Source organism: Dendrobates tinctorius, unplaced genomic scaffold, assembly GCF_039654945.1.
Source record: "Dendrobates tinctorius isolate UK_male_01 unplaced genomic scaffold, ASM3965494v1 ptg000159l, whole genome shotgun sequence".
Lineage (NCBI taxonomy): Eukaryota > Metazoa > Chordata > Amphibia > Anura > Dendrobatidae > Dendrobates > Dendrobates tinctorius.
In genome coordinates, this window is record NW_027361826.1 from 9,388,940 (window position 1) to 9,505,318 (window position 116,379).

At 47.0% G+C, this 116,379-nt stretch overlaps 1 protein-coding gene across 2 annotated transcripts; it reads left to right on the forward strand.

The window, feature by feature from the left end:
- Positions 1-29,002: 29,002 nt before the first annotated feature.
- Positions 29,003-100,833, forward strand: GCAT (glycine C-acetyltransferase). Of its 2 annotated transcripts, XR_012220774.1 has the most exons (10): positions 29,003-29,249; positions 39,427-39,557; positions 41,950-42,051; positions 43,105-43,251; positions 45,393-45,547; positions 55,576-55,658; positions 63,947-64,118; positions 87,060-87,112; positions 98,526-98,647; positions 100,410-100,546. XR_012220774.1 is itself a non-coding variant. In XM_073549497.1 (9 exons), the coding sequence occupies exons 1-9, from the start codon at positions 29,066-29,068 to the stop codon at positions 100,559-100,561; spliced, it is 1,248 nt and encodes a 415-aa protein (XP_073405598.1). In that variant the 5' UTR covers positions 29,005-29,065; the 3' UTR covers positions 100,562-100,833. The 2 variants fall into 2 exon arrangements, 1 of the variants encoding a protein (XP_073405598.1); XM_073549497.1 differs by lacking the exon at positions 87,060-87,112 and having other exon boundaries at positions 29,005-29,249; positions 100,410-100,833.
- The last annotated feature ends 15,546 nt before the right edge of the window (positions 100,834-116,379 follow it).

Genomic DNA, 116,379 nt, shown 5'->3' on the forward strand with positions numbered 1-116,379 from the left:
GACACTGCTTACAACCATAGGACCTCCCTCTATGACACCCATATGCCCCAATAGGGCTTACGGAAAGAGGTTTTCTGAGCCAACCCCTTGAAAATGCACATATTCTTTACGTGAAACATGACTATCTTAGTAAACACCCATTCATTGGTTAGTTCAGTTCCTCTGCCGGAATTCACAGCCTACTTTAAATATTAATGTAAATTTTTATGTTGCTTGTCCATTATATGCATTTCAATATATAGATATATACAGTTACATAAAATTTACCCCGCCTAGTTCAGGATTTGTAATTAATTATGACATTTGGTAGACTATTGAGAATCATTTTGCTGCAACCATTTAGCATGGTGATTACAAATCACTTGCAGGGAGGGCAGAAAAAAATAGTCATCAGTATTTCAGTTTTGATAACAGAATGCACAGTATTTCTTTAGGATTAGGTTGAAATTTGACACAATCAGAAGTTCTCTGTAAATGTTATGATTATTGTTGTCCATAGGAAGCGACAGATGGTCGTCCTCCTTAGTGGCTCTGTTGGAGCACTTAGCCTCAGTAAGCTTAGGTATCTGGTATATAAATAATAGTGTTAGGAATTGCCGACTTCCCAGGAAAACACTGAAGATTACAGCAGCAGACCATGAGAGTACTATACCTTTGAAAACCCTATTCCTTTTCTTGCATGCATTTGCTCATGTCTTACATGGAAGAAAAGTAAACAAAAGAAAAATTGCAAATGTTTAAAACAAGAGTTGTGAACGCAAACTAAATCCTGGAAAATGACGGAGCAAAGTCTTTAAGCCTTTGGTGTTTATATGACCATGTGCCCTGAAAGACCTCATCATATACAGTAGAGGTGTATTTGTGTACAGTGATTTATGTATTCACAGCCGCTCCCCATAGGCTCACAATCACAATGTGACATACTGACATTAACGCACACTACTCACATCAAAAAGAGGTGATACCTTAATGTTGAACATGAAGGAAGTCCACACTTCGAAAAGAAGTATCAGAAACTTTATTCAGTGATACGAACACTATTGCAATAAAATACCGAATGTGTCAAAATTATTGTGGATGAAGGTAAAAAATCAATAGATGTCGACTTTTAAAATTGCCTTAAGAGGCGTGGCTAGTCAGTTTCCTTTTTTTTCTTCCACTCGAGAGATAAAGAGTGGGAGGAAGGAGTTCTATGTGCAATGATTAACTTTCTTCTTTTGTTAAAAATACTTTTTTTGATACAGTAATTTTGCAGTAAAAAAATTTAAACAAAATTGCAAAAAATGTATGGGCTCTTATAAGACCTGATGACAGTAGGGTATTATTGGTAGAGGTTTTCAGGAGATGCTTTTGTTTCTGGTACTTGACTTGTGACTTCCCTTGACTTGTTGCTCGAGTGTGGTCTGCTCTCCTAAGGCTGTTGCCCACGATTAATTTTTGATGCTGCATTTTTTACGCAGCGTCTTCCAGTGCCAGCACAGTGGATGGGATTTATAGAAATATAGAAATCTCATGCTCTTTGTGCTTTTTTTTTTTACTCACTAACCTGACCTGCGGTGCGTGTTTCAAATCCACAGTATATCAGCTTGTTTTGCAGGTACGCTGAGTTTTATGTGCAGATTTTTCCCATAGATTTGCATTTTACACAGAACACCTTTAATCAGACCACAGAGCCACCGGAGATTTCCTTTACAAAGCCACGACAGGGAAAAGACAGCATCTTTTTTCTTGAAGTGTTCTCATCAGCGGTTTTGCCGCCATTTTTGTGATGGCTCTGTTGCTTGCGCCTTTTTTAACTATATCTTCTATCAAGTGAGCAGGCGCCTTTCCATCAGAAACTGCCTGAAGAATGAAAATGTTACTTCTTTTAACTTCTCCAGGGTTTCTGAGCACTGAAGCAGGTAAAAGAAGCAACCAAAGCTTGAGCATATGCACAGCCATGTCATTCGTCCATAGACATGCATGTGTTCATACTTTTGAATATTTCTTGATAGACGGAGTGCGCAAAGATATCACCTACACAAAGCCAGTGTAAGGCTAGTTTCACACTAGCGTTTCGTGCGCACATCAAACGCATGACAAAAACGCTTACAAACACTTGTAAATGCTGCGTTTTTTTCTCGCCTCATCGTGCGCGTTAAGCCAAAAAAACGCAGCGTTTGTATGTGTTTTAAAGCGTTTTTCATGCGTTTGCGTTTTTATTGCGCATGATGTCACAATCACAGGAGTAATAATCCTTGACCAATTAGTGCAACAGACTCCACCAATTGGACAGCAGTGGGCGTGTGTTATTTGAATTCTTAATATAGACCCTGTTTACAGCTATTCTTCACATTTGCTTGTTGTTTTTCTTGACGACATGGATCTGCACTGGAAGAGTTTTCACTTCAACTTGGATCTGGACATCAGGATGGCTCAGGCTTATGCAGTTGCTTGCCATGAACAAAGGGAGAGAGAGAGGCAGCGGCGGCGTTTGTGGATTCATCCAATTGTTGAACTCCAGGAGAGCCGTGGAGCGAACCACACCCTCTACAGCAAGCTACAGGCAAACCCGGATAAATTTACTGATTACACACAGATGTCCCAACAAAGCTTCATGTATTTGCTTGGTCGTGTACAAGAAGTCATCCGGAGACAGGACACACAGCTCCGTCGTGCGATTCCTCCCGAGGAACGGCTCCTGGTCACGTTACGGTACGTAGTATTGCAAAACCAGTGCCTGCCTAATTTTATTTGTTCTCTGATGTACTATTCTATGCTGACAGAATTCTTGAACTGCCATGTACTTAACCAAAGGTTGCAGCATTATTTTTCTACCATTTATTAAAGAAAAAAGATACATTTTTATTCATTGGTATGCCCTTTTTTGTGTGTTTTTGGGTGTGGTAAAAATCCATATACACAAATATTAATTTTTGTTGTTTCTTTGTGTCACAGATTCCTGGCTACTGGAGAGACACTCTCTTCACTGCACTTCCAGTACTGGCTAGGAATATCCACCTTGTCTGGAATAGTTGCGGACACGTGCCGGGCATTGTGGGACGTTCTCTGTCCAGAATTTATGCCCCTGCCCACCGTGGAAAAGTGGCGTGAAAATGCCGAAAGATTCTGGACTGTTTGCAATTTTCCTAACTGTTTGGGTGCGGTGGATGGGAAACACATCAGGATTATAAAACCCAAGAGAACTGGATCAGAGTACTACAACTATAAAAAGTACTTCTCTACAGTACTCACGGCCATTTCTGATGCAGACTGTAAGTTTGTTGCAGTGGACATTGGGGCATTTGGCCGTGGAAATGACTCCCAGGCTTTTAAGAACTCGGACATGGGCCGGAGGTTGTATGGCAACCAGTTCAATTTCCCCCATGCCACGGCCTCTTCCCAACACCGAAGGTCCGCCACAGCCCTTTGTAATGGTTGGGGATGAGGCATTCCAGATGTGCCAAAACCTCCTCAAACCCTACTCCAGTCGGGACTTGGACCACACCAAACGAATTTTTAATTACAGGCTGACCAGGGCAAGAAGAACTGTAGAGTGTGCCTTTGGTATACTTGTGTCCAGATGGCGCATTCTTGGCACAGCCATTAATCTTAAACTGGAAACCGTGGACGAGGTGGTGAAGGCCTGTGTTGTTCTACACAATTTTGTGATGGTTAGAGAGCACCCGCATTTTGAACTCTATGATGCCGCTCCAAACCCCTTGCCAGAATTTAATCAGCACCCTCTCAGGTCATCCGTTTAAGTAAGGCAAATGAGGGACCAATTTGCAGCCTACTTCAACTCAGATGTAGGACGCGTGGCCTGGCAAGAGCAAATGATGTAAGCAATTTTTTTGTTGTTGTGTGTTAATAAAAAGCCTGTGTTTATACCTGTAGTCTACTCTGTCTTTTTCAAATTAAAATTATGATACAAGGCCAGGTTACTGAACATATGGCATGTATTTTCCACATCATCTCCTCAGTTTATAAACACACACTGAATAGAGGATGAGGTTAATTACAAGGTCTATCTATAATAACCTGGGATTGTATTCCAAACAGTTAAATGATGTTAAAAAACACCATAGTAGATTAACTGCTAAGGCTACAAGGCAAGGTAACAATAGATAGGCCTTGCACTCAACACCATCCTCTATTCAGTCTGTGCGATATTACCTGAGAAAAGAGGCTGAGGGGATTTGGAAATTGCAAGTCATATAGATTTGTGTTTTTGACAACACATATCTCCAAGATTGACACACACATTGTCCTTAATGGAGCTATGTGTTCACAAAAACGCAAACTGTACGGCGCAGTGTGTGTACGGCGCAGTGAAAGACACATTAACCAAACCTTTTTTGAAAAAAAAGTATTCAACATTTATTTTTTAAGTTAAAAAATAAAGAAAATTATTTTCCCTTTGAAGGATGTTTGGGGGAAGAATGGGATACTTTAGGGGTGTGGAGAGGCGAGGAACGGCTGGAAATTGAGGACGGGGTTCTAGGTGAAGGGGCTACTAAAAAGTGGGGGAAGGGAGTTCAGGCATGGAAAAGGAGGCAGGTTGAGAAACATTAGAAGGAGAGGGGGGACTGACTAACAAAGTCTATTGTTTCTTGGTCTTCTTTGGGTCAGGAGTCACCTGCCTGGAGTGACTACCACTGTGTGACCACCTTACACTACTTGACCGCCTAGAGCTGGTGGACCGTGATCGTCATGAAAAAAATAATGAATGTGGGTCTCCCCTAGGGTGCTTGGTGGTGGTGCTGACGGTGCTCCTTGAAGGAGAAATTGTGGTGTCGGTGCTCATCGAAGGTGAATTGTGCGCGGTGCTTCTGGTAGGAGAAGTGGTGGCGGTGCTCCTATCAGGCGAAGTGTTGGCAGTGCTCCTCTGATGAGGAGTGGTGGCGGTACTATGAGGAGGCGAAGTGGTGGCGGTGCTCCTCTGATGAGGAGTGGTGGCGGTGCTATGAGGAGGCAAAGTGGTGGCGGTGCACCTCTATGAGTAGTGGTGGCGGTAATCCTATGAGGAGATGTGGTGGCGGTGCTCCTCTGAAGAGGGGTAGTGGCGGTGATCCTCTCAAGAGGAGTGGTGGCGGTGCTCCTCTGAAGAGGGGTGGTGGCGGTGGTCCTTGAATGGTGAGGAGTTGTGGCGGTGCTCTCATACAGTTGAGAAGTGGCGGTGCTCCGATCCGGAGATGGTGTTCTCTCTGTGCTCCGAACAGGAGAAGAGGTTGCTGTGGCCCAAGATGATTTTGCGCTTGTGTGCCAAGATGATGTCACCGTGGCAGTACTGGTGCTCCAGACCGGAGCAGTGCTTGACATGGTGGTGGCGGTGGTGGAGTGTCCAGCAGCACTTGGCATTTGTGTTGTATAGTGGTGTCCGGCTTGGCTAGGAATACATGTGGCCGTGCATTGATATGCAGCAGAAGTCGGTACTGTGGTGAAGCCAGTCAGTGGTGGCACAGGTGGGAATGACAACACTGACTGCTGCACGTACTGATTCTGCTGCATAGCCTGCAAGTAAGCAGTGTTGCAGGTGTGTAACACAGTCAGCTGTTGCTCAGGACTAAGGTGATCCGCCACGCCCTGTTCAATTTTAAAGAAATGGTGCGCTGGTCTATTGAGGTCGGCCTTCAGCCGGTCAAGGCGCTGTGCGGAAGAGTGGAAGAGGTGTTCCATGTAGTTAAAACCACGTTCCATTAGTGAAAAACCACTTTCCACTCTTTCGGACAGCGTCTTGAGACTGACATGAAAGGCCTCGCTCAAGTGCATGAACTCGGGCAAGACAGGCCTGTCCAAGGCCCTCTGCCGCTGGCGGGTAGTACCCGCATAACCAGTGGCAGTGACCTGGGACAGGGGAACACATGTTTGACCAGCTTCCTGGTCACCAGCTGTCTGCGTTGCTGACCTGCAACTTGCTTCCTGACTGTTGGATGGCTGGGACGGGTCCGAGGTCGATCGATGTAGAACCGCTCCCGGGACAGGTTGCAGGGTGCTGCTCCAGGTGCTGAGGAAACAAAAGTTAAACATTAGTATCAAGAATTTTCAAGTCGGATCATCTGTGGAATAGAAAAGGAACGATTAGGTTCAATAAAAACAAAAAAAATAGAAAAAATATACTTATGCTCTGGTGGCAAGGACTGGTCGTAAGAATTCCAACGCGCGATGATAGCGGTACTTGGTTCTTGTCCTTGCCACTGAGTCACTGCGAACCTGTCCCTCAGCACGAACATCAGTGTTGAAGCGGTCCTTCATTGAGCGCCAACGTGTGCGGACTTTGTTCACTGTTGAAAAAGTGTCAAAGAAAAAAAAAATTATACACTGCACTGATGGTAACATCTGTATCAACACACACCTGAGTGAACTTGTCAAACAGTCAATGCGGCATCCCAACAAATTGAATACACAATGCATTCACTCTTGAACCTGAGGACACTTGTGTGTTTCCTGCAAGTATATATCTTACAATAAACACACATGTATCATCAGGAACAAGAGTGAAGCATGAAATATACAGCATGACAATACACAATGCGTACACTATTGAACCTGAGGACACTTGCGTGTTTACTGCAAGTATATATCTTGAAATAAACACACATGTATCATCAGGAACAATAGTGAACCATGAAATATACAGCATGACAAAAAACAATGTATACACTATTGAACCTGAGGACACGTGTGTTTAATGCAAGTATATGTCTTGCAATAAACACACAAGTATCATCAGGAACAAGAGTCAATGCAGCATCGCACAACAGAGAAATACTTACTGAACGCCTTTTTGACAGTTGCAGAGGCGCTGTCCCAGCCCTCCATCGACGCTGCGGCCACTTCATTCCAGAGCTGCCGGGTCACCACAATGTCTTTGTACTGCTGGTTACGGCTGTCCCACAACGGGACACGCTCCTGGATAAGGCTGATGAGTTGCTCATTGTCGAGATACACATCTTCATCCCGTTGTGGAACCTAGAAAAGAAATACATTTAGAATCTTTGAAGTTGTGGAGAATGATATAGATAAAAAAAAAGGGGAGAAAAGCAGGCCAGAAAAACAGGAATACAAAACATTATTAGGCAAAAAAACAAAAAAAAATATCCTTACAGTGCGTCTCATTCCTGCCGTGCCTTGTGGACGCTGCTCTGGCTGTTCACGCTCGCTTGCCTGGTCCGATGCTGAGGTCTGAAAATGAACAGAAATAATTACCCATTTGTAGAGGCAGGTATACTTACACAAAGGCAGCAAAATACTCACCTCACGATCTGCATCTGAAAATTATTGCCTGGTAGGAGAATATTCTGATCCAGAAGACATGCTGGGAAAACAAAACATTAGTACATTATATATTTTAAAGGACAGGCTCACATACATTGGTTTTAGAATACTCACATTAAAGCTGCTGTGTTCTCCAAACTAATAGATTCTCGCTGGCTGGGTGGGTGTCTTGTCTTGTCTTGCAGTCTGTCTGGAGAGTGATGATCTGGCATTACAAAGCCCTTCTTTTATTTATCTCCCCTCCACCAAAACAATGTTGCTTGTTTAGGGAGTGGATTTACCAAGTGTCTAGACATTGTTTACTCTGAAATCGTGCGCGCTTGCAAAGCGCTGACATGCGCACGTCAGCGTCCCCATAGACTCTAATGCAATTTTTTGCGCATTGCGCGCATTTTTAACGTCGTTGGGCGGAACAAAGATTGCAACATGTAGTGTCCGGCGCGTCTGGTCGTACACCTGGAAAATGCGCAGCGCACTGAAACACTGAGGCACGCGTGCAATCGCTAGACACTGCGTCCGCCATTTTAAAGATAGGGGACCATTGCGCGTGCGACCGATAGCGCACAATAAAACGCTAGTGTGAAACCAGCCTTAGGCATTAAGTTCCCACTGCTGCACAGGGGGAATCTCAAGCCATGTCCTCTGCAGTCTCCCATTCTTCTTCAGCCGCAGATGTTCCTGCTCAGCAGAGACGTCGGTCCCAGCATCTTGCTCAGGATAATGCTATGTGTTTGGCTGCTGCTGCTGCTGCCCCAGGTTCAGCTATAGCATCCAGCATTAGTCAGCGGCGAGCAGACGCTCCTGGGACTAAGTCCTGCTTTTCTCCATCTGAGCATGCCCGCTCATTGGTGGTTGGAGGTCACATGCTCAGGTCCTCAAGCAGCTTGGATTGGGCCATCAGCAAGGTCCTGGAAGGCTGCGGTTATAAAAGAATTGTACAGCCGCGCGCTACTACAGTGCATGTGGAGTGAGTGTTGTATGCATGTTGATTGTCTCTGGTGAATGACTCATTATGAAACCCCTACCCTTGGTACGCATGTGTTGTTCAGCCTTGCCAGTTAGTGTCTAGGCTGATAGTGCAGGCAGGAGGCAGAGTCAGGGCCTAGCATCAGCGCTAAGTAGTGGCTTTGCCTATACACCACTGTGCACTTTGTCCGCACTCCACAGTAGCCAGCGTCTATTAGTGGCGTTCGCAGGTGCGATGCCATGCGCTTAGTGAGTCTAGAGAGGCTCTTACCCTGCGTCCTTGGGGCAGAGTCTTGTGACCGAACACTAGCGCTGATTCAGATGTGCACTGTGACAGTCAACAGGGTACGGTATCTGTGCTCTGCGGTTCCGTAGCTCTGTGAAACAACAGAGCTCGTCACAACTACACACTGGGTGGCGTTTAACCCACGTGTGTCCAGTGCGATACCGCCATTTTGTGTCCGCCGTTACCAAGTAGCAGTTAACATCTCTGCATGGTGGACCCCGGGCTGCGAAAGCAACTTTTTACCATCTTTATATTATTTGGTGTGTTCCGCTAGCCCTAACATTATACTAGCACCAGAGTCTGGCTAGTAATGGTGGATGAACAGCAACTACAGCGGTACATCCAGCAGCTGGATGGCAGGTTGTTAGCTCTCGAGCGTACAACCTCAGCTGTGGATGTGTCTGTGTGGCGCCCCCAGGAGTATGGTCGCTACAGTGGCATTACCTTCCTCCTTGGGAGTGTGATGTCATGCTTGGAAGCAGTAAAGGGTCTCTCTGTCAACTAAATACTACACACAGCACAGTTCCCACTCCAGGCCAGCAGAGGGAGCTCTGAACCAAAACTTGGGGAGGAACTGCTCTCTGGGGGTCAGGAGGGGGAATTTGAGGAGTTCATGTGAGGAGGGTGAAGTGTGTGGACGAGAGGAGAAGAGCTGGAGGATTGAGCAGAGTTCAGGCTCACTTCTAGCGCAGCGCATGGTCCAGAGTCCTGTCTCCGAGGTTGTGTGGATACTGATGTTCCTGCATCAGAAACCGGAGGAATAGGAAGCTGTAAATGCTCTGTTCCCACATAAGACTCGGAGGCACAACAGCAACGTGTGAGCCAGAAGAAGGAGGCTACAGCTGTCTGCCATACGAGGGGGCTCTAAAAGAGAGCAAGCAAGGGGAACTTCAGTGTAACTCAGTACTGCAAGTACCTCAGATAAGCGCTAGAAAGGAGACTACACAACCCATCTGCATAGAGAGATTCCTGAGTTGCTTCCAGGCTGGCCAACTCCTGTTCCATCTGTAATCTGGATCCTGGACTGCACTTGCAAAGCAAAGTAAAGGTAAAGGAAACTGCACCCTGTTGTGTCATTGCCTTCTTCTTGCAACCCCTTCAGCACTGCTACATCTCTGTGCCTAACACTGCACCCTCTTCCTCAACACCTATTACTACTGCCCTGGGACTACAGCTCTACCTGTGGGGAGCTCTTACATCTTGCTGCCTTATACCATCTGTCCCAGAGGATCTACCTGCAGCGTCGGCTTAACCCCTTCATTGCTGAGCACCACAGGTGGTGTCACATATCCATTTATAAACTTTAATCAGCCACGCTTAACCCTTTTACATGGACGCCCAGGGCCACGGACCGGGTCCACCGCTACTGTGACACTTCTCTCTGAGATACCGGCCCGGTACCGAGTACCCCACTGCCCTGGTGGGCGACCCAACTGCAGTAGCTGTTCAGGCAGCTAGTGAGGCTGCAGCTCATATGTCCGCTTCCAGAAGGATGCTCAAGGTCGGAAGCATCCTTGCTTCTTCTCTAAGACCTTCACACTGGCGGAGAGGAATTATTCCATCGGGGATAGGGAGTTGCTAGCCATGAAGTTGGCCTTTTCGGAGTGGAGACACCTCCTGGAGGGGGCTCATTTTCCCTTCCAAGTGTATACTGACCACAAAAATTTGGTTTATTTACAAACTGCCCAGCGGCTAAACTCTCGCCAGGCTAGATGGTCCTTGTTCTTCCCCTGGTTCCACTTCACCCTCCATTTTTCTCTCCGGGGAGAAGAACATTTGTTCCTATGCTCTCTCCCCCTCCGTAGTATCAGAGGAGGAAGAGCCTCGGCTAATTGTCCCTTCAGAGAGCCTGAGAATTGTGGCTCCAGTCTCGCTAGAGTCTGTGCCCCCGGCCAAGACTTTTGTACCACCTAATTTGCGACCGGAGGTTCTCTCTTGGGCTCACTCGTCCAGGGAGGGTGAACATTTTGGGACCAATAGGACATTTGAGCTCCTGGCAAGGACGTACTGGTGGTCGCATATGGCCTGTGACGTCGGAGACTATATTTGGGCGTGTATCTCCTGCGCCAAGAAGCCGTCTCCTCGGCAACGGCCTGCAGGGTTACTATACCCCCTGCTGGTGGCGGACAGGTCCTGGGAAATGGTTGGGATGGACTTTCTGGTGGGCTTACCCAAGTCCCGTAGCTGCACCGTTATCTGGGTAGTCACCGACCATTTTTCCAAAATGGTGAATTTGGTGCCTCTTCCGTGGGTACCTTCTGCATGGGCCTTGGTGGCGTTGTTCATTAAGCACATTTTTCGCCTGCACGGTATGCCTGACAAAATCGTCAGTGACCGGGGTCCCCAGTTTGCGTCTCGGTTCTGTAGAGAGCTTTGTCGTCTACTCAGCATTGAGCTGAATCTCTCTTCAGCTTACCATCCCGAGACGAACAGGTTGGTAGAGAGGGACAACCAAACCCTGGTCACATACCTGCGACATTTTGTTTCGGCCAAGCAGGATGACTGGGCATGCTTCCTGCCATGGGAGGAGTTTGCGCTGAACGACGCTGTAGCAGACTCCACTGGGCAGACCCCATTCCTCCTTAATTACAGCCAGCATCCTCGCATCCATGTGCCCAGGCCCGTGTCTTCTACCAACTCTAGGGTGGCAGACTGGGCGGTGGAGGCACATGCCATTTGGGACCGCATACAAGATGCCATCTGGGTTTCTAAGGAGAGAATGAGGATCTCCACCGATGCACACCGGCGCACTGCTCCGACTTTTGCCCCTGGCGACTTAGTGTGGCTTTCCGCCTGTAACATTAGACTGCGAGTTAAATCCACTAAATTTGCGCCTCGCTACATAGGTCCCTTCAAGGTCCTGGAACAAGTCAACCCTGTGGTCTATCGTCTGGTCCTTCCTCCACGCCTGGGTATCACCAACACCTTTCATGTGTCCCTCCCTAAACACGTTTACATGTCCCGGTATTCCAAGTTATCTGCCGGGACATTGGGCTCGTCCATGGACGATTATGAGGTGACCGCCATTGTTGGGTGCAAGGTGGTATAAGGTAAAAAGTACTATCTGGTGGACTGGAAGGGTCATGGCCCAGGGGACAGTACCTGGGAAGCTATTAAGCACATTCATACTCTTCAGAGCGTAGCAAGGCCCAAAGAGGGGGGGTAACGTTAGGGGTCAAGTTCCCGCCACTGCACAGGGGGTACCTCAAACCATGTCTTCTGCAGTCTCCCATTCTTTTTCAGCCACAGAGGTTTCTGGTCAGCAGAGACGTCGGGCCCAGCATCTTGCTCAGTCTAATGCAATGCATTTCTTTGCTGCTGCTGCTGCTGCCCCAGGTTCAGCTATAGCATCTAGCATTAGTCAGTGGTGAACAGATGCTCCTGGGACTAAGTCCTGCTTTTCTCCATCTGAGCATGCCAGTGAGACGACTGCTCATTGGTGGTCGGAGGTCATGCAGCTCAGATTGGGCCATTAGCGAGGTCTTGGTAGGCTGCAGTTATAAAAGGATCGCACAGCCGCGCGTTAGTACAGTCCATGTGGATTGGGCTATCAGCAATGTCCTGGAAGGCTGCGGTTATAAAACGATCGCATGGCCGCGCGCTACTACAGTCCATGTGGAGTGAGTGTTGTATGCATGTATGAATGTCTCTGGTGAATGACTCATTATGAAACCCCTACCCTTGGTACGCATGTGTTGATCAGTCTTGCCAGTTAGTGCCTAGGCTGATGCAGGTAGGAGGCAGAGTCAGGAACTAGCTTGAGCGCCAAGTAGTGGCTTTGCCTGTACGCCACTGTGCACTTTGTCCGCACTCCACAGTAGCCAGCGTCTATTAGTGGCATTCGCAGGTGCGATGCCATGCGCTTAGTGGGTCTAGAGAGGCTCTTAGCCTGCGCCCTTGGGGCAGAGTCACACTGGGTGGCGTTTAACCCATGTGTGTCCAGTGCGATACCGCCATTTTGTGTCCGCCATTACAGAGCAGCAGTTAACATCTCTGCACGGTGGACCCCGGGCTGCAAACGAACCTTATTACCATCTTTATATTATTTGATGCGTTCCGCCAGCCCTAACAGCCAGTGAGTGTAAGGTCTCCAAAAAAACTTCCTTCAAATCACAAAACTACTCAAAAACTTTGAATTTCCACTCAGCAAAAAGAGTCAGCGTGCACACATAATCTTTCCACTCCAAAAACTTTTGAAAGAAAAACTTAGTGTGAATACATCTTTAAAACAGTGTAGATAGGGGGTACCGAGGTATCAGACACACATAAGACGTGTTGCTTGAGTAGACCCGAAGACTTCCTTGTCCATAGTACCATGGCATGTTAGGCTACTTTCACACATCAGGTTTTCGGCGTCAGGCGTCGTGCCGGAACGCCGGATCCGGCAAATGTTTTGTACAACCTGATGTGCCGGATCCGGTTTTCTGCCGGATCCGTCTTGTTCTTGACAGACAAAACCGGATCCGTCTCATCCGGTTCATCCGTTTTTCTATCCGTTTTTCGACGGATTACGCCGGATCCGGTTTTTAAAATTGACCCTTGTGGCCTTCCGAACGGGATTGGCTACTGGAAAACTATATATAGCGTGTTCCTACAGCCCTTCTTTGACAGGTTGTAGAGGAGAAAGTGCAGGTTGGAGAGAAGAGCAAGTTACTGGCGAAGATGGATGTTGTGATTGGAAATATTTTGAAGAATTTGGCGGATTTTATAGCGGAGGCGAATCGTTTGAGGGTGATTGTTCTGGAGAAGGAGAGAGCGAGACAGCAGCGCATCAGGCATCGTAGACGACGTTTGTGGATCCACCCCATCACAGCCAAGAGAATGACGCGTGGGGTCTATTCTACACTCTGCATGGACCTTCGACGAAACCCGGATACATTTTTTGGATATGTTCGGATGAAAATGGAGAATTTTGATTACTTGGTGGAGCGCATTGCACACCTCATAAGAAAAGCGGACACCTATTGCCGCTTCTCTGTTTCACCCGCAGAGCGTCTGATGGTGACTTTAAGGTAAGCCACATTTATTGGATGTGCTCGCATCAGAGCACACTTTCACTGCAATCTTGTTGGTGGTAGTTTGTATCTCCAAGTGTTATAGCTGAGTTTTGGTATGTAATGCTGTGATTTAAAACTAATTGATTGTTTTTTAATTCCCCACAGATTTCTTGCAACTGGAGAATCCCTTTCGTCAGGGCTGTGGAGTCGGTAAGCCAAACCTGCGACTCCGACTCCGACTCCTCAATTTCCCTTACACCGACTCCGACTCCGACTCCACGACTCCAACTCCGACTCCCACACATATTGCTTATATTTAAGTGAAAAATGTATTGTAGTACAATGTGAACCTCAGACATTTAATCATTTTTATGATCCAATAATCAAGATGTTTAGATAGAACAGAATATATATTGGTGTACTACCCGGTTTTCATTCTTTTTGGTACAGATACGATATGGATAGACAGATATGGATAAATGGATAGATAGCAAAAGCAGATTAGAAATCTGCTCTATTGAAAACATTATCTATGAGCTCAAAAACCTTTCAGGTGATGCAGTTTTTTAAAAAGATGATCAGCTTTTGCAGCTGAAAAACGTATCCTCAAAAAACACAGGAAAAACGTTGTGTGTGAATGTAGCCTTAGATCAGGAATAGAACAGCCATTTATAGGACATTTCATAACTTTCCCAAACTCCTATGAAAAAATATTCAGCACATCCTGCATTGAATTACTGTACCCAATTTATTATATATTTTAGGAGTCGGAGTCGGTCCATTTTATACCGACTCCAACTCCGACTCCGACTCCACCAAAATGAGCTCCGACTCCGACTCCGACTCCACGACTCCGACTCTGACTCCACAGCCCTGCCTTTCGTCACTGCATTTCCAGTACAGACTCGGGATTTCCACCATATCTGGAATAGTGAAGTACACATGCCGTGCACTGTGGGACTCCTTAGCTGAAGAGTTTTTACCAGAGTCCACAACAGAGAGGTGGATTGAAATTGCTGACAAGTTTCAACAGATATGTCAGTTTCCCAACTGCTTGGGCGCTGTGGACGGGAAACATATCCGCATTGTAAAGCCAGCCGGATCGGGATCGGAAACCTAAAAGTGAGTGACCGTGGGGGCGGCATTATGTGCTCTGCTACCAGCAGCATCTACAAGTAGCGTGAACGCTGATGCTGCTGGTAGCGTGCAAAGGCTTGTGATGAGATCACAGGAGGTAAGGTGTCAGGGCCCCCGATCATGTGACCCCTGTCTCCTCCCCTTCTGTGACCTCATCACAGGTCCTGTGCGCACAGCACAGAGCACTGAGAGCAGCCATGTATGTGGAGTGCGGCTCTGCGGGTGGAGGTCGGTGCTGGAGGCCCCATTATTCTCTATGTGGAGTGCGGCTCTGCGGGTGGAGGTCGGTGCTGGAGGCTCCATTATTCTCTATGTGGAGTGGGGCTCTGCAGGTGGAGGTCGGTGCTGGAGGCCCCATTATTCTCTATGTGGAGTGGGGCTCTGCGGGTGGAGGTCGGTGCTGGAGGCTCCATTATTCTCTATGTGGAGTGCGGCTCTGCGGGTGGAGGTCGGTGCTGGAGGCTCCATTATTCTCTATGTGGAGTGCGGCTCTGCGGGTGGAGGTCGGTGCGGGAGGCTCCATTATTCTCTATGTGGAGTGCGGCTCTGCGGGTGGAGGTCGGTGCTGGAGGCCCCATTATTCTCTATGTGGAGTGTGGCTCTGCGGGTGGAGGTCGGTGCTGGAGGCCCCATTATTCTCTATGTAGAGTGTGGCTCTGCGGGTGGAGGTCGGTGCTGGAGGCTCCATTATTCTCTATGTGGAGTGGGGCTCTGCAGGTGGAGGTCGGTGCTGGAGGCTCCATTATTCTCTATGTGGAGTGGGGCTCTGCAGGTGGAGGTAGGTGCTGGAGGCTCCATTATTCTCTATGTGGAGTGCGGCTCTGCGGGTGGAGGTCGGTGGTGGAGGCTCCATTATTCTCTATGTGGAGTGCGGCTCTGCGGGTGGAGGTCGGTGCTGGAGGCTCCATTATTCTCTATGTGGAGTGCGGCTCTGCGGGTGGAGGTCGGTGCTGGAGGCCCCATTATTCTCTGTGGAGTGCGGCTCTGCAGGTGGAGGTCGGTGCTGGAGGCTCCATTATTCTCTATGTGGAGTGCGGCTCTGCGGGTGGAGGTCAGTGGTGGAGGCTCCATTATTCTCTATGTGGAGTGGGGCTCTGCAGGTGGAGGTCGGTGCTGGAGGCTCCATTATTCTCTATGTGGAGTGCGGCTCTGCAGGTGGAGGTCGCTGCTGGAGGCCCCATTATTCTCTATGTGGAGTGGGGCTCTGCAGGTGGAGGTCGCTGCTGGAGGCCCCATTATTCTCTATGTGGAGTGCAGCTCTGCGGGTGGAGGTCGGTGCTGGAGGCCCCATTATTCTCTATGTGGAGTGCGGCTCTGCGGGTGGAGGTCGGTGCTGGAGGCTCCATTATTCTCTATGTGGAGTGCGGCTCTGCGGGTGGAGGTCGGTGCTGGAGGCCCCATTATTCTCTATGTAGAGTGTGGCTCTGCGGGTGGAGGTCAGTGCTGGAGGCCCCATTATTCTCTATGTAGAGTGTGGCTCTGCGGGTGGAGGTCGGTGTTGGAGGCCCCATTATTCTCTATGTAGAGTGTGGCTCTGCGGGTGGAGGTCGGTGCTGGAGGCCCCATTATTCTCTATGTAGAGTGTGGCTCTGCGGGTGGAGGTCGGTGCTGGAGGCTCCATTATTCTCTATGTGGAGTGCGGCTCTGCGGGTGGAGGTCGGTGCTGGAGGCCCCATTATTCTCTATGTAGAGTGTGGCTCTGCGGGTGGAGGTCGGTGCTGGAGTCCCCATTATTCTCTATGTAGAGTGTGGCTCTGCGGGTGGAGGTCGGTGCTGGAGGCCCCATTATTCTCTATGTAGAGTGTGGCTCTGCGGGTGGAGGTCGGTGCTGGAGGCCCCATTATTCTCTATGTAGAGTGTGGCTCTACGATTCGTGACCCCCGTCACGTGACGAGGGGGGCCCACAGAGTCTGAACTGCCCCGGGCCCTGGCTACCCTTAATCCACCCCTGGTAGTGTGGGGTGGAAATACTGCTGGAGGGGCTGCGGGACACTTTGACAATGGGAGTGTGGAGAGAGGACTGGGATCGTGGTGGGGAAGGAAGAGTTAGAGGTGATGGTGTGGAAAAAGCTACAGAATGGGTGGACATGTGGGAGGCAGAAGAGGTGGTGGGCGGTGGAGTGGAGGGTTGGGCAGGGACTGTAGGAGCAGATGATGTTGATGGAAAGTTGTATGGGGAAGGAGTTTGGTACGGGGAAGGAGTTTGGTACGGGGAAGGAGTTTGGTACGGGGAAGGAGTTTGGTACGGGGAAGGAGTTTGGTACGGGGCAGGTTGCTGGTACTGGGGAGGTTGCTGGTACTGGGGAGGTTGCTGGTACTGGGCAGGTTGCTGGTATGTAATAGGAGGGGGAGGATGGAAAGTGGCTGGAGGGGGTGCAGATGTAATAGGAGGGGGAGGATGGAAAGTGGCTGGAGGGGGTGCAGGTGGAGGAACTACAGTGGTGGGAGGTGGAGGTTGGGAGGTAGCCTGCTGTAGAGCACCGTGGCACGAATGCATTACATGCATCTGCTGGGTAGGAGATAGTGTTGCCATGCGCTCCACAACAGACCTGAAAAAGGTGTGGTTTGGCGAAGATCTTGCTTCTGAATGCATGGTTTGCAGAAGTGTCTTCACCTCCAGAATGCTGGAGTTGATCTGCTGAAAGCCTGCGGAGATTTGCTCTGACAAGACTTTTAGACAGTTCTGGAAAGATGCATTCAGATGCAAGAACTCTGGCGCATAACTCTTTTCCTGACCCCTCTGCCGCTGCCGCCCAGTACCCGCAGGTGTACTAGAGGTGGCAGGGGCAGAAGGGTGGGGTAAAGGGAAAGCGATCTCCTCACCAGCAGCTTCATGTAATGTAGGCGGCCACGATGCTCCTGTGCTGGTGGATGGGACAGATGGGTCGAATGTGTGGGAAGGCTGGGAAGGTGCAGATGTACCGGGGCGGTCGAAGTGTCCCTCGGTGCCGGTCTCCTCAGGGATCGCCTCAGAAGGGTCCAATCGTGCAGGCTCCCGAGTGCTGCTCACCGTGCTGTGGAATAAAGAGAAAAAAAAACAATTAAAATACTGACATGGTATGGCCCTGGCTGAAAAAAAAAAGTTACATCTAAACATTTTTTTGTCACATGTGGTGTGTAATATTTACCTTCTGGTGAGCATTGTCTCCCGGAGGAACGACAGGGCTCGTGCGTACTTGTACTTGCTCCTGCGTCCTCCAGATCCACTCGGGGCTCGCATCTCTTTATTGAACTCCTTCTTGAAACGATCCCTCACAGACCGCCACCGCTTCACAATTCTCTCCCCTGAAACGAGAAAGGACAAAGTGGTTAGTATACAACATCAGTGTTTCCCAAACTCCAGTCCTCATGGTCCCCAGGGGTCATGTTTTCAGGATTTCCAAAGTAAATAGAAATCCTGAACACATGATCCGTGGGGACCACGAGGATTGGAGTTCGGGAAACACTGGTTTAAATCAAGCAACCGGTACTGTATATACTTACGCTCTTTAATCTGGGCCCGAGCTTCGAGGTCCTCCCAGCGGTCCACAAGGAGCGAACAGATTTCCTCCCAGAGTCGTCGGGTAACGATAATGTCAGCGTGGCGGCGGTCAGCCATATTCCAGAGCGGCTCCCTTTCTCTGACGAGATCGATGAGGTGGTCCACATCGAGTCCTCCATCCTCACCGTCAGAGTCGGGAGCACGCTGTGAAGGCTGTTAAAGAAAAAGACAAAAATAACATAATTAGCCTCCACAAAAGAAATGAAATAAAAAGTGCAAAAAAAACAAAGCAAAAATATTTATACTTACACGCTGGTGACCGCCGCGTTGCTGTCGCCGACGACCCCGGGAGGCACTGCGAGGACCTCTTGGCCGAGCACCAGATTGGGAAGACTAGAGAAGAAAACAAAAAATGTTATGTCTTTGGATGTAGGCATTTGTTTGCTGTGTGTGGTCTGCAGAACATTGTTTTCTATGTGTTGTGTGTAGTGTGATGTTGTGTTTCTGCGTTTGATGCAAAAAACTTACCAATTGTGAGCCCACTCCAAGTGTCTGTCCACCCCTTCCTTCTTCTTCTGGGAGCTCCTCTTCATCTTGTGATTCCTGTTTTGAAATAAAAGTCAATGAAAAGACATATATTACAGAGATGATGGATTTTGGAAATAAAAACTTACCGTCAAACGCTGACGATGCGAGGGAGGGCTCCCAGAAGATGTGCTGTCTTGCTCATGGCCAGACTCCATGGCTGTGGGTGGTGTTCCTGCTGCTGCCGCCATTGCTGCTGCTGCTGCATCTATTGGGTGGCTGTTGAATAAAGAGAAACAAAGGGCCAATGAATATCTTGATATTCCATAGCCCTAGTTTGGAGGAATGGGGGATTTGATAATTACCATCTCTCATCTGCTGCTGGACTCCCCTCCCGTTGTTCAGCATGCTGCTCTATTTGGGGTGGTGCTGATGGTGCTGCTGCAGATGTCTCCTGCCTTCTCCTGCTCCTGGTTCCTGTCTTGGGTGTCATGTTGGGTGTGGCTGAGGGTCACACTGTCTTGCTTTTATATATGTCTTGTGGGCAGAGCTACTGAGCATGCTCAGACCAAAAAAAACGGATCCGGCCACCGGATCCGGCTGTCGCCGGATCAGGCGCATTGCGGCGCTCATAGGCTTTCATTGTATGAAAAAGCCGGGGACTCCGGATCCGGCGTGTCCGGCTTTTTCGCCGGAGACAAAAAACGTTACAGTAGCCGTTTTTTCCAGACGCCGGATCGCGTCACATTGCCGGATCCGGCGAAAATCGGATGAAACGCATGGCCATCTGGCTCGATCCGGCTCTAATGCAAGTCAATGGGGGGGAAACCGGATCCGGCATTGCATTTCGCCGGATCCGGTTTTTGTCAAAAGCGCCGGATCGCGCCTGACAGCGAAAACCTGATGTGTGAAAGAGGCCTTACGCTTGATTTAGGGCTCATTCAGATATCCGTGGATCTCGGTCCAGTCATGGACCACAATGTATGGACTGACCGTGGCTCTCCTGACCCGAGCATGACAGCCTTGTAGGAATGTATGAAGCTGGCATATTCATGTTGAGAGACCCATTGTCAGTTTGTACATTGTGGTCTTTGATTGGGCCGAAATCCACAAATGTCTGCATGAAACCATACACACAAGATTTCTAACCATAGTGGTAGATCGGCTCTCTTGACTGCACATAGAGGTAGACACAGGAACACTGTCTCTGGAGCATTTTCCTGAAGTACAAGCAGTCATGCATCTGCCTCAAGTGAAAGAAAGCAATTAGAGTATTGCACTTTATCACCATACCTGTCCATGTAGTGCGCTGTGCTGTGCTGGAGAGATGTTAAATGTTACATGCTTTCCTAAATGATGCAATAGCAAATATTTTGATGCAGATGTGATTTGACTTTTTTATGATCTATGTCCTGGAATAGTGGGTGAAACCTGCTGGAGAACATGAGAAACCTAATCTCTGCTTACAGGTTTATGTTTGTGCTAGAAGCAGCAGAGGGCGCTCTTGTAACAATAAGTCCCTTGAGAAGAGGATGTTCTTAGCACACAATCAGCCAGGATTTCTCAGTCAGAAACATTCTTTTTTTCAGATGATCACTCCCACCCCACATATAATTATTTCCTCAAATATGTAAAAAAAAAATAAAAGGTCATTCCTCCGATGACTACCTGTTGTACATGTTAGAGGTAAAAAATACTAAAATGCACTAAAAGAGGGATGTACTAGTGATGCTCGAACGTGCTGGGATAAGGTGTTATGTGAGCATGCTTTTGTGCTAATCGAGTGACTTCTGAGTGCTCGAAAATATGTTCCAGTCCCCACAGTTGCAGGTCTCGTGGCTGTTCGACAGCTGCAACACATGCAGGAATTGTCTGTTAGGTGATCCCTACATGTGTTGTGTCTGTGGAATATGTGGCATAAATTAAGATTTATTTGTTGGCTGTGTCCTGCCACGTGTACCTTCTGGCTAAGCTCAGACTACTTGCCAAAAAGTGGATAGACTATCAAATATGAACATAACTTATAGAGAGAATCATGTCCCTCCCCTCCAAAATAAATAAATGCTTATGAGGAACACCTAAATAATGCATGGTACCTAAAGAAAGATGGAATATGTAGACCGCAATAAAATAGGCAAAAAGTGTATAAAAGTATAACAATTTTTTATTAGATATCAGAAATTACACTATGATTGCACAAAATATTAGTAGTAGAGAATGATCAATGGTGAAGGCTCATAGAATGGTGAATAAGGCCGGGTTCACACTACCGTGTGTGATGGGAGAAACTCGCACGAGTCTCTCGCATCAACACCCGGCGCTGCCGCTGGCACTCAGGACCGGAGCTGTGGCTGCATGTATTTCTATGCATTTCTATGCAGCCGCAGCTCTGTTCCTGAGTGACGGCGGTAGCGCCGGGTGTTGATGCGAGAGACTCGTGCGAGTTTCTCACATCACACACGGTAGTGTGAACCCGGCCCAAGTATAAGGCTATGTGCACACGGTGCGGATTCTGCTGCGGATCCGCAGCGGATTTGACCCTGCGGATCCGCAGCAGAACTGCATGTGATGTACAGTACCATTGTAGGCAGCCCATGTAAAACAAAATCCGCAGTGCACATGCTGCAGTTTTTTCTGTGGATTAAAAAATGCAGCATGTCACTTCTTTTGTGCGGTTTTGCTGCAGTTTTCCACCTGCTCCATTCTGGAAATCCGCAGGTGGAAAGCCGCACAAAAAATGCAGTAAATCCGCAGTAAATATGCACTAAATCCGAGGGAAAAATGCAAGTCATTTTACCTGCGGATTTAGTAAAATCTGCACGGAAAATTCCTCGGCAGATTCAGCACCGTGTGCACATAGACTAACGGTGGCTATAAAGTAGAGACTGCTGACGTCAATCAGATGGAATGTGCCTATATATAAAAAAATACAGGATAAGTCCACAATAGTAACCTTAACCTCCTGCACGACCTTAGGATTTTCCGTTTTTGCATTTTCGTTTTTCGCTTCCCTTCTTCCCATAGTATTGGGTGCATTTACCGAACATACATTTCAGTAGGCCAGCATTTCAGATGTTACAATCATTTTCCAGCTGGTGTTATAAAGTATTCTAATTTACTGAGATAATGACTTCTGGGTTTTCATTGGCTGTAAGCCATAGTCATCAACATTAACAGAAATAAACACGTGAAATAGATCACTCTATAATGACTATGTAATATACGAGTTTCACTTGTTGTATTGAAGAACTGAAATAAATTCACTTTTTGATGATATTCTAATTTTGTGAGAGGCACCTGTACTTGTGACTTTTCCTGTTTTATGCCAAAATTCGAACAAAAACTGTTTGATGAATCGGGGCTTGTGTCGTTATGGACAAACTAAGGCCAGGGTCACACATCAAGGAAATTTGGCCAATTATGCTAATTACACTCTAATCAGAGTTCGATCAGAATGTGATCAGAGATTCTCTCGAATAAGGAGAAGATGGAGGAAAAAAATGTCTCCGTCTTCTCCATTCTGTCAGAGAGGGCATGAGATTTCTATTAATCCCATACACTTTGCTTGAACTGTAAGGTTACACTCCCACGATGAGCTTTTGGTGAGTATCTGCACCTATTATTTAAATTACGTGATTTGTGGTTTTTCATTGCTTTTTTTTTTCAACATGCATTTTTATTGCCTTTTTGATCGTGCAGTTTTTTTGTCGCTTTTTGGTTGGTCAGGCTTTAAATAAAGCTGCTTGATTTTGATACTTATTGGTAGTTAGCTTTGATAAAACTTTATTGATATACTTAGGTGCGGATTACATTTGTTTTTAAATCATTTCTGTGGGGGAAACACACTAAAACGCATGTGCGTTTTTTTTACCTGCGGATCTTCTGCATCTAATGCAAATTACAGCTGATAGTTACCGCCGCGGAGCCATGCTGTCAGATGTCAGTGTGACCTCACAGTTGTGACTGTGACCCGCGGTAAAAAGCTGTTCATTCTGCATCTAAGCCACGCTAAGGCCGGAGTCACACTGGTGAGGAATACGGGCGCGTGAGAGGCGCAAAAAGCACGCATTACACACGGACAAATGATTCTCTATGGGGTCACTCGCACCAGCCGTATATTTCTCATCCGTATTCTACGCTCTGTGCCAATCGCAGCATGCTGCGATTGTCAGCGTACTACGCCTGTAGTATGCCAATGCAAGTCAATGGGTGCGCAAAAAATACGGATTACACACGGAACACACGTGTGACCTGCGAGCAATACGCAGGTCTTTTGGCTGGTGACAGGAAATGGGCCAATCCATCATCAGGAAGCCTAGACATGCAAATGAGCTCAAAAAGCGCTCCAGACATCCAGGAAGTACGCCTCCACGGAGTACAGCAGCAGCATGGCGTCCACATATATTAATGTTGAGATGCTCATTGTGCTGGTGCAGGAGCGTCCCGAAATATGGGACCCACGCGATGCCAATTATGCAAACCGGGCAAGAAAGGAGGCGTCATGGAGGCGCATCTGTCGCCAGATGTACCATGTCTTTGGTGACAGACCACGTGATGAGCAGCAGAAAATTCGTAAGTGCAACCATAAAAACATCATTAACCTTAGCACGCACTTAAAAATGATTCTACAATCAGCACCCCCCTTCCTATGCATGTACTTTTATTAGCCTCATGAGGCCGTTACATTTGGATGTGACACGTGGCTTCACACAGCCATAATTAGGGGTTAGGCCACAAGCTCCTTATCCTCATAGCCAATAAAATTAGTTTAAGTGTAGCTAATGAGACCCTGTGTATCGGCCCAATTACATATGCCACCATGGGTAGAAAGCACACCCCAGAAGGCCCCATGCCTAGACTACTGTTAGAAAATGTGACCTCTCAAATATGTGATTTTGACAATCTTTCCTGTCACATTGCAGTGGAAGATGGAAGATGTGATGAAACGCTGGCGAAGCATCCGAGACCAGTTCCGCCGGGAACGCCAGCAGCGGTCCAGGAGTGGGTATCCTGGGCATGTCAAAAGAAAATATATATACTATGACCGGCTGAACTTCCTCGCCCCAATTCTGGCTTTGAGACCGTAAGTACATAGCTCACACCACATTACACAAATACATTACACAAATAGTTTACAGGGACAAAAATATTGATGTATTTTTGCCTCTGTTCTATTTCATAACAGAACTCAATCCAACCTTACGGATCGAGGAACGGCCTCAGAGGCAGAGCCCATTATAGATCCTGTAGGGGATGAGGTGGCTGGCCCATCTTCTCCCCCTACAAGAAGGATGGCTGAAGATGAGGCATCACAAGACCACACAATGGCTGCCCTACACACCACACCACCAGGACGGTCTGCTGCTGCCACCTCACCCATCCTGGAAGAGCCGGGCACCTTGAGCAGCAGCCCAACTGCCCAAATCAGGTCCTCCCCACAGGCTGCTGTAGCATCACGGCAAACAAGAAGAAGGCGCCAGGTCACTCTTCAAGAGAGCAAGACCAATGTGGACACAGGGGTGCTAAATTATTTGTCCAGAGTAACAACAGATGATGGTGAGGAGGCCTATGCACGTAGCCTCACCCTTTATCTCCGTGCCCTTACCTGTGAGGTCAGGCTCTGTATTAGGGGATGTATTCAGATCCTGCTTGATGCAAGCACCCCCCCCAATACCCCATATGAGGTTTTTGAATTTCTGGAGAGGTGGCAGCTCTCACCACGAAATTTAATGCGCATGAGACCATCTACACAGATGCTTGCTCAATCAGGGTCTGAACAGCCCCTAATACGTGGGCCAACACCTCAACCCCTTCCTCCCCCTACCCGACCGTCTATACCGCAGCACCAAATGTCTTCCTAAGCCAACCCCACCAATATGGCCACTTGTACCCACCCAGTGGTGGAGGCTGGTCCCAACCTGGTTGGGGACGATCTGGCTATCTTGGTGGGTATGAGCCACGGGCCTACCAGAGCCAACAAGAAGCCCCTCAGCATCATCAGTACTCTGGCCAGTATCCCCAACAGTCCCAGGAGGCTGGACAATTCCAGCATCATGGGCAACAGTATGGCCCCACACAGGGCGATGTTGGCCACAATGTCCAGCAGCACCCACAGGCTGTTCTTCCACGTTCCCCTTCCCCAACATATGAGGATTTATGATTCTGATGGTTGGAGATGTCCAGTCAGATGTAACTGGTGCTCCTAATCTAAATGTAAAAACAGGTGTTCTCCTTCACCAACATTTATAACATAATTTAACATTCACATTTTTAAACAATGTTTTCCAAACATATGAAAGAATCCATCATGACAGGCAACGCTACCTCACGCCTTTCAGACAGATATTACATGTGTGTAGAAAAGAGAATCTTTAAATGCGCTATGCTGTAAACTGAAAGGATGAAAATACACTACTCACTTGCTAACGCATAGGAAAGGCGTGCTCGCCTTAGTTAAGTAGTCACCTTTTTTGTTAGCAATCTCTAGTACAAAATTTCTAGGCGACAAGCATTCAGAATAACCCGCTTTCTCTATGTCTTAACAAGTGAGTTTTGTATTTTCATCCTTTCCGGTATAGCATGCTTAAATATTGTCTGGTCTACAGACAGGTAATATCTGTGTGAAAGCTGTGAGGTAGCCTTGCCTGTCATGGTGGAATCTTTCTATGTTTGGCTAACATTATGTGGAAATGTGAGTGTTATGTCGTTGCCTTTATTTTGGTGATGGAGCTCACCTTTTGTTGGCAAATCTAGGTTAATCTAGTGATGCAGCAATGTTTTTTTTGCCTAATGTTTGTGGCTGTTTTGTTCTGTAATGTTCATTTTACAACAAGTTAAAGAAGGCACAAAGGGTCATTTTGGCCATTGCCAAATTTGTGTTATGGCAAAATTATGTTTGCCTTTAAGCGAAAAAAAAAAAAAGGCAAAACTAAATATTTTGTCTACTCTACTTAACTTCTCTGTGTGATTTTTCACAATCCCTCACAACATACTAACAGACACCAACCAATGCACTGAAACACTCATAGAATCATAAAGGCTTGAGTAATATATATTTTGACACACTTAAAGCAACAAATTATAACATAGACACAGCATGCTCTTGCCAAGAAGTTGCCCCCTCAGGTGAGATAAAGTAATTCGTGAATATATCACGCACTTTGAGGCCAGAGAGCGGTCTATGTTGAGGGATGATAGGTGGTCTCACCCTGCGCACATTGTCCGGCCTACGCACAACACCATCAGAGGAGGAGCAATCATGTATCCTGGTGAAGTTATGCAGAACAACACAGGCTTTCACAACTTCATTCACATTTTGCTCACTCAACTAAATGGCAGACTGGAGTACTCGCCATTTGGCAGAAAGAATCCCAAAGGAACACTCCACCAGTCGCCTAGCACGTGATAGGCGCAAGTTAAAAATTCTGCGCCTGTGGTCAAGGTTGCGCCGGGGATATGGCCTCATGACATTGCGCGATAACTGAAAGGCCTCATCTGCCACAAGGACATAAGGGACTGATTGTTCGGGGGAGCCTGGTAGCTGGCGTGGTGGTGGTAGAGCCAACTGGTTGGTGCGTAGCCGCCGAGCCATAATGGAAGTATTGAAGACTCTAGAGTCTCCCGTCCTTCCATAGGCCCCAATGTCAACAATTATAAACTTGTATTGAGGGTCTACCAGAGCCAACAATACAACAGAAAAGTATTGTTTATAATTGAAGAATTGGGAGCCTGAGTTCGGCGGCTTACGCACCCTGATATGTTTGCCATCCAGGGCCCCAATACAATTTGGAAACTGGCAGTCCTCCTCAAACTCCCTTCATATCCTTAACCAGTCTCCCATCTTGGGCTCGGGCATGACCACTTGATGGAGTCTTATCCAGATTTGTGCACATGTAGACCTCACTATGCCTGAAATGGTTGATTTTCCTATGAGAAACTCATGGTGGAGGGCGGCATAAGACAGGCCAGTGGACAGGAAGCTGTAGAACAACAGAAATAGTACAGTTTAGAATGGCTAAAGTAAAAAAAAATCATTCACATGCCGACCAAACTTGTTAGGAAATGATAGAGAAGAACACACACATATTTGGTGGCACAATGACTAAGTGATATGCTGGACATATTAGATGTAACATTCTGCTGTGTCAGGTGATTCATATTTGGAGTAAGATGATGGCATTCAACTTTGTCCAAGAAGGCCAAAAAACATAATTTAGCACACACATTAGGAATAGAGAGAATGTGGTTGTGTAGTACATACCGTATTGTGAGTAGAAGTCGCTCCTCTGCAGATATGGCTTTGCGCATCCTTGTGTCCTGAAAGGTTATCCCAGGGCGCACTGTCTCCAAGAGTCGATCAAATGTGGCAATGCTCATGCGACAGTACTGGTAAAATTTCTCCGGATGCTCCCGCAGAGACGAATAGAGGCGGTGAAAATGACCTCTTGTGAGTCGTTGCCTCAAAAGTGGATGGACCCACATGCGTCTCCTCCTCCGCGGATCCACTATCACAGGGTATGGTTGCCCAAAGCGCCGTGACAAAAGCCATGTAAAGAGAACCTGCTCAGTTCTATTGAATCGCAGACCCTCTGCCATGTTGCACAAAGAGCACCAACACACCTCGTGAAAGCAAGGTGACAAATGTACAGAATGGAGGCAGCCACCTGTTTCTGAGTGTCTAAATAGGGTGCAGGCTAATGATTTAAATTGTTTGCAGGCCTGAAAACCGTTAAATGTCCATTTTGCAAGGCTGCGAGAAAATCTCGCCATACGGATTGTATACGGATGCCACACGGATTACATACGGATGCACACATGCGCAAAATACGCGACCTCACCTTGCTTATGGATGACCTACGGAGCACTATTTAGTGGTCATTCATCCGTATTACGCAAGTAAACTACGGACCGTATTTTGCGCAGGTTAGTGTGACTCCAGCCTATGTCTTTTGTACCCCAACTGAAACACATTTTGATCTAATTGTGTGAGCCCACATGCAATAACAAAGCTTTGTCACCAGATAAAACAAACCACTTTAAAAATAAAAAGTAAAAACAATAACACAGTGAGGCCTGGCCAGTGCCTGCGGTGCCTAGAAAGCCGGGCACAGAAGAGCAGCGGACCGCATGCTGGACCAGGAGTTTCATAATCCTGTTTGCACACGGTCTCAGGGCAGTTTCACACGTCAGTGTCTCCGGTACGTGTAGTGACAGTTTTCTCACGTACCGGAGACACTGACACATGTAGACACATTCTAATGAATGTGTCTATGCAGATGTCATCCTGTTTTCACGGACCGTGTGTCCGTGTGCAAAATACGCTGACATGTCCGTTTTTGTGCAACAGCACGGATCACACGGACCCATACAAGTCAAATGGTCCGTGTAAACACGTACCGCACACGGATGGCGTCCGTGTGCCATCCATGTGCGTTTTTAGAAGTCAAAGGGTTAACATTGAAAATAATTTTTCAACAACACGGACACAGACAGCACACGGATGGTAGACACGGACATACGGATAGCACACAGATGGCATACGTATGCACACGGACACGGGTAGCTCCGGTACCGGAATTATCTGGACGTGTGAAACTGCCCTCATTCAGATGCGCTTTCTGTTATACTATATATTCATCAGTGTGCCGGATCAGATTCTCACCAGGGTTTGGTCATTGTCTGTTTTGGGTATCAGTGATTTTTTTCTATGCCAAAAAATCATCTCAATCAGACGTCTGAGTCACATACGAGCTCTCCCTGTGCTTTTCACGGACAGACCACACATTATGGCCTATGGTGCCGATTACATGTCCCTGTTTTGTTTGCGGACCGGTCATCAATCTGAGTCAAGGATGAATCTTACACAAGCCTATGGGTCCGTGAAAATCACGAACAGCACATGGGTGCTATCCATTTTTAAAACTATAGGTAGGAGAAACTTTGCAATCACTATGGCAAAAAATGATTAAATTCTGATGACATTCAGATCCAGGGCACCGATCAGTCCTTTTTTTCACATATTAGAAAAAAAACGGATGTCTGAACAAGGCCTAATGCCAAAATCACCATTTTGCTGCTTTTAGCTTCCGGATTATACAGCCATTCTGACTAGGAGTATCTCCACATCTATCTAGAGAAGACCTTTCACCTAATTTCTCATGTCGAGCTGGACACACGATGTGGCTGCACAGTGGAATTTAAACTTTTCTTTTTTGCCTCCCTGGTGCAGAGATATTAGAAGTCAAAGTATTTGTCTCCATTCCTGCATGACTGGGCTGCACTGGACAGTCTGGGGTTAAACAGGAGAGCAGGAATGGGAGGCACCCTAGATGTTCGAGCTGCTGATTGGCTGCAGCGGTACACACCTCCCGTCCACATGGTGAGACTGTGACAGTCTGTGCTGGAGCAGCTGCAGTGATGTGGACGCCGTGGGTTCCCAGGTTGCCCCTCGGGCCTGGACGTGCACAGTCCACTGTCGCCCACTTTAGAGGGATTCTGAAGAAGGAGATTGAGAATATAAAGGAAGCTGGGACATGGAAGAGCGAGAGGATCATCACCTCAAAGCAAGGACCGCACATCACAGTAGATGGCAAGAACGCAGGTATATACCCCTATTGCCAAAACACACAGCATGCCTGACAATCCCCGGGCGCCATGTGTCCATAAAAGCCCCCAGCACAAAGTGTGACCCTATCTCTGCGTATGACGTGTGAGGTTACATGTCCAATACACATCTGCACACTAGGGATTTATGGCACAATGGCAACCCACGGCTGAAAAATGGGGATCGGGCAATGGGGTTGGGTTTACACAAAGAAATAGTGGCTGGAAAGCTGGGAATATTAATAGTGGCATTGTCACGGCCAAATATCGATGTTCTGCTGTGCTAAACACACAAAATACAGGAAAAATATCATCTGGGCAATGGCATTGATGATTGTATAGAAAAAGGGCAATGGGTCAGTGTTAGGAGTTTAGGGCTCGCACTCCTCTGCGTATAAATCAGACCAGTCCAATATGATAAAAATACCGGATTGCATTCTGACTAATGTTAGTCACTGATCGTGCTCCTCTGTAAACTTTTTGTTTTGTTTTGCTCAGCCGGAATCTGGATGAGAAAAAAATTGCCGCGTATATAAATGCAAGTCAGTGGGTGCGAGAAAAGTGTCCGATTTTTACCATTCTGTACCATAGAACACTAAGTGATTGCAGAATAATAGTTGCAGAGAAAAAAAACGCATGTCATACAGATGCTAGGTGAGAAAAATCGAATTGTACTCCCATGACGCTCGTCCTGCTTTTCTGGATCAGCATCGGTGATGTTTTCAATGCAGATGAGTGTGAGCCCTTAGGCTGTGTTCACACTGCAACTGAAAACTGCAACAGTCTCGTGCCTCTGTGATCTTTCCCTCGTTTATCTTGTGAAACTGCACTAACCATCAAAATTGTCCTTTTGGTTTTACAGGTGAAACAGCTGTAAATAAAGTGATTATACAGGGAAACAATGGATATTCTGCAGCTGCACAGGGCAATTGAGCTTTTCAGGAGCAGTGTAACCTTGGGGTATAGTCATGTGTAACCTTCTAAGGCCGGGGTCACACTAACCGACGCAAAATACAGTCAGTATTTTACATGCGTAATACGGATGAATGGCCCCTAAACAGTGCTCCGTATGTCATCCGTAATCGAGGTGTGGTCGCGTATTTTGCGCATGTCAGCATCCGTATGCAATCCGTATGGCAAGATTTTCTCGCAGGCTTGCAAAATGGACATATAATGGAGCCCTATGACAGGGTTTATAACAGAAACCAAAGAATAGATACAGACACATAGAATGCATATATATATATATATATATATGTATGTATATATATATTCTATGTGTATATATCTATTCTTTCGTTTCTTAAAACTGTCAGTGTGAGTTTACTGTATAGCGCACTGAATTGCCGGCTTTGCTAAAAGACACCTGGTGCATATTTCTCACAAGTCACATGTGTGGTCCGTGTGTAATCCGTATTTTTTGTGCACCCATAGACTTGCATTGGCGTACTACGGCCGTAGTACGCTGACAATCGCAGCATGCTGCGAGTGGCACGGAGCGTAGAATACTGAGGAGAAATATACGTCTGATGGGAGCTACCCCATAGAGAATCATTGGTCCTTGTGTAATGCGTGCTTTTAGCGCCTCTCACTCGGCCGTATTCCTCGCCAGTGTGACCCCGGCCTAAGGGCTCATTCACACATCGGAGGTCTTATCACATAGCACAGACTGACCAGAGTGTGCCAGCCTCATAGGAATACTCAATGCCGTCATGATTCGGTCTGGAGAGCCTCCCCTGGTCCGTGCTTGGACCAATTTGCATGGACGTCTGAATGAGTCCAAAAACCTGTCCCATTCCTCAGAATGGAGATTACAGGCGCGACCCCGTACACATACTACACGGAAAACATTTTCCCACACGTGAACTTGCACTCGGCTGGTAAATCTTGAGTTCTGCAATGGAAACTTAGATACCAGAAGCCATTTTTCTCACCAGTTCCCTTCTCTGCTGTCATCTGGGGGGAGGCTTTACAGCACTTTATGGAGGAATCTCTACAGACTTCTGTGTGTTGGACTCAAACAATTTTTATACATTTTTTTTTTTTTTTTTTTTTGTTTTTTTTACATGTGAAATACTCATTGCTGTTAGAACTTGTTCACACTCATCCGATTTGCTGCAGAGATTTCTACAGCTATCCAATACATAAGTGTTAGCTTTTCGGAGATACACCTGTCTCAGAAACATCATTCAGATGTACGGAGCAAACTTTTCAGTAGAAGAAACTTATGAAAATACCTTCCTTGGGTGAATACACACTAAGGGGAAGTTTACCCTTTCCATATTTGCTGCTCACGCATTCTGCGGTGTATCCGCAGTAAAGTCAGCAGCACCAATCTGCCCCAAACTGTGGATCTGGATACAGATATACGTACGGACTAGCAGCCTATTTGATTTCCAGCCTCCTGCGCCATCCATCCGTTCACATGTGACCAGAACACCTTATCATTGGCTGAAATTGTCACGTGCGACAGAACATCTGCAAGGACTCCATTAACGTTTCTAGTGTACAAATCGCCCACGTATTTGTCTAGTGAGTGTAGCTACGCCCCATCCAGCTCCACTCATTTTGGCGGGCATGAAAATGCCAAAAGTCGTCAAATCTTTGCGCCAAAAAAATTGTGATTTAACCCCCCCCAAGGGTTTTACTCCAGTTTTCAGGCGAAAACACTCTAATGAATTGCCCTCATTCTGTTCGAGCATACTATACGGCCTGTACCCACATGGTGTCTTTGTGATCTGTATTTCACTTAGGCCTGTTTCACACATCCGTTTGTGACCATCAGTCAAAATCCGCCGTTTTGCAAAAAAAAAAAAAAAACGGATCCGCCATTTTTTTTTTTTCTCTCTCTCTCCTTACCCGCCACCTCCTGCATTCCTCGCACGATCTCCAGCCTCATGGTCTCACTTCGCACGGGATGTGTGATCGCACCGCAGATGCCTGCTCTCTTCCGGATACCGCTACATCCGCCTGTATCTTTTTATTTATTTTTTTTCTTTTTCCCAGGCGCGGTTCCTTTAAAGTTTTACCATCGGCGGATCCGTACATCCGCCGATCCGCTGTCCCCCGTTTCTGTCAGTCCGCCTGCGGATCTGTTTTCCGCTATTTTGTCAGATTTAGACTAACAGAAAAAACTGAAGTGTGAAACAGGCCTTATTTTTCACATGGTAATTTTTTTCTTACATCTATTTAAAAAAAAAACAAAAACACAGCATGTATTTTACCGTCATCGCTTTTTTGGACAGAATATGCCTGCTTAAGTCTATGGGAAGTTCTTAAAAGACAGATACATCAGTATTTCATCAGCAATCCATATGTGTTTGCATTTATTGATATTTTTCTCCATTAAGTGAAAAAGAGAATAAACATAGCAAAAAAAAAAAAAAAGAAATAACATCAATAAATTTAAATGCTGATGCATCATGTGTAATTACATGTCCGGTTTTGTGACTCCGTCTTAGGGCAGTTTCACACATCAGAGGCTCCGGTACGTGTAGTGACAGTTTTCTCACGTACCGGAGACACTGACACACGTAGACTCATTCTAATGAATGGGTCTATGCACATATCAGCGTGTTTTCACGGACCGTGTGTCCGTGTGCAAAACACGCTGACATGTCCGTTTTTGTGCAACAGCACGGACCACACGGACCCGTACAAGTCAATGGGTCCGTGTAAACACGTATCACACATGGTTACTGTCCGTGTGCGATCCGTGTGCATTTTTAAAAGTCAAAGGGTTAACATTGAAAATAATTTTTCAAAAACACGGACCGCATACGTATGCACACGGATAGCTCCGGGACCGGTTTTTCCGGTACCGGAATTATCTGGACGTGTGAAACTGCCCTTACAAACATATAATAATTAGTGATGAGCAAGTATACTTGTTGCTTGGGTTTTCCCGAGCATGCTCGGGTGTCCTCCGAGTGTTTTGGCGTGCTCGGAGTTTTAGTTTTCATCGTCTCATCTGCATGACTTGCCACTTGTAGACAGGCTGAACACATGTGGGAATTCCGTAACGCACAGGCATTCCAGACATATATTCAAGCTGTCTAGCAGCTGCAAATCATGCAGATGAGACGACGAAAACTAAATCTCTGAGCACGCAAAAATACTCGGAGGAATCCCGAGCATGCTCCGGAAAACCGGAGTAACGAGTATACTCACTCATCACCAACAATAATCTATTTGACAGAGGAATAAGGCCAAATTCAGATGTCGGTGACATACAGTCCAAGTACAAACTGTGATGCTTGGACTGATTGCGGGACCTGAACTTGGCAGCGTTAGGTTGGTTCACACGTCCAGATAATTCCGGTACCGGAGCTATCCGTGTCCGTGTGGACACGTGGTACCTCCGTGTGGCAACTGTGTGCAGCATCAGGACCACACGGACGGCGCTGGGAAGAAGCAATACAGTAAACGATGTTCCCGGCGGCTTATGCTGACCGTGGCTGTAATTCTGCGCTCCTGCTCTGCCGGCAGAAGAGCAGAATGAATGAAAACCCGACGTGGGGTTTCCCTCATTTTCATAAGCAACCAGACAAAACTTTACAGCTGGGGGCTGCATCCCTCAGCTGTCAGCTTCAGCCAGGTTGGTTGTGAAAAATAGAGGGGTCCCCACGCTGTTTTTTAAAAAAATTATTTAAATAAAAAAAAAAAACGGCGTGGGGTCTCCCCTATTTTTGACAACCAACCTGGCTAAAGCTGACAGCTGAGGGATGATATTCTCAAGCTGGTAAGGGGCCATTGATCTTGGGGCCCCCCCAGTCTAAAAACAGCAGCCCCCAGCTGCCCAGAAAAGGCGCATCTATTAGATGCGCCTTATCTGGAGCTTTGCCCAGTTCTTCCCACTTGCCCTGTAGCAGTGGCAAGTGGGGTAATAAGGGGTTAATGGCACCTTTCGATTATAAGGTGCCAATAACCCCGATTAGTAATGGAGAGGTGTCGATAAGAAAACACAGATCCATTACTAATCCTGCAGTAAAGAAAGGGTTAAATAAACAATCACACAATAAGAATAAATTATTTTAACAATACAACACACACATTTTTTTTTTTTGCTGGCTTTAGTGAGGTTGGTTGCCAAAAATAGTGGGGACCCCACTAATTATATATTTAAATAATTAAAAAAACAGCGTGGGGACCCCTCTATTCTTCACAACCAACCTGGCTGAAGCTGACAGCTGAGGGATGCAGCCCCCAGCTGTAAGTTCCGTCTGGTTGCTTGTGAAAATGAGGGAAACCCCACATTGGGTTTTCATTCATTCTGCTCTCCTGCCGGCAGAGCAGGAGAGCAGAATTAGGCTGTGTGCACACGCTGCGGAATCTGCTGCGGATTGATCCACGCGGATTTTCAAAATCTGCAGATAAATCCGCAGGTCAAAAGACCTGCGGTTTTGCCATCTCCACAATGGAGGAGATGGTAAACCGCTGCAGAATCCGCAGAAAGAATTGACGTGTCAATTCTTTCTGCAGTTTAGAAACCGCAGAAAATCCGTGCGGAAAATTCCACAGCATCTGCACTGCGGTTTCCATTTCCCATAGGGAATAATGGTACTGTACACCGCAGCAGAATCCGCAGCGTGTGCACACACCCTTACAACTGCGTTCAGCAACAGCCGCTGGGAACAGCGCTTAGAGTAGCGCTGTGAACAGTTCTCCGTGTGCAGCACGTGTTGTGGGCCGTGTGTCCGTGTTAAAACGGACATGTCTCCGTGTGTTGTACATGGACACACGGCCCGTGAAAACCCGCTGACATCTGCATAGACCCATTCATTTGAATGGGTCTACGTGTGTCAGTGTCTCCGGTACGTGAGAAAACTGTGAGGCTGTGAAGTTCAGGTGAGGAGACCTGCGAATAATCGGTGCTTTGAGGTTGGCACTTGGACCTTATTTCACAGACATCTGAATCCAGCCTAAGGTTTATTGGTTGAGCTTCCATAGACCCTTCTCATGTTTTCCTTAATATGTTAATGTTATTTAAAGGGAATCTGTCACCGGAAATTTGCGGGCTGTGTAAATACCCTGTGTCCGGTCCGATGGGCGGTGTTTCTTCTTTTCTCCACCCTATCCGTGGCCGCCGTCCGTGATATTTTCTGGAATTAGAGTAGTTCTCAATATTTTGCACGTGCGCAAAACAATCTCGCCTCGCGGACGCGCAGGATGCTTTGCCCAACTGCCGGCAAAGCCGAAAATCATTACTGCGCATGCGCCGGTGCACTATGTCCCGACACACAGCGAAATACTTCCGGGACATAGTGTACCGGCACATGCGCAGTAATGATTTTCGGCTTTGCCTGTAGTTGGGCAAAGCATACTTCGCATGCGCGAGGCAAGATTGCTTTGCGCACGCGCAAAATATGGAGAACTACTCGAATTCCAGAAAATATTGCGTACCGCGGCCACGGATGGGGTGGAGAAAAGAAGAAAAAATGCCCATCGGACCGGACACAGGGCATTTACATAGCCCGCAAATTTCCGGTGACAGATTCCCCTTATAAAGGTTGATGTGGCCATTTTATCCGAACCCTGCACGGTTTGTCTTTATTACGGGTCAGGGTAAGGTGAGAAGTTAGCGGGGGTGAAGGCAAATATGGGAAGGGGGTTTTGGTTAGGTGCAGGCTGTAGTCAGCTATTCTTTAGTCATGTTTACAGACCACAATGACTCGAATAACTGTGGTTTTCACAACCTAAGCGCATAGCCCTATATGTGTCTATGATGCAGGAAACTTGGGTGGAGAGACCTGCAGTCAGGCCGAGCATTGCAGGCCATACACGGATTTCTCATTTCAAAGTTTCATATGGATTTCACTCTGTGTACTGCAGTGCGACCTTCCCAATGCCCTATGACTCTGTCATCTGCCACCTTTCAGAAAATTATAATTATTTATTTTTGGATGCAGAGGACAATTTCAGACTTTTTCTATAGGAGCCTATAATTTCTTTGTATGCCCAAGTCCACTGTTGTGTTGTGCTTGTATTTTTTTTATACTGGAGCGGTAAGGTGTGGTCCCAATTATGTTCCCTTCCCAGGAAACTTCTCACTAATTGCCGTATGACTGCTTTACACAATCAAGACTTCCCACAAATCTGATGATGCACAAATTCGACCCCCTTTTTGACTTGCACAATCCACTTCTTGCTGGGCTTTGTCTAGAGATCAGAGTTTCTTGACACATATTTGTTTTTTTTTTTTTTTTTTTTTGAACAATATATGGTTTCCTTTACACAGGATTTTTTTTTTTTCCTATGGCGTATTTTTCCATCTTGCAACTAAAAAGCTATGATTTCTGAGCATTTTCTCATGCATTTCTTTTTTTTTTTTTTTTTTTTTTTTTTTTTTTTGGGGGGGGGGTGAAGGGATTTTTTTTCCATTTATATATCGCTATAAGCAAACACAGGAACAAAAAAGAGACCCTAAACAACCATTAAAGACTTCCAAAAAAAATAACAAAAATGTGGCAAAAAAAGCTCACTGCAGTCGTCTCATATTTTCCTATTGACTTAACAACCAGCATTTTTTATAGGAAAAAAACAAAAAAATGTCAGAAATGGTGCAAAAGATTAATGGTGTGGTCCGGTCTAAAACGACAAGTGTGCAGTCAGCCTATGTGACTGCAGACTTGTGCATCCTCACATCATGCGCACTGCATGCTGTGAGGATTCTCCGGTGTCTGCTCTGGGAACGATGTGCATACTCCCGGCCACAATCTTTCTAGACTGTTTCTGACCTCGCTCAATACACTAGCATCTAGTTGGATTGTGGCCAGGAGGATATGGATATATATCGCATAACTGTGGTCACGTGACCCCCGTTCCAGGCACTGACACCGCAGAATCCTCACAGTGTGCAGCGTTACACAAGTCTGCAGTTGCATAGTGACTGCAGACTTGTAGCTTAAAGTTGGACAACTTCTTTACGGTTTTCCAATTTCTGAAGGGGATAAAAGAAGTGACATCAAACAGAACATGGGCACAACAATGCCATTTTAACATTACTGTGCATTAAAAGGTTGTCAAGGACGTTAGCATTGACTGCCTATCCATAGGATAAGTCCCCAATGTCTGATCAGTGGGGGTGCAACATCCGGCACCCCCACCAATAAGTTGTTCCCGATGTCGTCGGCACCCGGAGCTGCCCAGTAGAGCGCCGTTGACAGAATATTGGCCGCTGCCGTGTACTGCACATCCACCACCTGTTGATGGATATGCAATACCTAGCCGCGGAAGGTACAGGCGACAGAGCTGCGTGACTGCAGACTTGTTGTTTTAAGTCAGACAACCCTTTTAAGCATCTTTTGCTAAAAAATTCAGATGGTAGTTTCACAAAGGCAGAGTTCAGACTGCGTTTTTCAAGGCCTTTTTAGAGAAGAAGCGAAGTGCAAACTCTTGAAACCCTTCACAAAAACTTGAAGACAATTGGTTACTACACACTTTTTTTTCCCAAAAATTTGAAAAGTCTCAAAGTTTTCGCCATGCAGAGCTGCGCAAACATTTTAGCAACTTTTTCACGCCAGTTTCAACCATTTTATTTTGCTCTTGTGGGACAGGGACGTGATTTGGGATAAAAGTTCACAGCTCTTTATCAATCAGGAGCCTCTTCAAGGGAATGCGTCAGCAGGTTCTTGTTATGTAATCTAAGAGCATCATGATGTAGAAGCGGAGACCCCAAATCACAAGTGTGATGTGTCACTTACAGAGCTGTGAGTTGTTGCTTTGATACAATCAGTGTTTTCTCAACAGGAGATTATCACATGGACTAGTTCTCTTATGCCATGTAGTCATCCTGCCTTGTGTAAGGGGACCAGGTGATATTTGCTACATATGGAAGGAAGGCGATTCTGGCAGCTAACTAAGGAAGGGTTCTTTACAGTTAGAGCATCCAGACTGTAATATGCCTGACTGCAAGAGGTAGTAATAGCAGATACTATATCAGCATTTAAAAAGGACTGAAGGCTTTTCTCAAAACAAATGATACAATGAAAATTTACATTTTTCTTCTGAAAATGTTATTTAAGCTCCAAATTTTTCATTGTTGGGATGACCCAGGGTGGAGTGACGTGATCTCACTGGGACTCTGATGTCCTGTTCTTGCCCTGGTGTGATGACATCACCAGAATAGTCTACCCCTGCTTTTTCACTGCTTGCAGGTGGATGATCCAGGATTAGGTTCGTATATGAGGTTTTTGTTTTAATAGCACTTAATGGGGCCATAATACATTGCAGGAGGACTACTGTGGGGGCCATTATAGACCAGGAGGACTACTGTGGGGGCCATTATAGACCAGGAGGACTACTGTGGGGGCCATTATAGACCAGGAGGACTACTGTGGGGGCCATTATAGACCAGGAGGACTACTGTGGGGGCCATTATAGACCAGGAGGACTACTGTGGGGGCCATTATAGACCAGGAGGACTACTGTGGGGGCCATTATAGACCAGGAGGACTACTGTGGGGGCCATTATAGACCAGGAGGACTACTGTGGGGGCCATTATAGAGCGTGGGTGCATTATACACACACTGGGACATTACGGTCATTGCTAGTTTTCTGCCCAGAGGGGTGCTGGGTACAGAAGGGCTGGATGCACATGGACTCCCTTTTCTCTCAGTCTACACGACTCTTTATTAATGCTGTCTGCCAAATCATGGCAGAAAGGGAATATCTCACATATAATTGGGGTGGGGATGCTAGAATCATAAAATGGTAGAGTTGGAAGGGACCTCCGGGGTCATCATGTCCATCCCCCTGCTCAATTCAATGTAGGATTCACTAAACCATCCCAGACAGATGTCTGTCCAGCCTCTGTTTGAAGACTTCCATTGAAGGAGAACGCACCACCTCTTGTGGCAGCCTGTTCCACTCATTGATCACCCTCATTGTCAAAAAGTTTTTTCTAATTTCTTATCTGTATCTTTTACCTTTTCAGTTTCATTCCATCTCTTGTTGTGTTTCCATGTGCAAATGAGAATAATGATGATCAGTTTACACTGTGACATTCCTTCAAATATTTGTAGACGGCTATTAAGTCTCCTCATAGCTTTTTTTTTTTTGCAAGCTATGAGGACACAAGTGGGAGGGTTGAGGAACAGACATTTGAGGTACTTTTTTTATTTTTTTTATATACATTTAATTGTTCTAATTCTAAAGTTGTTTTTTTTTTTTTCAGGCATCTTAAACTTTTGTGCCAATAACTACCTTGGTTTCTCCAGCCACCCTGAGGTCATTCGTGCTGGACATGAGGCCCTGCAGAGTTATGGCGCTGGGCTAAGCTCAGTTAGGTTTATCTGTGGCACACAGGTGAGTGGATTGAATGAAAAGATCCTTTTTGTATCAGTAAGGTTCCTTTTACTTTGTTTTTGTTTTTTTGTCTGGCGGTGAGAGATGAGTTGGATATGTTGAAGCTATTACAAAGAAAAATGGTCCATGGTTTGTATCCAATCCTGAATCCCTTTAGTATTTTACAAATCACTTTGATTTCATGCTGATTGCAGACTTCAAAATTCCTCTGCAAAGTGGTTGTCATTCTCCACGTTATTACAATTTTTTTTTTTTTTTTTTTTTTTTTTTTCCTTAGGACATTGATAGATGTAGAAAATAATTATCCTCTGTTTCCAAGATTTTTTTTTTTTTTTCACCCAAAAGGAGGAATCACCAGTGAACTGAGATGAAATACAAACCTGAGAGAGAGAATAACCCCCCCCCCCCCCCTCCTTCATTGTACTGGATCCATTTTTAATCCATATATTATATATATAATATGGTTTTCCCACCTACAAAGAATGGCGAGGTCTGTAATTTTTATCATAGGTACACTTCACCTGTGAGAGACTGAATCTAAACAGTACAACCAGAAAATCACATTGTATGATTTTTGCATGATCAATTTCCATTTTATTACAGTAAATAAGGATTTAGTACAAGAGAAAAACAGAACTTAATATTTGGTACCTAAACCTTTGTTTGCAATTAGAGGTCGGATGTTTCCTGTAGTTCTTGACCAAGTTTGCACACAGTACAGCAGGGATTTTGGCCCACTGTTCCATACAAATCTCCTGATCTTTCAGGTTTCATGACTGTCGTTGGGCAACATTGCGTTTCAGCTCCCTCCAAAGACTTTCCATTTTGGGTTCAGGTCTGGAGACTGGTTAGGTGACTCCAGGACCTTGAAATGCTTCTCATGGATCCACTCCTTAGTTGTCCTGGCTGTGTGTTTCGGGTCATTGTCATGCTGGAAGATCCAGCCACGACCCATCTTCAATGCTCTTACTGAGGGAAGGAGGTTGTTGGCCAAAATCTCACGATGCATGACCCCATCCATCCTCCCTTCAATATGGTGCAGTCGTCCTGTCACCTTTGCAGAAAAGCACCCCAAAGTATGATGTCCACCCCCTACCATGTTTCATGATTGGGACGGTGTTCTTGGTGTTGCACTCATCTGTCTTCCTCCAAACATGGTGAGTGAGAATTCTATTTTGGTCTCATCTGACGACATGACCTTCTCTGGACCATCCAGATGGTCATTGGCAAACTTGAAGCGGGCCTGGACATGTGCTGGCGTGAGCAGGGGGACCTGGTATGCCATGTAGGATTTTAACCCATGATGGCATAGTGTGTAACTAAAAGTGATGTTTGAGACTGTGGTCCCAGCTCTCTTCAGGTCATTAGCCAGGTCCTCCAATGTAGTACTAGGCTGATTTCTGACCTTTCTCAGAATCCTCCTTAACCCTCGAGGCGAGATCGTGCATGGAGCCTCAGACCAAGGTAGATTGACCGTCATCTTGTGTTTCTTCCATTTTCTAATAATTGTGACAACAGTTGTTGATTCTCACCAAGCTGCTTGACTATTCACCTGTAGCCCATCTCAGCCTTGTGCAGGTCTATAATATTGTCCCTCTTTGGTCTTGGCCATGGTGGGGAGATTGGAGTGTGATTGAATGTGTGGACAGGTGTGTTTTATACAAGTAACGAGTTCAAACAGGTGTAATGAGTGCAGAGTAGGAGGGCTTCTTAAAGAAAAGCTAACAGGTCTGTGAGAGCCAGGATTCTTGCTGGTTAGTTGGTGTGTTTTTTATTTTTAGATTCTGTCTCTCACAGGTGAAGTGTACCTGTGATAAAAATTACAGCCCTCTCCATTCTTTGTAGGTGGGAAAACTTGAATAATTGACAGTGTATCAAATACTTATTTTCCTCACTGTATGTATATATTGAGGAAAAAAAAGTATTTTAAAAAGTTTCTGTCAACGGCTCAGTGAAAAACAGTGACACTTGGATGATACGTCCATATATTTTTTATTTTATTTTACAGACTTATTCACGTGAATGGGAAAATTTGGTCCCCAGAGCAGATCAAAAACTGTCAAGTCCCAGGTTTTTTTTTTTCTTCTTCAAAAAGGGGGGAAAAGGGTTGGGGGTGAATGTACACAATAATGGAGATGTGTGTTTTTACAGATATCACAGGTACCCATTATAGTCTGTATATACAGTTGGACATTTTTTGTATTTATTTACTTTTTAAGAACTGATGGCCCACAAAAGCCCAAACCCTGTCCCCGTTTGGCCGATTTGCAGACCAAGCCTACACGTGTATGTGAATGGGTCCGTGGGGTAAAGGACAGCACAGATGTGTGATAAGATTCATGGCCGTGTGCTCTCCACTTTAATTATCTTATGTGTTGCCTTCATTCCCCAGAGCATACACAAAAGCCTTGAGGAGAAGATTGCTCGGTTCCACCAAAGAGAAGATGCCATCTTGTATATAAGCTGTTTTGACGCCAACGCTGGCCTATTTGAGGTGAGTTATTGCTGTAGGAATGTAGTTTTCACCATGCGCTTCCCAGTGGAAATTACTCTAACGCCCCGAACACAACAGGACCAATCTTAGCTAAAACTAGGTAATCACTAGTGATGAGTGAACGTGCTCGGGTAAGGTGTTATCTCAGCATGCTCAGGTGCTAACCAACTGTCTTCGGCGTGCTTGAAAAATATGTCTGAGTCCCCGCGGCTGCACATCTTACCACTGTTCGACAGCCACAACACATGCAGGGATTACCTAACAAACAGGCAATCCCTACATGTGTTGTGGCTGTCGAACAGCTGCGAGACATGCAGCCGCGGAGACTCGAACATATTATTCGAGCACTCCGAAGTCACTCGGTTAGCACCTGAGCATGCTGAGCTAACACCTTACCCGAGCACGTTCACTCATCACTATTAATCATCCATTAGGTATCATTTCAGAGAAAAAAATGGAATGTGTGCAAGCAGCCAACTCTATACACTGACTACTGGTGACCACACACATTACTCTGCATTTCCATTATTCTGTGTCTTCATCTGCCATAGTTTACTGCTGATGGTTTCTGTAGTTAAGCTTTATGTGCAAAAAGCAGAAAAAAAAATAGCTTTTTGGTTTTGTTCACATGATGCTGAATCTCTGGGTGGACAAACTGGATAAGATTTAACCAAATCTCATCTATGTGCTGTGGGAAAAAAATCTGTGTAGATTCCGTGCAGAAATTGACCTGCTGCGTCATGCTATGTGTATGGCGCTGAGGGACGTAGCCGAGCGCCGTAACCGCTGAGGGACGTAGCCGAGCGCCGTAACCGCTGAGGGACGTAGCCGAGCGCCGTAACCGCTGAGGGACGTAGCCGAGCGCCGTAACCGCTGAGGGACGTAGCCGAGCGCCGTAACCGCTGAGGGACGTAGCCGAGCGCCGTAACTCCTACATTTATCAATATTCAAGCCCCTAATTAAGATTTTTAATTTCTGGTTGTGCTGTTATAAGGATATTATTGGTTATGCAGTATCCTTTTTTTTTTTTTTTTTTTCTTTCCTCTTCTCCAGGCCATGCTGACCCCTGAAGATGCAGTGCTATCAGATGAGCTGAACCATGCCTCCATCATCGATGGCATCCGCCTTTGCAAGGCCAATAAGTACCGGTATAAACACATGGACTTGGAGGATCTAGAGGCCAAACTGAAAGAAGCGCAGGTAGCAACCCTGCAGTGATATCTGCCCACTTACCGTAATTACCGCAGCCTATGGCTGTAGCAATGTGCCATGTATGATCATTAGTGAAGTTTTTGATAATCCTTGAACACTATAATCCGGTGATTGTTGCACTGTTTCCCGGCACGCTCACCTAATCTTGCAGAGAAACCTCTGTTTTACCAGACTGCCTGGTCAGTATGATGGTCCACGTGGTCTTGTGCCTAGAAAAGCTGTTTCTCTGCAAGGGTAAATGATTGGGCAAGAAACGGCAGAAAGATCCCAGCGGCTCAGGACTGCGTGTGACCACAGCCGAAACATGCAGCGATCATGGCGTCACTGAAAATGTGATGGTATGTTGTTGGCGGAATCTTTTATAATGGCCTAAAAATTAGGCATCTTCTAGTCCTTACCAGTCACTGCTAGTACACATAATACCGCCATACAGTGTCTATGCAATAATGCAGCACAGTGGTTAGTTCACTTTATTGATTGTGGGGCGACTCTGGAAACAATTCTCTGATGTTTTGGTGATAGATAATACTATGTTTTGTCACAAATTGCCTACTACATTATTTTATCAGATGACTATAATCATGACAGCTAGTTGTTACCAATCACCTGGTGATCACTGAGGCTCCCAGATTTCAGAGCTTCATAAATCATACCATTATCTCCTATATGGATAGGTGATAATGGACTATTCTGATAACTAATTATTGTGAACCTGTCATCAGTGTTTTTTTTTTTTTTTTTTTTCTTCTTTTTTTTTTTTTTTCTACTCCATCTGAAAGCATGATGTAGGGGCAGAGACCCTGATTCTATTGCTGTGCCACTTAATGAGCTGCTTGCTGCAGTTTTGATAAAATCCCTGTTTCATCTGATTCAGATCTCTGAGTAATGAGCTCTGTATGTCCACACCCCCACCACTGATTAGCAGCTTTCTGCCTATGCACAGGGTACGACGAGAGCTGAAATTCATTGGTGGAGGCAAGATTATGCAGCGTTCGTGAATATGGAGGACTACCTGGCAACAGGTTTAGTACTACTTTAGTAATAATAACCTGCTAATAAGTCAATGAGTTATTTCAACGGCATCAAGCAGCTCAGTAACTGGCATATTGCAGGAATCGGGGTCTCTGTCTCTACATTCTTCTGTTCTCAGATTAGGTAGCTGATTTTTTTTTTTTAAGGAGGCATCTCCTCTCTGTAGTAAAATTAGTCACTTGTAGAGGGCAGCTAGAAGTAGGGGGAAGTAAGTATTGCTATGAAAACTGCATTATTAATGCCGACTCGGCATGTGGGAAAAAAAAAAAAAAAAAAATTGCAGCAAGCATGATTTGACTCCGGAAATCAGATGCGACTCCCCCATTTAAGTTTATGGGTGTGAGATGAAAAGAAAATCTGATGTCACGCAGACACAGTACAGCATCTGATTTTAACAAATAAATTACAAGTCTATAACATAGGAAACTGAAAATAGTTCTGTAAATGATTAATCACTGCTGCACAGGGATGGACGACAAGCGACAAAAAAAATCTTCTTATCTGGATGTAATTCTGAAGAATTTTTACACTCTCATGTGAACTTGCCCTTAGTTTGATCTCTGTGTTGGGTTATGGGCAGACATCTGCCTCGGCCTGTTTAGCCGTGACTTGCATTTAGGGATCCATGCTGACTCTTGTATCCATACTAAAATGTGGCCACATAATGGACATTTTTGCATTTTCTTTTTGGTATTTTGTGATGAGGATCTGGCTAAGAATATAAATTAACAGTATAAACAATTCATAATATAAAGAATAAATAATAGAAATTAACAATATAAAAATGCATAATATAAACAATAAATAGCAATATAAATTAACAGTATAAACAATACATAATATTAACAATATAAATAATACATAACATTAATGAATGTGACAACACCATCACAGTTAGTCACAATGCAAGGTGGTCGGCACGATTCCTTTTCTCCACGCCTTGCAGATGACATCTTGCATTTGCGGCATGTTCTGCGCTGCGGCTCTGTCCATACTTCATACTAACGCAAAGCTGACTAAGCGCATGGGGCGACGAACACCGGACGCTCCACTCTCGGTTCCAGGTCTCTACACTCTAACCTCTCATTGGTTTCCAGAAACACCGGCTGCGTCTCATAGTTACAGATGGTGTCTTCTCTATGGATGGGGATATCGCTCCTCTTCGTGAGATTTGTGACCTTGCAAAGCGATATAATGCCTTAGTATTCATAGACGAATGCCATGCCACTGGCTTCATGGGACCAAATGGACGGTAAGGCGCTGATAATATGATACGCAAAGTGCTTTTTCTTGAGTTTGTTTGACATGACAGTAGTGCTATTTCCAGGCACACTAAAAGGAATCTGTCAACAGGTTTTAGTTGTATAATCTCAGAGCAGTATGATATAGAGGAAGAGACCCTGATTCCAGGGATGTATCACTTAATAAACTGTGTTTCTGTTTCATTAAAACCAGTATTTTATCAGGAGATTATCAGTACAGTACAAGTTGTCTCAAGCTCCCTAGTGAACTGCAGATGAGCAAACGGCAATACTCGGGCTCTTAGGCTGGAGTCACACTAGCGTTTGGCATCACATGCGATGTGCTAATGACCCTCGGCTCCATCTCTGCTGCGAGCGTGATACCAGTATCAGTGCTCTGTGCTCCGATCCATTTGTATGAGAGGATCACAGCACAGATGCGGGGGAGATGGAGAAAGTAATTTCTCCATCTCCTCCATTACCTCTCTTGGTGTATATCGGACTGCACTGGGATGACATCAGAGTGCAGGCCGAAGTTTCGCATGCACCCTTAGATTTGTCTGGAGAGGAGTTAGCCAAGTCTTGCTGCCAATCACAGCGTGCTGTCATTGTCCACTCTTGCCGAAACGGTATGAAAAAATAATCGCAGACCTGCATTGCAAGGTTTCTGTATTTCTTCACAGCAAAAATGCTGCGTCAAAAAATGCGCGTTTTGCATCGATTTTTGGTGCAGTTTTGTATTCCTTTTTTTTCATGCGTTTTTGTACAGCAAATGAAGGCTTTTTTGAGCTAAATAACTTTTTTTTTTTCTTTTTTAAATATCTTTTTGTGATGTAATTTCTTGGTTCAACACTACCTTTTTTATTCTGATGCAGTGTGGCATCGGGGTAATGGAATTAGCACTTGGTGTCAGCAGCTGTCATAGGCACCAAGCCCTCAGCTTAGTAATGAAAAGGTGTCAGTCCGACACCCTCATTTCTAAGTCGGTAAGTAAACACAAACATACAGTGGGGCAAAAAAGTATTTAGTCAGTCAGCAATAGTGCAAGTTCCACCACTTAAAAAGATGAGAGGCGTCTGTAATTTACATCATAGGTAGACCTCAACTATGGGAGACAAACTGAGAAAAAAAAATCCAGAAAATCATTGTCTGTTTTTTTTTTTTTCATTTTATTTGCATATTATGGTGGAAAATAAGTATTTGGTCAGAAACAAAATTTAATCTCAATACTTTGTGATATATCCTTTGTTGGCAATGACAGAGGTCAAACGTTTTCTGTAAGTCTTCACAAGGTTGCCACACACTGTTGTTGGTATGTTGGCCCATTCCTCCATGCAGATCTCCTCTAGAGCAGTGATGTTTTTGGCTTTTCGCTTGGCAACACGGACTTTCAACTCCCTCCAAAGGTTTTCTATAGGGTTGAGATCTGGAGACTGGCTAGGCCACTCCAGGACCTTGAAATGCTTCTTACTAAGCCACTCCTTCGTTGCCCTGGCGGTGTGCTTTGGATCATTGTCATGTTGAAAGACCCAGCCACATTTCATCTTCAATGCCCTTGCTGATGGAAGGAGGTTTGCACTCAAAATCTCACGATACATGGCCCCATTCATTCTTTCATGTACCCGGATCAGTCGTCCTGGCCCCTTTGCAGAGAAACAGCCCCAAAGCATGATGTTTCCACCACCATGCTTTACAGTAGGTATGGTGTTTGATGGATGCAACTCAGTATTCTTTTTCCTCCAAACACGACAAGTTGTGTTTCTACCAAACAGTTCCAGTTTGGTTTCATCAGACCATAGGACATTCTCCCAAAACTCCTCTGGATCATCCAAATGCTCTCTAGCAAACTTCAGACGGGCCCAGACATGTACAGGCTTAAGCAGTGGGACACGTCTGGCACTGCAGGATCTGAGTCCATGGTGGCGTAGTGTGTTACTTATGGTAGGCCTTGTTACATTGGTCCCAGCTCTCTGTAGTTCATTCACTAGGTCCCCCCGCGTGGTTCTGGGATTTTTGCTCACCGTTCTTGTGATCATTCTGACCCCACGGGGTGGGATTTTGCGTGGAGCACCAGATCGAGGGAGATTATCAGTGGTCTTGTATGTCTTCCATTTTCTAATTATTGCTCCCACAGTTGATTTCTTCACTCCAAGCTGGTTGGCTATTGCAGATTCAGTCTTCCCAGCCTGGTGCAGGGCTACAATTTTGTTTCTGGTGTCCTTTGACAGCTCTTTGGTCTTCACCATAGTGGAGTTTGGAGTCAGACTGTTTGAGGGTGTGCACAGGTGTCTTTTTATACTGATAACAAGCTTAAACAGGTGCCATTACTACAGGTAATGAGTGGAGGAAAGAGGAGACTCTTAAAGAAGAAGTTACAGGTTTGTGAGAGCCAGAAATCTTGATTGCTTGTTTCTGACCAAATACTTATTTTCCACCATAATATGCAAATAAAATGAAAAAAAAAAACAGACAATGTGATTTTCTGGATTTTTTTTTTTCAGTTTGTCTCCCATAGTTGAGGTCTACCTATGATGTAAATTACAGACGCCTCTCATCTTTTTAAGTGGTGGAACTTGCACTATTGCTGACTGACAATACTTTTTTGCCCCACTGTACACAAACACACATTTGTCACCAGCCTATGTAGGAGTGTTAACAGAATGAACCTACATAAGCCGTTACCAAACAGCAATTCTTAATTTAAATAAAAAAATGAAGAAAAAATTGTGTGGGCTCCCATGTAATTTTCATAACCAACTATATTAGTAACAAAAAGACACAACAGAGAGGAAATACAAATAAATATAACACATGCACCAATACTCATATAGTCAAATAATTGTATTCAAATCAAATAGTGCATCAATTCAATTTTAAAACATATCCTCCTGATGTGTCACGATAACTGAATGGAAACCCATTTGATAGTGTGGACAAACCACTATGTTGGACAATTATTTTATAAAGACGGGACGGCTAAATATGTATAAAAACAGCCTTTAATAAATCAAATTTGGCAATCATAAACAATGTGTAAGAAAAAAGTGCCTAAGGCATACCAGTTATTAATAAAAAATCATAAAATAAATATATAAAGAGAATTCCTGAGATCTGTCAATAATTTAAATCATTGTTCAATACATAATACATACATACAGTTCATATCCTCATCCCGCAATTATATATATTGATGAGCACATCATAAAAAGTGATATTGTAAATATTTATAAATTATTCTACCAAGATATATCACAAAAAGTGATTACAACCACCAATAAATTGCACAATCCTCATGTGAATAATATGTGTAAATACTAATCCATGATATACCATAATATTCATATCACATGTAACCATGTAGCTATAAAAAACGGTGTGTAAACATTCAGTGATATAACCATGTGTTACATACCAGCGGTATAGTGACAGCCTCTTGCGGTAATGCCAAGCACTCCCTGACGTGCATTTCGGAACCAGCGTCCTTCGTCTCTTCCCACTTGTCCTGTAGTGGTGGCATGTGAGGTGATGTTTGGGGGGGGGGGGGGGTGGGCTGATGTCACCTTTGTAATATCAGGTGGCATCAAGCCCACAGGTTAGCAATGGAGAGACGTCTATAAGATGCCCCAATACTAACCCCATAGAAAGTTCTCACGCAGCGGTGCCATAAGTGAGAGCACCTGAGCTGATCAGCTGATGAACTTTGGTGAACTCTCTCACGGCAGCTAAGTGATAACTCCTGTCAATGTAATTGCTTCCGCAGTGTATCGCTGGCAGCCGAGTAGAGCAGTCGCATCTCCCGATGTGACTGTTCTACACGTCGCCGTGGGACATTTGAGATTAGGTGGACTATTTTTGATTTTTTTTTCTAGGAGACTAGGGTATCAGGATTAGGCATTAAGGTTAGTATATATTGTTTTTTTATTTTACACTTTTTCTAGGAGACGAGGGCATCAGGGATTTGGTGTTAGGTGAGTATAATGGATATTTTATTTTTATTTGTATGTAATTATTTTACATGTTGTTGCTGTTTGTTTGTTTGTTAGCACAGGCTCCAGATGATGAGACTACATCTCCCATCAGCGGCTCCTGCCATCACTGATATCAGTGACAGCAGACGTAGACTGATGGGAAGAGCAGTCTCATCAGCCCACACCTGCTGACCTGCGGTAAGTGTTTTACCGTGGGTCACCTCTGAGGGTCACAGTTACAGCTGTGGGGTCACGCTGACATCTGACAGCCTGATCCCGCAGCGCTCTGACTGACAGTCTTACCGGCGGTAGCATTGCTGCCGATAAAAACCACCGCCTCATGAAAAATAGCCTCACCAAACCTTGTCTAATGACAAAGACCGATTTCACATAGGCGTGTTGTTGCACAGCGTTTCCATGCGCATGGGTCATGCATACCTATGTTTAACATGGAGGGCGTATGGTCTTGCGTTTTCGGGCGCATGCGTTTTTTCAAGGTGTGCGTCTTTGCACTCCAGACTCAACCTGTTGCATTTTTGGGTCTGCCGAAAGGCGTCAAAAAACCGCATGCGCACGGTTGTGCTTGGAATGCATTAGTCTATGGGAACGCAGGTGTGCGCATTGGACATGCGTTCGTCTGCGTTTTTGTGAGCATGCGTTTTTGCCGTAAGAATGTGTAGACGCTGGTTTTAACCCTTAGACAACGAATGTGCATAAACGCATGCAAAAACGCATGATGCGGTTTTTGCATGCGTTTCTACTGCGCACAATGCGCTGTGCAAAAAAACTCCAATGTGAAACCGGCCTAATGCACTAGCAGGATGCAGCAGGCTCTCAAAGATAAAGGCTGGAGCAGCACAGGTGCCCTCCACTGATGAGAACAGCCACCCTATCACTATAGCAGTGATGATGAAGGTGCTAGCTGCCTAGAGGAAAAAAGCACACAGATGGAGCTTGCTTAGGACATCAGTCACACAGGAAAGTGCGATGCACAGTGTCTGGATAGCAGCCTATTTAAAAGCGCCTATAATGGAAAGCGGGCTGTTCAGCACTATATATGCATCACACAGAAAACAGCCCGCTTTCCAATATAGGCGTTTTTAAATAGGCTGCTATCCAGACACTGTGCATCGCACTTTCCTGTGACTTATGTCCTAAGCAAGCTCCATCTGTGTGCTTTTTTTTTTTTTTTTTTTTTCCCCCCCACTAGGCAGCTAAGGCTGTTTCACACTAGTGTTTTTTAGCGCAGTGCATCGTGCGCATCCATGCGCATGCGTCCTGTGCCCCTATCTTTAACATGGGGGCGCATGGTCTAGCATTACACGCGTGCGCATGTGTTTTTTTGTAGTGTGCGCCTCACGGGCCTGAGGTTCCCTGCCCCTGCTCTACAGGCTTTGATTAGGTGCATTTGGCTGGCACTGCTGTGCTAGGTGTTCACCTTAGTCAGTCAGCTGGGGGAAGCTGACCATAGTGGATTGTATTGGAGCTGCAGAGAGAAGCTAAAATCTTTCTGAGAGGGAGACTGCACAGACCGTGTGCACTAAACTGCAAGTATCACTGCTTTCTATGTATGATGGCTCTTTTGCGTGACTAAACTGAGACTAGCTCAGCCGTGTCTGAAGTAGCCAGGGTCTGTATTGTTTAGTTAGTGCCTGGACAAGGCTACAGGAAAGATGTATATCTTTGTACCGTGTTAGCCACTAGATAGAAGAATATTCAGAATTGAGAGTCCTCAGTGGTTGATACCTTTTAATGGCTAACTGAAAAGATGGTAACACATTGCAAGCTTTCAAGACTACTCAGGTCTCTTCATCAGGCATAGACTAATACAAAATCTGAAGAATCACATATTTATACACAAGACAGCACAGAAATAATGCAATAGAAAAGACAAGTGATGTGAAGCAGAATTGTCATTATGGGAGAGGGATAAGCATAAATATTGGACCAGTTCATAGATAAGAGGGCAATAAAACGTTCACGGTCATTATCTATGAACTGCTCCAATATATATGTTTAACCCTCTCCCATAATGACAATTCTGCTTCACATCACTTGTCTTATCTATTGCATTATTTCTGTGCTGTGTTGTGCATAAATATGTTTCTTCAGATTTTGTATTAGTCTATGCCTGATGAAGAGACCTGAGTAGTTTCGAAAGCTTGCAATGTGTTACCATCTTTTCAGTTAGCCATTAAAAGGTATCAACCACTGAGGACTCTCAAATCTGAATGGACAAGGCTAGGGATTTAATTTTATGGTTTTGAAAACTGTAAAACCTGTGGAAATACTATTCCATTTATGATAGAAAAATCCAGTGGCTTCATGTTCCAAATGGCTATCAGAGATCGTGAATCCTTACAATATACAGTCATATGTAAAAGTTTGGGCACCCCTATTAATGTTAACCTTTTTTCTTTATAACAATTTTTGTTTTTTGCAACAGCTATTTCAGTTTCATATATCTAATAACTGATGGACTCGGTTATATTTCTGGATTCAAATGAGGTTTATTGTACTAACAGAAAATGTGCAATCTGCATTTAAACAAAATGTGTCCGGTGCAAAAGTATGGGCACCCTTATCATTTTCTTGATTTGAACACTCCTAACTACTTTTTACTGACTTCCTGAAGCACTAAATTGGTTTTGTAACCTCATTGAGCTTTGAACTTCATAGCCAGGTGTATCAAATCATGAGAAAAGGTATTTAAGGTGGCCACTTGCAAGTAGTTCTCCTATTTGAGTCTCCTATGAAGAGTGGCATCATGGGCTCCTCAAAACAACTCTCAAATGATCTGAAAACAGAGATTATTCAACATAGCTTTTCAGGGGAAGGATACAAAAAGTTGTCTCAGAGATTTACTGTCAGTTTCCACTGTGAGGAACATAGTAAGGAAATGGAAGAACACAGGTACAGTTCTTGTTAAGCCCAGAAGTGGCAGGCCAAGAAAAATATCAGAAAGGCAGAGAAGAAGAATGGTGAGAACAGTCGAGGACAAGTCACAGACCACCTCCAAAGACCTGCAGCATCATCTTGCTGCAGATGGTGTCACTGTGCATCGGTCAACAATACAGCGCACTTTGCACAAGGAGAAGCTGTATGGGAGAGTGATGCGAAAGAAGCCGTTTCTGCAAGCACGCTACAAACAGAGTCGCCTGAGGTATGCAAAAGCACATTTGCACAAGCCAGTTACATTTTGGAAGAAGGTCCTGTGGACTGATGAAACAAAGATTGAGTTGTTTGGTCATACAAAAAGGCGTTATGCATGGAGGCTAAAAAACACAGCATTCCAAGAAAAACACTTGCTACCCACAGTAAAATTTGGTGGAGGTTCCATCATGCTTTGGGGCTGTGTGGCCAATGCCGGCACCGGGAGTCTTGTTAAAGTTGAGGGTCGCATGGATTCAACTCGGTATCAGCAGATTCTTGACAATAATGTGCAAGAATCAGTGACGAAGTTGAAGTTACGCAGGGGATGGATATTTCAGCAAGACAATGATCCAAAACACCGCTCCAAATCTACTCAGGCCTTCATGCAGAGGAACAATTACAATGTTCTGGAATGGCCATCCCAGTCCCCAGACCTGAATATCATTGAACATCTGTGGGATGATTTGAAGCGGGCTGTCCATGCTCGGCGACCATCAAACTTAACAGAACTGGAATTGTTTTGTAAGCAGGAATGGTCACAAATACCTTCATCCAGGATCCAGGAACTCATTAATAGCTACAGCAAGCGACTAGAGGCTGTTATTTTTGCAAAAGGGGGATCTACGAAATATTAATGTCACTTTTATGTTGAGGTGCCCATACTTTTGCACCGGTCAAATTTTGTTTAAATGCAGATTGCATATTTCCTGTTAGTACAATAAACCTCATTTGAATCCAGAAATATAACTGAGTCTATCAGTTATTAGATATATGAAACTGAAATAGCTGTTGCAAAAACCAAAATTGTTATAAAGAAAAAAGGTTAACATTAATAGGGGTGCCCAAACTTTTACATATGACTGTAGATATATAGAGCTGGCAGCATGCTCACTGGAGAAATTGAAACACTTTTAGGCCGGTCTCACACGTCCAGATAATTCCGGTACTGGAGCTATCCGTGTTGCCGTGTGGACATGTGGTACCTCCGTGTGGCAACAGTGTGCCTCATGTGAGCCGCATCAGGACCACACGGACGGCCGCCGGGAAGAAGCGCTACAGTAAGCCCTGTTCCAGGCGGCTGGTGCTGACCGCGGCTATGATGAATGAAAACCCGACGTGGGGCCCCCTCTGTTTGTGAATCAACCAGACGAAACTTACAGCTGGGGGCTGCATCCCTCAGCTGTCAGCTTCATCAAGGTTGCTTCTCAAGAATAGAGGGGTCCCCACGCTGTTTTTTTAAATGATTTATTTAAATACTTTATTTAAATTTAAAAAAACAGCGTGTGGACCCCTCTATTCTTGAGAAGCAACCTTACAGTAGCCGCTTCTTCCCGGCGGCCGGCCGTGAGCACGGAGGACAGTGTGAACTGTTCTCCGTGTGCACGTGTTCAGCATTTTTGCAGACCATGCGCTCCCACGAACACTGACATGTCTCCGTGTTTTTCACATGGACACACTGTCCATGAAAACGCTGACCTGTGCAGAGACTCATTCATTTTAATGTGCCTACGTGTGTCAGTGTCTCCGTAACGCGAGGAAACTGTCACCACACGTACCGGAGCCACTGATGTGTGAAACCGGCCTTAGGCTGCAGCTAATTTCACCATGACACAGGTTGCACAGACAATTACTCTATCCGCTACATAACAGCATAGTGCAGGTGTATGGGGGTCACATCAGGACCCACAAGGTACTGCAAAACGCTGGTTGAAAATATTTCAGCTGATTCTGACTTTCTGTAAATTGCTTGTCGTGGGCTCAGTACCTTTTTGAGTCACAATGTGACCCCCCCCCCCCCCATTTGCCTGCATTATGCTGTGATATCGCAGCAGCGTAGAGTGATTTTGGGCCACGTATCGCAGCTGAAATCGCCGTTAGGCCCAGGCTAATATGTATAGTCCTCTTTTGGCCTTCTAGATAACAGATCTGCTTGTCCCCTCATTATCGCAGTATTTTTGGTGAATTTTTGACGCTATGTATTTTTTTGATGCTCAAAAATCCACAGCTTCTCACAGTTCCAGCAAACTGGATGCATGTATGTTGCGGAAATGCAATAAAAACACCCGCTTGCTGCAGTTGACTGTAACAAAGTTTTGTCAAAGCCAAATAAAAACAAAGCATTTTTAGTTTAAACAGAACACATCAAAAAGAGATGAAAATGCACCTAAAAAGAACCTAATAGGGGCATAAAATCTGCAACACCAAAAACTCCACCAAATGCTCATCGTGGGAACATAGTCCAATACGTCCTCCCTCAAAGGACTGTGAGATAATCGTAGCAGACAGCAGCCATCTGCATCTCTGTAGACTTCCGGCATTCGGCATGAGCTATAGGAGAGGGGAAGGATCGTATACGATATCCAATGCAGAATAACAGCAGCGTTGCTGATGGCTGCCAGAGGCATTGGCTATTCCAGGCTTTTCCAGGTCAGCATTTACACAATAAAATAACATTTAGAAGGAGCAACTACAGATTAAGAATAAACCCTGGCGGCTATGCCGAAGGAGAGCTGTCATTGTATTAGACACCCGGGCCTGGAATAATCCAGCATGGCATTAGATATTCTCAAAACTCATACTTGCCTTATTCTGAGAAGGGAGATTTTTCGAGGGGAAACTTTTACCTTTTGCCCTTCTATTTATATACAAGTCACATCCATACCCCGATAGCCACCCAGGACGCTGCTGTAGGGTCAAGTGAAGCTGAGGACTTCATGCTGGCAGGGTGGACCAGATTCCCTAATGTCCGCTGAACAAACACATTCTACCATACAGGGGTCTCCTAGTTTGAATAGGCACAATGAGAAGTCCGTATATATTGAATCAATTTTGCCTTTTCTTCACTTTTTAAACTTCTTTAAAAATTTAAAGTTGTAAATGTGTGTTGGAAAGTCTTACTTCTCCTTTCTCATTGACAGGGGCACAGATGAGCTTTTGGGTGTCATGGACCAGGTGACAATTGTAAATTCCACTCTTGGGAAAGCGCTTGGTGGAGCTGCAGGTCAGCACTCATCTTCAATTTTGGCAGGAATGTACCTGTATTAGTCCTTGCACATGGACAACACACTGACCAAAAATACGGCTCTCTGCAGATGAGCATATGAAAAGCTGTCCAAACTCGTATGGTTTTCAAATGATCTCCATTCCTGTGCTTTTTTTTTTTTTTTTTTTTTACGCACCCATAGGCTTGAATGGATGAATCTCATCCAATATATGCAAGAAAGTGGTGGATGCTGCATTTTTTTTGTTGTCCTCATGGACAGCGATACCAAGAGATGAATCAATCAACTGATGAGCCATATTAAATAACATTGGTCAGTATGCGATCTGATTAAAAAGCACATATCTGATACAGATGAGTGTATCAGCCCTAAGCCCTGTTTCTTTTACGAGAAAAAATGGTACTGGAGATATCCGTGTCTGTGTGTGTAATACTTGTAGCACACATGTGGCAACCATGTGCTTCATCAGTACCACACGCACCGATGCAAGGGAAGCCGTGTATACAGTAAGCGCTGTTCCCCGACGCCAGGTGCTGAAGATGGCTTTTATCATTCTCCCCTGCTCTGCTGAGGGATGAGGGTTATATTCAACTGATAACAGCGATAGCAGGTGGCGGCAAATGAGAGTATTCATCAGCCTGCGCTGTAAATTAATTAATGAATGGGTTCCCCTGTATTTTTGATAACCAGATAGGCAAAACTGACAGATGCGGGCTGAAACCCTCAGCTGTCACCAAGGCTGGTTATCAAGAAAAGAGGGGTCTCCTTTTTTTTTTTTTTTTTTTAAATTATTTAAATAAATATTTAAAAAAAAAAACGTTGTGGGGTCTACCCCATTTTGAAAATCAGCCTTGCTAAAGCAGACAGCTGGAGGCTGGTATTCTCAAGGGACCATGGATATTAGCCCCCCCCGCAGCTGCCCGGAAAAGGCGCATCTATTAGATGTGCCAATTCTGGCGCTTTGCCCGGCTCTTTCCACTTGCCCTGTAGCGTTTGCAAGTGCGGTTCATATTTGTGGGCTTCATGTCACCTTTGTTCTATCTGGCAACATCAAGCCCACGGCTTACTAATGGAGAGGCATCTATACATCACCTCTCCATTATTAATCCTATAGTTGTATTGTAAATAAACAAACAGTTTTACATTTTTACTTAAAAATAACAAACACAATTATACTCCCCTAACACTTAATTCCGTTGAAGCCCTCGTTTCCTGTAATGAAGGAAAAATTAAAAAAACAATATCCCTCGCCTGTCCTATGTTCTGTCCCACACCGTAATCTATGTCTGAGGATTAATAGTTTTCAACCTGGACGTTGCCAAGATGCGACCGTCCTATCTGAGAACCACTGGTGAATGAGTTGCTGCGAGCACAGCATCAGTGACTAGCGGTGACCTCATTGAGGATACCGCTGGTAACTGAGGCTGCATTCCCAGCTGGGCTGAACCGTGGTGACCTCAGCACCGTGAGAAAAAGTCGGTTCAGTGAGTTCACCGCAGATCACACTCTTCTCCATTACTAACCCGTGGGCTTGGTGTCACCAGACAATACAAAGGTGACATCAATCCCACAAATATTACCCCACTTGCCACGGCTACAGGGCAAGTGGGAAGAGCCGGGTAAAGTGCCAGAAATGGCGCATCTGATAGATATGCCTTTTCTGATTGGCTGCGGGCTGCTATTTTTAGGCTGGGGGGACAAAATCCATGGCCCCCTACCAGCCTGAGAATACCAGCCCCTAACTGTCTCTGCTTCAGCAAGGTTGGTGGTCAAAAAAGGGGGGGGGAACTTAAAATAAAAACAGCGTGGGGACCCCTCTATTCTTGATAACCAGCCTTGCTGAAGCTGACACCTGAGGGTTGCAGCCCCTAGCTGTCAGTTTTGCCTGGCCGGTTATCAAAAATACAGGAGAACCCACACTTTTTTTTCCTCTTCGCCACGACAGCACCCACTGAGAGAGGGGATCCGCCCCCGGAACAGGAAACCTACAGAGAGATAAATGGGGCGGTCCCCCTCGCTCCCTCAGTTTGGTTTCCTGTTCCTGGAAAGGAACCTGCAGAAGAGGATTCCTGGTCTGGTAGCCGCCTGCGTGCAGAATATGAGCAGCAGGGGCCCCAGGACCGGAGGCAGCGTCGGGTGGAGAGGTATATCCCCCCCCCCCCCCCCCAGAGCTGGTAATGCAGGTGAGGCCGGAAGTGAGATTGGTGCCAAGGCTCACTGGGGAGGACGGTGAAATACCCCCCCCCCCGAGGGGGACGCATTATAGGTAACAATATACCGGCCGGGCAATTTCAGTGGTGCCCCCGCCCCCCCCCCCCCCCTCCCCAGCAAAGGGTCCGAGCGTTTGTGCTGGGCAGCGCATCCGGGGGTCATACCTGTGGAAGGGAGAAGGACCCCGTGTGTTGGTGACGGGGTGCAGATACCCGGGAGGCACAGCGGGACGGCCGCCGCATCGGTGCTCTGCTATGAGCAAGCGCTTCCCCAGCAGAGGCAACCCGGAAGTGAAGAGAACTTCCGGGGTCAGACAGGAGGCAGAGATCGCGGGAGAATGCCCGCGCATGCGCAGTAGCGCAAAAAAAAAAAAAAAAAAAAATGGTGGACGAAAAAAAAAAAAAAAAAAAAGAGGAAGAGGAGCAGCTATAGCAGCGGCTATAAAAAGAAGCCACAAACGCAGCAGGGGTGCGCAGTCATGTCGTCCTTAGATGACCCAGCTTCGCTCCCGTTAGATCAGCCAGTGCAATCCCCGCATGGCAGTAGACAGAGCAGTGCTACAAGGAGAAGTAGTAGCACCAGGAAAAGTGGCAGCTCCAGGAAGGAATCTAGTGGACCTTCCAGGCAAGATGAGCCCTTGGAGAAAAAACGCAAAGAAAAGAAGTCGTCCCATGCCTCGCCTCAGCCTGGGTCGCGGACCCCGCAGCCGGTAGTTTACTGACGAAACTCACGGGTGAGTGTTTTGTGGTCAGAATATATAATTGATGGCCTTCTCTTTCTGGTCCATACCCCCTTTAGGCTAAAAGAACGGAGAAGGCGAAACAGAGAGTGTGCCTTATGTTCTCAGCCCCTACCAGACGGCCACCCTAAGAGATTATGCCAATCATGTATTGAGGAGGCCTTACAGGAGGAGTCCTCATGAAAGAAGGAGGATATCCGGGCAATTATAAGAGAGGAGCTACGGGCCTTAGGCGGTTCCAGTAGTTTGGGGGGTCACTCCTCCGCAAGAGAAATATGTTCGCTAAGAGGAGGAGCCTCGCTGGCGTCAAAATCACCATCTGAAACCGGGGAACTAGATTCCGACAAGTCCCAGGAATACCTTTCCTCAGAGGACGAGGACCAAACGTGTTTCCCCACGGACAGTGTCAGTAATTTAGTAAAGTCTGTCTGAAATACCATGGGGTTGCCAGAAAGCAAGGACCCCAAGGCCCCACAGGACATAATGTTTGCAGGCATTTCCCGTAGAAAGGTGCGGGCTTTCCCAGTGGTACCAGCTGTTAAAGAGCTAGTTAAAAGGGAGTGGGAAAAACAAGGTCAAAGAACCTTCCTCCCCTTAACGTCAAAGCGTAAGTATCCCTTTGACGATGAGGAGTTAATAGCCTGGTCAAGAGCCCCCAAGGTGGATGCGGCAGTGGCCTCTACCTCTCGTAGATCCTCTCTGCCGGTAGAGGATTCGGGAACCTTGCCTGATTCTTTGGATCGGAAAACTGATACATTTCTTAAAAGATCTTGGGAGGCATGTACGGCAGCCTTTAAGCCCGCAATAGCAGCCACATGTACGGCAAGATCATTGTTGGTGTGGCTGAATGACTTAGAGGACAATATAAAGAATGGAGTAGCTAGGAATAGACTCCTTTCCTCTATTCCCCTCATTAAGGGAGCAGCGGCCTTCCTCTCCGACTCCTCCGCGGACTCTCTCCGGTTATCGGCTAGAGCAGCAGGACTGACCAATGCAGGCAGGCGGGCCTTATGGTTGAAGGGGTGGAAAGGAGACACACAAACAAAAACTAGACTGTGTGCTATACCCTGCCAGGGTAAGTACTTGTTTGGCACGGAACTGGATGAGATTTTGACAAAAGCGGGGGGAGAGGAAGAAGGGTTTCCCTAACCCGTATGTTCCGTTCAACAGGAGGGCCTACAGGAAGCCGCCGTTTGGTAAAAAGAAGGACTTTAGACCCCAGGACCGCTGGGGAAATAAGGACCCCAAACAAAGGGGCAACCTATTCGGGAAGCGTCCCTTCAGGGGAGACAGATCCCGATTAAAATCATTATACCGGTAGGTGGCAGGCTATTAAAATTTAGCCGCCAATGGGAGAAGGTGACATCAAATCCATGGGCCATGAATATCTCGTCATCAGGCCTGAAATTAGAATTTGTTCGGTATCCACCGAACTCCTTCCTATTGACTTCCATGAAGTCCCTGACACAGCAGGAAGCGCTGGAGATGGAGATTGCAGTACTGCTAACTAAACAGGTCCTAGTAGAGGTCCCAGGGGACGAAATAGGAATGGGCTTTTATTCTCCTCTATTTTTAGTCCCAAAACCAGATGGCTCTTACAGGACTATAATAAATTTAAAGAAACTTAATACCTTCCTAAGACTGAGGTCGTTTAAGATGGAGTCGATTAAGTCTGCAATAAAGCTTTTGTTTCCCAGGTGTTATATGGCAGTCTTGGACCTAAAGGACGCCTACTACCATCTCCCCATATATTGAGGGCACCAGAGGTTCCTGCGGGTAGCAGTCTGGTTCAAAGGTCGGATTCAGCATTTCCAGTTTGCGGCAATGCCATTCGGGCTATCCATGGCTCCTCGGGTTTACAAAATGGATGCTGGAAGTAATGTCGTATGTAAGGCTGAATGACACCCTAGTTGTCCCTTACTTAGACGACCTACTCATAGTGGGGAATTCTGTTTCACAGTGTGAAGCGAGAATAGCTAGGATTATCTCATCCCTACAAATACTGGGTTGGCTAATTAACTGGGAGAAGTCCAGACTAGAGCCAGTGACCTGTCAAAGGTTTTTGGGCCTGCAAGTGGACTCCGTAACTGAGGAGTGCTTTCTGCCGAACGCCAAAGTAATGGCCATAATCGATAAGATACAGAATACTACAGGAAGACCCGTAATATCATTGAGACAGGGCATGTCCTTGCTGGGGTCTCTGATATCGTGCATTCCAGCGGTGCAATGGGCTCAGTTCCACTCCAGAGAACTGCAGTGGGCTATTCTGCAGGAGACAGACTGCAGGGGCGGCTGGAAGGGAAGATGTCCCTATCGCCCGAGGTTGAATCCCTAAAATGGTGGTTAAATCCTTCCAATCTATCGAAGGGAGTACAGTGGTGGGTGACTCCCTCCAAAATACTCACCACGGATGCCAGCCCCTTAGGTTGGGGAGCCCATCTAGAGGAGCACATGGTACAAGGCTGGTGGCGTGAGAATGAAATAGAGGCCTCCTCTAATGTAAAGGAGCTAACAGCGATTTTTTTTTTTACGCGATATCTCACTTTCTCCCGCAGTTAAGGGGCACCCACGTAAAGATCCAGACAGACAATACCACCGCAGTGGCCTATATAAACCGGCAAGGAGGCATGCGGTCAATGCCACTGATGTCTATCGCGGGAAAGATCCTGGAGATGGCCGAGGTCCATCTTCTCTCCTTGTCAGCGCTCCATATAAGAGGAGTAGACAACTCCCGAGCAGACTATCTCAGTCGCCAGGCCCTATACCAGGGCGAGTGGGTCCTCAGCAGACACGTCTTCGAAATGATAGCGTCAGAATGGGGCAGACCGGAGATAGACCTATTCGCAACCAGAGCCAACAGGCGCGTAAAAAAGTTTGCTTCTCTCTACAGGTCGGACAACCCAGATATTCTAGATGCCCTCCAAGCACCCTGGGCATTCCAACTAGCCTATGCCTTCCCTCCAATGGTGCTACTACCAACAGTAGTCAGGAAAATAAGACAGGAGAGGGCGAGGGTCATCTTGATAGCCCCGTTTTGGCCAAAAAGACCGTGGTTTTCATGGCTGAGAGCCATGTCAGTAACCGACCCGTGGATCCTGCCGCTGCACCAGAATCTTCTCTCGCAGGGACCCTGCTACCATCCACAGGACAAAGCCCTGCACCTAGCGGCCTGGAATTTGAAAGGGAGCTACTGAGGCAGAAGGGTTTCTCAAAGTACCTAATCAATACCCTGCTACAAAGCAGGAAGGAGTCCACGACAAAAATATATGCTAAGGTGTGGAGGAAGTTCCTGGCCTTTCACCCAACAAAACTAGCCGGTGAAGTACCCATTACGGCCATTCTAGAGTTTCTACAAAAAGGCCGAGAACTGAGACTCTCAGTAAGCACTCTTAAGGTCCACGTGTCAGCCCTAGGAGCCCTGTTTAACTATAACGTGGCAGCAAATAGATGGGTGACTCGGTTTATCTCGGCTTGTCAACGAGCAGAACCGGTGCATATGCCTCGGCTACCAGCGTGGAACCTTACTCTAGTTTTGGATGCCTTCACTCAGGCACCGTTTGAGCCCATAAGCTCAGCATCAGTAAAGTGCCTCTCATTGAAAATGGCTATGCTAGTGGCCTTAGTATCGGCCAGGAGCGTGAGTGATCTTCACGCTCTGTCAGTAGACCCACCGTTCCTGTTAACAACACGAGACAGTCTGATTTTAAAGACGGACCCGTCCTACCTGCCCAAACGGGCAACTAAATTTCATAGATCTCAAGAGATATGCCTACCTTCATTCTATGAGAACCCGTCAACACAGGACGAGGAGAAATATCACACCTTAGATGTGAAGAGAGCCGTGCTAGCCTATCTAGATAGGACCAGTCCCTGGAGGCAGAGTAGGTCTCTTTTTGTCTCCTTCCAGGGCAGCAGGAAGGGGTCTGCAGTTACATCAGGCACGATATCCAGATGGATTAGAGATGCGATCACAATGGCGTATCTGACAAAAGGAGAAGACCCTCCACTGGGGATTAAGGCGCACTCCACTAGAGCCATATCATCCTCCTGGGCCGAGAGGGCGAACGTCCCAATTGAACAAATATGTAAGGCTGCAACCTGGTCTTCTCCGTCTACCTTTTATAGTCACTATAGACTAGATTTGTCCTCTACCGAGGATCTAACTTTTGGTAGATCAGTCCTTAACACGGTGTGCCCGCCCAAGTGATTATCTCTGGAAATCTCTCAGTGGGTGCTGTCGTGGCGAAGAGGAAAAACCGGATTACTTACCGGTAATACTCTTTTGTAGAGTCCACGACAGCACCTGCTCACTTCCCTCCCGTAAGAATTTTTCACACATGGGTCTCCTTGGTGGTGGAGATTATGATTTAAGTTAGATATGTGATTAAACTTAGTAAGCTTAAAACTGCATAGGGGTAAGATAGATGAATCGCCCAAACAGTTTGACTAAAACATGTATGGCGGTTCCTCCGTTGTTCTCGGTAACACAAACTGAGGGAGCGAGGGGGACCGCCCAATTTATCTCTCTGTAGGTTTCCTGTTCCGGGGGCGGATCCCCTCTCTGTGGGTGCTGTCGTGGACTCTACAAAAGAGTATTACCGGTAAGTAATCCGTTTTTTTTTTCTTGCCTTTATAGCACAGGTGCTGGCTGAATACTCCCATCAGCCGCTCCTGCTGTCACTGTTATTAGCGGCAGCCTGTGTAGGCTGATGGGAGTAATAGTCCCATCAGCTGCTGCCTGCGCTCATGGTTATCACTTGAATATAACTCTCAGAATTTTCCCCTGCTCGTGCTGATCGCCGGCAGAGCAGGAGAGAATGATGTGAGTGGTCTTCAGCACCAGGGAACAGCACTAACTTTACTGCTGCTTCTGAGGCACCGGTGAGTGTCACATGGATGACATGTGAGATGTTTTGCGTCCCGTGCTCCTGTTAAAAAAAAAAAAAAAAAGAACCCGGATGTCTACATATTTTGCCCATGGACACACGGTCGGTGGAAATACACTGACATGTGCACAGACCAATTCACTTGAATGGGTCTACGTGTGTAAGTGTATCGGGTACGTGTGAAAACTATTACCATACGTACCGGACACACTGACGTCTGAAAAAGGCCTAAAGGAGAGCAAACATACTAAAGTCTGCTGGATGTTCTGATATCTGCTTATTAGCCATGGACTTTTCCCATCTGCACAATAATGTAACCATGTGCATGGACAGCTTTTTCCTTTCAGGTTGTATACCAATAAATTTTATTTAGGTTAGTTCTCAGTTTGTAGTGTACATACCATCGACATGTTTGTCCAATCTTCTGTAACATACTGCTGTACCTTTCCAGGTGGTTATACAACAGGACCAAAGCCTTTAATTGACCTGCTACGACAACGCTCACGACCTTACCTATTCTCGAATACTCTTCCTCCTGCTGTGGTTGGCAGCGCCTCCAAAGCACTAGATCTCTTGATGGAAAGTAATGAAATTGCACAATCTATGTCTGCAAAAACTGCACGGTAAAGACAGTTTTGGAGAAATTATGGCTACAGGTAGAACATATAGCCATTATAATAGGAATAGCCATTATATTTTTGGCAACCATGGACTGGAAAGTAATGACTGTTGGTTACAAGGCACTTGGTCAGTTGGAAGAGGCGTTATTTTTTTTTTTTTTTGCTAGCCTTTAAAAATTATATAATATTGCAACCAATATGCTCAAACTTAAGGTAAAGGTCTAGAAAATTCGCAATCGTTCTATGGCATAGTGGCATTAATGAATAGTGAATTGATGCCAGAAATGTGTAGGCAAGTGACTATGAACTTTGGACAGCTAATTGCCAACCTGCTAACTAAGGGTATGTGCACACACTGCGGATTTGGCCTCTGCGGATCTGCAGCAGTTCTGCAGACAGTGTACAGTACTATGTAAGTCTATGGAATTTACAATCCGCAGTGCACATGCTGCGTTTTTTTCACTGCGGAAAAGCTGCGGTTTTACATCCGCAGAAAGAATTGACATGTCAGTTCTTTCTGTGGATTCCGTTGCGGTTTGCCACCTATTCCATTGTCCAGGTGTCAAACCGCAGGGGAAAACCGCTGGCCAATCCGCAGGTAAAACCACAGGTCAATTTACCTGTGGTTTTACCTGCGGATCCGCACGGAAAAATCCGCTGGTAAATCTGCAGCGTGTGCACATAGCCTTGCTGGTACCATGTTTATCAGTTGCTGAATTGTCGCTTGCCTTGCCTTAAATGGTGCCCATTAACATGGTGGATGTTTTATGTGTCCCTCTGCCCTGGCTAAATCTAACCGGTGACCTTTAATTCTCATAATATCGTAATATCCCCTATGAAAAAGAACTATCTGGAATAGACAGCCCCATGCCCTTCGATTTATGACACTGCATTAATGACCTTGAATACACGTGTATGTTGAAGAGCTATCAATCTTATCACTCCATTTTTCTCTCACCCATGACAGCACCACGGAGAGAGGGGATCCGCCCTTCAGGGACAGGAACCTACAGATAAAAGGGTGGTACCTCTCCTCCGCCTTCAGTTGGGTTCCTGTCCCTGACGGGGGGGACCCACAGTACGGCGTACCTGTGATTTGAAGAGAAGAGTCCGGATCCGGGGACGACCTGTCTGGTATACAGCAGCGGGGAGGCCCCTGTCGCGGCAGGAGCTGTGCCCGAAGCCGCCACCGCTGGGGCCGATGCGGGGGGGGGGGGGGGACGTCTGAGCCGCTGCTCCGGAAAGGAGATCAGGGCTCGCGGGGACCCGGTGGAAGTGCTGGCAGCGCCATGGTACAGAGAGTACCAAGATGGCCGCTACTCCGGAAGTAGAGGAGCAGCTTCCGGGTCTCTGAAACCGGCACATGCGCAGTAGCACGCTCCCCGGCCAGCGCGGTGCAGGATGAGAGCGGTGACGTCACGGGGGCGGCAAATTTAAAAATGGTGGATTCAGAACTCCTGGCTGGAAGCGATCCTGATAATGGGGGATAGCGACCAGCAACAGGAGCAGCATGCCAGGCTGCAGCTCAAGCAGCAGCACCACCAACACCACCACCGGAAGAAGGAACGAAACAGAGATGGCTGTTCCAGCAGTCACTCCACGTGGCGCAGTACGTCAGCGGCAAGGAGCAAATCGCCAGATCAGCCTATACAGGACCTGACTCCATCTCCCGAACCGGTACCTGCAGCCGCGCACCTTTGGGGGTAAGTAATCTTCGTGAATATTCACCCTTGTAATACAATTCCTCTCCCTTATTAGGGAAAGAAGGGGAAAAAAGAACAGGGAATGTCCCACTTGCACTAGACCCCTACCTGTATCATGGGAGAAAAAACTATGTGTGTCTTGCACAAAAGAAATTCTTTGTCAGGAGACTCCGGATTTCGCATCCGACCTAAGGGCCGCAATCAAATCAGAGGTTCATAGCGCCCTCGTATCCCTTAAGCATAGGGATAACACGAGGAAGAAAGACACGATAGGAACCTCCCAGTCAGACTCTTCCACGTCGGGAGAAATCACGTCTTAAACCCCGGAATCCGGCTCCTCATCCTCAGACGAGGAAACGGGAGGGCGTCACTGTTTTCCCCTAGAAGAGGTAGACAGACTAGTAAAAGCTGTAAGGTCTACCATGGGGGTATTGGACCCTAGGCTGGATAAAACAGTCCATGACATAATGTTTCGGGGGACTAGGCCAGAAAAAAACGGAGAGTATTTCCGCTTAACGAAATTGTCAAGGGCCTAATCAAAAAAGAATGGGACAAGCCAGACAGGAAAAAAAAATACAGTCCCTTCCCTTAAAAGAAAATATCCCTTTGAGGAGGAGGCATCTACGTCTTGGGATAAAGCCCCAAAGCTCGACATAGCAGTTGCAAAGGCCTCAAAGAAATTCGCTCTTCCCTTTGAAGACATGGGCACCCTCGGGGACCCCAGGGCCGGCGTTATGGCCAGGCAGACCAGGCAGCTGCCTAGGGCCCCCGCTCCTCCAGGGGCCCCCAGCCAGCGGCACATCACACAGCCGCTATGGGGCTCCTGTAAGGCAGAGGGCCCGCATGCCCCCAGCGCCGACTCCCGCTGCCGCCGCACTGAAGGAGGCAGTGATGGAGGAGAGAGCGTCAGCTGATGCTCCCTCTCCCATCATTTCCTGCTCTGCCTCTGACACAGCGGGGGCGCGATGACGTAATCGCGCTCTCACTGTGTGCCAGACAGAGCAGGAGGAGACAGGCACGAGAAAAAGGTGAGAATTTTTTTTTTTTTTTTTTAAATCATTGTGAGTACTGGACTGTGGAGCCACACTGGGGGAGATATATACCATGCTGGGCTGTATCATACCATGCTTGGGGGACTATATACCATGCTGGGCTGTATTATTCCATTCTGGGGGGGTATATACCATGCTGGGCTGTATTATACCATTCTGCGGGGACTATATACCATGCTGGGCTGTATTATACCATGCTGGGCTGTATTATACCATTCTGGGGGGGCTATATACCATGCTAGGCTGTATTATACCATGCTGGGCTGTATTATTCCATTCTGGGGGGGGTATATACCATGCTGGGCAGTATTATACCGTGCTGGGCTGTATTATACCATTCTGGGGGGGCTATATACCATGCTGGGCTGTATTATACCATTCTGGGGGGGCTATATACCATGCTGGGCTGTATTATACCTTGCTGGGCTGTATTATACCATGCTGGGGGGCTATATACCATGCTTGGCTGTATTATACCATGCTGGGGGGCTATATACCATACTGGGCTGTATTATTCCATTTTGGGGTGCTATATACCATGCTGGGCTGTATTATACCATCCTGGGCTTTATTATACAATTATGGGGGGGGTTATATACCATGCTTGGCTGTATTATACCATGCTGGGCTGTATTCCATTCTGGGGGGCTATATACCATACTGGGCTGTATTATACCATGTTGGGCTGTATTATACCATGTTGGGCTGTATTATACCACTCTGGGAGGGCTATATACCATGCTGGGCTGTATTATACCATACTGGGCTGTATTATACCATTCTGGGGGGGCTATATACCATGCTGGGCTGTATTATACCTTGCTGGGCTGTATTATACCATGCTGGGGGGCTATATACCATACTGGGCTGTATTATTCCATTTTGGGGTGCTATATACCATGCTGGGCTGTATTATACCATCCTGGGCTTTATTATACAATTATGGGGGGGGTTATATACCATGCTTGGCTGTATTATACCATGCTGGGCTGTATTCCATTCTGGGGGGCTATATACCATACTGGGCTGTATTATACCATGTTGGGCTGTATTATACCATGCTGGGCTGTATTATACCACTCTGGGAGGGCTATATACCATGCTGGGCTGTATTATACCATACTGGGCTGTATTATACCATTCTGGGGGGCTATATACCATGCTGGGCTGTATTATACCACTCTGGGAGGGCTATATACCATGCTGGGCTGTATTATACCATGCTGGGCTGTATTATACCATGCTGGGCTGTATTATACCATTCTGGGGGGGCTATATACCATGCTAGGCTGTATTATACCATGCTGGGCTGTATTATTCCATTCTGGGGGGGTATATACCATGCTGGGCTGTATTATACCATTCTGGGGGGGCTATATACCATGCTAGGCTGTATTATACCATTCTGGGGGGGCTATATACCATGCTGGGCTGTATTATACCATTCTGGGGGGGCTATATACCATGCTGGGCTGTATTATACCATTCTGGGGGGGCTATATACCATGCTGGGCTGTATTATACCTTGCTGGGCTGTATTATTCCATTCTGGGGGGGCTATATACCATGCTGGGCTGTATTATACCATGCTAGCCTGTATTACACCATTCTTGGGGGGCTATATACCATGCTGGGCTGTATTATACCATGCTGGGGGGATATATACCATACTGGGCTGTATTATTCCATTTTGGGGTGCTATATACCATGCTGGGCTGTATTATACCATCCTGGGCTTTATTATACAATTCTGGGGGGGGCTATATACCATGCTTGGCTGTATTATACCATGCTGGGCTGTATTCCATTCTGGGGGGCTATATACCATACTGGGCTGTATTATACCATTCTGGGGGGTCTATATACCATGCTGGGCTGTATTATACCATGCTGGGCTGTATTATACCATGGTGGGCTGTATACCATGCTGGGCTGTATTATACAGCCCAGCATGGAATACAGCCTGTATACCATGGTGGGCTGTATTATACCATGCTGTGCTGTATACCATGGTGGGCTGGGCTGTATACCATGGTGGGCTGGGCTGTATACCATGTGGTCCTGGGCTATATACTATGCGGTTGTGTTATATATCCTTATCCGAAAGACCTTAATGACTATAGACCTGTAGCATTAACATCACACCTGATGAAGGTATTAGAGAGATTGATTCTCACACGTCTCCGTCCTCTAGTGAGCTCGGATATGGACCCTCTCCAGTTTGCCTACAGGCCGGGCATTGGTGTGGATGATGCCATTATCCACCTTCTAGATAGGACTCTCTCTCACCTGGAGAAACCTGGGAACACTGAGAATAATGTTCTTCGATTTCTCTAGTGCTTTTAACACCATACAGCCAGGTCTACTGAGAGACAAGCTGGGCCTTGTTGGTGTGGACCTCCAACTCTCCACCTGGATCCTTAACTACCTCACGAACCGACCTCAGTTTGTAAAGGTTCGGGACAGTGTGTCAGACACAGTGATCTGCAATTCAGGGGCACCTCAAGGTACAGTTCTTGCCCCTTTTCTCTTCACACTGTACACTGCGGATTTTAGGTGCAACTCATCTAGCTGCTACTTGCAGAAGTATTCTGATGATTCTGCAATAGTAGGCCTCATCACAGGAGGAGATGAAAGAGAGTACAGAGATACTAACCAAACTTTTGTGGAGTGGTGTCAGAGGAACCACCTTAGGATTAATTCCGGGAAGACCAAGGAATTGGTGGTGGACTTTCGCAAGGGCAAAAATCCACCAGTAGTGGTGAACATTCAGGGAAAGGACATTGAGACAGTCGACACCTATAAGTACCTTGGTGTGATCCTCAATAATAAGCTTGACTGGGCCCATCACTTGGATGCAGTGTACAGGAAGGGCCAAAGCAGGCTTTATCTGCTCAGAAGGCTGAGAGCCTTCGGAGTTAGAGGGGCACTCCTTGCATCCTTCTTCAACTCTGTTGTGGCATCAGTCATCTTCTTTGGTGTGGTGTGCTGGGGTAGTGGCATATCAACCAGGGACAGGAATAGGCTGGACAAACTGATTAGAAGGGCCAGCTCTGTCCTGGGATGCCCCCTTGACCCAGTTCAGGAAGTAGGCGACAGGAGGATACTGGCCAAGGTGAGCTACATGGTGCAGAATGATTCCCATCCCATGCATGAGACCGTGACCAAGATGTGCAGTACTGTCAGTGACCGGCTACTTCATCCTAAATGTGAGAGGGAGCGCTATCAAAAGTCCTTCCTTCCTGCTGCAGTTAGGCTGTATAACCAGCACTGTCCAAAACGGAGAACGACCCAAACAGAGAACTGATGGATCCAAAGTTGTGACAGTCCGGTTACATTTTTTTTTTCTTCGTATATATGTGCCTACCTACTGTCAATGTAATGCCTTTATGCATCTGTATCTGTACTTGTTCCTGCCTTGCTGCTGTAATGCTCTGAATTTCCCCATGGTGGGACAATTAAAGTATTATCTTATCTTATATACCATGGGGGGTACATTTTACATTATATTCTATAGGGGGAGGCTGTGTTATATAATATGGGGGCTACATTATATTCTATGGGGAGGTGGGCTGTATTATATTCTATTTGGGGCTACATTATATTCTATGGGGGGCTGTATTATATTATATTCGATGGGGGCTGCATTATACTATATGAGGAGGGCTACATTGTATTCTATGGAGGGGTTACATTATACTATATAAGGGGCTGCATTATATCCTAGGAGGGGGTTGCCATATATTCTATGGAGGGGCTGCATTATACTATATGGGGGGTGAGGCTGCATTATATTCTATGGGGTGTTACATTATATTCTGTGGAGTGGCTGCATTATACTCTGGGGTAGCTGCATTATTCTCTAAGGGGTGGCTGCATTATACTATAAGAGGGGGGCTGCATTATATTCTATGGGGATTACATTATATTGTATGGCAGGGCTGCATTATACTCTGGGGTGGCTGCATTATGCTCTATTGGGTGGCTGCATTATACTATATGTGGACTGCATTATACTGTATCGAGGACTATGGGGAATACATTATATGAAGAACTATGGGGTGCATTATGCTATGGGAAGTGAATTGTACTACATGGGTGACTATGGCGGTGCATTATACTATATGGAGAACTATGAGGAGTGTATTATACTATATAGAGGACTGAGCAGTATATTTTAATATATGGAGGGCTATGAGGAGTGTATTATACTATATGGAGGACTGAGGAGTGTATTATACTATATGGAGGACTATGGGGAGTGTATTATACTATATGGAGGACTGAGCAGTGTATTTTAATATATGGAGGGCTATAAGGAGTGTATTATACTAAATGGAGGACTGAGGAGTGTATTATACTATATGGAGGACTATGGGGCAGATTATATTATATGGAGGACTATGGGGTGTAAACTGTAGATGCTGCTAACATGATACTGTATGGTGATCTGTTAGGGTGCGTGCACATGTTGCGGATTAGTCTGCGGCTTATTCTGCAGAGAATCCATATCTCTTGGCAGAAACCGCAGGGTAAAACACATGCATTTTTCCTGCGGATTCCTAGCATGTGTACAGCGGATTTGATGCAGGTTTTAGTGAGGTTTGGCAGTGCGGATGAGAGAGATTGATTGATTTGTATGTCCCGGAACGTACACTGCAGCTGCGGTTCCGCAAAAAAGTAACATGCTGCGGAAAATAAACCGCAGCAAATCTGCCCTGAATTTTCCGCAGCATGTGCACGGTGGATTTGGTTTTCCATAGGATTACATTGTACTGCAAACCGCATGGAAACTGCTGCGGATCTGTAGAACCAAATCCGCTGCGGATCCGCAGGATCAAATCCGCTGCGGATCCGCAGGACCAAATCCGCTGTGGATCCACAGCAAAAACCGCAATGTGTGCACACATCCTTAGTGATCGTTCTGTCCCCATCATTCTTTCTCAGATGGTGGAAAGAGGCTGGGAAACAAGTATTGAACGACTTCTTCAATTTTGTCGATCATTTAGCGGCCTGAACTCAGCGCATGTAAATACAATCAAAATGCTAATGTGTGATGTGCAATATGTTAGCATTTGGGGACCCATTTTAAACTTTGCCTAGGGCCCCACTTTGCCTAAAACCGGCCCTGGGGGACCCCCTAGATAAAAAGGCAGATACCTTTCTAAAGGGAGCATGGGAGTCAGCAGGCGGTAACCTCAGGCCAGCCATAGCGGCGACATGTACTTCAAGAGCCCTAATGGTATGGGTGGACCAACTTGAGAAACAGCTGAGGGAAGGGACACCAAGGGATAAGATCTTAGATTCTATCCCAGTAATAAGGGGAGCGGCTGCCTTCCTAGCGGACTCATCGGCCGATTCAGTCAGGCTATCGTCCAAAACAGCAGCACTTTCAAACGCAGCCCGAAGAACACTATGGCTTAAAAGTTGGCCAGGGGACCTACAGACCAAAATGAAATTATGTTCAATCCCCTGTGAAGGGAAATTCCTTTTTGGGGAGACGTTAGATGACATCCTCCAGAAAGCAGGGGACAAGAAGAAAGGGTTCCCAAATTTGGGGCCAGCAGCATTTAAAAGGCCCTTTCGAAATAGGAGGTTTTTTCAGAGGAGACCACAGAGGGAACAAAAGTGGGATGACAAAAGAGATAGAGGGTTCTTCTTTAGTAACTCTTTCCGAGACAAAAAACCCTCCAAGTGACAGTGCGCCCAGGGTGGGGGGAAGGTTAACCCTTTTTCTTCCAGCCTGGAGGAGAATTTCAAACAACCCATGGATAGTAAACCTAATCCAGGAGGGCCTAAGAATAAACTTTCTCTCTCTTCCACCTCAAAAGTATATAATAACGCCGCTGAGATCCAGTACGCGAGAACAGGAAGCGCTAGAAAGCGAAGTCCTAGGCCTAGTAAAAAAAAAAAGGAGTCCTCCAGGAGGTTCCCCTGCAGGATATGGGCAGAGGGTTCTACTCCCCTCTTTTTCTAGTAACCAAACCGGACGTCACCTTTCGAACGATCATAAATCTGAAAAAGCTAAACAAATACGTCACGAATCAGACTCCATTTTGAAGCTCTATCAGGTCCACCACCAAAATCCTGTTCCCAAACTGCTTCATGACGGTGTTAAATCTCAGCGACGCCTATTATCACATCCCTATCCACAAAGACTCCAGAAAATATCTCCGGTTAGCCGCCTCAATAAAGGGCAAGGTGAAAGAATTCCAGTACAGAGCCCTGCCGTTCGGAATATCGATAGCCCCGCGGGTATTTACCAAAATAGTAGCAGAAATGATGGCTCATATAAGGGAACAAGACATAGTAGTAGTCCCGTATTTAGAGGATTTCCTAATAGCAGGCAGCTCTTCTCAAAAATGCAGGGAACAGAGGGACAGGGTGATGGACACTCTACAAGGCCTAGGCTGGCTTCTAAATCTAAAAAAATCAAGACTGGAGCCCAGCAGAGTACAAGAATTCTTGGGCCTAACACTGGACTCAAACATTCAGGAGTGTCGCCTCCCAGACCACAAAAAGGAGAAAATCGCTCAAATTACAGCAAGAGCAATCCAAAATCCCTCTGTGACATTAAGGAAAGCTATGTCACTGCTGGGTTCCCTATTCGCCTGCCTGCCAGCAGTTCAATGGGCTCAGTTACACACAAGAGATCTCCAGTGGGCCGTATTAGCCAACCAGGCAGCAATAGGGGGACACCTAGAAGGTCGTATTACCCTAAATTCAAGAACTATTCATTCCCTAGCTTGGTGGGGAAACCAGGAAAATCTGTCCAAAGGGATCCCCTGGGTAACAAAGATAACACACATAGTGACAACGGATGCCAGTCCCTCGGGATGGGGAGCACACATGAACAACGAGGTGGCTCAGGACGTGTGGGGAGATCAAGAATTAAAAGCCTCCTCAAATCAAAAAGAGCTTCTAGCAGTAGGCTATGCACTGACACACTTCCTACCCCTGCTCCAGAATCGCCATGTCTGCATTCTTTCGGACAATCGAGTCACAGTGGCCTATATAAATCATCAGGGGGGAACCAGGTCCCAAGCCCTAATGGACACATCCGCCAGAATCCTCAAACTATCAACCCTGCTATCTCTGTCAGCCCTACACATCCGGGGTACAGAGAATCAAAGGGCAGACTTTCTGAGCCACAACCAATTACGACAAGGGGAATGGGTACTTAAGTGGTCCATTTTTTGGCAGATTGTAAAGATGTGGGGGACCCCAGACATAGATCTGTTTGCCGATTTCAAAAACAAAAAAGTAGAAACCTTCTGCTCGCTAGATCCCAGGGGGAATCCTCTAACTCTGGACGCGTTTATGCTCCCATGGACACAGAGTTTAACATATGCCTTTCCCCCAATCATGTTCATTCCAGGGGTCCTAAGGAAAGTCAGGGAGGACGGGACAAGAATGATACCGATAGCCCCTTCTTGCCCAAAAGAACCTGGTTTTCCTGGCTAAGAATGCTCTCAGTAACCGACCCATGGATCCTACCGGATCTCCCAGACCTGCTATCGCAGGGCCCAGTGTTACATCCTCGGGCACCGAACCTCCATTTAACAGCATGGAATTTGAGAGGGCGCTGATGAGGGACAGGGGATTTTCAGAGAACCTGATAACTACATTACAAAAAAGTAGGAAACCGGTTACGATGAGAGCTTACTGCAGAACATGGAAAAAATTCCTATCCACTTCTAGGGCAAAGGTTTGGGACGGGGTTCAGATTAATAAGATCCTAGAATTTCTACAAAAGGGCCTAGAACAGGGTCTGGCGGTCAACACATTAAAAGTACAAATAGCGGCGTTAGGCGCCCTCTATAACCATGATGTGGCAGGTGACGCTTGGGTAGCACGGTTTATTAAGGCCGCAACCAGATCTAGGCCAATAGCTAGTCAAAGGTTACAGTCATGGGACCTGAAACTTGTACTTTCAACACTGACAGGCCCTCCGTTCGAACCAATTTACTCGGCACCCCTAAAAGTCCTATCACTTAAAACGGTGCTTCTGGTGGCACTAACATCAGCTTGAAGAGTGAGTGATATTCAAACCTTATCAGCAAGGCCACCTTTTACAAAAATTCTAGAGGATAGTCATCCTAAAACCTGACCCGGGCTATCCACCTAAAGTATCACATTTCCACAGGTCCCAAGAGGTAGTCCTTCCTTCCTTCTGCCCAAATCCAAAAAATAAGGGGGAAGAAAAATTCCACACTTTAGATAATAAAAGGTGCCTAGTACAGTGCTTAGAGGCCACCAAAAAATGTAGGAAGGAAGGCTCTCTCTTTGTATGTTTCCAGGGTCCTCGGAAGGGGCTCAAGGCATCCAAGAGTACCCTAGCAAGGTGGATAAGGGATGCGATTGCCCTGGCATACTCATCCAGTGGAAATACCATCCCGGAGGGGCTGAGAGCTCATTTCACAAGGGCAATGGCAACCTCATGGGCTGAAAGATCTGAGGTATCAATAGAACAAATCTGTAAGGCGGCCACCTGGTCATCACCTTCGACTTTTTTCAGGCACTATAGATTAGATCTAGCCTCTACGTCTGACCTGACCTTCGGGAGAAGGGTCCTTCAGGCGGTGGTCCCTCCCTAAGCTACCATCTCTGTAATTCTCTCCGTGGTGCTGTCATGGGAGAGAGAATAGCTTAGTTACTCACCGATAATGGTGTTTCTCGGAACCCATGACAGCACCCGCTTATTCCCCTCCCCTTCACGAGTGTGGTGAGCACGTTTTACTGTTAGTAGAGTGTTTCCATTTAGGCACGGTGCTTTTGATAAATAATCAGTATTATAATATTGTGTATATATTTCTGTTGTCTAACTAACCTGGAGATCCTCTGATGCTCTATAACCAACTGAAGGCGTAGGAGAGGTACCACCCTTTTATCTGTAGGTTCCTGTCCCTGAAGGGCGGATCCCTTCTCTCTGTGGTGCTGTCATGGGTTCCGAGAAACACTGTTATCGGTGAGTAACTAAGCTATTCACGAGGCTGAAGTTGGTTTCTTCAGCAATTCTTTCTTCTGTTTTTTTTTTTTTTTTTTTTAGGTTTAAAAACAAAAAATAAGCATCACAATAACAACATATAATGCAGCGAGGTGCCCTGATGTGAATACACTTAAAAACAGCCACAAAAATTATAAAACTGGCACAAAAATGGGCATCAAAGTGGGCACCGAAGGGCGTTAATGAAAGGGTTAAATGACTTTGGGCCATTGATATCACACTGCAGACATATAGAACAGGGAGCCCCACATCAAAATCGGGTCTCCAGCCTGGCCCAAATGAGTTCTGGGCATCAGAACTGGCACCAAAGTGGGCAGTCGATTTTTGACCATTTGAATAAGTAACTGGTGCTTCTCTAACAACCCCCCCAGGACAGCACACAGGAGGATGTCATCTTATCATAATAGGGACAGGAAATACGAAAGAGATCAAATAGCCCCTCCTACCTCCACTAAACAGTGTTTTTCCTGTCCCTATAGGGATGAAGAGGTCATCCTCGGTGCTCTGTGCCGGGGACAGAGACCGGACAATTACCTTTTAAGCCGGGCAGCTGTAGATCGGTCAGTTTCCCCCCTCCCTCTCCTGGATGCTGCTCCTGTCTCCTAAGGACTGATGCTCCCCGGTCCGCGCCTCTGGCTAAGGTCCGGGGAGTTCTCTGCTCTCTGTGCCCATCTCCTTCCCCCTGCTCCAGCGTCGGACTGCTGCTCGGCGGGGAGGCCTGCTTCTGATCCGGGCGGCATGCCGGTATGGTCACTTCCGGTTTCTGTGTTCCAGCGTGGAACGCAGCAGCAAATTTGAAATTAAGAACCCGGTTGGTTCCCAGCGAACGTTCCACCGACCATGGGAAGATGGGGGGTGGGAGGGGGAGGAGCTGCTCAGTTTGGAGGGAGGTGCTGGTCCGGTCTCCCTATTTAAGGAGCCCTGGACATAACAGGCAAGGTAAGATAAACAGTAGCAATGGAGTCTGAGCCTTTCTGAAATGCCTCTGTGGAGCCCATCGCTAATCTGATCCCTGTGAGTATGCAGGCATTGGGTCTTCTCCAGGGTGCAGTAATGACAAGAGAGACCAATTCTACCTTCTCCTCTCTTTCAGGGGGACAAGGATGCTGCACCCAGGAGCAAATCCAAAGCCACTAGCCGCAAATGTGCGTTGTGTGCCAAGAGACTCTCCTCATCACATGGCAAACCGTGTATTGAAAAAGTTCTGAATGAAGAAGGTTCTTAAGGGAAGACATTCAGAGCATTGTGCGTCAGGAGATACAAGCTTCCCTGGCATCGTTCTCCCAGCCAGCACCAGCCCCTAGTGCCCCTCCAGCAAGAAAGAGGAAGATGCAGCAACTAGAGGATTCTGATTCCCAGGAATCTATGCCAGAGGAGTTCCAGGAGGAAGGCAAACTAAGTTCGGAGCTGGAAAAAGAAGACAAGAAGTACTACTTCTCCGTGGTGAATATGGAAGAACTCATCACGGCGGTAAGAACAACCATGGAAGTGGAGGAAGAGAGACCATCAAGTTCAGTAAAGGAAGAGATGTTCGGAGGCCTCTGATCCAGAAGGACGTTATTCTTCCCAATACACAAAAATATCCGTGAACTAGTGTTGGAAGAGTGGGAGACTCCAAAGAAGAGACTAAGCACTCCTTCAGAATTAAAAGATGGATTCCCAGTCGATGATGAGACTGCATTATGCTGGTCCAAGGTACCAAAGGTGGACATCCAGGTTGCCCAAGTGACAAAGAAAACAACTTTACCATTTGAGAACTCCTCTCAGCTGAAGGATTCCCTGGAGCGCAAAATGGTAGGGCTCCTCAGGAAATCCTGGGAGATGTCAGCGGCCTTGCTAAACACTAATGCAGTATCTATATCGGTTACTAAGATCAGTGTCTCACTGGTTGGGGCAGCTGGAGGAACACTGTTGTGAATTCTCTCTGGCTTCCCTCTGGTGATTACTGAAGATAGTGGAGCTGGTCAGATTGAGAGTTCTCTTTCTGGGCTCCCTCTGGTGGTTACTGGAGGTAGTGGAGCTGATCTGATTGACAGAGGCTTGCCACCTGATAATGAGGAAGACGATTGGAGATCTGGGGTTTCTGATTAGGATTTAAGATAGCTGACTCCCTCTATCCCTGCTGGTGATTTTCTTCCTGTGCCTCCTGAGGTCTGATGTCTCCTGCTCTTTCCCTGCATGTTCAGCTAAGTGGTTCATTTGGTGTTCTGTTTGCATTTGATCTGGTTTTGTTTATCTCTGCTTTGTGTGGGTCAGCTAGCTCCGGCTGGGGCTGTGCTGAATCACCGCCCATATGTTACTGCATGTGCCAGTTTGTTTTGTCCCCTTTTGTATTGGTCTCTTTTTGCTTTGCTTTCAGAGTATCCCAGAGTGCTGATATAGTGGGGGGCGAAGTCGTGCGACTTCAGTGTTTTTGTGCATCAGACGTGTTGGACTTTTGCAGGGTTTTTTGTGTGATTGCAGACAGTGTCTTTCCTTTCCTGTCCTGTCTAGTCAGTGTGGGCCCCATCGTTTGCTCAGTCATTCTCTGCCTACGTTTGTGTTTTCATCTGGTCTCACCGGCAATATATGTTTGGGGCTATTTATTCCTTTGGGGTCTGCACCAGGGCAGTTTAGATTTCCCCTTTCTTGCTTTAGGCTTAGTTAGCTCTCCGGCTGTGCCGAGGCATCTAGGATCATCGTAGGTACGTCCACGGCTGCTGCTAGTTGTGTGGACAGGATCAGGGGTCTGCATCCGTTTAGTTACCAACCTCTCTAGTTTTCTGTGGCTTAGCTTGGGCCTGCTATCCTCCTCGGTGACCCAATCATAGCAGAACACCTCGCCTCACTTCCTCCTTCAGAATGCTACGGCCTTCTTGGCAGACGCCTCGGCAAACTCCCTCAGAGTGGCGGCTAACAGTGGCTCTATCTAACTCTGCGAGACGAGCCCTGTGGCTGAGATCCTAGAGCGGAGACATGGCATCAAAAATATAACTTTATTATTATTATTATGCATTTATATAGCGCCATTTATTCCATGGTGCTTTACATGTGAAAAGGGGAAATACAGACAAGTATAATAAACATGTGTAAGACAAGGGACACACAAGTATATAAGGAGAGGGGACCCTGCCCGCGAGGGCTCACAGTGTACAGGGATGGGTGAGGATACAGTAGGAGAGGGTAGAGCAGGTCGTGCGGTGGTTCAGTAGACCGAGGATCATTGCATCATTCCCTTTAAAAGAAAATATATGTTCGGGCCGGCTTTGAAGGAACTATTAGAAAAGGTTTCAGACAAAAAGAAGTGTCTACCAGAGCCGAAGAATACTAGAAGGGAGGCCAAAAAGAGATCCTTTTGGCCCCCTCAGGAACAGCCTTGCCAATACGGAGGCAAGGGGAAGACAGGAAGATGGAGCTACCCCAAAGGAGGCCGGGACAAATCTTTTTCTCTCCCGTGATCAGCGTCCGAGTAAACAAGGACGCTCAAAGAGAAGTAGGAGGTCGCATTTCTCACTTCCTTCCAGAATGGGAAAAAATATCTACCAACCCATGGTTATTAAGATCCATCCAGGAGGGGGTGAAAATAGAATTTACCTCCTACCCTCCTCAGAGAGTAAGAATCATGCAACTCTCTACACAGACGCTCCAGGCCTCCCTGATATCAGGCCTCAAACTATTAGCTTCGAGGGCAATTTCTCCAGTTCCAGAGGGAGAAGAGAATCGGGGTCACTACTCCCAAGCTCTTTTTGATTTAATAAAAAAAAACAAAAAAAAAAACAGATTGGTCCCACTGAATTCTAATAAATCTGAAGCCTGTGAACCAGTATATCCATTACAGGAAATTGACTCCATCTTGAATCAGATCAGCAGTTCCCCTGATAGAGGATGGGTTCACTATGGCAACAAGCGATCTACGGGATGCATATTATCATATTCCAGTTCATCCCAATTATCGGAAATTCCTGAGATTTGCAGTGACCCAAGGAAAACAGTTGTTCCTTTACCAGTTCAATGTGCTCCCATTTGGTCTATCATCAGCACCCTGAATTTTCACAAAGATTGTCAGAAGCCATGGCCCATATCAGAGGTCAGCAGATTTGCATCATCCCATATCTCAACGACTTTTCGCTAGTGGCACCATTAGCACAGGGGCACATACAGACGACTTTGCAGATTCTGACGTCACTGGGATGGTTGATAAATCTACAAAAATCAGATATCACTCCCTCCACAAAGAGAGGCTTCCTGGGAGTCCTCTTGGACAGACATCCTATTTGCCCAGAGACAAGCAGATTGAACTGAGAGCAAGGATAAACACCTTAAAAAGCAGGAGAGGTTCTCCATGTCAATCCTCGGCTCCATGATGTCTTGTAGCCATTCGGTGGCCTGGACCTAGGCACACACCAGAGATCTGCTGAGTTTTTTATACTATATGGCTAATTATCAGTATTTTATTCTTAAATTCCCCCATCTCCTTTTTGCACTAAATCCTCTTTTTATTTTTAATCCATCACTATCGGCTTGTCTATATTATATTGTTTGGTGCAAATTTTTTTGATTTCTTTTTTTTTTTTCCCCCCATCATTCATCGTATATATTTAATCCCATATTTATATTTGTGGGCTTATATTAATCTAGTCACTTTCTTTGCCTATTATTTATACATATATAGCCAATTTTCATAACCTCGGGTTAATCCTTTTTGCACACTATGCCACACTAGTCCGTTTTTCTATGTCGGCTTATTTACACTTCCTGGCTTGTATTATCAGGGCATTGAGCAGTGCGCATGGGCAGCCTGACGTGCCGGGCCGTTGTGCAGCAACGGCGTCTACATGTGAAGTAAAACGCCGGCTTCTCTGGCTGTGCTGACTCACATGACGCCACTTGCCGTGTCACTTCCGGTTTACGCCAACGGCGCATGCTCCGTCTCATCTCATGTCCTGGACACACCAGAATATAAATAATCCTCTCAGTTGAGGAGCTACCACCCCCTGACGAAGGAGACTTCCAAAACGCGCGTCGGGGCGCGTTTATACAGGCACACCATGGCACCCATCCTCCCTGGATTTGCAGGTATCATTATTGCCGCCTTAGCTTATATGTCTGGCCCATGATATAGCGCACTATATGTGCACAGTCACTTCATTGCTGCAGTCTGAGTTATTATTGCTTACACCTTGGCATCTTCACTGTTGCATATTTATGACCTACATGCCTGCGACATGATTCAGCGCACTTTTGGTGCACAGTCACATTTATTGCTGCAGCCCTACTTATTATTGTTTGCATCTTTGTAGCTTCATTGCACTGCTGCATATTTTTCTGCACCATAATTTGCACTATTGCATTGTTTTGCACAAAGCGCAAAAAGTTTCTTTTGCACAACTCCTGTTGGAGTAACCATTAGTTTTTGCACTATTTTTCACTTTATTTTTTCTGCAATGACTATTTTCCCTTCACCCATGACAGCACCACATGAGAGAGGGATCCGCCCCGCCAGGACTGGAACCTACTGAAACATAAGGGGCGGCACCTCTCCCCCGCTTCAGTTGGGTTCCTGTCCTGGAAAGGAATCCCTCTGACAGCGGCGGTGCCTGTCAGGATGAAAAGACCCAGGGCCGTCCCGGCGTGTAAAAATGCAGGGCTGGCTTACCTGCGACGCTGGCCGTCGGCAGCTGGTAGCGCAGTCCCCGGGGTTTTCCTCATACGGGCCCCGAGTTCGTGCGGGCACGTTCCGATGTCCTCCCTTCGGAGGTTCCTCCCTGTGCCGCCCTCCCCCTGCGCGCGCGCCCGTTCCTTCCCCTGCATGCAGGGGAAGCCGGGGGCAGAGACCGGCGTCTGACGTGGGAGCACGACCGCTGACGTCATCAAGAAGCGACGGTCATGGCGCCGGGCGCGACGCTGGCCAGGAGAAGCGGCTGGTGGTCGCGGGGGGGAGGGGTAATGAGGGGCTCACTCACCGCATAAAAGGAGCAGAAGCGGCTGCAGGGGCGACAATGGCGTCTCAGGAGGATCGCTCACCGTCCCCATTGTCTCTGCCCCCATCGCAAGCTTCTGGTCGCAAGAGCCGCTCGAGCGGCAAAAGCAGCAGCCGTCCGAGTCACCGATCGAGGGATTCCTCGAGATCAAAAGAGCGCAGAGCGCACGCTCCTTTGCAGCCCCAGAGCCCGGTATCCGTCTTTCCTGGGTGGTGAGTGATCTCCGTGAAAGTTAGACAATAATAGGCTTTCCTATGTCTTGTCTTTTTTTTTTTTTTTTTTTTAGGGAGGCAAAAAAGCTATAAGCAAAAAGAAAAATAGAGAATGTGCCATATGCCACAGCCCTTTAGCAAAAGACTACCAAAAGGACTTGTGTCAGCTGTGTCCAGCGAACTATGGCTGAAGAGGTGCCGAGCCTGGCAACAAACCTCAGATCGATGATAAAATCTCAGGTACAGGGCTCACTTAAAAAATTGTTAAAAAAGAAGAGTAAGAGTAGGAAAGCCTCCCCGAGTTCCTCGTCAGGCTCCTCCTCTTCGGAGTATCAAGTTGAGCACGGGTCATCTTCATCCTCAGACAGTGATACGGGGGGCAGACCTTGCTTTCCCGTAGAAGATACGGACGCTCTCCTTAAAGCCAACAGGTCCACTATGGGCCTGCAAGAGGAGAAGGTAGAGAGATCACTGGAGGATGTAATGTTTGGCGGCCTGCAAGAAAGGAAGAAGCGTACCTTTCCGGTCAATGACAAGGTTCAGGCCCTAATCGAAAGAGAATGGAAGAAACCGGAGAAGTCAGGTAGCCTTCCCTCCTCTTCAAAGCGAAGATACCCCTTTGAGGCTAAAGAGACGGACGTCTGGGACAAGGTCCCAAAGGTTGACGCAGCAGTGTAGGTCTTCCAAGAAGTCGGCCCTGCCCCTGGAGGATTCAGGGGTTTTGAGAGATCCCTTGGATAAAAAAGCGGACTCATACCTAAGGCACACTTGGGAGGCAGCGGCAGGGGGTCTGAAACCGGCAATAGCCGGCACCTGCACAGCCCGTTCATTAATGGTCTGGTTGCAACAACTTGAAGAAAAATTAGTCTCCAAGGTACCAAGAGAGAAAATATTAGGAGAAATGTACTTGCTACACGGAGCTGCCGCTTTCTTGGCTGACACCTCCGCCGACTCGATGAGGTTAACGGCAAGAGCAGCGGGGCTATCGAACGCCGCAAGACGGGGGTTATGGCTCAAAGGCTGCCCTGGGGACATTCAATCTAAGGCGAAATTATGCTCGTTACCATGTGATGGGCAGTTCCTGTTTGGGAAAAACCTGGATGACATCTTGGAGAAGGCCGGGGATAAAAAGAAGGGCTTCCCCAGATTCATGGGTGATCAAAGGAGACCGCCCTTTCGGAGGGGAAAGTTCAATCGGGGCCATCCCCCGGGAGAGCGGAAAAGGTGGGACGACAAGAGGAAAAAAGAACCAGGGTTCATGTTTGGGGGATCTACCTCAACCGCCAAAAAATCCCCGCAATGACGCCAGCCCTCCGGTGGGGGGAAGATTGAAGCTCTTTTCTCAAGAATGGGAGAAAATATCGGCCAACAATTGGATTCTGAGCATTATAAAGAATGGCCTAAAAATCCCTTTTTTCCAGCATCCAAGAGCTTCATTTGTGGTGACCCCCGTCAGAAAGGAACCAGGGGAGCAATCAGCCATAGAAACAGAAATTTTAGGACTGTTGGAGAAACAAGTTCTAATAGAGGTCCCAAAAGATCAAGAGAGAAGGGGGTTCTATTCTCCCCTCTTCCTAATAAGAAAACCAGACCTCTCCTTCAGAACGATAATAAATCTCAGGCGCCTCAATCAATGGATCATGAACCAAACATTCAAAATGGAATCAGTGTCTTCGGCCATAAAGCTGTTACACCACAACTGCTTCATGGCCGTAATAGATTTGAAGGATGCCTATTACCACATCCCGATGCACCCAGAATACCAGAAATACCTGAGGGTAGCCCTATACATCCAGGGCGACCTCAGGCACTTTCAATTTACAGCTCTTCCGTTTGTCATCTCCATAGCGCCAAGGATTTTTACGAAAGTAATAGCGGAAATGACAGCTTTCCTTCGAATCCACAATGTGATTATGGTGCCTTACTTGGACGATTTTTTGGTCATTGGCAATTCAGAACGTCACTGCGCACATCAAGTAGAGAAAATAACAGAAACCCTGCAAAGACTGGGTTGGATGGTAAACTTAAAGAAATCAAAACTTCAACCCCTAAGGAAACAAACATTTCTAGGTTTCGTCTTGGACTCCAACCGTCAAGTTTGTCTCTTGCCAGAGAAAAAACTAGAGAAAGTGAGAGAAATGACCCTTACAGCAATACAACAACCGCGCATGACCCTAAGAAGGGCAATGTCCCTGTTGGGCATGCTAACAGCCTGTATCCCTGCGGTCAACTGGGCACCGTTTCATACCCGACAACTGCAGGCGGAAATCTTGTCAGCCCAGAAACGATTGAAAGGGCGTTTAGAAGGGAAGCTGGAACTTTCCGAAAAGGGGAAAAACTCTCTCACTTGGTGGCTAGACAGCACAAATTTAGCAGGGGGAACTTTGTGGCACAGGCCCGTGTCCGATGTAATATTGACGGACGCAAGCTCCTTGGGATGGGGGGCACACCTGAGAGAACAAATAGCCCAAGGGTCCTGGGGTCACCTAGAGCAGAAGGCTTCCTCCAACTTAAGAGAGTTAAGAGCGGTAAACAGAACCTTGGGGGCATTCATTCCCAGGCTACAGGGTCAAAATGTCCGAATTATGTCAGACAACAGGGTGGCAGTGGCGTATGTCAACCACCAGGGAGGGACAAGGTCAAACTCCCTAATGGACGAAGCCAAAAGAATCTTTCTCAAAGCAGAACAACATCTAACCTCCCTGACGGCCCTACACATCAAAGGGACAGAAAATGTTCAAGCCGACTTTTTAAGCCGCAACAAGTTAAAACAGGGAGAGTGGGCCTTAAATCGTGTAATATTCCAGAAGATAGTACAGTTATGGGGGCAGCCAGTGATCGACCTCTTTGCCACCAAAAACAACCGGCAGGTGAGGAGGTTCTGCTCATTAAACCCAGGGGAAAACCCGTGGGCAGTAGACGCTCTGCAAATCCCGTGGCTGTTCAAACTGAGCTATGCCTTTCCCCCAGTAGCGTTAATCCCGGCAGTGGTAAAAAAGATAAGAGACGAGCAAGCCAGAGTAATCCTCATAGCCCCGTTCTGGCCAAAAAGACCGTGGTTTTCACTACTGCAAATGATGTCTCTCTCGGACCCGTGGGTACTGCCAGAAATTCCAGATTTATTAGCTCAGGGGCCGATATTCCACAAACAAGTCAAGGGGTTCGATCTGACGGCGTGGAATTTGAGGGCACTTTTGAGAGATAAAGGTTTTTCCCCGGGGTTGGTGACTACTCTAATGAAAAGTAGAAAACCAATAACAACCAACATATATGGCGGGACGTGAAAGAAATTTCTACAATTCCTGGGAAAACCGTTAGGTCAAGAACCCCCAATCGAGTCCATCTTGGAGTTCTTGCAGACAGGTCTACAGCTAGGCCTGGCGGTTAATACCCTCAAGGTACAGGTTTCAGCGCTGGGTGCATTATACAATTGCAATATAGCGGCAAACAGATGGGTAGCCAGGTTCATAAAATCTTGCCACAGATCTAGGCCAGTTTCCTTACCAAAAATAGCTCCATGGGATCTAAATCTGGTGCTGGAAGCCCTTACGAAGGAGCAGTTTGAACCCATACAGCAGATTTCAACTAAAAACCTCACCCTAAAAACCATCATTTTGGTAGCTCTAACGTCGGCACGTAGAGTTAGTGACTTGCAGGCCCTCTCAGTCAACCCACCATATACCCAGATATACCAGGATAGGGTGGTTATGAGAACAGACCCTGTTTACTTGCCGAAAGTAGTAACTAACTTTCACCGAAACCAAGAAATTGTCCTCCCTTCCTTCTGTGAGAATCCGAAAAACCCAGGGGAGGAGAAATTTCATAGCCTAGACGTTAAAAGAACCCTAGTAGAGTATATGTCTATAACCAGCCAGTGGAGGAGGTCCCAGTCCCTATTCGTAGCCTTCCAGGGGGCTAGGAAAGGTTATGGAGTGTCAAAGGGGACTATTGCCCGATGGATTAGGGAGGCCATTAGTGTAGCCTATTCAGCTAGTGGCGTCCCGGTTCCTGACGGCATCAAGGCTCATTCCACCAGAGCCGTGGCGACCACCTGGGCTGAGAAAGCAGAGGTATCAATAGAGCAAATTTGTAAGGCCGCTACCTGGGCCTCACCCTCAACTTTCTTTAGACACTATAGACTAAATCTATCCTCCTCTGCTGACTTGACCTTTGGTAGAAGGGTGCTGCAAGCGGTGGTCCCTCCCTAAGGTGTTCGAAGTCTCCAGAATCTCTCATGTGGTGCTGTCATGGGTGAAGGGAAAACCACCATGGTTACTTACCGGTAGCCGGTTTTTCCGGAACCCATGACAGCACCCGTATATTTCCCCCCCTTTTTTCACCGTTTGGGTGTGCACAATAGTCGGGTGTATTTGTGTGATGTGGTGTTGGATAAATATGTAACTAACCGGGAAGTCCTCTCAAATGCTCTGTAATCCAACTGAAGCGGGGGAGAGGTGCCGCCCCTTATGTTTCAGTAGGTTCCTGTCCTGGCGGGGCGGATCCCTCTCTCATGTGGTGCTGTCATGGGTTCCGGAAAAACCGGCTACCGGTAAGTAACCATGGTGGTTTTTCACAGGGTCTCACAATCTGCTACAGGCCTGTGAGGTTTGGGTATAGATGATACATGAGCATATTTTCATCTGGTCCACTATTTGTATTTCATTTATGATCCTATATATTTATATATGCTCATTATATTATAGCGGTTTAATTGCCTTTTATGCACATTTTTTAAATATTTCTTGTTGTTGAGGCAAAATTTTAAAGGCTATTTTATTCAAGCTATTATATTTTATTTTCTTACTTTTATCAATTCATATTTACGGTTCCTGTCAGTATCTCTTTCACCATTCTAAGTTGGTCTTTATGTTGTACTGGATGGTCTGCCATCCAATCTTCTGGGAGAGGGCACACAATTTACACAGGTGTTCACCACAATTAACCTACTGAGTCTTATTTCATTTTATTTTAGTGTGCTGTCCCAGCTAATTTTGAGTTTTATTCTAACAGAATGGGACGGTCTCCCCAGTTCTCTAGACAAGAAGATATCAATACCAACTCGGGTACGAGCCTCGCTGTGTTGGTGGAACAATCCAGAAAAGCTGAACTAGGGAGTACCGTGGGTCCAGACCCCACTAGTCATTATAGAGGTGGATGCTAGCAGGAGAGGTTGGGGGGGGGGGGGGGCTGTGGTCTCCCACATATTTTTCCAAGGTCTCTGGCCACTCGAGATAAGGAGGCAGTCTTCAAACTTCAGGGAACTGAAGGTGGTGGAAGAGACCCTCAGGGCAGCTGTGTCAATAGTCCAGTGTGCCCAAGACTACTCGGACAACGTAACCACAGTAGCACACCTCTGGCATCAAGGAAGTTCAAAATATGGAGAACTAAGAGCCATCTCGGCAAGAATATTATCTTAGGCCGAAGAACATCTTCTTTCGGTGTCAGCCCTTCACATAAAGGGAGTAGGCAACAAGCAAGCCGACTTTCTCAGCAGAAGAGATGTCCATCCAGGGAGTGGAGTCTGAATACAGAAGTGTTCCAGATGTTGGTCGAGAGATGGGGTTGCCCGGAGGTCGACCTATTTGCAGACCGTCAAAATACAAATGTGACTTACTATTATTCACTAGACCTAGGTATAGATGCCTTGGCCCACCAGTGGCAATTCAGGTTAGCCTACGCTTTCCCTCCGACTCCCCTCTTACCAAAGACTCTTCAGAAAATAAGACACGAACAGACCATAGTCATTTTAGTAGCACCCCTCTGGCCAAGGAGGTGCTGGTATGGCACCATATCCAGCCTAAGTATAGACGATCCTCTGATCCTGCCACCAATCAGGGATCTTCTACACCAGGGACCAGTCTTTCACCCGGACATGGAGAACTGGCAGCTTGGCTTCTGGGTTTTCTACCCTGAGGTCCAAGGGTCTATCAGAGAGAGTCATCAACATGCTTCAGAAAAGTAGGAAGCCGGTGACCAATACAATATACCTGAAGACCTGGAAAAAATTTGTGTCATGGTATGCACCAGAACGGCCAGATCCCCGACAGGCCAATATCAGTCGAATCCTAGATTTTCTACAGTATGGATTAGAAAAGGGACTTGTACCTAGCACCCTTAAAGTGCAGGTTGCGGCATTGAGCTCATACTTTGCTGCTGTTCCACAAGGGCTTGGTCAATCACTCAGGTTCTGGCCTGGGACCTTAACATCGTCTTGAGAGGTTTAGCGCTCCCACCTTTTGCGCCTCAGCCTACAATAATGATGGAAGGGCTGTCTTGGAAGATGGCATTCCTGGTGGCAATTACAACAGCCAGACAAGTAGGGGAGTTACATGCCCTTTCAATGGAAGAGCCCTATCTGAAGATATTGGAGGACCGGCTAGTGTTCCCCGTTTCTGATTTCCACAAAAATCAGGACATAATACCTTCCTTTTGCCAGAATCCAAACAACAAGAAAGAAGAAGAATTCCACTCTCTTGAAGTAAGGGTCCCGTTTCACTTAGCGACGCACCAGCGATCCAGACGATGCGACCTGGTAGGGATCGCTGGTGCGTCGCTAAATGATCGCTAGTAAGCTGCCAAACAGGCAGATCTCTCCAGCGATGCAGCAACGATCCAGCGATCAAACACGGCGATGCGAAAAAATGGCCCGCGATATTCAGCAGGGGGGCTGGTCGCTGCTGTGTGTCACATGTAGAGATTGCAGGCGAGATCGCTGTTGTGTCACAAAATCGGTGACACACTAGCGATCTCGCTATGTGAGACGGGGCTTTAAGGAGGGTGATCTTACATTATCTCCACATAACCAGGGAGTGGAGAAAAGATGAGAACCTATTCATCCAACCCTATGGCCAGAATAGCGGAAAGAAGGTATCTAAGGCTACAGTGGCGAACTGGATCAAGAGAGCAATTATTGAAGTTTATCAAATTCCTAATCTCACGCCTCCAGAAAAGTTCACAGCTCATTCCCCCAGAGCAATGGCGGTTTCGTAGGCAGAAAGGGCCAGCTTTTCCATCGAGCAGATATGCAGAGCCACTACCTGGTCTTCTGTCCATATCTTTATGAACCATTATAGACTTGACCTAACTTACGACAGAGACCTATCATTTGGGAGAAAAGTTCTCCAAGCAGCTGTCCCTCCCTAAAGCATTAACCTTTGGTATTCCTCCTCTATTGGAGAAAGTAGAATTAGACTTACCGGTAATTCGATTTCTAATAACCTACCACGACAGAACGGGTATTTCCCACCCCTCTACCTAATTTGGAACCAGTAGTAGTAAATATGATCAAGCATTCATTCTATTGTGGTCCTTTATAATAACACTGGGGGATGGAGGTATGAGGGGCTATTTGACCTCTTTCGCATTTCCTGTCCCTATTAGGATAAGATTACATCCTTCTGTGTGCTGTCTTGGTAGGTTATTAGAAACCTAATTACCGGTAAGTTTAATTCAATTTTTTAGGGGTTAAATGACTGTTCTACTGATTTCACTAAGAATACACAGATAGTGATGCCGTGCATCAAACCCAGGTCCCTCTAGCTTGGCCCAAATGGGTTCTGGGCATCAAAATTGTCATCAAAGTGGGCAAACAGCCAATTTTCACAGATCTGAATAAGTAACTTATGTTTTTAAGGGGTTAAATGACTTTGGGCCACTGATCTCACTCTAAGAATACACGTCAGTGGCCCAAAGTCATTTAATCTCTTAAAAACATCAGTAACTTATTCAAATCTGTGAAAATTGGCTGTGTGCCCACTTTGATGCCAATTCTGATGCCCAGAACCCATTTGGGCCAGGCTGGAGAGACCTGGGTTTTGATGTGGGGCTCCTTGTTCTATATGTTTGCAGTGTGATATCAGTGGCCCAAAGTCATTTATCCCTTTCATTAACGCCCTTTGGTGCCCACTTTGATGCCCATTTTTGGACCAGTTTTATAATTGTTTTTAAGTGTGTTCACATCAGGGCGCCTCACTGCATTGTATGTAATTATTGTGATGATGATTTTTTTGTTGTTAAACCTATAAAAAACAGAAAAGAAAAAATTGCCGAATAAGAAACTGACGAATAAGGCCTCTTTCACACATTAGTTTTTTGCCATCAGTCACAATCCATCGTTTTTTTGAAAAAAAAAAAAAAAAACGGATCCAGTAACTGATGCTGCTGGATCTGTTTTTTTTCTCAGACTTGTATTAGCAACGGATTGCGACGGATGGCCACACGTTTCATCCGTAGTTCGGCAGATCCGTCGGAAAATCTTTGTCCGTCAGCTGGAGACAACGGACATAGGAACGTTTTTTGTCTATGTTGAAAAGTCAGACAGCGACGGATCCAGCGCCATCAGTCGATGGCTATAATGGAAGCCTATGGCCTCAGGATCCGTCGCTGTCCGTCAAAAGACGGAATCCGGCGACTGATTCCGTTTTTTAGAACTGAGCATTCCCGGAATAATTTCTATTCCTTTAACCCCTACAGCTGCGTCTTCCATTCTGGCACATAAAATCTCGATCTCTCTCGATCTCTCTCGATCTCTCTCGATCTCTCTCGATCTCTCTCGATCTCTCTCGATCTCTCTCGATCTCGATCTCTATCTCTATCTCTATCTCTCTCGATCTCGATCTCTCTCGATCTCTCTCGATCTCTATCTCTCTCTATCTCGATCTCTATCTCTATCTCGATCTCTATCTCTCTCTATCTATCTCGATCTCTCTCGATCTCTCTCGATCTCTCTCGATCTCTCTCGATCTCTCTCGATCTCTCTCGATCTCTCTCGATCTCTCTCGATCTCTCTCGATCTCTCTCGATCTCTCTCGATCTCGATCTCTATCTCTCTCGATCTCTCTCTATCTCTCTCTATCTCGATCTCTATCTCTATCTCGATCTCTATCTCTCTCTATCTATCTCGATCTCTCTCGATCTCTCTCGATCTCTCTCTCTCTCTATCTATCTCGATCTATCTCGATCTCTCTCGATCTCTCTCGATCTCTCTCTCTCTCTATCTATCTCGATCTCTCTCGATCTCTCTCGATCTCTATCTCTCTCGATCTCTCTCGATCTCTATCTCTCTCGATCTCGATCTCTCTCTATCTATCTCGATCTCTCTCGATCTCTCTCGATCTCTCTCGATCTCTCTCTATCTCTATCTCTCTCGATCTCTATCTCTCTCTATCTCTCTCAATCTCGATCTCGATCTCTCTCGATCTCTCTCGATCTCTCTCGATCTCTCTCGATCTCGATCTCGATCTCTCTCGATCTCTCTCGATCTCTCTCGATCTCTCTCGATCTCTATCTCTCTCTATCTCGATCTCTATCTCTCTCTATCTCGATCTCTATCTCTCTCGATCTCGATCTCTCTCTATCTCTCTCGATCTCTCTCGATCTCTCTCGATCTCTCTCGATCTCGATCTCTCTCTATCTATCTCGATCTCTCTCGATCTCTCTCGATCTCGATCTCTCTCGATCTCGATCTCTCTCGATCTCGATCTCTATCTCTCTCTATCTATCTCGATCTCTCTCTATCTATCTCGATCTCTCTCGATCTCTCTCGATCTCTCTCGATCTCGATCTCTATCTCTCTCGATCTCTCTCTATCTCTCTCTATCTATCTCGATCTCTCTCGATCTCTCTCGATCTCTCTCGATCTCTATCTCTCTCTATCTATCTCGATCTCTCTCGATCTCGATCTCTCTCTATCTCTATCGATCTCTCTCGATCTCTCTCGATCTCTCTCGATCTCTATCTCTATCTCTCTCTATCTCGATCTCTATCTCTCTCTATCTATCTCGATCTCTCTCGATCTCGATCTCTCTCGATCTCTATCTCTCTCTATCTCTCTCAATCTCGATCTCGATCTCTCTCAATCTCGATCTCGATCTCGATCTCTCTCGATCTCGATCTCGATCTCTCTCGATCTCTATCTCTCTCTATCTCTCTCAATCTCGATCTCGATCTCTCTCGATCTCGATCTCTCTCTATCTCTATCGATCTCTCTCGATCTCTCTCGATCTCTATCTCTATCTCTCTCTATCTCGATCTCTATCTCTCTCTATCTATCTCGATCTCTCTCGATCTCTCTCGATCTCTCTCGATCTCGATCTCTATCTCTCTCTATCTCTCTCTATCTCGATCTCTATCTCTCTCGATCTCGATCTCTCTCGATCTCTCTCGATCTCGATCTCTCTCGATCTCTCTCGATCTCGATCTCGATCTCTCTCGATCTCGATCTCTCTCGATCTCTATCTCTCTCTATCTCTCTCTATCTATCTCGATCTCTATCTCTCTCGATCTCTATCTCTCTCGATCTCGATCTCTCTCGATCTCTCTCGATCTCGATCTCTCTCGATCTCTCTCGATCTCGATCTCGATCTCTCTCGATCTCGATCTCTCTCGATCTCTATCTCTCTCTATCTCTCTCAATCTCGATCTCGATCTCTCTCGATCTCTCTCGATCTCTCTCGATCTCTCTCGATCTCTCTCGATCTCGATCTCTCTCGATCTCGATCTCTCTCGATCTCGATCTCTATCGATCTCTCTCGATCTCTCTCGATCTCTCTCGATCTCTATCTCTCTCTATCTATCTCGATCTCTCTCGATCTCTCTCGATCTCGATCTCGATCTCTCTCGATCTCGATCTCTATCTCTCTCGATCTCTATCTCTCTCTCTCTATCTATCTCGATCTCTCTCGATCTCGATCTCTATCTCTCTCGATCTCTATCTCTCTCTCTCTATCTATCTCGATCTCTCTCGATCTCTCTCGATCTCTCTCGATCTCTCTCTATCTCGATCTCTATCTCTCTCTATCTATCTCGATCTCTCTCGATCTCTCTCGATCTCGATCTCTCTCGATCTCGATCTCTATCTCTCTCTATCTCGATCTCTATCTCTCTCGATCTCGATCTCTCTCGATCTCTATCTCTCTCTATCTCTCTCAATCTCGATCTCGATCTCTCTCAATCTCGATCTCGATCTCGATCTCTCTCGATCTCGATCTCTCTCGATCTCGATCTCGATCTCTCTCGATCTCTATCTCTCTCTATCTCTCTCAATCTCGATCTCGATCTCTCTCGATCTCGATCTCTCTCTATCTCTATCGATCTCTCTCGATCTCTCTCGATCTCTATCTCTATCTCTCTCTATCTCGATCTCTATCTCTCTCTATCTATCTCGATCTCTCTCGATCTCTCTCGATCTCTCTCGATCTCGATCTCTATCTCTCTCTATCTCTCTCTATCTCGATCTCTATCTCTCTCGATCTCGATCTCTCTCGATCTCTCTCGATCTCGATCTCTCTCGATCTCTCTCGATCTCGATCTCGATCTCTCTCGATCTCGATCTCTCTCGATCTCTATCTCTCTCTATCTCTCTCTATCTATCTCGATCTCTATCTCTCTCGATCTCTATCTCTCTCGATCTCGATCTCTCTCGATCTCTCTCGATCTCGATCTCTCTCGATCTCTCTCGATCTCTCTCGATCTCGATCTCTCTCGATCTCTCTCGATCTCGATCTCGATCTCTCTCGATCTCGATCTCTCTCGATCTCTATCTCTCTCTATCTCTCTCAATCTCGATCTCGATCTCTCTCGATCTCTCTCGATCTCGATCTCTCTCGATCTCGATCTCTCTCGATCTCGATCTCTCTCGATCTCTATCTCTATCGATCTCTCTCGATCTCTCTCGATCTCTCTCGATCTCTATCTCTCTCTATCTATCTCGATCTCTCTCGATCTCTCTCGATCTCGATCTCTCTCGATCTCGATCTCTCTCGATCTCGATCTCTATCTCTCTCGATCTCTATCTCTCTCTCTCTATCTATCTCGATCTCTCTCGATCTCGATCTCTATCTCTCTCGATCTCTATCTCTCTCTCTCTATCTATCTCGATCTCTCTCGATCTCTCTCGATCTCTCTCGATCTCTCTCTATCTCTATCTCTCTCGATCTCTATCTCTCTCTATCTCTCTCAATCTCGATCTCGATCTCTCTCGATCTCGATCTCTCTCGATCTCGATCTCTCTCGATCTCTCTCGATCTCTCTCGATCTCTATCTCTCTCTATCTCTCTCAATCTCTATCTCTCTCTCTCTCGATCTCTCTCGATCTCTCTCGATCTCTCTCGATCTCTCTCGATCTCTCTCGATCTCTATCTCTCTCGATCTCTATCTCTCTCTATCTCTCTCAATCTCGATCTCGATCTCTCTCGATCTCGATCTCTCTCGATCTCGATCTCTCTCGATCTCTCTCGATCTCTATCTCTCTCTATCTCTCTCAATCTCGATCTCGATCTCTCTCGATCTCGATCTCTCTCGATCTCTCTCGATCTCTCTCGATCTCTCTCGATCTCTCTCGATCTCGATCTCTATCTCTCTCGATCTCTCTCGATCTCGATCTCTCTCGATCTCTATCTCTATCTCGATCTCTATCTCTCTCTCTCTCGATCTCTATCTCTCTCTCTCTCGATCTCTATCTCTCTCTATCTATCTCGATCTCTCTCGATCTCTCTCAATCTCGATCTCTATCTCTCTCGATCTCTCTCGATCTCTCTCTATCTCTCTCGATCTCTCTCAATCTCTCTCGATCTCGATCTCTCTCGATCTCGATCTCTCTCGATCTCGATCTCTCTCTCTCGATCTCTCTCGATCTCTCTCGATCTCTCTCGATCTCTCTCGATCTCGATCTCTCTCTATCTCTCTCTATCTATCTCGATCTCTCTCAATCTCGATCTCTCTCAATCTCGATCTCTCTCGATCTCTCTCGATCTCTCTCGATCTCTCTCGATCTCTCTCTATCTATCTCGATCTCTCTCGATCTCTCTCGATCTCGATCTCTCTCGATCTCGATCTCTATCTCTCTCGATCTCGATCTCTCTCGATCTCGATCTCTCTCTCTCGATCTCTCTCGATCTCTCTCGATCTCGATCTCTCTCTATCTCTCTCTATCTATCTCGATCTCTCTCAATCTCGATCTCTCTCAATCTCGATCTCGATCTCTATCTCTCTCGATCTCTATCTCTCTCTATCTCTCTCTATCTATCTCGATCTCTATCTCTCTCTATCTCTCTCTATCTATCTCGATCTCTCTCGATCTCTATCTCTATCTCTCTCGATCTCGATCTCGATCTCTCTCGATCTCGATCTCTCTCTATCTCTCTCTATCTATCTCGATCTCTCTCGATCTCTCTCAATCTCGATCTCTCTCGATCTCTCTCGATCTCTCTCGATCTCTCTCGATCTCTCTCTATCTATCTCGATCTCTCTCGATCTCTCTCGATCTCGATCTCTCTCGATCTCGATCTCTCTCGATCTCGATCTCTATCTCTATCTCTCTCGATCTCTATCTCTCTCTATCTCTCTCAATCTCGATCTCGATCTCTCTCGATCTCTCTCGATCTCTCTCTATCTCTATCTCTCTCGATCTCTATCTCTCTCTATCTCTCTCAATCTCGATCTCGATCTCTCTCGATCTCGATCTCTCTCGATCTCGATCTCTCTCGATCTCTCTCGATCTCTCTCGATCTCTATCTCTCTCTATCTCTCTCAATCTCTATCTCTCTCTCTCTCGATCTCTCTCGATCTCTCTCGATCTCTCTCGATCTCTCTCGATCTCTCTCGATCTCTATCTCTCTCGATCTCTATCTCTCTCTATCTCTCTCAATCTCGATCTCGATCTCTCTCGATCTCGATCTCTCTCGATCTCGATCTCTCTCGATCTCTCTCGATCTCTATCTCTCTCTATCTCTCTCAATCTCGATCTCGATCTCTCTCGATCTCGATCTCTCTCGATCTCTCTCGATCTCTCTCGATCTCTCTCGATCTCTCTCGATCTCTCTCGATCTCGATCTCTATCTCTCTCGATCTCTCTCGATCTCGATCTCTCTCGATCTCTATCTCTATCTCGATCTCTATCTCTCTCTCTCTCGATCTCTATCTCTCTCTCTCTCGATCTCTATCTCTCTCTATCTATCTCGATCTCTCTCGATCTCTCTCAATCTCGATCTCTATCTCTCTCGATCTCTCTCGATCTCTCTCTATCTCTCTCGATCTCTCTCAATCTCTCTCGATCTCGATCTCTCTCGATCTCGATCTCTCTCGATCTCGATCTCTCTCTCTCGATCTCTCTCGATCTCTCTCGATCTCTCTCGATCTCTCTCGATCTCTCTCGATCTCGATCTCTCTCTATCTCTCTCTATCTATCTCGATCTCTCTCAATCTCGATCTCTCTCAATCTCGATCTCTCTCGATCTCTCTCGATCTCTCTCGATCTCTCTCGATCTCTCTCTATCTATCTCGATCTCTCTCGATCTCTCTCGATCTCGATCTCTCTCGATCTCGATCTCTATCTCTCTCGATCTCGATCTCTCTCGATCTCGATCTCTCTCTCTCGATCTCTCTCGATCTCTCTCGATCTCTCTCGATCTCGATCTCTCTCTATCTCTCTCTATCTATCTCGATCTCTCTCGATCTCTCTCAATCTCGATCTCTCTCGATCTCTCTCGATCTCTCTCGATCTCTCTCGATCTCTCTCTATCTATCTCGATCTCTCTCGATCTCTCTCGATCTCGATCTCTCTCGATCTCGATCTCTCTCGATCTCGATCTCTATCTCTCTCGATCTCTATCTCTATCTCTCTCGATCTCTATCTCTCTCTATCTCTCTCAATCTCGATCTCGATCTCTCTCGATCTCTCTCGATCTCTCTCGATCTCGATCTCTATCTCTCTCGATCTCTCTCGATCTCTCTCAATCTCGATCTCGATCTCTCTCGATCTCTCTCAATCTCGATCTCTATCTCTCTCGATCTCTATCTCTCTCTATCTCTCTCTATCTATCTCGATCTCTCTCGATCTCTCTCGATCTCTATCTCTCTCTATCTCTCTCTATCTATCTCGATCTCTCTCGATCTCTCTCAATCTCGATCTCTATCTCTCTCGATCTCTATCTCTCTCTATCTCTCTCTATCTCTCTCGATCTCTCTCGATCTCGATCTCTCTCTATCTCTCTCGATCTCTCTCGATCTCGATCTCTATCTCTCTCGATCTCTATCTCTCTCTATCTATCTCGATCTCTCTCGATCTCTCTCGATCTCGATCTCTCTCGATCTCTATCTCTCTCTATCTCTCTCTATCTATCTCGATCTCTCTCGATCTCTCTCGATCTCGATCTCTCTCGATCTCTCTCGATCTCTCTCGATCTCTCTCGATCTCTCTCGATCTCTCTCGATCTCTCTCGATCTCTCTCGATCTCTCTCTATCTATCTCGATCTCTCTCGATCTCTCTCGATCTCGATCTCTCTCGATCTCTATCTCTATCTCTCTCGATCTCTCTCGATCTCGATCTCTATCTCTCTCGATCTCTATCTCTCTCTATCTCTCTCAATCTCGATCTCGATCTCTCTCGATCTCTCTCGATCTCTCTCGATCTCTCTCGATCTCTATCTCTCTCTATCTCTCTCAATCTCGATCTCGATCTCTCTCGATCTCTCTCGATCTCTCTCGATCTCTCTCGATCTCTCTCGATCTCTCTCGATCTCGATCTCTCTCGATCTCTATCTCTATCTCTCTCGATCTCTATCTCTATCTCTCTCGATCTCTATCTCTCTCTATCTCTCTCAATCTCGATCTCGATCTCTCTCGATCTCTCTCGATCTCTCTCGATCTCGATCTCTATCTCTCTCTATCTATCTCTCTCGATCTCTCTCGATCTCTCTCAATCTCGATCTCTCTCGATCTCTCTCGATCTCTCTCGATCTCGATCTCTATCTCTCTCTCTCTATCTCTCTCTATCTCTCTCGATCTCTCTCGATCTCGATCTCTCTCTATCTCTCTCGATCTCTATCTCTCTCTATCTCTCTCAATCTCGATCTCTCTCGATCTCGATCTCTCTCGATCTCTCTCGATCTCTCTCGATCTCTCTCGATCTCTCTCGATCTCTCTCGATCTCTCTCGATCTCTCTCGATCTCTCTCGATCTCTCTCGATCTCTCTCGATCTCTCTCGATCTCTCTCGATCTCTCTCGATCTCTCTCGGTACAAAGTTTACCTCAAGTTACAGCTGCTGCAACGGATCTGTCAAAAAAAAAAAAAAAAAAGATCCATCACATTAGTTTTTCCCAATCTGCGCAGGATCCGTTTTTTTTTTTTTCACACTTTGACGGATTGCGACTGATTGCAAAAAAAATGTGTGAAGGAGGCCTAAGAAACCAACTACAGCCTCATCCATTTTCATGGTTTTAGTTCATGCAGATTGATATCTTAGTAAAGATGTTCTTGGTTTCTTTTCCAAAAAACTGAGCTAAAGCTTCAGTATCCATTGCTCCATATTTCAGCGTTTTGTATGCTGGTGCAGGTGACCTAATAGACTAGTAGAGTCACTAGAATTTTTTTTTTTCGTGGGGGGCTGGATGTCGTTGAGGCCTTCTTTTACTTCTAACTTTTTTAGACTGTTTTTGTTACAATATGAATCTTTCAGCGCCTAATTCTGCTTTTTAGGTTCCGTAACAAGATGACAGCTGCAGGCTTCACCATTTCTGGAAAATATCATCCAATCTGTCCAGTAATGCTTGGCGATGCCAGACTGGCTTCATCTATGGCAGATGAGATGTTAGAAAGAGGTTAGTGACATTGGTCGCAATAAACCTAGTGGGCATGGTGATGGGTTCGTTCTCAGGGCAGTTTCTAGCAGGTTTTTAATATATCCTTTTGCCATCAGAGTAGATGTAAAACAATTGAAGAGAATAAAAGGAAAACTTTCTGTCCTTTGTTTGAACATGACATTGTATGGATCCACTTTTATTTCATTTTAGAATTTGTAACAACATTTTACCATGTGATCTTGATGCATGCTATGTAAAGGGACATTTTCAGAAGTTATATTGCTATTTATTCTGAGAGCAGCATGATGTAGCAGTAGATAGCCTGGTTCCAGGGATGTCGCTTGCCATTAGTAGCTTGCTGTAGTCTCAATACAATTGGTGTTTTATCAGCAGAAGATTATCAATATAGGACTAGATGTCACGTGTTAGGTAGTCCAGCTATTCTGAGTTACCCCACCTTCACCACTAATTAACAGCTTGCTGATAATGAGCAGTGTACAAAGAAAGCTGCCAATCATGAGTGTGGGCGGGGTTATACAGGAAATAGCATTTATAGCACTGCAACATTTACAGCAAGGAAAAGAGGGATTCTATCAAAACTGCGCCAAGTAGCCCAGTACGTGACAAACTGCTGGAATCAGGGTCTTTACCCCTGCTCATTTTTCTCTCAGATTCCACAGCAAAACAGCTCTTCACAAATTCTTTATTAATTTGTTTTTAAGTAAAAATTGGGACATAAAAATAGAGTACTCCTCCTTGTGGAACAAAGTAACCAAGCTTGTGAAGCTGAGGAAACTGCTAAGGGTGTGTGCACACACTGCGGATTCTGCTGCGGATCCGCAGCGGTTTTGGTCCTGCGAATCCATACCATTATAATCAATGGAAAATTAAATCTGCAGTGCACACGGTGCGGAATTTTCTGCGTGGATTTGCTGCGGTTTCAAATCCGCAGCATGTCAATTCTTTGTGCGGATTCCGCTGCGGTTTGGCACCTGCTCCATGGCAGGTGTCAAACCGCAGGGGAAAACTGCAGGCCAAACCGCAGAGAATCTGCAGATAAACCGCAGGTCTCTTTGACCTGCGGTTTTACCTGCGGATTTACACAAATCCGCGCGGAAAATTGTGCAGCACAATCCGCAGCATGTGCACACACCCTTATCCTAAAGCTAGGTTCACAATGTGTTCAGACTGACTCCCATTGAAAGGAAAAAACAACGTTTTCTTGCAGGCTTGGATTTGTCGATTTTAATCGGCTACATACAAAAAGACGCAAATTTGGTGAATAATAGTCTTTGAGCATGTTTTTTTTTTTTTTTTCCGATTTGTATGCGGAACATAGTGCCCACATACAGCATGACTCTAGCCTAATAACAAGGCTGTGCTCCGCTAAAGTAAAAATAAAGGGGCAATGACCACCCCATAGATGAGATTGGACGCATCGTCATTTACAATCTGAAGATCAGTAACCAGACATGAAGAGAAGTCTGAGCCTCTGCATTGCCTGCTCTGTAATCTGCTGTTTGGGTATACATTTTTCATATTTCTAAATGTAAGTCATTTTTTTATATATAAGGAGGAGAGTAAATTAATAATAAGGTCCTTATGACTCGTGTGACCTTTTCTTAGATAATGACCTGGTGCAGAAGATCCAGCCATAGTATGGTGGACAAGCGACTGCCTAGAATGTCACCCAGTCCTGTGTGCCACCACTACTGTATACCCAGTAATGTATAGTAAATGTAATTCTTCTGAGTTTTTATTTTTTTTTTTACCTTTTTAGGCATTTATGTAATCGGATTTAGCTTCCCAGTGGTCCCAAAGGGGAAAGCTCGCATCCGTGTCCAGATTTCTGCAGCTCACAGTGACGAGGACATTGACAACTGTGTGCAGGCATTTACAGAGGTGGGCCGGAAACTTGAGGTTGTGCCCTAAGGACCAAAGAACATCCCTGACCAACGCAACTGTGAAGTTATCTACAAAGAAGTTGCTGTTGCTCAGTAGAACAAGATTTGCTGAAAAAGCTTTATATGCCTTTTTGTGACTCTGTGCCAAAGCAAACAGTGCCTCAATAGCCAAATCTCTCACCAACACCTTGTACCTGTGTAGCTCCCTGCAGCGGAGTACCATGCACAGTTTGGTGTAGGAGTCATTTGACAAGTCATTACTATCATAGTGACCTCAATAAAAGCAGATCTGTTCTATGACGTGTATTTTAATGGTTTTTTTTTTTAATTGAATGTACGATCTTTACTTGCTGCATTTAATTGCTATAAACCTGTCTGAGCTGTTCTAGAATAACTCGGGGTGTGTCCTCTCACTCATTGTGTACTGACTCACAGCCAGGGGTGGATTAAGGGTAGCCAGGGCCCGGGGCAGTTCAGACTCTGTGGGCCCCCCTCGTCACGTGACGGGGGTCACGAATCGTAGAGCCGCACTCCACATAGAGAATAATGGGGCCTCCAGCACCGACCTCCACCCGCAGAGCCGCACTCCACATAGAGAATAATGGAGCCTCCAGCACCGACCTCCACCCGCAGAGCCGCACTCCACATAGAGAATAATGGAGCCTCCAGCACCGACCTCCACCCGCAGAGCCGCACTCCACATAGAGAATAATGGAGCCTCCAGCACCGACCTCCACCCGCAGAGCCGCACTCCACATAGAGAATAATGGAGCCTCCAGCAACGACCTCCACCCGCACTCCACATAGAGAATAATGGGGCCTCCAGCACCTACCTCCACCCGCAGAGCCACACTCCACATAGAGAATAATGGAGCCTCCAGCAACGACCTCCACCCGCACTCCACATAGAGAATAATGGGGCCTCCAGCACCTACCTCCACCCGCAGAGCCGCACTCCACATAGAGAATAATGGAGCCTCCAGCACCGACCTCCACCCGCAGAGCCACACTCCACATAGAGAATAATGGAGCCTCCAGCACCGACCTCCACCCGCAGAGCCGCACTCCACATAGAGGATAATGGAGCCTCCAGCACCGACCTCCACCCGCAGAGCCGCACTCCACATAGAGAATAATGGAGCCTCCAGCACCGACCTCCACCCGCAGAGCCGCACTCCACATAGAGAATAATGGAGCCTCCAGCACCGACCTCCACCCGCAGAGCCACACTCCACATAGAGAATAATGGAGCCTCCAGCACCGACCTCCACCCGCACTCCACATAGAGAATAATGGGGCCTCCAGCACCTACCTCCACCCGCAGAGCCACACTCCACATAGAGAATAATGGAGCCTCCAGCACCGACCTCCACCCGCACTCCACATAGAGAATAATGGGGCCTCCAGCACCTACCTCCACCCGCAGAGCCGCACTCCACATAGAGAATAATGGAGCCTCCAGCACCGACCTCCACCCGCAGAGCCACACGCCACATAGAGAATAATGGAGCCTCCAGCACCGACCTCCACCCGCAGAGCCACACTCCACATAGAGAATAATGGAGCCTCCAGCACCGACCTCCACCCGCAGAGCCACACTCCACATAGAGAATAATGGAGCCTCCAGCACCGACCTCCACCCGCACTCCACATAGAGAATAATGGGGCCTCCAGCACCTACCTCCACCCGCAGAGCCGCACTCCACATAGAGAATAATGGAGCCTCCAGCACCGACCTCCACCCGCAGAGCCACACTCCACATAAAGAATAATGGAGCCTCCAGCACCGACCTCCACCCGCAGAGCCGCACTCCACATAGAGGATAATGGAGCCTCCAGCACCGACCTCCACCCGCAGAGCCACACTCCACATAGAGAATAATGGAGCCTCCAGCACCGACCTCCACCCGCAGAGCCACACTCCACATAGAGAATAATGGGGCCTCCAGCACCGACCTCCACCCGCAGAGCCACACTCCACATAGAGAATAATGGGGCCTCCAGCACCGACCTCCACCCGCAGAGCCACACTCCACATAGAGAATAATGGAGCCTCCAGCACCGACCTCCACCCGCACTCCACATAGAGAATAATGGAGCCTCCAGCACCGACCTCCACCCGCACTCCACACAGAGAATAATGGAGCCTCCAGCACCGACCTCCACCCACAGAGCCGCACTCCACATAGAGAATAATGGGGCCTCCAGCACCGACCTCCACCCGCAGAGCCGCACTCCACATAGAGAATAATGGAGCCTCCAGCAGCGACCTCCACCTGCAGAGCCCCACTCCACATAGAGAATAATGGAGCCTCCAGCACCGACCTCCACCCGCAGAGCCGCACTCCACATAGAGGATAATGGGGCCTCCAGCACCGACCTCCACCCGCAGAGCCACACTCCACATAGAGAATAATGGGGCCTCCAGCACCGACCTCCACCCGCAGAGCCGCACTCCACATAGAGAATAATGGGGCCTCCAGCACCGACCTCCACCCGCAGAGCCCCACTCCACATAGAGAATAATGGAGCCTCCAGCACCGACCTCCACCTGCAGAGCCCCACTCCACATAGAGAATAATGGAGCCTCCAGCACCGACCTCCACCCGCAGAGCCGCACTCCACATAGAGGATAATGGGGCCTCCAGCACCGACCTCCACCCGCAGAGCCACACTCCACATAGAGAATAATGGAGCCTCCAGCACCGACCTCCACCCGCACTCCACATAGAGAATAATGGAGCCTCCAGCACCGACCTCCACCCGCACTCCACATAGAGAATAATGGAGCCTCCAGCACCGACCTCCACCCGCAGAGCCGCACTCCACATAGAGAATAATGGAGCCTCCAGCAGCGACCTCCACCTGCAGAGCCCCACTCCACATAGAGAATAATGGAGCCTCCAGCACCGACCTCCACCCGCAGAGCCGCACTCCACATAGAGAATAATGGAGCCTCCAGCACCGACCTCCACCCGCACTCCACATAGAGAATAATGGAGCCTCCAGCACCGACCTCCACCCGCACTCCACATAGAGAATAATGGAGCCTCCAGCACCGACCTCCACCCGCAGAGCCGCACTCCACATAGAGAATAATGGAGCCTCCAGCAGCGACCTCCACCTGCAGAGCCCCACTCCACATAGAGAATAATGGAGCCTCCAGCACCGACCTCCACCCGCAGAGCCGCACTCCACATAGAGAATAATGGGGCCTCCAGCACCGACCTCCACCCGCAGAGCCGCACTCCACATAGAGAATAATGGAGCCTCCAGCACCGACCTCCACCCGCAGAGCCGCACTCCACATAGAGAATAATGGAGCCTCCAGCACCGACCTCCACCCGCAGAGCCGCACTCCACATAGAGAATAATGGGGCCTCCAGCACCGACCTCCACCCGCAGAGCCGCACTCCACATACATGGCTGCTCTCAGTGCTCTGTGCTGTGCGCACAGGACCTGTGATGAGGTCACAGAAGGGGAGGAGACAGGGGTCACATGATCGGGGCCCTGACACCTTACCTCCTGTGATCTCATCACAAGCCTTTGCATGCTACCAGCAGCATCAGCGTTCACGCTACTTGTAGATGCTGCTGGTAGCAGAGCACATAATGCCGCCACCACGGTCACTCACTTTTAGGTGGGGAGAAGATGGAGTGCCATTGCAGCAGCCAGCAGGAATGTGGTGGGGGCCCCCTTAGAAGCTCTTGTGGTGGGGGCCCCGGGGCTGAAGCCCCGCCTGCCCTGCCTATAATCCGGCCCTGCGCGGTGGCGGATTATAATGGGGCAATTTACTGGCCTGGGCTGTGGGCCCCTTAACCCCACTGGGCCCAGCTATGAGGTAACTCCAGACAGAAGGGAATTATCTGAGAGACTGTAAAGCCTGATGGCTGGATAAAGCACAGCCTGTGTGAACACAGGGCTAAGGGAGCGGAGCTCCACTATGAACATTCGTTTTTGTCTGACTAAGACTATCGTTTTCCTCATGCTGCTATGGTTTATGCTGCACAATAAACCGCATGGACTGTTTTATATGAAAAGCCTGTGCCGGATCTCTTTTATCTGCAGCCAAGTGAGTGTCCCCCAATACACTCAGTGAGCGCTACCTTACAATTGGTGGAGAATGCTAAGGGCACTGTTGTAGCCTTTTTGCTATGGGCAACGGACGAGGTCTACAAATTCGGTTGCTAGGAGCAACGATCCAAGAAGCACATGTTGCAGTGCTGGCGACTCTGAGCCTGGAGAGCAAACAGTCGTGAAAACCGTGTGATACTGACTGGGGTTGGAGAGAGAGAAGTGTGTACAGGATACCTCTGTGGTAGAGGGATCTGAGAACCTGCGTGGCCATCAGGTAACGGTCGTGAAAACCATGTGATACTGACCGGGGTCAGAGAAAGAGACTGTTGAAAAATTGTGGGCTACCTCTGAGGAGAACCTGTGTGGCCAACAGGTAACAGACAGGAGACTGTGGTATGCTGACTGGGGTCTGGGAAAGACTGTTTGAGAGGTTGCTCTAGGGTGCCTCTGGATAAGAGGTACCCGAGAACCTGTGTGGCCGATACCAGCAGGTAACGGACAGGAGTCCATGTTGTACTGACCGGGGTCAGTATGAGACCATGTACGTGTTGTGTTTTGTTTGTTTTTTTTTTTCTCTCTCTTTTTCCTATAAGAGCTGAAGGGGTTGCTGTGACTCAGCAGGGTCACAAAGTATCTCAAGGCAGCTTGCGGTGGCTCAGTGGGGTCACGAAGGTGACAAGTGTCTAACGGTAACTCGGCAGGGTTGCGAAGATTGCTGTAGATCGGCGGGTCCACGAAGACACTGCAGATCCTGCTGCGCTGACACCAGCAGCTGTTTGTGAGCAGCAGCCGGAGGTACTGGTGATTTGTGACAGCAGGAGCTGTGGCAGTGCCAGCAGGAGCTGGTGTGGTGTCGTGCTTAAAGGGCCAGTACAAGCCCAAAAAGACAAACTCTATTGTGTGAACTCGGGCCTAAGAAGGCCTGTAGAGGGGACATGGGGAAATCCCGAAAAGGGGCGGTGACCAAACTGGGGTGGCAACCCAAAAAGGGGTGGAGTCCCACGGGGAGGCAGAGTCCAAAAAGGGGATAGTGGCCCAAAAGTGGTGGTACAGATGAAGTATTGCCAGAGGCAAAAGTCCTAAATGCCCTATATGTGTTCAGTCTGCCTGGTGAACTACCTGGATTGCCCGCCAAGGCAGTGGGGTTACTCGGTACTGGGTCGGTGTCTCAGAGGAAGGTGTTACAGTGGCGGTGACCCGGTCCGTGGCCCTGGGCGTCCATGCAAAAGGTGTGAAACGTAGCTGAATAAAGTTCATAGTTGGATGATACGTGATGCCACCTGTGGTGCTCGGCAATGAAGGGGTTAAGCAGACGCTGCAGGCCGATCCTGTGGGACAGATGGTATAAGGCAGCAAGATGTAAGAGCTCCCCACAGGTAGAGCTGTAGTCCCAGGGCAGTAGTAATAGGTGTTGAGGAAGAGGGTGCAGTGTTAGGCACAGAGATGTAGCAGTGCTGAAGGGGTTGCAGGAAGAAGGCAATGACACAACAGGGTACAGTTTCCTTTACCTTTAGGCTGGGTTCACACGTAGCAGAACTCTTGCGGAAATTACCGCGAGAATTCCGGAATTCCATTGCGCGGGAAAATCGCATTTTAAATTCCCGCGATTTTCCCGCGGGAAAAACTAGCATTTTGCAAGCGTAATTAGCTTGCAGAATTGCTAGCATTTTCCAAGCGATCTGAAGCATCGCTTGGAGAACTGATTGACAGGTTGATCACACTTGTCAAACATAGTGTTGGACGAGTGTGACCAACTTTTTACTATTGAGGCCGCCTATGCGGCCTCAATAGTAAAAGATAGAATGTAAAAAATAATTAAAAAAAAAAATATTGTTATTCTCACCTTCCGACGTCCCGCGCAGCCTTCCCGCCTCTCTCCACGCTCCCGGTCCCAGTAATCCTTTGCGACAATTACCGCGATGACGTCTGTTCTCGTGGGATCACGACGTCTCGCGGTCATTCGCGATGACCGCGAGACTTCGCGATCCCACGAGAACGGACGTCATTGCTCGCAAAGGCTTACTGGGACCGGGAGCTTGGAGAGAGGCGGGAAGGCTGCGCGGGACGTCGGAAGGTGAGATTAACAATATTTTTTTATTTTAAATTCTATTTTTTACAGGGATATGGTACCCAAAGCCCGGAAGGACAGTCTCTTCTCCTCCGGACCGTGGGTACCATCTGCAAATGTTCTGCTTACTTTTCGCATGGTGTGCACAGCCACATGCGGAAAGTAAGCAGAACATTGCATTCCTATGGGTACGGGATCGCCGCGATTCCACGAAATTAATGAGCATGCTGCGTTTTTTACAGCGCAGCAATTCCGCCGCGCTAAAAACCGCAGCATTAGCACAGCATTGCAGAATCCCATAGGAATGCATGGGATGCTTATTTTTCGCGGCAAAATCGCGCAGTTAACACCGCCGTGGAAACGCGAAAAAAACGCCACGTGTGAACTCAGCCTTACTGTGCTTTGTAAGTGCAGTCCAGGATTCAGTTTACAGATGGAACAGGAGATGATCAGCCTGGGAGCAACTTAGGAATCTCTATGCAGATGGGTTGTGTAGTCTCCTTTCTAGCGCTTATCTGAGGTGCTTGCAGTCCTCAGTTACACTGAAGTTCCTCTTGCTGGCTCTCTTTAGAACTCCCCTTGTATGGCAGACAGCCGTAGCCTCCTTTTTCTGGCTCACACAAGTTGCTGCTGTGCCTCCGAGTCTTAGCTGGGAACAGAGCATTTACAGCCTCTTGTTCCTCCGGACCATCAGCATCCATACAACCTCGGATACCGGACTCCGGACCATGCTCTACAGCTAGAAGTGAGCCTGAATTCTGCTCACTCCACCAGCTCCTCTCTTTTCCCTCTTCACACGAACTGACCTAACTTCCCTTTCCTGGCCCCAGAGAGCAGCTCCTCCCCCAGTTTGGTTCAGGGCTCCCTCTGCTGGTCTGCAGTGGGAACTGTGGTGTGTGCTGGATTTACCTGATAGAGACCCTTCATTGCTTCCAAACATGACATCACACTCCCTAGGAGGAAGGTAGTGCCACTGTGGCGACCATACTCCTGGGGGCACCACATTCCCCCCTAGTGCAATTCAGTACTCCCGGACTAAGAAAACATGCAAACATATAAACAAATGAACAATTGTAACTGTTGCAAGATTTCAAAAATGAAAAATTACAAAAACCAAAGCTCAAAAATAGTCCTTGTGACGATTAGTCCATGCGTCAATGTCCTTGGTCCAATTCCTGAGCAAGTTGGTAACTCTATACAAGGATTGTTTTGGCCACACATAGTTCTGTGTCCCAATTGTCCATCAAAACAAAATAAGATATTCAAAACGTTCTTACAGAGTCTCTGTAGGCACATAAGCTTGAAAAGTTGCATATTTACAGGTACAGTTTACATTTTATATTTGCACTTTAATCTCTATATCTAACTGGGATCTCACCTTTTGTACTATGGGTAGATCTGCGTAGAATGGGTACTTCTAATGGCCTATTTAGGTTTAGTGGGCCTGTTACTGCTGTTGGTAAACTGGGTAGTAGCCGTCTGCGAACTCTTAGACTCACTGTGGGCATGACAGATTCACCACTGGCAGGGCAAGGATCCTCTTGCTCCACTGCTGGTGTGGCATCCGCTGCCTGAACTTCCTGACTTTCAGAGTTGTCTTGAGTCTGCTACTTCAATTGCAGTAGGCTGGGGAAAGATTAGGACAGGAACTATGATGGCTTGATCCACTCTTGTCCAGTTTGCAGGAAATTCTCCAAGTACAGTGCTGACCTTTTTCTCCTCTTCCTCTATGGGCTGAAGGTTGTTTTGCTCTCCCATCTTTTCCTTTAGCTGTTCAGGGCACAGTTTCAGATGTTCCCTCTATTCTCCTGATGAGGTTTCTCCTCCATCCTTACTGATAAGACATACTTTGGTGTTGTCAAAGTTTGGTAGGACGGTGTAGGGTTCAGCTTTCCATTGGTCATCCAATTTATGCATCCTCCTTTTCCTCTTTAGGACTTGTTCTCCTGGTGACAGGGGAACTGCTGGTGCATGTTGATTGTAGTTCTTTTCCTGTTTTTGTCTCGCCTGAGCTAGACTCTGTTAGGTCTGGCGGAACGCACCAAATATTAAAGATGGTAATAAGGTGCGTTCGCAGCCCGGGGTCCACCGTGCAGGGGTGGTAACCTGCTACTCAGTAATGGCGGATGCTATATGGCGGTATACTATAAGAACACACGCGGGTTATCATCACCCGGTGTGTACAGGGGCGGACTCTGTTGCTTCACAGAGCCGCACTACCGCTGAACATAAACGCCGGAGCCTGTTTGTGCTCACAGAGCTCGGCTAAAAGAGCGCACAGTGTATGGCCACAGAACTCTACCCCAAGAACACGGGGTTAGAGTCCTTCTAGGCCCACTGAACGCACGGCATCGCTGCCGCGAGCGCCGCAATAGATGCTGGCTATGGAGCACGTGCACTAAGGCGTGCCGAGACCCTTGTGTGGCCTGATGCCTGATTCAACCTCAGACCTACCTAAGCCTGGGCGCTAGTGGGTCACCCTCCCAGGGCTGTGGGGTACTCGGTACCAGGCCGGTATCAGTGGGATGTGTCACAGCAGCGGTGACCCGGACCGTGGCCCTGGGCGCCCAAGTAATAGGAAGATGTGAATGGTGGAATGTAGTTAGATGAATAGTTTGTGACGCCACCTGTGGTGCTCAGCAAGGGAGGTGTTAAGCCGACGCTGCATGCAGATCCGCTGGGACTGATGGTATGGTGCATCAAAGATGTAAAAGCTCCCCACAGGTGAAGCTATAGTCCCAGGGCAGTGTAGATGTGGTTGGCGCGGGGATGTAGCGGTGGAAAGGTAGGACGCAGACAAGACACGGCAGGGTGCAATTTCTGTACCTTGATAACTGCAGTCCAGGTCCTGATTACAGATGGTATTGGAGCAGGCTAGCCTGGAAGCAATTCAGGGATTCTCTCTCAGCAGATGGGTTGTGCAGTCTCCTTACTAGGGCTTATTCAAATGAAGTACTCCCAGTACTGAGTTACACTGGAGTTCCTCCTGTCATATGTTCTCAAGAACCTCACTTGCACGGCAGACAGCTGTAGCCTATCTCGGGGACTCCGCTCTCCTGAGTCCCGGCTCACTATCCAAGCTGCTGTTGTGCCTCAAGTCTTAGATGGGAGTAGGGCATTTACAGCCTCCTACTCTTCTGGTGTCTGTTGCAGGACCATTAGTATCCATACAACCGTGGCGACCAGGCTCCAGTTCATGCGCTGTCTCCAGAGATGAGCTCGTCCTCTCCACTCTATCTCAGTGCTCCTTCCCCACGTCTGCACACTTCATCCTCCGCAGACTAACTGACCACTCCTTCCTCCTGGCCCTCAGAGAGCACTCCTCCCCTTAATCCTGGCTCAGAGTTCCCCCTGCTGGCCTGGAGTGGAACTGTGTTGCATGTATGGATTGACTGCGAGAGAGACCCATCATTGCCTCCAAGCCTGGCATTACCCTCCCCTAGAGGAAGGCAAAGCCACTGTGGCGACCATACTCCTGGGTGCGCCACACTCCCCCCTAGTGCAAGTCAGCACTCCTGGGCTGAACAAAAACATGACACATATAAACAGTTAGACAATAATAACTGTACAAGAGTTAAAAATGAAACAGTTACAAAAACCAAGAGCTACAAAAATGGTCCTATGATGATAAGTCCAAGCATCAATGTCCATGGTCCATTCCTGGTCAAATGGTGAACTATATACAGGAAAGTTTTTGACCACACAAGTCCTGTGGTACAATGTCCATACAACAAAATTGGCAAATCAAAAGGAAACTCTTACAGGTTACCTGTAGGCACAAAACTTGAAAAACAGTTACATATATACACATACAATTTCAACATTTACATTTATCTATATACGATATCTGATCGGTGGTATCCCTTGTGTAATGCGGGTAGACCTGCGTAATACTGGTATATTGGGTAATGTACTGGATACACTACTGGGGGTTCTGCATGGCACAGGGATCCTAGATTGTCTGCGAACTCTTAGACTCACCAGGGGCATAACAAAGTTCACTACTGGCAGGGCGAGGGTTCTCTGACTCCACTGCTGGTGTGGCATCCGCTGCCTGATTTTCCTGATCCTCAGGATTTCCTTGAGTCACGTCTTCCTGTGCTACCAATTGGGGAAATGTCAACACCGGCACCACTATAGCATCATTTTCTTTAGTCCAATTCGCAGGGAATTCCCCAAGTATTGTGCTGACCTTCTCTTCTTCCTCTGTGGGTTGGATGTTATCTGGTTCTTCCACTCTTTCCTTCAGCAGGTCAGGACATAGTTTCAGGTGATCTCTTGATATTGCTGCTGAGGTTTCTCCTCCATCTTTGCTAATAATGCTTACCTTGATATTATCAAAGTTTGAGGGCAGAATGGTATAAGGTTCAGCTTCCCATTGATCATCAAATTTGTGCAATCTTCTCTTCCTTTTTAAGACTTGTTCTCCCGGTGACAAAGGAATGGCAAGTGCATTTTGATTGTAAAGCTTTTCCTGCTTTTGTCTTGCCTGGGCTATACTCTTTTCCACATATTCTTGAACTCTTCTGTACTGTTGTTGTCTTTCTGTATCCCAGTCAGCATCTGGTGACGTTACTTCGGGCGTAAGAACTCCCATGTCCAAATCAATAGGCAGTTTACCAGGTCTTGCTCTCATTAAGTAGGCTGGGGTACAGTTGGTGGAATTCACTGGAATTTGGTTGTAGAGGTCTACCAGATCTGGCAACTTCTCTGGCCACAGATTCCTCTCCTCCAAGGGCAAAGTCTTCAGTAGGTCAATCACTACCTGGTTCATCTTCTCACACATGCCATTGGTCTGTGGGTGGTTCGGTGTTGTCCGGATCTTCTTACAACCATACAAGTTACAGAATTCCTGGAACACTTCTGCCTCGAAAGCTGGACCTTGATCGGTAAGCACTCTTTCAGGATATCCATGTGGTCTACAGAAGTGCTGTTGGAATGCTCTGGCTGCTGTCCTGGCTGTCTGATCTTTGACAGGCACAACTACCAGGAATCTTGAGTAGTGGTCCACAATGGTAAGAGCATATATGTAGCCGGACCGGCTTGGAACCAGCTTCACATGGTCCAGGGCTACCAACTCAAGGGGCTGTTTGGTGATGATTGGCTGTAGAGGAGTTCTCTGCTGTTTCGATCCTTTCTGCGCAGGTTACATTGTCCACACTCCCGGCACCACCTCTCAATGGCTTTCCTCATACCAGCCCAGTAGAACCTCTCCCAGAGCAATGCTTCAACTTCTTCCATTCGAAGTGTCCAGCTCCATTGTGGTATGCTTCCAGGACCATTGATGCCTCTCTCTTTGGGACTATCACCTGCCAAACCAGCTCATGAGTACGGTCATTGATACTCCTCCGACACAGCTTTCCTTCATAGATGAACAGCCGGCCTCTCTCCTTCCACAACTGCTGGGTTTCTTCAGGAGCATCTGACTCTGGGCGTGAGTCAGCTTGGGACAGTAGCTCCTTCACCAGGTGGACTGCAGGGTCACTATCTTGCGTTTCTGCCCAGTCATGATGGGGCAATGGATTCAGGGTGACCTCCTTCAAGCCAGACCGTCTGTTTCTCACTCCTTGAGCACGCTGGGCCGCAAGTGGCCGGTGGAAGGGAGGTAACTCTATTTCCTCAAGAGCCTCATAGTCTTCTCCCGCATCTGGTAGGTTAGGCATTCTGGACGGCGCATCAGCATTGGCATTCTTGTGCCCTGCCCGGTACTTGATGGTAAACTCGTAGTTAGATAGCCGAGCCATCCATCGCTGTTCCAGTGCTCCTAGTTTTGCAGTGTCCAGGTGCGTCAACGGGTTATTGTCCGTGAAGATAGTGAACTTGGCGGAGGCTAGGTAATGTTTGAACCTTTCGGTGACAGCCCAGACTATGGCAAGGAACTCCAGATTGAAAGAACTATAGTTGTCAGGGTTCCTTTCAGTGGGGCGCAGCTTCCTGCTGGCGTAGGAGATCACTCTTTCTTTCCCATTCTGTACCTGCGACAGTACTGCTCCTAGTCCCACGTTGCTGGCATCAGTGTACAACACAAAGGGTTTGTCATAATCTGGGTAGGCCAAAACTTCATCTCCTTTGAGAGCCATCTTAAATCTGGTGAAGGACCTTTCCAACTCTTCCGTCCTTTCAAAGGTGGAATTTTTCTGTTTGGTCTTCTTGGACTGCCCCACCAGAAGATTTTGCATAGGGGTGGCTATTGCAGTAAAGCTTTTGATGAATCTTCGGTAGTAGCCTACCAGTCCAAGGAATTGGCGTACTTCATGAAGGTTGCTGGGCTTCAGCCTGTCCCGGATGACTGTGACCTTATCAGGATCTGGTGCCACACCTTCTGCACTGACCACATGACTGAGGTACTGCACCTTGGGCTTCAGGAGGTGGCACTTGGAGGGCTTCACCTTCAGGCCAAAATTGGACAAAGCTTCAAACACTTCAGCCAGATGTTCCAGATGATCTTCATAGGTTTTGGAGAAAACAATGACATCATCCAGGTACAACCGGACCGTCTCAAAGCTGTGGCGACCATACCCCTGGGGGCGCCACACTAGCAGGGTAGGCTGCACAACACAGGCGTACCAAGGGTAGGGGTTTCTTAATGAGTCATTCACCAGAGACATTTATACGTGCATACATCAGTCACACCACATAGTCTGTAAATACAGTCAATCCTAGCGTATGGGCGAGCAGCCATGCTAACCTTTTATAGCCATAGGCATCCGGGACCTTCCTGGCTTCTCGGATGGGCTATTCCGAACACGAGCAGGACCTGAGCACGTGACCCTCAATCTCCAATGGGAGATTACTCCACGGGCATGCTCAGTGGCCCGACATGAGGACTTAGTCCCTGGAGGATCTCGCTGCTGAGCAGCATGCATTGTCATAGCTGTGCCAGAGGTGGCAGCAGCAAGCAAACCCACGGAGTTGGCCTGGGCAGAGGGCCGGGACAGACGAAACTGCTGAGCAGGCTCCACTGCGGCTGAAGAAGAATGGGAGACCGCTGGGTGCAAGGCTCTGGATTCCTGCTGTGCAGTGGCAGGAACCTGACGCCTAACATTGCCCCCCCTCCTAGGGCCCCCTCCCCTCTGAGCCTCGCTACGCTCAAACGCCACAATGAGGAGCAGAGCGTGAATGTTCTCCACTGGCTCCCAGGTCCGAGCCTCTGGACCATGACCCTTCCAATCCACAAAATAAAACTTTTTGCCCCACATCACCTTGCATCCCACGATGGCATTGACCTCAAACTCGTCCGAAGACAAGTCTGATGTCCCGGCAGATGACTCGGAGAACCGGGACAAGTGAACAGGCTTAAGGAGGGACACATGGAATGTGTCAGAGATAGCCAAGTGCGGTGGAAGGGCCAGACGGTAGACCACAGAGCTGATCTCCTCGATGACCTTGAAGGGGCCAATATAGCGTGGTGCGAACTTAGCGGACTCTACCCGCAGCCTGATGTTTCGGGCGGAGAGCCACATCAAGTCGCCAGGGGCAAAAGTCGGAGCAGGGCACCGGTGTGCGTCCTCCTTGGAAGCCCGGATAGCATCCTGGGTGTGATCCCAAATGTCGAGTGCCTCCACCACCCAGTCTGCCACCCTGGAGTCGGTGGATGACATGGGCATGGGCACAGGGACGCGCGGATGCTGACCGTAATTTAGGAAGAATGGGGTCTGACCGGTGGATTCGGCCACAGCATTGTTCAAAGTGAACTCTGCCCATGGCAGCAAGGATGCCCAGTCGTCCTGCCTGGCTGAGACAAAATGTCGAAGATATGTGATCAGCGTCTGGTTGGCTCTCTCTACCAACCCGTTCGTCTTGGGATGATAGGCCGAGGAGAGATTCAGCTCAATGCTGAGCAGGGAACAAAGCTCTCTCCAAAACCGGGACGCAAACTGAGGACCCCGGTCACTGACAATCTTGTCTGGCATGCCATGCAGGCGGAAAACGTGCTTAATGAACAACACTTCCAGGCCCCGCGCAGAAGGTAACCGGGATAGAGGTACCAAGTGCATCATCTAAGAGAAATGGTCGGTGACAACCCAAATGACCATGCTGCCACTGGACTTGGGTAGCCCCACCACAAAGTCCATACCGACCATTTCCCAGGGCCTGTCCGCTACTGGCAGAGGAAAAAGAAGCCCAGCGGGCCGCTGCCGAGAGGACCTATTCTGGGCGCAAGAGACACACACCTGAATATAGTCCCTGACGTCACGGGCCATATGCGGCCACCAGTACGTCCTCGCCAAAAGCTCAGAGGTCCGTTTTGTCCCGAAATGTCCACCCACCCTGGACGAATGAGCCCAAGAGAGGACCTCCGGTCGCAGACGGGCAGGGGCAAATGTCTTGCCCTGAGGTACTGACTCAAGGGCAACCGGAGACACAGTCCTCAGGCTCTCGGATGGGACGATCAGCCGAGGCTCCTCCTCTTCCTCCGATGACACCACGGAGCGGGAGAGAGCATCAACCCGGACGTTCTCCCCGGAGACAAAATGGAGGGTGAAGTGGAACCGGGAAAAGAACAAAGACCATCTGGCCTGGCGAGAGTTTAGCCGCTGGGCTGTTTGCAGATACACCAAGTTTTTGTGGTCGTTGAACAGCTGGAAAGGGTGGCGAGGTGTCTCCACTCCCAGAAGGCCAACTTCATCACTAGCAACTCCCTGTCCCCGATGGCATAATTCCTCTCCGCCGGTGTGAAGGTCTTGGAGCAAAAGAAGCATGGGTGCTTCCGACCTTGCGTGTCCTTCTGAAACATGACCACTCCAGCACCGACGGAAGAGGCATCCACTTCCAGAATGAAGGGCTTATCTACATCGGGGCGATGTAGAATGGGAGCGCTAGCGAAATGGGACTTAATGGAGGAGAAGGCCTTGGAGACCAGTTCCGACCACAACTTGGGATTTGCACCCTTCTTGGTGAGGGCTACCAAGGGTGCTACCAAAGTCGAGAAGTGGGGGATGAATTGGCGATAGTAATTTATGAACCCCATAAAGCGCTGCACCGCTTTGAGAGAATGAGGTTCCTGCCAATCCATCACCGCCTGTAGCTTGGCAGGATCCATGGCCAATTCCCGGGCGGAGATGATAAAGCCCAGGAAAGGCAAGGACTCCTGCTCAAACACACACTTCTCCAACTGGGCATAGAGGGAGTTTGCCCGCAGGCGATCGAAAACTTTGCAGACATCTCTCCAGTGGGAGTCAATATCTGGAGAGTAGATGAGAATATCATCCAGATAGACTACAACCGAGGTGGTAAGCATATCCTGGAAGATATCGTTCACAAAGCCTTAGAAGACGGCCGGGGCATTACAGAGGCCGAAGGGCATCACCAGGTATTCATAGTGCCCATCCCTGGTGTTAAATGCCATCTTCCATTCGTCCCCATCACGGATGTGAATCAGGTTGTAAGCCCCCCGCAGATCAAGTTTGGAAAACACCCTCGCTCCCCGTAGCCTATCAAACAGCTCTGATATCAGGGGCAGAGGGTACTTATACTTAACGGTGATGGCGTTAAGACCCCTGTAATCAATGCAAGGACGTAGTTCCCCACTCTTCTTCTGGATGAAGAAGAATCCCGCCCCCGCTGGTGACACTGACTTCCTAATGAATCCTCTTGCCAGATTCTCCCTGATGTATTGAGACATGTCCTCTGTCTCCGGGAGAGATAGGGGATAGACTCGACCCCGGGGAGGCTCAGCACCAGGCAAGATGTCAATAGG

Excerpts from the sequence above, each read along its gene's own strand:
- GCAT (XM_073549497.1), top strand. The coding sequence starts at position 29,066 with ATGTGGACGCCGTGGGTTCCCAGGTTGCCCCTCGGGCCTGGACGTGCA. Across the intron at positions 29,250-39,426 it reads AGTAGATGGCAAGAACGCAG|GCATCTTAAACTTTTGTGCC; the intron begins GTATATACCCCT and ends TTTTTTTTTCAG. Across the intron at positions 64,119-98,525 it reads ATGTCTGCAAAAACTGCACG|GTTCCGTAACAAGATGACAG; the intron begins GTAAAGACAGTT and ends TCTGCTTTTTAG.